Raw genomic sequence first — 144,179 nt, 5'->3', positions numbered from 1 at the left:
AAAAGGGAAATAACCCTTTGTATATGATCAATCGTGGACCTACCTGGAACAAAGCCATGTTGTCTTTCTGAAAGAATATTGTAAATTACGGGTGCCAATCGATCTGCCAGTATTTTTGAGTATCTTTTAGAGTCCCCGTTAATCAGTGTGATTGGTCGATATGAGCCCAATTCTTTCTCATCTTTGTTTTTTTAGGGAAATACTATTATCTTGGCAATGGACCACGACCATGGCGGGTTCCCCCCGGAGAAGATAGTTTGGAAAAGGGGAGTTATGATATTCTCAAGTTGAGGGGCGAATGTAAGGTAAGAATCTGTTGGAATCCCGTCCATGCCTGCTGCCTTTCCGTTAGCCAGGCCCTTGATTGCTAAAAGTATTTCGTCATAAGTGATTGTACCATCTAAAATCTCCTGATCAGTAATTTCCAAGTGTGACGGGGTAAATGATTCCAAGTACATATTGGGATCACCACATTCGGTATTATCCTCGTGATAGAGGTTCTTATAGAACCTTTGAAAGGATGTTCTTATTTCAGATGGATCTGATCTTAGGCCCAAATCCGGGTCCCCAATTTCTTTAATTAGAGCAAAAGATGTTTCTTTGCGGGTCCTGACAGCTAATTGGTGGCCCATTTTTTCCCCTAGCTCATATATTTTAGCCTTTCCCGGTTCTAGTGAAAAAGGTAAAAACCTGGGTATCCTGATTGATTGATGATAAATTGACTTATAAATAACAAGTCAATAAGGTAACTTTCACAGCCTTCTTTAGGCTATGGACAGTCAGGAAAAATATAGCACAGTTTCTTCCACCTGACTTGTTGAAAACAGTGGTCCTTTGTCTTGTAATGTCCAAGTTGGACGTCTGCAACGGACTATATGCAAAAGTACCAAAAGCCCCCCTGAATAAGCTGCGGACTCTACAGAATACAGTAGCGAGGCTGCTGATGAAAATCCTGAGATTCCAGTTGGCCTCACAGGCCTTGGTGAGCCTCATTGGCTCCCTGTGCATCAAACGATTCGTTTTAGAACATTTTGTATTAGATATAAGGTGCTTGGGACAAGGTCCTGCCTTGTTAAGAGAAAAGCCTGGGTGCTACGTACCCTAACAGGACTCTTTGACCCTGCTCAGCTTGGAATCTGGTTGTGTCACCCTACAATCTCCTTTCATGGAGAGGCAGGAGTTTTGTGCTGTGCACGACTCAAAATTGGAATTGTCTTCCATTAGAGATAAAATCTGCTTCCTCTCTTTTGAGTTTCCATAAGCTTAAAAAACATGGCTCTTCTCTAAACCCTAACTTTGTTAATTTCATTCCTTTTTCTCTAGCGCGAGACGCCTTAGGGTAATTGTTTGTGCTTTATAAAACTCAAATCAAATCATACAGTACCAAACAATGAAATAAGAAAGCCAACAACACAATTAAAAAAAGTGACACCAATTTATAAAAATAAAGTATATTTCTATGACTTCTTATAGTTCTTGATTAGCAAAATCCATCTGAAGGTCCCGGAGGTACCGTTTTTTAAGTTTTTACCACTTTCTAATTCAACCACAAACAAGCATTGGTTACCAAAAAGTTTGTAAACTTTTCAAAAGTTTGTAACAGTTTGGTTACTATAGCCAGGCTTTGTAGACCAAATCAGATAGGAAGAAGGTCAATGGGGTAGATTTGGACTGTTACCTGGGCACCAGATAATTTTCCAATCCAGTTCCAGCCTTTACAGTACGACCGCCATAGATGATAATGGAGGGGTCCTGATGCTGAGGATGCAGGCTGAAAAGATGCTCAAGGATGTCTCGGTTCCTGCGCAGTCAGCGGGGGTGCGTTTGTGGTGGTGATTCCTCGAGCCACAGGTTGTTGGGTGACTTTGGCCACAGAGGTTGTAGACCCATGAAGTCCTCTTCAAGACTGTAAAAGACTGCTGCGGTGGGGCTACCAGTCTTTTTCACAGTGAAATCCTTTAGTGGGGGCTAGTGTCCCTTTTGGGGGACCAATCTGGACTCTGATGGCACTCCCGGGTCCAGCTGACTCGGGTGCAACTTTTGGCTTTTGAGGATCAGTCTCTTGGGGTGCCCAGCGCCAGCTAGCAAAGAATCTTCTCCAGTAGTCGGCACTCAGACTGTTTGGGCTTCTTCAGCTTTAATGTCTCCGGTGTTGTTTCAGGGGGACAGCCAACTGATCCTTGGAGTCATTGCTTCGGTCTGTGGCTGGGAAATGACTTTTCCCCAAGCAATAGGCACAGATCTAACTTCGTTAGCGTAAAGGGCAGCAGGTGCAGTCCAGCATACAGTGCAACTTCTCTTTGTGCAGTCTGAGGGGGAGCAGCGTAGTTCTTCTTTGGGTCTTGTTCCAGTACCAATGTGATCTAAGGTTCAGGGTGCCAGAGGTGTCATATTTATCCCAGGAAAGTGCCCTGAGGGGACAGCATGGGCACTAGCCAATGAGCTGCCAGGTATCTCCTACTTGGTGGCGAATTCTCAGTGATGTGTGGCATCTGGTGATCCCAGAGTGCACTATTCCAGACACTCCTAAGATGCCTGAACCTTCTCTCGACTGTGAGGAGCTTGGTAGTCCACCCTAGAGGTGTGGCTCCCCGAGGGCTACACGCCCACAAGAAAACCAGTTGGGGCACTGGTCTTCCCTTTCTGGCCTTGTCTCCAGCCTGTCCACATGTACAAAGGCAATCCCTTGGGAGTGTTATTACCATTTGCCCACTAAAGGTGGCCTTGCCTTTGAAGCTTGCCTTTTGTGCTAACACAAGTGGCAAGCGGGAGGTGACACCTCTCCCTGCAGTGGGCTGCTATTGTTTCAAGTCCTGGTCCTGGTTCAAACAGCTCCACAGGCGGGCAGAAAGTGGTCTGTAGGCCAGTGCCCTTGTGATGCCACTGGATCAGTTGGGTCACAGAGTGGCAACTTTCTAAAAGTTAGTTTTGTTGAATAGTGACATTAAATTCAACCTGGGCATTAGGTTGGGTTTAATATCACGTTTAATTTGATACCTTTTAGTACCCAGTTAGTTCCATTCAGAAGTTAGCCAGGCTGGGGTTCCAGCATATAACAATGTGTTAGTAGACCCATTGGCTAACTTTTGCCCAGCAAAACGACAACTTCATGGGTTTGGCTGCTAAGACTCATAAACTGCATGTCGTACTTAATAACACACAGCTCCCTACTTTGGAGCTCCTTAGGCCTTCCTTAGAGAAAGCTTACATATATTATTAAGGGAAATGGGGGCTTTGCCATTGATGCTAATGGCAAAGTCGAACTGGCAGTGTGACAAACGCCCTTCCAGTCTGTAGTTGGAGGCTGGGAGCCATTGTGTACCTTTTCACACAGAGGATGGCACAACAGTGCTGCAGCCCTGGTTGGATACTGCCCTACATGCCCTTGGTACACTGGGTACTATATACTAGGGACTTATAAGAGAATCAGTACTTGCCAACAGAGTATATCCTATTCAGCATACACATTGTAATGGGTAAGAACACTGGTACTGAGTTCTGGTTAGCATGCCTCAGTACATCCCAGAGTCTATACACCAGCAACTAGTAGCCAAATGGGGGCAAAAAGTAGGGGAAAACCTGAAAAAAGCGTGTTTCCTTACAGATGTGCCTTATTAAGTGAGACTTCTACTTTAATATGTCCTAACATTAAAAGTTCCAAATGTTTGTTTTACTGGTAAAAAGCTAGTAGCCCCATTGGCTAATACAGAGTTACAAGCTGATAAATCCATCCTGCTAACTTCTGAATGAGAATACTAAAATGGGTTCCACAAGGTATCAAATAATCCTGGAATTAAACCAGACTTGTTTCCCAAGTTGAATTTAATGTCACTTTTAAGGAAAATACATTTTTAGAAAGTTGCCACTGTTACCCAGTTTATCTGGTGGCCTTTGCAGTTACTGACCACCACACAGCCTACTGCCCTCCTGGGAAGTAGTGGGAACAACTCCCAGGCTCAGGAACAATAGAGGTGTGCCACAGCAGGAGATGTTACCTCTCCATTGCAGGAAGTAACACACAGTATTGTCCCAAGAGGTGAGTTTCAAACAGAAAGCTGCCTTTTCGTGGGTAAATGGCGATCTCCCTTATATAGGGCTGCCCCTTTGTTCAGGTAGGCAGGCTGGTGGGGGAAAAGAGAGAGGAAACTAGAGTGTAGACCACCGTTAGCTACACATCTAGAGTGGACTACCAAGCTCCTAACATCCAAGGAAGGGTTCAGACAGCTTAAGAGTGGGCAGAATAGTGCACTATGGGATTGCTAGATGCCACACATAGTCAGAAGTCCTCATAAAGCAGGAGGGATACTGGTAGCCCAATGGCTAGGGGCAGAATCATCCACCCAGGGCACCTTCTTCGCATAAAATCTCAAATCACATTTTGACTGGAGAAAGGACCGAAGAACTCCGTACTTATGCCTGGACCTCGCAAGAGAGGCTGCACCAACCAGTGGACTGTGCCTGCTGCTCCTTCAGGTAGCAAACTGAGGACAGTGCATGTTGCCTGGCTCAAGGAAAAGTTGTTCCTTGGCTGCAGACCAAAGTAGTGACTCCAAGGGTCAGACTGCTAACCCACGTTCCAGCACCAGGGCGTAAAAAAAGTTGATGTAGCCCGCCCTAGCCGCTGACCACGGATGTGCAGCAAAGAAGACCTCCACTCTGGACTCAAAGGTTACACCTGTGTCTGCCGGACCCAGAAGAGTCACCAGACTGCGGATTGGTCACCAAAGACGGAACTAGCCCTCCACAGAGGATACCGCTTGACCCGCTGTGACAAAGATCGGTAGCCCAGCTGCTGCTGACCTTTTTTAGGCTCAAAGAGGACTTTGAGGGACTCAGACCCCGGTGATCAAAGTTGCCTCATCTTACCATCAGACTGAGAAATAACCTGAGGAAGGCCCCCGTCGACCACCCAGCACCCAGAGCATTTTCAGCATCCCCAGCATCAGGACCATGCAATTGAAGTCTATTGCATGGTCTGGATTTAAAAAGTGGAACTGGACTCGAAGCAGCTTTAGTGACCAGGTAAATGTCCAAATACTCCTTTCTGGCCCCTGATCTTCTCCCTGTCAGAATTGGTCACCTAGTCCGGGCCAGAGTAGTTGAACATAATTCTTTCAAACTTTTCAAAAGTTTACAAACTTTACAAATACATCGTTTGTTTGCACTTTTTGAGTAAACACTGCTATTTACATTTTACTTAGAAATCTAAATCTCTGGAACACTCCGGGGGATTTTGCTCACCTAAGTGTCTAAAAATTCATACAAATATAATCATTTACATAAATGAGTGTCAGATTCCTTTCGGGTTGTGTGACTTTCTTATTTTGCTATTTGGTACTTCCACAAGCTTTACACATGTTCCTTTGATTAAGCCTTGCTGCTCGAAGCCACAGCTACCCAGGGCTGAGCTAGAGGTTTTACAAATGAGCCTGACTAAACCCAAGAGAGTTTTGAGTGTATTACACGGTAAAGTGACTCAACCATACCATATCCTCACACGTATTGCTAATCGACACCCTTACTGGAAAGATTCTGAGGGATTGACCATTGAGGATGACATAATTGTAGGTGAGGGTGTTTTGATGCGACATATACATCTTTGACCCACGTTCATTCATTTGGCTGAAGATGGTCAGATTGTGTGCATTAAAAATAATTAAGAATGCCATATTGGTAGCTTGTCATAGAGCATGATGGTATACAAATGTTTGTCATATATGCAGAGAAGCAGATAAGGACCTCAGGATTTTTACATGTCCCTTGAGCCCACTAACATTAGCTGAAGGCAGAAGATGGGCATATATCGAATTTTCAGTGCTTTGCCAAACGAAAATTGTTTTGCTGTTGTACTTATTAATTATTTAGTAAATGGGGAGAGGTCAAAGTAATGTCCCCACTGAGCCCCAAGGAAATAGTAACTTTTTAAAGGCAGGTCTTCTCCAAGCAATTCCAGAGCAATTGGCCAGTGAAAATGCCAGCCATTGTTATGACAATAGATGACCAATTTCCTCACAGAAACAAGCTCAAACACCTTAAAGCTTTATTGTACCATCCACAAAGCAGTAGACAAGACGAGAGGGTCAATAGATTGAACAAGGACATTTTCCAACTTGCCCAGATTTATCGAGTGTAAGTTATAGAAGAATTGTGAGCCTACTTAAAAGCATAACATAATACCCCTAATAATACAATGGGTAACTAAGCATCCATTCAAATTAGTAAGAGGCAGACTGACTGTCACCAAGTTGAGCCCACACTTAGTTAAAATTGTGGAGGGAGTTGGAAGTGAATAAGAGTTGGGAGAACAACTGTATGTTTTGTTGCTCAAAAACACAAATTAAAATTGCTCTTGGTCACAGTATGAGGATCAAGTGACCAGGGATAAAAGTGGCATTAAGCAGGAATAGGTGAACTGCTTCATGTGATGTAGATAAAGGGCACATGCATCTGACGTGTGAATATGTTATGGTGGAATGGTTCAGGAAACGTTAAATTAAATCTTCCTGTGTCACCAAACTCAACCATCATTTTACCCCAACAAATGTTGATACTGAGCAAAGTAATTCAACATACATAAATAAGTATCGAGAGAGAACTGGGCGGAACAGAAAGAAAAAGATATTTCCATGCCTGTGGAGAACTCTGGGACCATTGGTGTAAAATGTGCCATGGGCCCCAGAAGAGATGATAGTTGCAAACCACACAAGGTAGGGTTACCAACAAAGTTTAAAGATTGTGTTATAAACTAAATGATCTAGGGGAGAGAAAATGCAATATTTTGCCATATATGTATCTTTAACAGTCATTACATTCCCTTTCCATTGTTTCTCCTTGTCCATTCCTATCCTTTGAGCATATAATATGGTGCATGCTGGGTTTACTTCTATTACTGTGGGTTTGACTGGTTGGGTACATTTTATTACCGAAGTGAGTTAACCATTATTTGTGAGGCGAAAGGCATGAAGCCAGGGTAGATCTGCAGTACCCTCATGCACTGGCTAAAGCACAGCCACAGGTTCCTGTTCTGCATTTTACAAGACAGCCTTAGTCCTGAGGCATTGTTAACATACATAACAAATACACAACAATGCATAACAAATGAAAACAATGATAAAGAATAGCAGCAATGGCTTTTCAGGTAAAAAAGGCACAACAATCCAATTTGGGATAGAAAAACAGTTTGAATTTTGGAGGCATCTAAATACTGGTCAGATAGCATGCTTTGTACAGCACAGGATTTTAGTGTACACACTTTTAAATACATAGGTTATGCTTAGTGTTGGCGCTTCCCTCCCCATTTTCAGGCCATTAGTGTGGCTCTTGACCAGTTGGGAAACACTGCTTCAGCAACAGACTATTAACTTATGTGTTCCCTGATGAAGTATCGGTTTTCCTCTATCTGAATCCCCTCATGTATATGAGAAGTATGTAACATAGGATCTGCATGCCAGTGAGTTTACCTGGTGCTGTTGGGTCCTAACAAAATCTGGTTTCACTCACTTTCACCAGTTTAAAGTTAAGTCTTCAAAGCCTCCAGCATTGTACCATGCACTTCCCTTAAGCTCTGTCTGGACTGTCAACTATTTGTCTCTGCAGTGTCCCATCAAGGCACTGGGGCAGTTTTCGTACTCTGAGAATAGCAGTGCAAACAGGAACACTTAACTGACAGTTCTTTAGCATCCCAATGATTAATATCGCATTTAGTTTATATCATTCTGAAGCAGTGTAAAGAAGGATTATGTTACTTATCCTGTAAGCATCTGTCCGTGGCATGTAGTGCTGTAGATTCACATGTTCTGCATACTCCTGCCATCAAGTGTTGCGTTCAGAGTTGTACAAGTTGTTTTCGAGTCACGAGGTAGAGTGACTCCTCCTCTCAGTGACATTGTGTATGTGCATTGACTTCTTTGTTAGATTATGTTCCCGCAGGAGGGTGAGACAGGAGTGTAATGAAAGCGTAAAAAATAGAGATATCCATGCTAATATGTGAATATATGAACAAGATGTGTGAAACATAACTGCAAAGCCCACAAGCGTCCGGGGAGGAGGCAGGGCACATGTGAATCTACAGCTACGTACAGATGCTTACAGGGTAAGTAACTTTAGCCGTTCAATGGCTTGTGTGGCTGAAGATACGCATGTTCTGCATTGACTGTAAAGCTGTCTGTCCTTAGAAGTGGTGGCTAGTGTGTGGGAGTTGCAGTAGATTGAAAAGAGTACATAGCACTGCCTGACCTACGGTGGTTTGTTGTCATGCTAACACATCCACACAGTAGTCTTTAGTAAATGTATGTGGTGTAGATCATGTAGCTGCTTTACAAATATCAGCTATTTGAATATTTCCTAAAAAGCCCATAGTTGCTCCTTTTTTTAAGTGGAATGTGCTCTAGGAGTTACAGGTAAAGGTCTGTTGGCTTTAATGTAACAAGTTTGAATGCATATAACTATCCACCAAAAAGTGACAGAGTTGTTTTGAATTTCTGAAAATTCTTTTTACATCCAAAGTATGAAGAGCACTTTCTGCAACAGAATCAGGGTTAGGGAAAAATAGGTAGCTCAATAGATTGAATAGTACGGAGAACCAGTTTGTCTTTATGGATTTGAAAGAAAGGTTCTTTTAAGGTTAATGCCTGGACCTCTCTAACACACCTGAGGGAGCTAATAGCAACCAAAAACGCTACCTTCCATTATAGAAATTGAAGAGAGAATGAATACAAAGGCTCAAAAGGAGGGCCCATAAGCCTTGTAAGTACAACATTTAAGTTCCAAGAGGGTGCTGGAGGAACAAAATGCTTTAATGACTAGAATCCTGAAGAGAGATAGATGCTGTCTATTTTGTACATAGGCAGATATGGCAGCAAGATGCAACCTAATGGAAGTATGTTAAATTGGATTTTTTTTAAATGAATCGAATAAATAATATTGTGTACTGTGGCTATGGGGGATTCATTTGTTGAGGATGACAATAATAAACAAATCTTTTTCATTTTGTAGCCTAACAAGCTCGAGTTGTGGATCTGCATGCTTGTTTAAGAATGTCCATACATTATGTTGGTAAGTTTAGGCAACCAAATTCTAAGACCTCAGGTGCCAGATCACTAGGTTGAACATCTTGGGGTCTAAATGTCTGATTTGTCCGTTGTCTTGAGTGAGAAGGTCCGGCCTGTTGGGGAGCTTCTTGTGTGAGACTAGCAAGAGATCTAGTAAGGTTGTGAACCAGGGTTGACGTGCCCAGGTGGGAGCTACAAGGAGCATTTGTAATGATGTTTACCCGAGTTTCTGAACTAGAAATGTAATGAGAGGGAGAGGTGGAAAAGTGTAGGCAAATATCCCTGACCATCTCATCCGTAGTGCATTGGCCTTGGATTGTGGGTGTGGGAACCTGGAGGCGAAGTTTTGGCATTTCGCGTTTTCGGCTGTAGCGAATAAGTCTACTTTAGGAAAACCCCACTTTTGAAAGTATAGAAGGAGAACTTGTGGATTGAGTTCCTATTTGTGGGTTTGCTGGTGGTCCTGCTGAACAGGTCCGCAAGGATGATGCCCGTTCCCGGCAGATATTCCGTCAAGAGATATATATGATGGTGGAGAGCCCAATTCCATATGGTCTTAGCGAGGTGTAAGAGTTGAGAGAACCGTGTCCCCCCTGTTTTTGTACATAGTAGATGGCTGGTATATTGTCTGTGCAGACTAGGACAACCTTGTGTGAGAGATGAGGATGGAAAGCTTTCAGTGCTAGGAAGACTGCCTGAAGTTCCAAGTGGTTGATGTGAGGGGATTGTTGTCTGGCATCTCACAGACCTTGTATTGTTAGGTGTTGGAGATGCGCACCCCAGCCTGTTTCTGAAGAGTCTGTGGTTAGAATGATTTGAGGCACTGGGTCCAAGAAAGGCTGATCCATCAATAGATTGCTGATATTCCACCATTGCAGAGAACGGTGAGTGGGGCGGTCTTTCAACACTAGATCCTGTAGAGGACCCTGTGCTTGAGACCACTGGTGAGAGACTGTTGCAGTGGGGTCATGTGGAACTGTGGAAATGTAAGATGTCATCATTCCCAGTAGACGCATGGCAGTCTGAACTGTGAGAGTTTTGTTGGGCTGTAAGTGAGATAGAGTTGTATCCGAGCTGGATTGGCATATACTACCTCAACTGTGAGTTGAGTGTTGCCCCTAAGTATGGTTGAATTTGAAGACGTTGAAGGTGAGATTTGAGGATATTGATGGTGAACGCTAAGCTCCAGAGTAAATCTACTGTCAACTGAATGTGTCTTTGACATTGGTGAGGAGTGCTAGCTTTAATGAGCCAGTCGTCTCGGTAAGGGAATACATGAACGTATTCTCACTACTGTCACAGCACTTTGTGAAGACACAAGGAGTGGTAGTGACTTCCAACGGAAGAACTTTGAATTGGTAATGTTTTCCCACTATGACAACCAGAGATATTTGCGATGAGTAGGGCGTATGGGTATGCAAAAGTAAGCATCATTCAAGTCCAGTGTAGCCATAAAGTCACCCTGTTATAGAAGGTGAAGAACCGTTTATACCTACTTACTGGGTCTCGGCGGCGAGGGAACCGCCCTAGTCTTCCATGCCCACAATATATAGGAAAAAGGAGACACAGGAGCCTTTGTCTGCAGGATGAACCAAGTATTATTCGAATGGCCCGGGCTATGGAACAGAGTCCCAAGCTAGTCGGAGACAAGACAGAGGAAGCTGCTGCTTCACTCCGCAGCTTACAGGCCTTATATACACATTTCCCACCTTAAGAAACCAGTTCGGATAGGGGCCTGGCGCCCCGAGTCAGAATGCAGTTACACCATTCTTTGTTCAGGCAGGACGGTGCTGCAACAGATGGTACAAAAGATTACGGACAGGTCTTGCAAAACAGGATATGTACGTGAGAGAACAGACAGATCTTGAACAAAAGGATATGTGAAAGAAACAAGTTCTGGGACGATGGCAATGGCGTGACCAAGTCTTGCGAAACAGGGTGGATGTGTGCAGGAGTTCAGTCCGAGGGTGTTGAGGCCAATTCTTTGTTCCCTTTTTCGAAATTGGCTCAACCACAAGAAGCAGGAAGGGCAGGGTGGTCGTGACAATTAGAGTTTCATCAAACATCAACAGAAACGACCAGGAGGGTCGTGCAGAGGTGTTTGACACGAAATAACAATGCAAAAATAATGGTGTCGTGACACAAAATAAATGCTGACAAGAAGGACACTTTTCCCCACACCCTCCTTTTGCCATTGAGTGGCAAATACCCTAGGAAACGTCGATATTCATGAGATCATCCGTTACTTGTTGGAGCATCATCTTCATATTGGTGTCGTGAATGTTAGAAGGTTGAGGCTTGAGAGCCTGAACACATGTTGCACAGAGCATTGGCAGGCACTGAATGCACAAACAGCAGGAGACTAGGACAGCTACTCCCAAGGCAATGAAGATGAGGACCCTCCATCCCCATTGGGAAAGGAGACCCCAGATCCAGCCTGTGAGGGACCAGTTGCCTTCATCCTGATGAATTTCAGAGGAAAGGTGATGCAGACGTTGGATGGCATCATATACTGTGGGTGCTTGATTTGGAATATACACACAGCAGCTGGAGCCAATCAATGTAAACACACCACCACGATCAGCGAGGATGATGTCAAGGACCATACGATTTTGAAGTATTACAAAGCGGTTTGCCTGTAGCTCTGCAGTGATGTTGGAGAGGGCACCAGCTGTTTCTGTGATGGTGGCCTCAAGGACCCTGGTCAGTCCTCGTGTAGCCCAACTGTTTGCCATGGGGCCCCAAAATGGGAGGAAACCCTTAAAGAAGGCCCCGGCTTCCTGGCCTACTGTATCCTCAGCCGATATGACACCCCTACGTGAGCGGCGCAAAGCACCCTTCATCAACAGGTGGCAATCTCCGTGGGTAGAATACGTTGGTGGAAGGAGGAAGGCCAGATAGCAGGTACCAGACCAGTTACGGGGGAGCCAAGTGTAGGCTGCTGTGCCACAGATAAAGTAAGTGTTTAGGGACACCACCAACTTTGGAGGAGACGTAGAGTTTAAAGTTTTAATGATGTCACAGATACTAGTACCAACTTTCTTAGTTCCCAAGCCATGGATGCAGACACAGCCAACACATTTATAACATTCAGAGTGTTTCGTACATCAGGTAGTAGCCTTCTGGTGCGAAATTTGGTAACTTTTTGTCGAGAAGTTGAGTTAAATACCACCATCTCACCGAGTTCATCCATTGGTAATAGCAATGTTGATGAGCCGGTCGGGCAAAAAGGGGTGTTAGTGTTGCCAGACCGGTTACGCCAGAAGTCATCTCGAACTGTTCCAAGGACAGAATTGGCAGTACCATTGATAGTATAGGCCTCCTGCATCAACATCCACCATGCAAGACAGGATCCAGAAATAGAAAAAGGATAAGGAAAGAATGGGACAGGTTGTGCCATAGCATGCGGCATCAGTCCACATACCCAACAGTTGGAAGTATTTATGATCAGCTGATGATGATGTAACATATGGACAAAGGTGTTATTGAAAAATTATGCACAGTGGGGTAATTCGTGACCAGGTAATGTGAAATACTGATGCTCTGCAGGAGTCGGGGTAGGATTGGTGGAGTAACTCGATAGTAGATCAGTAACATTCAACCGATGATAGACAAGATGATTGAGACGAACAGCGTCACCACGGGGGCCACAAAGCACTTGCTATGTAGAAGACTGGCATATCGGTTCTGGACTTGGGTGTATTGGACGGCTGCCATTGTACTAAGCCAGGGACCACTAGCGGCTGTCTGTGATTGGTGGTTGCTTCACTGGATGCAGGTGCCAAGAGCCCTAGGGGCGTACCTTAGTCTGACACACCAGCACCGGTCTTAGCCGGTAGATCACAGCCCTACAGCCTATAGGTACCTGGGCGAAGTCAAGGGCAAGCTTTCCTTCTGGAACGCAAGTTATATCGGGAAGAAGTAGGATCAGTATGGTCAGGGAATAATTGTTCCTGATTCTGAGCAGAGTGAGGGGAGTGTTCCACCTTTCCCTTTAGTATACTGTCACTCTCTGCTTCCGTAGATGTGAAATGTAATCTTGCGTCGCTGAATGGAACAAACGTCGGGACTATTTCTGTCTCTGAGTCTCCTCGTCCTTCTCTCACCCACTGATCATAGGGGAGAGGCAGAGGTACTCGTCTACAGTGTGTGGCGTGGTTCCAGTTTTTCCGACCTTCAACTTTCACCGCAGTGAGGGTGGCCAGTAACACCTGGCGGGGCTTTGTCCAGCGGGGCTCGAGGCTATTAGTACATTGAAAGTTGTGAATCAGAACCCAGTTACCAGGTTGGATAACGTGTCCTTGGCCCGCGCTTTTATCAGGTATGGTCTCATGCACCTGGTGGTAAATAGTACGAAAGGTGTAAGTCAAACTGTACAGATAATCAGTCAACACAGGGTATTCAACATCAGACCGTTTCTGGGGCCGTGGAACACCCCACACATTGGCAGGCCTCCCGAACACAATTTCATGGGGAGACAGTCCTGTCCTGGTATGGGCTGTTGTCCTGACAGACAGCAGAGCCAGGGGCAGAGCATCAACCCAAGTGGCACCTGCCTTGGCTACAATCTTGGCCATTTTAGTCTTTAGGATGCCATTCTACACCTCCACTAAACCTTCTGACTGGGGGTGGTGAGCTGCATGAAATGTTTGTTTCATACCCAGTGCTGAACAGACATACTCCATTATGTGAGCCGTAAAGTGTGTCCAGTTGTCACTCCAGACCAAACGAGGCAAACCAAATCGTGGGAAGTATTCTTTCAATAGTACTTTGGCGGTAGTGATAGCGGTGTAGTCTTTGACAGGGTAGGCCTCCACCCATCGGCTGAAGGTACAGACCACCACCAGGACATATTTTAAATTGTTACATCTGTCAATCTGGTTATAATCTATCTGGAGGGCTTCGAAAAGAAAGGTAGGAGGGGAGAATCCTCCTCCAGGGGTCACTGTACCTTTTCCCGGGTTGTACATAAGGCAAATCATGCATGTTTTGACCATCCTCTCAGCATATGCTGGTATCTTTGAGATATACCAGGTGGGTTCCAGCAACTTACATATCTCCTTCACACTAATGTGAGCAGGGACATGGGCCATCGTTACTACCGGTAGCACATGACTGTCGGGCAACACCCATTGTCTCTCCATAGTGATACAGGCCCAACAACCTTCTATTTCCTATACCGCTAAATGCTTCGTCCATATCCTCAGCTCCTCAGGGGTAGCATGGGACTGAATATTGATCACCCTCTGTACTGTATCTTCAACCATGCCCCCCTCTGCCACCCACCTGGCAGGACCTCCCACATACATTCCTTCCTTTTTCTTAAGAGCTGTCTGCCTGGCTGTCCGGTCAGCCAGGGCATTGCCTTTTCTAACATCATCAGTTACTTTCTTATGCGCTTTACATTTTATAAGTGCTAACTTTCTGGGAAATGTCAGGGAGTCTAATAATCGGTGAATTAGGGGGCCATGTTGAATTTTCGTCCCATGTGAAGTAAGGAAATTCTTTTCTTTCCACAGTCTCCCAAAGTTGTGAGCCACCCCAAAGGCATACTGACTTTCAGTGTAGATTTTAACCGTTATTCCTTTGCTTAACTTACAGGATCTAATGAGGGCCACTCATTTTGCAGCCTAAGCAGAGCACTGCGGAATCTGAGCTGTTTCTACTACTTTCTCCAATGTCGTGAGGGCATAGGGGGCTGATGTGTTACCATCTGGCCCTCTGAGACATGATCCGTCCACATACAGTGTACCTTCTGGGTCTGCTATCGGGGTTTCCTGTAAGTCAATCCGCCCCTTTGTCTCCTCCTCTGTCCTCAATATACAGTCATGTGGATCTAAACAGGCATCCTGAGTATCCAGTGGGAGTAAGGTGGCGGGATTCAGTACAGTGCATCTCTTGATGTTAATGTGGCTAGAAAAGAGTGTCAATTCATATCCTGTGAGTCGTGTGCTAGTGAGGTACTGTGCCTTGATGTTATTAAGGAGGGTATCCAAAGAATAGGGAACCATCAGAGTCAAGGGGGAGTTCATGACAATCCCCGCACTCTGACGGACCATGAGTGCGGTCGCAGCTGTCGCCTGTAGGCATCCTGGGAGAGCCCTCACAACAGGATCTAAGGTGGCTGAAAAATAGGCACATGGCCGATGGTGACCTCCGAATATCTGGGTCAAGACAGCGCATGCACAGCCGTCTGTCTCATGTGCAAAAAGAAAAAAATGTTTGTTTCAGGTTTTAAAGTCTTTATTTCGATTTTTAGCAAATCATAAAAGACACATTAAAATACAAAAGAATATAACTGATTCAATTAAAACAACCGGAAAAACAATACTATAAGAGAAGAAAATGTTTGTTATAATCAGGAGTACTGAGGACTGGAGCAGCACACAGAGCTCTTTTTAAAATCTGGAAGGCCTGCGGATGCATTCTAGTCCATGGAAAGGAACTGTCTGATATGTCTTTAGTGGTGAGGGCAGGAAGAGGTTTGACCATGGCTGAAAAATTGGAAATGCACTGTCTGCAGTATGAGGTTAGACTAGCTGTTTGTGAGTGCTCTTCTGTGCTATAAGTTCTTTTAATTTTAATTCCGGTTTGTGATTCAGTCTGCTAATTTTATTCAAATTAAACTTGTGTGTTGCACATTTTTAAAAAAACGTACCTGCGCCTCCTTCAACTCCACATTACTCTGGTGACCGGTCGCTTGCTCCTCCTCCTAACTGCCTCACCCATGCCTCGGTCCGTCGCAGCTCGTGCCATTTGTGCGGAAGGCGGATAGGGTTGGTGGCACAGGAATTTGCAACACTTCCGGGCAGCAGCGGTTAGCGGGCTAGACTTCCCGCGATAAACCGCTATTTCTACTCATGCCTGGGCACACGCGGAGCGGAAGCACGCAGCGGGCGCACCAAATACAAGCCCGTCTGCGCCCGTCCGCGCTCGGCCGGGACCAGGGGCCACAACCCCTGGCCAAATGCCACTAATTAGACGAATTTTCACATCTAAATAACTTCTAGACCTTCGCCTTGCAATCAAACCTAGTTGCACTCAGCTGACAACTTGGCTATTGAAGCATGTCCTGGTTGCAGTTGCTCATTTGGCACCCTCCAGTTAAGCCACCCTAAGCCTACGGGGACCATGTCAAACACTCCTTCAACTGGCTACTCTACTAAAGAGTTCACGTTTCTCAGTTTAAACTGCAGTTCACTCCCCAACCACAAAAGAGAAATTTTTTACCTTCTCCTTGAGGAACTACTCGACGCCTTTTTCCTAACAGAGACTTGGCTTAATGAGAGCTTGGGCCCCGATGTTGCAATAGCTCTGCCATCTAACTATGCCATAGTTAGAATGAACAGAGTCACAAGAAGAGGGGGGAATAGCCATTATATATAAGAAACGCCTTCAATGTAAACTTACTCCAGTGGACATCCCTAATTGTGAAGCCGCCTTGTTTAAAATCACTCTTAGCCCCAATTTCACCTTTTCAGGTCTATTGGTCTACCGCCTGCCGGGCCCTCCCGCTTCTTGGGCTACATCTCTACCTGGTCTTCCATCCCCTTTACTCATGAGTTCTAAGAACTTCTCACTACTTGGGGATCGTAATCTACATTTGGACAATCCTTCCAATTCCATATGCTCCAATTTTATTTCCGATCTCGCCACCATGAATATTAATCTTTGTAATTCTGGCCCTACGCACAAAGCAGGACATCTTCTTGACACCATTTTCTCCAGCCTTCCCTACATTCACTGCACTCCTGCAGCACCTATTCACTGGTCTGATCATTTTTTATTAAAGTTTAAAGTCTCTCCTCCTCCCACCTCCCTGTCTTCATTCCCTTCTCCCACAACTGCCAAAAGAGATTGGAAAAAAATGGACCCTAACGCTCTCAACAACTTACTACGTTCTAACCTCCCCTCATCTGATTCTCATGTATTCCATTCTCTAAGAATGTTCATACCTGGCTCTCCAATGCTCTAGACTCCTGTCTTCCCTTGACCAATAAAAAACGTATACACCATCGCCCCCCCGGCCCTATGGTATAATGACATTTTAAAAAGCGAAAAATCTAAATGCAAAGTATTGGAACGCAAATGGAGGAAAAGCTTTGCGCCGGACCTCAAAGATGCCTATAAAACGGCAAAAAAATTCTACCATAACCTTTGCAATACTACCAGGGCCAATTTTGTTTCCAAGACCATTACTGATGCGGCTAACTGCTCAAAAACTCTTTTCGGTCTAGTAAAAAAGCTTGCGGGGTCTGAAACCACTGGAAACCCTTTGCCATTAAATAAAATTCAGTGTGAAGCTCTTGCTCAGTTCTTCACACACAAAATTGAAAAAATATTTCTTGAAATAGCCAACTCTGATCAGACCAGGCCCTTGCAACCGCTTTACCCTACCAATAACCACATTTTACCCTCTCCTAGTCTGACTGTTATTACAACACACACAATACCAGTCACGGAGTCCCGCACTTCTCTCCCCCTTCTAGACTCCTGGCCCCTTCTTAACTTAGATACCTTAGCTACCATTTTAGACAGAGTAAAGTCTGGCTCTCCTAAAGAAAAGTTTCCTATTTCCGTTTTCAAACAACTTGCTCCTTCTCATATGTATGCCATCCTGAATGTTTTAAACTATTCCCTACTTGAGTCCAAAGTCCTCGATCATTGGAAACATGCTATGGTGACGCCACTTCTAAAGAAACCCAACGCGGACCCTACTGTTCCTACTAATTACCGACGGATTTCCCTTCTGCCAGTCTTCTCCAGAATCCTTGAAAGACACATTCACCATCATCTCTCCCAGTTTATTGAGACTAACAAAATTCTCCACCCCTCTCAATCTGGGTTCAGAACCGGATTTTCCACGGAGACCACTTTGTTGGGGCTCACAGAGAGGCTACGCCATCACCTCAATATCGGAGACACCGTCGCGCTAATACTTTTGGATCTCAGCGCGGCGTTCAACATGATATCTCATCCCATATTAGTCAACACTCTGAGGTCCTTCAGCGTATGCGGCTCTGTCTTAGACTGGATTGTCTCTATTTTGGATGGCCGCACGTTTCAGATCTTTTTGGCTACAGACGGCTCTAATATCCATCCCTCACCCTACGGGGTACCCCAGGGCTCTGTACTGAGTCCCATGCTCTTTAACTTGTATGTCAGGTCTCTAGCTGACATTGCAGAACAGACCGGTCTGCCCCTTTTTACTTACGCCGGTGATTCTCAGATCATCTTCTCACTTTCACACTCTGACCCCTACTCCACATCCTGTCTTCAGCTGGGTCTTAGGCGTATTGCAGCATGGATGAACCAGAACTATCTGAAACTAAACAGGGAAAAAAACGAGGTCCTAATCCTTGGTAAGGAGAAAAATCTATGGGGTCCGCTTCATTGGCCCTCTGAGATGGGTGCACCTCTGCGGCCTTCCAGCCATGTCCGGAACCTAGGCGTTTACATCAATGATTCCCTGTCCACGCATCATCATGCAGTCAAGGTCACAGCTATCTGCTTCACCATCTTAAAATGGCTTAGGAAGATCCTTTGGATGCTACCTAATGCCACCCAGAAAACTGTGGTCCATGCCCTCATCACCTCACGACTGGACTATGAGAATGTCCTTTTTCTGGGCGCAAATAAGACTGTGACCCGCAGACTGCAGCTGGTTCAAAACTCTGCAGCTAGACTTATTTGCAGAGTCCCTAGTTCCACTCCCATTTCTGGCCATCTCCGTGATCTGCACTGGCTCAGAGTTAAAAACCGCAAAAAATTCAAAGCCCTCAGCTACATGTTTAAGATCAAATGGGGTTCGCTTCACAATACTTGCAGTCACTTGTTCAGCCATACATCCCTACACGCCACCTTCGTTCTGCCACTCTTGAAAAATTTACGGTCCTGAGGTTCAATCTTGCTGTGGGTGGCCGGTCCTTTTCTTATCTTGGCCCAATGCTCTGGAACACCCTCCCGATCACTATCCACAAAGGAACCATCTATACCAGTTTCCGCAAATCCTTAAAGACCTGGTTGTTTAACCAGTAATCGTCTTTCATCATTATTCCTCTGTATCTTGCTTCGTCCAGGCGCTGGGAAACCCTTTTTGGGTAGCTGTTGCGCCCTACAAATTCTATAAATAAATAAATAAATAAATATGAAGGCTCACACCTGCTTTTGTGTCCGTGGGGCGCCATAGCATTGATAACTGCTAAACAATAGCGGTGAGCTGCCTTCCCTCCTTCGAGAGGAGATGACCTAATAGGTCACCTTCTCTTGACAAAACTGAAGCTTTTTTAAAGAGACCTTGTGGTTATGGAGGGCAAGATGGCGTAACAAACAGAGAGTAGCCTCTTTACATGTCGGGGCGGAATTTGCAGTAATGAGGAGATCATCAACATACTGCAGCAGTGTGGAATTATCAGGGAGTTCCAAGGAATCTAGTTGACTTTTGAGAGCTTGACTATATATACTGGGGCTCTCAGTGAAGCCTTGAGGGGCGCGGCAAAATCTAAAGCTCCGCCCACCAAGGGAGAAACTAAAAAAATGCCTGCTGTCCGGATGTATAGGAATACTAAAAAAGTTATTCTTCAGGTCTATGACAGAAAAGTGCGTGGCGTCATAAGGGACCATCGTCAAGAGGGCTGTAATGTCGGGGACAACAGGGTATTGGGGGATCGTTATTTTGTTAAGGGCTCTCAGGTCAATAACAAATCAGTATATTTTAGGAGACAGAGCATCTCCATTGGTCTTTTTAAGAACCGGAATAATGGGACTGTTACAGATATTACCACGTGTCTACTCTACTACGCCCTTGTCCATTGATTCAGATATTATTGTTAAAAGGGCCGCTTCTCCTTCCGCGGGCAGTCGATACTGTCGAAGGCGGGGAAGGATTGCGACGGGCTGAATACACACCACATGAGGGGGTATATTGAGACCGCCGACATCAGTGTCTGATGATGCCCAGAGGGAGGAAGGTAAAGACTGCAACTCTGATGGGAGGAGACCAGACAGATACATATAGGAGGCTACGGTGGGGGAAATTGTTAGGGATACACCTTGGGGACTACATGATATGGTTGCATACAGACCTTTCAGTAAATGCAGGCCTAATAAGTTTTCACTGCAACCTGTTGTGAGGACCAAGGGAGCGTCAACATGTGCGGGGCCAATATCGAGAGGGAGGGGTTCAGAGACAGGGCTGGTCACGGATGTTCCTGCAAAACCCACGCAGACATTCATGTTGCCAGAAAGGGGTTCCTGTGGGACTGAAAGAGGTGCAATAGAGGATTTGGTGGCTCCAGTATCTAGATGAAAATTCTGATTGTTCCCCACAACTGACATTTGAACATACGGGCCCCTTTGATCCACTGGAATTTGCACTCTAGTAATACCCCTTTCCTAGCTGTCATACACTTGATAGAACCCTGTCTCATCAACTTCATCAAAATCATCTTTGTAATAAGTGTGTGTTGCTTCGTATCCATCAAACCTGTTGGCCGGGTGTTGCCGGACAGGGTCGTCATCCCTGGATTTATGCTCTTTGTCCTGCGGAGGTGGTGGGCCATGGTCTCTAGTTGGCCTCCCCTCCCTAGGAGCACGAGGCTGAGTCTTCCCTGTTCTGATGTTTTCAGCTAATACGGGACCACTCATCTATCCAATGGCCGTACCCTTTACAATAAGCACACTGATCAGTTTGGAGGGCTCCCGTGCATTGAGAGCCTGAGGGGGTAGACTGGGGAGCCCTTGGAGGGGGTTGGGGCTGTGGTCTGAAATTCCCACGGGCATCGGGACCCCGGGGAGGGTAAGCCTGCTGTAGAAGTACCTTAGTCTTAAGATCCCTAGCCCTCTTACTTCCCTTTTCTCTATCTTCATTCTCCCTATTCTCGTGATACTGTGCCATAGCCAAGATACCAGTCATAGTCTGGGCAGACCATGTACTCTCAACATTCTTGAGCCTGACAGAAATCTCAGGAAGCAAGTTGCTGACAAACTTATCGACAAATACTGGGCTAGAGCCTGGGATCCGGGGGTCCAAGCCACTATGTCCCTTGTATTCGGTTTCAAAACGGGTAAGAATTCAGCCACACTGTCATCTTTTCGTTGCTTACAGGCATTTAACTTATCCCAGTAAATGACTGTTTCTGGCAAAAATGTTTTCATAAGTGTTATTATTTTCCCGGGCAAAGTCAGGATTGCAGCATCTGGCTTAGTCCCCCTTGCCCTTGCGTCTTCCATGGCTTCCAGATTAGCCCATTTACCTCCCAGCTCTACTTCATGGTCAGTATGTCGAATTTTATCCCAAATTTCAGTAAGAACGACCGTACCAAAGAGCAAATCGATGTCTTCAAGAATAAGTCTACCAGCAGATATTATCTGGCCTAATTCTTTGTAAAAGGCAGCCGGATTTTTTCGAGGATCTGGTAACTGCCCTTTCAACTGTATTACCTCTGACCTTTTCCAAGGGACATGAACCCATAGGCTACGCCAGTGGGCTTTACCAGGCCCTTGGCCATTATTTTGGGCATCGGTGAGTGCGTTAACAAAGACAGGGGCTGCCTCTCTCATTGGCATAGCTGTCTCTAGAGGGGGTTTGGGGAAGGCGGTCATATCACGGTAAGCTATCAAAGCAGACATAGTGCCAAATATCCCTCTCCCTGCACATCGCCTCTTTTTATTTGTGACCGGAGGTCCACTAATCCGGCAGGTATCTGCATAAATGAATTCTCGAATCTCTGCATAACCAAGGTACACATGCATTCAGTCCAGGTGGTCTGTTCCATAATCGTCCATTGGGAAAAGGTGGACCATATTTCTTTAAAAGGATACATATTCCTGCTATTTATCCAACATTCACACTGTTGCATTTGCACGTCATCTTCTTGAAGGGACGAAAAGCTGACTGCAGAGCGCAAGGAAGCCAGTCTGGGGGAATTCAATAACCTATATAAATCCTGCTTAACCGTAGATGACTGGGAAGAAGGGAAGGGGCGGGCAGGGGTAAAGCTGCAGGGATTAGACGGATGGGGACTCGTCATTCCCGTGGCGAGGACAGGGGTAGTGTGCGCAGTCGGTGTCATAGGCGCCAAAATAAGGGGGTTGTTAGAACGGGGGAACAGTAGGAGGGGGAGGATTGGGCAGCACAGCTGGTGCAACTACATGCGGGGCAGGGGTGTCAGCGCAGGGTACATGGGGGCATAAGCAGGAGGACTTTCCAACATGGTATCGAGCAGGGAATCGCCCTCTTCTCCCCCTTCCATAAAGCCTTTTCCTTTCTCTTCAAAGGCCGGGTAGCACTTCTGCACCCGCGCCCTATGTTCCCTATCAGCTATCTCTACAGATTTTTCCATTCGATCCTGTAAGTGCTCCCTAGCATGGTCAGCCATTAACATCCGCTACTGCTTCCTTTCTATTGCCTTTTCCTTCTTTGCTCTCTGCTCAATTTCCTTCCTCCACAACCTGACAGACTCAAACATCGAGGGACGAAGCTTCCATTTTTAATAGCTGTTCCTCTAGATTTGCCAGAACTTGCGGGTCAAAAGACCCATAAGGTGGCCATTGTAATTCTGAGTTACTTTGTTTAGTGTATTTGGTCCAAAAAAGGGAAAACATAGCAGAAGGACCATGTTTAGTATACATGGTGTGACCAGGGATCCCCTCTGGAGGAAGCGGACAGGCTGCCTCCAGCTAGGAGCCATGTGCACACAGAAAACAACATAAGTTCTTAAACTTACTACTGGCCGGCATGCTTGTAAACATATAACAGACAACAGCGGGTTTAAAAAAAACTCTCCTCGCTGGCTTGGCTTTTGCAAAAGTCAATAACAGCAGAATCGTACAGACTCGGTGGGTGATCAGCTCTCCCTTACCTGACAGGGGTAGTTCTCTTCTGTAGACGTAGGGCTGTGTCCTGTTCCAGAAATCAATTTGTTAGAGGACCCCAGAGAGGACGTGGTCATGTGGCCCAGACCGGGAGGGAAGGAACAGCGGGTAAGTCGTTGGGCTACCGGACTGCAAGAATCCCTCGGGTAGGGTACCTTTGTCGGAGTCTCTCCGTGCACCTCCTCACATCCACCGGGCCTGACCTTCGTGCTCGTGGGGTTCCTGTTCGGGCGCCATTTGAAGAACTATTTATACCCACGTACTGGGTCTCGGCGGCGGGGGAACCGCCCAAGTCTTCCACCCTCCTTATATAGGAAAAAGGAGACACATGAGCCTTTGTCTGCAGGAGGAACCAAGTTTTATTCGAATAGCCCGGGCTTTGGAACAGAGTCCCAAGCTCCTCTGAGACAAGACAGAGGAGGCTGCTGCTTCACTCCGCAGCTTACAGGCCTTATATACACATTTCCCACCTTAAGAAACCAGTTCGCATGGGGCCCTGGCGCCCCAGAGTCAGAATGCAGTTACACCATTCTTTGCTCAGGCAGGACGGTGCTGCAACAGATGGTACAAAAGATTATGGACAGGTCTTGCAAAACAGGATATGTACGTGAGAAAACAGACAGATCTTGAACAACAGGATATGTGAAAGAAACAAGTTCTGGGACGGTGGCATGACCAAGTCTTGCGAAATAGGGTGGATGTGTGCAGGAGTTCAGCCCAAGGGTGGTGAGGCCAATTCTTTGTACCCTTTTTCGAAATTGGCTCAACCACAAGGAGCAGGAAGGGCAGGGTGGTCGTGGCAGAGTTTCATCAGACATCAGCAGAAACAACCAGGAGGGTCGTGCAGAGGTGTTTGACACAAAATGGCAATGCAAAAATAATGGAGTCCTGACACAAAATAAATGCTGACAAGGACACTTTTCCTCAAAGGGGAATGACATCCTACAGCATGACCATGTGAAAATGTTCTGAGAGGATGTAATAATTGAGGGGCCTGAGATTTAAGATTTGTATTAAGGACCTAGCCTTTTTGGGAATGAGGAAATATAGGGAATATATTTCTGTATCCTGTTGGTGAATAGGGATTAGATCTATTGTCCCTTTGAAGAGTAGGGCTTGGACTTTTTGTTTGAGAAGTGCTAGGTGATACTTTGATAACCTGTGAGTGCGAGGTGGATTGTTGGGTGGGGTGGTAATGAGTTCCAATAAAACATGTTGGATAATGGCTAGTACCTGTTGGTCTCTGGTGATGGATTCCCAGACTGGATGGAAAAACTGAAGTCTTCCCCTGACAGGTGTTGTGTGGTTAGGGTGAGGCAGAGCAAGGCAGTCGATGTTTGGTAGTGAAGGATTCTCCATGGGTGGAAGCACCATTGCCTCTATTTTTAAAACTTTTAAAAAAGCCCTAGAAAAAACCCTTGGTGAAGGTGGATTGGCACTGCTTCTGTTGGGAAGTGGAGGCATCTGTGTTTGAGGATTTACAGCTGCCGCTGTACCCTGAGCGATCAAATGAACCTCTAGATGCATTCGTCTGTCAGGCACCCATAGCCTTATCTGTGTCTGTATCTTTTTTGTTTTATCTAGGGTGGCGTCCAACTGAGGACCAAAGAGATGTTCCTTGTCAAAGGGCATATTAAGGACCGCTTGTTGAAGTTCAGGCTTTAAGCCGGAACACCTGAACCAAGTGAGCCGCCTGGGGAGGATACTGGTGTTTATCACTCGTGTCTGCTACATTTAAGGCACATCTTAGTGATGGTCCGGCCATTGGCCACAATCTGAAGTCCCTTTTTACGATACTCCTCAAGGAGATGTTGTAACAACTCTTCCAATTCATCTCAGCGGGCCCCATCATAGCGTGCTAGGAGGGCCTGAGAGTTGGCAATACGCCTGTGGTTAGCTGCTTGAGCTGTTAACCATTTGCCTGCTACATCGATACGCTTGCTCTTTTTCAGGGGGGTGACTATTTTCAGATGCTTGACTATTAGCTCTTTTACCAGCAGTGGTGGCAACTATAAAGTCTTGTGGAACCGGACTTCTTATGAATAGAGAGTCTCTTGGGGCTGGTTAATATTTTTTATCCACACGTTGGGTAATGACGCTAGCATGATGGGTTCTCTGATAATATCCTCAATACTGCGTGTCCTTTTTAGGTCGAGTGAAACTCGGACCTAATGTTGTCAACCCAAAAAATTCCTTTCCTAGGATTTTGGACAGTGCACGAGAGTCACTTGACTCCTTGTGGACGAGCATGCACAGCCCTCCCACTGCCAGCAGCATTTCTCCACGGCCACCAGGCCACATCAAAGGCTTCCCCAGCGTGCGCTCGGCCAGCATATGGTATTTCTCTCCTCCCCTAAATATTCACTTCACTTTTGCCGCCTGGCCGCCACGCCACCTTTGTTTATCTATTTAAGACGTGCCCCCAGTGTCAATCCTCCAGCCCAGCATGCTACTTTCCCTCCCCCCGTCGGTTCCACAGAGACAGCTTGTTTTGGTTGCAACGAGGCTGGGCTGAGCTCCTCTGCAGGTCAGTGCACCCTGTGACACCGAGTACTAGCGACCCGACCCATGATTCAGAATGCTCGACTATACTACAATCTCTTATGTTAACAGAAACCACCACTGCCTTGCTGCAACAAGAAAATACTCTGTCGGTGCTGTGCATTTTATTACCAAGTTTAAAGTAAACCAGCCGCGTAACATATGCCACGTTAACTCTCAAAGCGGTGGGCCATACCCATGCTTCCCGAACGCCTCAGGCGAGGCTCCTATTCATGTGTGCTTGCTATGCACATATGTACGCTGCTTTCTGAGACTGATCCTGCTGCGCCCACAGCCTGCACCCGCCCCTCCTTCTGTCACACACTCTCATTTCAAACACTCAAAGAATGTCGCTGTAATCCCAAGGCAGCAAACCCATTCACTTCACTCTAGTTGTAAAGGTACTTTTCAACAAGTAGCTTTCTTGCGTTTGATATACAGATTTTCCAGGCAGCGGTGTGCTCGAAAGCACAGAGGATGCAATTTATTAAAGGCAAAGCAACACCTCCCTTGCCGCAGGGTGGGCTTCAAGACTTTGCGCTTCTTGCAGGATGTTTATATAGTGTAAACAAAGACTGTAGTAAAAAATCCGCTCCCATCTTTAGTAGCTCAGCAGAGCACGCTTTATGTACACAGAAAGCTGTGCACTTTCGAGCTTTGCATGTAAATGGACGGCGTGTTACTTACTAATGGATGTGTATGTTTGATATACACCTTTAACTGAAAGCATTCTTGACTAATCTGGAATTGGTTAAAGGCGTTGGTCACTAAGTCATGCGTAGCAGACTAGATTCATGTTTCGTTTTTGAAAATTATAGCGTTGCGTGCCGAATGTAATATATAACGTTTATAAAAACGTATACCAAAAGGGCAATTTTCTTTACGAACACAGCAAACACACCTGACCTACTACATTCTAAGAGCCATTTTGACGGCTCTTTTGGTAACCAAACAACCTCAATGCAAACTTACCAGAATAGGAAACCTCTTCAGCTGTGCCAGGCCTGCGTAGAATGTACAAGCCATATTTCATGACACACCACACACTTACAAAGCGAAATATGCATGGCCAAGTGCTTTGTTCCAAAGTTTGGCACATAGTTGATATAAATGTATTCATTATACGTGACTTGTCGCAGGCAGCAGGACAGAGGTTATTGCACTGTTGTAGAACAATTGTAGTGCTACTATACCAGATGAGCGGTGTCATTTAGACAATTGCCTTGTGTTTCAGGTCCACATGTTAAAATACGTCAGGAAATTTTACATCATTTTTAGAACCCTTGGAAGCCTGCCATGAACATTCCAAACTGGGGGAAGTCCAAGTTACAGAGGAGTAACTCCTTCCTTTTCTGAGGACTGAACAGAGCTTAAACCGTAGTATTGTGATGTTACTTCCTCCAAAGAGCACTGTTCTTGATAGGTACAGTGTCTGCTGCTTATTTTGTCTATAAAGTATACCACTTTTGCTGCTACCTCCATGTCCTGATTTTGAAGTGGAAAAAGTTGGCTAAAGTAGGTAAGAACAAAGTGGGTTGATTAGGTACTGCAGAGTTTTTACTCCCGAGCACCGGCAATGTGCACTGGCATGCACCACACACACAACCACACCCACACACACACCCACACACACACCCAACCACACACGCAACCATACACTCACGCAACCACACACAGGCAACCACACACAGGCAACCACACACACAACCACCCACACACACGCAACCACCCACACACACAACCACCCACATACCCAACCACACACACGCAACCACACACGCAACCACACACACATGCAACCACACACACACGCAACCACACACACGCAACCACACACACGCAACCACACACACGCAACCACCCACACACACACAACCACCCCCAAATGCAACCACACACGCAACCACACACACGCAACCACACACGCAACCACACACACGCAACCACACACACGCAACCACCCACACACACACAACCACCCCCAAATGCAACCACACACGCAACCACACACACGCAACCACACACACAACCACAAACACGCAACCACACACACGCAACCACACACACGCAACCACACACACACACAACCACCCACACACAACCACCCCCACACCCAACCACACACGCAACCACACACGCAACCACACACACACACACAACCACACACACACAACCACACCATCAGTGCACACTTTCACCAGGCACAGACACTATCAGTCGTCAGTGCACGTTTTCACAGGGCACATACACCACCAGCCATCAGTGCAAGCTTTCACCGGGCACAAACACCACCGGCCGTCAGTGCACGCTTTCACCAGGCACACACACACCACCAACCGTCAGTGCACGCTTTCACCAGGCACACACACACACCACCAGCCGTCAGTGCACGCTTTCTCCAGGCACACACACACACCACCAGCCGTCCGTGCACGCTTTCTCCAGGCACACACACACACCACCAGTCGTCAGTGCACGCTTCACAAGGCACACACACATACACCACCACCCATCAGTGCACGCTTTCACTAGGTACACACCACCAGCCGTCAGTGCACGCTTTCACCAGGTACACACCACCAGCTGTCAGTGCACGCTTTCACCAGGCACACACACCACCAGCCGTCAGTGCACGCTTTCACCAGGCACACACACCACCAGCCATCAGTGCACGCTTTGACCAGGCACACACACCACCAACCGTCGGTGCACACTTTCACCAGGCACACACACCACCACCCGGCAGTGCACACTTCCACCTGGCACACACACCACCAGTGCATAATTTCTACAGGCGCACACACCACCAGCCATCAGTGCACACATCAATTGTTAACGCATCCACAATTAACTATTGTAGCAATCGCAATATGGCGCACTTTACTTTTAAACATATTCATCTAAAGCGCAGCATGCCACCATTGCTACAAAATAAATCACATTTTTTGGCCTACAATTTATAGAATAAACATGTCCAAATTTGATGATAAACGTGAGGAAATGGCGCAGGACCTTTTTGGGAAAGACTCTTGTACAAATTCTAACATACCAAATGCACCAAAAACTGGAGGACTGAAGGCATTGTTCCAAAAATTGGAAAGACTTAGGAGGCAAGAACTCTCACGATGGTGGGATGGCGTAACCCTGCAACAATATATTCACCAGAAAAAAGTACCACGGGGGTTACGCATCCTAATCTTTCCAACATTTGAGGATTTAAGTGAAGAACTGCTAAAGGACTGGGAAACCAACCTAGAGGGTGCATCATGTGTCATGATGCAGATACTAATCAAACATGCTGAAGAGAAGGGGGCAAAACTATTGGTAGGGATAGAAAATGTAGTGAAAGAAATTGAGGCCTGTGGGAACCCTGATCTAGTCGAGAAAAACCATGAGATCCTGAAAAAAGTAATTGACAACCATCAAAGTTATTTAAAGGATAAAAAACTAAGAAAGATAAAAAGGGATGACAAAGATTATCGTGATGGTCGCATATATACTTTTGCGAAAAAGTTTGATAATATAACTATAGACGACTCTACTAAGAAACGAATGAGGGAGGAAAGTGAAGAATTAAGATCAGTGAGTAGCACCTCTCTCTCCTCGCTAGATAGTGTATCCTCTGCAACAGCCCCAGGTGGACTCCCTTTAGAAGCAGGCCCTTCCACTTTCCAGAAAGAAATGGAGAAACTAAGAATAAGTGGGAATCAGGCCAGAAAAGTACAACACCAAAAAAGACAAGGAGAGGGGGCAGGAGGCACCAAAGGTCCAACAGGAGAACAGGGAGAAGATCAAGTGAGGAGATCAGAAAGGGGGAAGAACAAACCCAAAGAACAAGTGAAGCAGTAATTGTGAGTGAAGGGAACAAAGATACAGAAATGAATAATCAGTCGGAATTGAGAATAGTCAACTTATCGGACAGATGTTTGGATTCAGACGAAAAGAATCTATTGTGTAAAGGTTTGGGGTTTTGTCCTACTCAGGATGGTGATTTCTCTGACGTACATGTAGACTTGTTTAAATTCATGCGACAGCTAAAATTAAAAGAATTTTTTTGCAATAAACCCATGTGTAACTCGCTGTCTGGGAACCAGGGGTTTGAAGTAGAACCTGCAAGTATGTCTATCGCTGAGATAAAAAGTTTACAATGTTTAACTACACTGAATGAGGAAATGGAGGTGGATCTAGACACCATCCGCTCTGAATCTAATATTACTGAAAATATGTCTGGTGACAGTGGATTACATCTTAAATCAAAATTTCTCCCCAGTACATAACATCAAAACATTGATATATTCAATGAGCGAGTTAGTGCCGGCCTATACAAACTTGAGAGGGAAAGTAGGGAACAACGATCTAAAGACTTTAACCTCACAAAAGGTGAAAGAGATGCTCTCAAGAGACTAAGAGAAGACCCCAATATAGTAATTAAGGAGGCCGACAAAGGGGGAAACATCGTGATCATGAACAAAAAAGACTATACAAATGAGATTGAGAGACAGTTGGGGATAAGGAGTGTTATGAGCGGGTAACACAAAACCCGATTGGGTTATTGACCATAGAAATTAATTCCAAATTGTTAGATTGGAAAGATATGGGGTTACTCAATGACCAAGAATACCAATACCTACTAGTCTCCAACCCAAGATCCCCATGTATATATATCCTCCCTAAAGTACACAAAGGGGGGCCCTTCCCGCCTGGCCGGCCCATTATCTCGGAAATAGGCTCACCAACTGAGAAACTATCTCAATAAATAGACCTCAAACTCAACAAACATGTCCTAAACCTGCCATCCTTTATCCAAGATAGCAAGGACATTCTGAATAAACTGCAAGACTTTGATTGGTCAAATGACCTCTATTTTGTCACTCTAGATGTTACAAGTCTGTACACGTCCATTCAGCATGACATTGGCCTAAAGGCCAGTGAATTCTATCTGGACAGAGAAGGGGCAGACCTGTTACACAAAAACCAAATGGTTTTAGAAATGATGGAACTAGTATTAACAAAAAACTACTTTTTATTCGAAGATGTGTGGTACCACCAAAAGAGGGGACCGCGATGGGGACCAAATTTGCACCCTCGTATGCTTGTCTCTTCATGGAACAGTTTGAAAGAGAACATGCATTGAACCAGAGTGCCTCCCCCTGGACCAACAACATCGTGTTCTGGGGGAGGTACATTGACGATATCATCTGTCTCTGGTCAGGATCTGAAACTGATCTTTTAGACTATTTTGGTTACCTGAATAAGAACTATATGAATGTAAAACTCACAATCGAATATAGTAGAGAGAGTATACATTTCTTGGACCTGAAGTTTTACATAAAAAATAACAAAATCCAAAGTACCCTATATCGTAAGGATACCGCTTGCAATGCGGTACTGCACGCAAGTAGTGCACATGCTAGTTCTACAATAAACAACATACCATTTTGAGAAATGGTACGCCTTAAGCGAAACTGTACGGAATTAGAACTATTTGACGCTAATTTACAAACACTCAAGAATCGTTTTGAAGCTAGGGGATACAGCAAGGATGTTATCTACAGAGCAGAGAGCAGGACACGCAAGATCCATAGAAATGAAACCCTCAAAACCAAGTCACGTAAAAAATTAAAAACAAGTGCAGATGTCAGATTTGTAACAAAATATACTAGACACAACAGCAGTATATTTAAAATCCTAAAAAGCAATTGGCATCTCCTAAAGGAGGTCCCAGGATTGCAGTTACACGTGAGAACCAACCCATCAGTAACATACCGTAGAGGCAGGACCCTACGTAATCAACTATGCCCTAGCTATCTAAAACCAAATAGAGACATTAGCACAAACTGGTTGTCACAAAATCCAAACGGTTTCTTCACATGCAGGGATTGCAACATTTTTGAATATGGTCGAGACAAAACTAAGCAGTTTGCATTTAATGGCTCACAAAATTTTGAAATCTTATCCTTCATAAACTGTGCAACCACCTTTGTGGTATACATCTTGGGCTGTACCTGCGGACTAATATACGTAGGCAGCTCGAAACGCAGCTTGAGGGTAAGAATCCAGGAACATAGGAGAGCCATTGTGAACAAAGACGACAGATATGTTCATACAAAACACTTTTGGGAGAAACATGGTGGGAAACCTGATTTTTGGTTCCATGGTTTGGAACATATACAACCACTCATAAGAGGAGGGAATCGGGAAGTACTACTTAGACAGCGGGAGGCAAGATGGATATGCAAATTACAATGCATAAAATACGGTATGAACGTGGATAATGAAATGTACCATTTTCTGTGACGATTCATGATAATCTGTACTGCTTTGAACTAGAGGCACAGTAAGACCTCGAAATCTGTACATTTTTTCTAAAGAGTTCATCAAGGAAGGGAATGTTAACTGTACTAATAAGATTGTACCATACAAATGGGCAGATACCAAATATGAATCTTACCTAGGTACCCCCCCCCAATTCTTTCTAATTTATAGAATGCCACCAGCCAACCCGCAAGGCACCTTTTCTCCTCCCCCCCCTCTCCCCCCCTCCCATGTCCTTTGTTCATATTTCTCCCTCATGAATCCCATGAATGAACATTCTGCACTAGAACATCCACTTTGACAAGGTAAATAGTGTACCCCTCCATAGCTAGGATGCTCCTTAACTACCAAACCTCTTTCTTCTTTTCAAACAAATAAATAACAAATAAATTGCCTTTGCTAACGCTCAGTTAGAGACTCGATATATATTTTTTTTAAAAGTCGAACAAGTGAAACTATAAGGAAATCAAAATTTGTAAACAAATGACCAATCAAAGATGGCGCCCGTGGAGCAACTAGTGCGCGATTCAATAAAGATTATATCAAACGCCTTACACGAAAAAAAGTTTTGGGGGATACCAACACGCCGTCGGTATGTGATTCACGGGGTGAGTTAAGACATCCACGCACATATGCGGAAATACACGACTATAACACATATAGTGATACAACCTGAATCGTAACGTCGTAAATATAACTTGGTGAATTTCCTATGAACTCCACAACATGCTTCTCAAAAATTCAACATTGATACCTTACTTTATACTTACTCAGCATATACATATAATACGCTATAATATTAATATCGCAAGTACTGCCCATTCAAACATGGCGCTTAAGGCTAAAAAGATCAGGAATAGAGACCAGTACGGGGTTGAAAACGTTGACCAATAGGTGACTTCTCCCTTCGAATATAAGGCGGTTTCTGCAATGGCGAACCCAGCCTGGAACCAGCCATGCCGATACGTTAACATCAAACGCCGAATGATACAGGTGAGAGACCGGGTATAGGGAGTCGGGAGAAGACGTAATAGGAACCCACAATCTAATGGGGTGTTACGGAGGGAAGGAGTGTGGGGGCTTACATATAGGAAGTCCTAGATCCCCTACCCGACAACAACGGTGTTTTCATTGGTTTTTTGGGACCCGCGAGGGCTTGAACATAAGAAATATAACGATTTTTTTTAAAAAATGCTCTCCCAAATCGTTTCTTTAACTGAGGATATAATAATGCGAGGGTCATGTTTTAAATAAGTAATCCCCATCGCCAGCGTTAAGTAAGACACTACGGGAGTCTACATGGGTGTGGCACAGGGGAATATATCCCCTTACCCTGACATAATAATGATATATTACTGAACCACGGGAAACCTGAGTCCTTTCACTTATATAGTAAGTAAATTGCTAGGATTACTTTTCCTTGCGACGAGAAATAATTACGACAGCTCTGCCGAGTTAGCAACATTTTAACAAAGTCAAGAAAAGTGGGGTGGTAATTTAAGATACGAGTGCCCTAGGCTACGTTTTCGAACTTTGAATTAATAGTGGGGATGAACACTAACATCTACACATGTACAAGTGCAGTCAGAAAGTGATCTAAGGCTTATTCGGAGTACTGGCAAGATGTGATCACATATTGGTGACAAAGTAACGTAAGGCGGAATCATTATGACTCACTGTGTTGCCAAGAAACGAATGCGATATGTTGATGTGTGAGAGTATACGTTCGGGCACATAGATATATGTATGGAACACGAACAGCCCAATCATAGGACTACAGCTTTGATATATGTATAGTGGTGGCGTAGAAGGCCACAGCAACTAACTAATATTCTGATACTCTAGACACCGGGCTGACATGACTATATATTTTTCAGATAGGAAGTCATTACGACATTGAGTCTAAATACATTATAGCACAATGACAGATACAATTCTATGACGGGCTCATTGTCTTTTTTGACTTTTTTCACCATCCAGTATTGCAACGACCTTGCACTAATACGAACAGGGATGGGAAAAAATTGGACCACCTGAATCGACTTATGGGCAAGAACTACCAAGCTTTGAAAACGTGGGAACAAATAAGGGAAGACACAAACTGCACGAATAAAAAAGAAAATAATTGGAAAAATAACTCTTAGAATCCATAAAATGCAAAGGGCTCAAAAAAACTCTTTCTTCTTGAATAGAATGATACAGGAATGAACAAACAATCGGCCCAAAAAAACTAGCTTGAAAACAGGGGAAGCACCTGAACATAACACACCAGAAAGAATTGCAGTGGTAAGAACCGTAGTTTCGTTATTACATTTTCCCCTCTCTTCCCCCCTTCCTTGTTCCCCATGCCCTACCAAATTGATACCAAAATACCAATGAATTATAACTGAAAAACGCTCTGCCCCATAAGAAAGCAAGTCTAAACTATCCCTGCCACTCCCAATTCATTCCTGCTCTCTTCTAACCTAAAAACCACACAGAGATGGATAGGAGAATGATGTGTTATCTTGGATGTGGGGCATATTTAGAGAGTGTATACCAGGATGGTAATATTATGATATGAACAAACAGAGATCAGATAGGAAAGCATGTATTGTTATTGAATTTGTGATACACAATATAAAATTGTATGAAAAGGTACACTATGTACAAGAAACTTATGGAATTTTGCATCTATAAGGTTAACATAACCACAATTAGATAAAAATAGAACTATGCACTGATATTGAAGTGATATAATATGTTCTAGTTTTGGGTTGTTAGCTCTTTCTTATCCATAAATATGACACACTGGTAAAAGTTCTTGTGGTACTGCAATATGAGTCATCTGTGATTCTGTTAACCAACTGTGGTTTTCCCACTTTTCTCCACGGCCTTCCATGCAAACCCTTCCCCCTTCCATGGTGGTACCCGTCTAGAAAGGTGTTATTAAGATAACTACATAAGTTGCCTCTCTTGTAGCATGAATGTATAATATGAACTGCAACTGTTTGCTCTACAACAGCCCTTGATGAGTCTTTCCCAATATCTGGATACTGTGTATTTCTTTTTTTGGGGAAACAAGTGTTCTTCAAAGAATTTTTTTATAAGATGTAGTGTCAAATGGGAAATGTGTAAATAACTTAAGACACAGGAAACTGATGGCAGTATTTTTCTTTTATTGTACTTTCAGCCCTGAAGAAACTCCTTGGTAGGGAGTGAAACGCGTTGGCTGAATTTGTTGCATATTATATTGATGATGTGTATTTTAACGGACAAAGATAAATAAAGAAAACATTTTTCTACTTACTTTCTCTTGGACTTCTATTTTGATGCGCCCCCATGAACATTGAAAAAATTGTTTAACTGATCTGGAGAGCACAGCGACGCCAAACAGCAGCTGGCGTCGGGGTTGGCGGCACAGAAAACAAGACCCACACCATAGAAACCAAATAAAAGTGAGTAATGCTGCCATCATACTCGGGATTCAGGCAAAACAGGAAGATTAAACCACAGCAGCATAATCATTGGACCAGGGAGAAAAAAAACCCCTGGTCATTTATTAGTCCCATTTCAGCAGATACCAAAAAGATCTTTTATTTCGGTTCCCAGATCTCGCCAGGTCAAGCTTTGTTACTTGCAAAACAGAAGCTCGCCAGTCTATAAGGGAAGGTGGTAGTTGGTCCTTCCATCTTTTACAGATCTCCCTACTAGCCATTAAGATGGAATAAAAAAAGATTTTTGGCCGGAATCCGAGCTACATCCATTACACCAAAGATTATGAGAGGGAGATCAATCGAGATTTGAAGACTCAGAGATGACGTGAGTAGGCTACTGATAGAATCCCAAAATGCTGTCACAAAAGGACATTCAAAGAACATATGGGCGTCAGAGGCAGATATTAACCCACCATCTGGCGCATGCCATTGTGGTACCCTGGACATATTTTGTCAACCTCTGTGGGGAATAATATGCTCTATGAAGAGTAAAAAGATGGTTCCTTGGCAACCAAGCGGGCTTTACAATATCCCACAGAACCTTGAATGATGTAAGCCACAGATCTTGTAGGTTATGACAAACAAGGGAGGGACCCCACAGCAATTCAGGTAGATGAAATTCACCGTCAGATTCTTCCTGGATCAAGTTGTACCATAAAGATATCTCCTTTTTGTCAGGTGGTTTATCAAGTAGGAGAGAATCCAGCTGGTTGCCACTACCTACTGGAGCCTTATTCCGAGAAGAGGCTTGTGAGACATAAGAGTGTGCCCAACTAGTAATCTGCATATATTTAAATTTAGAAAAGTTTGGCCCTATTTTTTCTTTTAAGCATTCCCATGGCAACAGGCACCCCTCCACAAATAAATACCCCATACCTCCAACCCTGCATCCCTCGGGGGAGCCGCCAAACCATCTTCCAGCCACCCAGGATTCCAAGGTGCGCTCCACAACGGGGCCCCACTAGAAAGATATCCCAGTTTTATTGAACTCCTCACCTTAACCCAAGTTTTTCCCATCCCCTGCAAAACCTTTAGTTTGATTTTTTTTTTAAAGAACTTGGGATCTCCGAATTTAAACAGAAAGCCAGACTGAGCTACTCCTTCACCTTTGAGTAAAGCTGAAAACATGCTTCCGACCCCACAATCTGTGGGCATCTTTAGCAACATACGAGCATGGGAAAGTTGGAACGCCCAAGGGTAAATTTGCAGATCTGGAGCTGCTAGACCCTTTTTACTTCGTGTCCTTATGTATAAAAGATAGGGTGTTAATAAGGAAATCTTCCTCCAGGGATTCTTTATGGAATTGCACACCAGGGTAGGTAGCTGCTTTGGAAATAACGTGTTAGTAGGCACCAGCATCCTCGATAGGGGGGGGGGGGGGTGTCTAGCTGGATATAAATCCAGATCATTAGGTGTCACAAAGAGACCTACAATCCACCCATACACACACAGTGACCATCACACATCTTTGAGAAACAGCCATTAATCCACAACTATTTTTCCTTCACATGCATTCTCTATTCATCTAACCACCCACATATCTTCAAAAATTCAGCATTCATCAATACATAAATTCATGACACTTCCTGTCTCCCACTTACCTAATTGTCCACCACCTCACATCACCGCATGACTTCTCCATCCACTTACTCATGTATCATTACAGTCATTCACCCCTCCACATATAGCATGCCATGACACTTTCTAAGTTACACACTCACCCCTTGTGGTACCTTGGTGCTGAAATACCAGAGGTTTATACCCAACCATTCATACTAAGCAATTTACGTACTCTGCCACCCATGCACTTACCAATTCACACAGCCATACTGAAACTTAAGTATTAAGGTGTTAGCATTGATGCTCCAGACTATGCTGTACCGGTTATGTGAGAGAAAACACTAAAGTGATCTGCTAAGCTTTACATGTTCTGTGATAATAGGAAACTTGTACTGCTGGTGTAATGTTGTAGGTGTTCTTACAGGAAGAACGGCTTCCACTGCAGTCCCCATGCTGTACCTGTTCCATAAAGGAGGCAAGCTTACACTTCTGCCCCTGCTATACTAAGTCCATATAGAACGGAAGCCTGTACTGCGATGCAAACCAGTACCAGTTGTTTCAGGGATGCTGCGGTGTACATCTGTGAAGCTTGTCAATTGAAGCAGATGGAGTAGCTGTACTGTGAGAGAGGGAAACTTGCACTGCTAATGCCAAGCTGTGCATGGTCTGTGAGTGCACTGCTGATGGTATGCTGTACCTATTTTATGAGGGAGAGAAACTTGTACTGCAGCTGCTCCTCTCATGTTTAAGAAGCACTAATCACGCTCACTGTTTTGAATCTACCTATTTGTATCATAGGGATACATCTGGCTCTGGGTTCTAACCATGATTGTGAGCATCCAGACAGTGACCTTGACCTGTAGGAAGGGTTGCCACCATTCTCATAGAAACTTACTGGACTTTTCTCTGTATTGAAAGTCTGTAGAAGGGTCAGGAGATGGTACTTACATTGCAGTTTGTGTAAAACCCGTTATACTCTCTGTAACAAAATAATTCTGCATATATTTGCATTAACAATATTTAGGGATAGTCTAGGCAGCTCTAAAATAGTATTGGCATGTCTTCATTTTTTACTTGCTGCTTTATATTTCAGAGGGGAAAATACTGGATTGTGATATTTTTTCACAATTTTATTTATCTGACTTGATGTGAAAATACTGGCTAGACTACTGATCACAGTTTCAATCCTCTTGAAATAGCCTGGTTGGTTAACGTACCTGCACAAGAATGTTAGATCTCACATTACTCACAGTATCATAGCTAATTTGGGTAATGTATTTATTACAGACATTCATATGTAACTTGTGCCCCTCTTGCCACCTTCCGTTTGAGTCTACCTGGAGCTCTTCATAATTTGCCTCCTGAAGGGGTGGGTGGTGGTGTTGACTTAAACTTGGAGTCTTCCCCTTTCCTTTTCCTGCCTAATACTGGTACATGCCAGTGGGTAAGGAGACAACATTTGGGACCGTCAATCACCCATAGGCTATCCAGATGGAACAGTGTTTGCTAGATTAGTGGTATATCCAGCTCAAGCTACACTTACACATCACTTACACATCATGTTACATCAACAGTAAACATTAGACACAATTCCTGTCACCATCATATGCACAGCACAAGCAAAGCCATACAGTTGTCTAAGTGTTTGCTCCTTCAGTGGTAATCCTTTCGAGTTATACTGGCATCTACCATCAATTTGTGTATCCAGTACCACAACTACAAACACTTAGAAAGGCATCAAAGCCACATAATTAGGAAAGGTACAACCCCTTGAAGTGAACCAATGGACAATTGTACACCACAGTAGAGTGAAACAAATTGCAATGTCCTTCAGCACATGAATCCACACACAATCATCATATATTTAAGCTTATGATACCATTTCTATATTTTTTCTATTAAAAGGGAGGAAGAAAGAGGGGGTCCCTAGTTCCTTGCTGTGTAGATCACCAGAGAGTACAAGGTTATAAGTCCAGGTAGTTTCAAACTTCCCTTCACTGGAGATTTAGGTGAATTAAGTCATTACTCGCTGCTAGGTATTTGAAGATGTACCAGTATTTCACAGCTTTCACTTACCTGCTATCCCGAATCCTCCCTTCTGCCAAGTGTGGTTTGCTGTTGAAGATGGGCAACTAGAAGTCCTACTCTTGAATCCATCCTAAGCCTGGTCTGCTAATGTTAGGTGTGAGGTTTTGCTAGCCTGCTCTCCCTGGCCCCTCTGCCCTCTATTGTTGTCAGAAGGGAAAGAACTAAGGGGGGTACAACACACTCCAGTCTCCCTCACTGAGATCCTTTACTGACTGGCCCTACTCTGCAAATAACTGAAGACTATAGCTCCTTACCCTGTCCATTACCCCAGCCCACATTATGCTTTCATTTCCACCAATTTGCACCAGCAGAAGGATTGCTTCCCTTTCGCTGGAAATGTTGATACAAAAAATCATCTGGCTTGGTTCAGAAAGGCAACTTACACTTTTGAGTAATTTACACTTTTAAGTGAGTTTGCTACTTTTGATTACTTACAAAATCGAGTGCAATTTACTACTAAAAAGCAGTAGAAAGCTCTGCAGCACAAATGGCCAATCACTAATACTGCAACACACTCCCATAGAAAATATTGGAGGTTGGAAAATAAAATAAAACCCCGTAGGAAATAATGTTGAATTATTGTAAAGATAATTTTTTTTATTAAAAAACAAGTACAATAATTTGAATTGATTATATACACCACTTTTAATATTTATCAATGGATAAAAAAAAATATTTAGGTGGAATTTTGTATATTTAAACTTCCAAAACATTATTTAATTTTAATCTAGTTCCATGAATTACAGATTTATTAATATTGCTGTAGCATTTTTGTTAATTTTATTCTACATTTACAATAAATATACAAAATTAATGTATATTACAATTGTATGTAAAAATATGTTTAATATATCTTTTGAGGTTAAAAATTAGCTGGCAGTGTTTTGCATTACCAGTTACTCAAAAGTGTAAATTACTCTGTAAATTACTTTTTAGTAACTTTCCTACTTTTGGCTATTCACAAAATCAGAGTACAAGTTACTACTAAAAATAAAACAGTAGCAAGTACAACACCACACATGGCCAACCAATAGTACAGCAACACCCTACCTTAGAAAATAAAGTAGATAAGGAATTAAAATAAAGACCCAGGAGAAATAATGTTGAATTTAATTATTTATAATAGTTAAAATATAATTATAATTTGATGTTTAAAACATACCGAAATGAAACAGTTATTATTTAATTATAAATTATTTTTGTAACTTATTTTGATTTTGAACATTTATATAATAATTTTTATTAAAAATAATGACACTAATTGTATTTTATGTGAAGTAGTGTGGCTCACTGGTTAGAGGCGGCAGACCCGAGAGCAGAGGACGGCCCGGGACCAGGGTTCGATTCCCGGCGCGGCAGGTTTCTGGACCAGGGTCAGCGGACTCGATAATTCTCTCGCCTCGGTGCCCACTCTGATCAGCGATCACACTCGGCAACTCTGGGCATTAGCTTGCCTCATCTTCACTAACGGCCCCACCAGACCGCCGGGGATGCCTGGTCTCACCCTGGAGATACCCATTAAGGGACCATCTCTCAGGAAAGCCAGGAAGGGTTTCGCAGCGGTCGAAGCGCCTTGGGACCCTACGGGTAAGTAGTGTGCTATATAAATGCCAATACATTTACATTTACATTTATTCTATACATCACTTTTATAATTAATGAATATTAAAATATGTTTTTCTTCAGGTGGGAATTTAGACTTTATTTTAAATCCCCAAAAAATAATTTTGATTTAATTTATTAAAGCTTTAATTCAATTAAGTGAATAGAGTGGTTGCATTTATTTAGCTCTACATTTTAAACACATACATAAAGTGAAGTTACATTAATATTCGACATAGAATATGTTTAATATATTTCAGAGTCAAATAAGCTTTTTTATTTTTCCCTATAGTTTCCCATGTGGAGATCCCCACCTGGACGGCAAAATCCTATGTCACCACTGTAGTTATAGTTAGGTCAGAGTTTCCATCGGAAGAGAGTTTTTTTTGTTTTGCTAATACCTCTGGCACTGTTTGACGAAATTGCACAAAACTTTCCAATATGATCTTGATGGAACTTTACTGGCTCTCTTTGCCGACCAGTAACATCTTCAAAACTAGCTGAATCTCTTTTCAAAGAAATTATGTCCAGCTTATCTTGAAGACAAGCGCACCATGCCTGGTGATTCTCTGCACTCCGGCAGTCAGAACACCATCAGTCTGCAGACTAGGGGCCTGATTTAGATCTCAGCGGATGGCTTACTCCATTACAACGGAGATGGCTATCCCGTCTGCTGAAATATAAATCCCATATTATATCATGGGATTTATATTTCGGTGGACGGGATATCTGTCACTCTTGTGACAGAGTAACCTGTCCGTCGAGATTTAAATCAATGCCAAAAAGAAAAAAATAAGGCAGCAGGCCTTTTCCATCTATACAACCAGTATCTGTTATAAAATCCCCATATCAGTCAAGACCGCTAAAACACTGCTCCAATTTAAGAAAAAGTGGAAGACGCACCTCTTTAAGGAAAACGACATCACAATGCAATAACAAATCCACATGCAAGCTATCTCTCCCATTACTCGTTGATTTTATGCTTGTCTTTGAACATGTCTTTGAACATGTAAGGCCGTCCTCTGCCTTTTGGCTAGGTTTCCAGCATAGAAATAGCCCATATATACATACATGTTTGTTGCTCTGCTCTGTCGCTTCCTAGGTGGAGCCAACACAGAACCGCACTGCGCCATCTACAGACGCACGGGCGCGAGGACTCCTGTGAAGTTTTACGGATCTAGTCTGGCACCAAGGGGATATTCAAAGGGTGAGTAATCTGCAGTTAGAAGTATCCACAAGAAGACCTGAAACTTTGTTCGGTGAAGCATCAATGCCAGTCTGATGCATTTCAATGCTAAACCTTCAGCTATCATATGATACTTAATAAGGATGAAGACACATTGTGTTTTTACTTAAACTAGGGCTATACAAAATTCAAATTCACCTGATCGTTGCAGAAAATACCCAAGGACGTTGTTAATAAACACAAATATCTTCGTGACTGGTTACAGCAGACCAAGCTCAGTGGTACACAGAGATAATAACAATATTCTTGTACATTTTTTTAGCATACTAGGGAACTGGATATTCACACTCTGAAGAAGATATAAGAAAGTAAAATAACACCAATCCTGCTTCATGCCATGGCTTCTTCTCAAGTAAATGTTGAGAGGCACACGGGCGCCTCTAATGTGTTATTTGGAAAAGGTTTTTTGTTGGTAGTAGTCTTCTCCCCATTCCCTCCAACACCACAAAGCAGTACACGCACAATGGGCTTCAGATATGTAAAATATTAAGCTAATGTTTTCATCCAAATACAGTAGCAGGCTCAATTCCACGTGTCTTATCTGCGGAGTAAAGAATATTTTAAGTAATCTATGAAAATTGCTAATTATTTAGGTGATTTTAGAGCTTACATAAACAAAGACTCGGATTTGGGCCTAATTCCTACACAACAATATCCAATGGACAAAGTATCAACAGGCACAAATCTGTACTATCCCCAGTCAGGTGTGCAGGGCAAATTGGAGGAGACAGGGTCACCTGCTAGGCAATCCAGGAAATAAATAGAACATTCTAGATGTGTATACCTTGGGGTATTTTGTATGATGGTGGTAAAGACGTGTTGGGAGTGTAGCCTAAGGGCTCTGCTGGATTCTCTCTAAAAAACAATATTAACTGGACCACCCTTTCAATAAAGATTATGGGACGATTTGCACTATTCCAAATGGCTGCCTCTTATATCTACACAACTACTGTGACATGATTAATAAGGAATATTTCAAACGACTCACCGCACAATCTTCTTTTCTATGCCCAGGTAGACTACCCAGAGAATCCATGCTCAAATCAATCGTCCTTTGGCAAGGGACTGGGGATAGCTAATGTGTAGCTATACTACGGGGCATTGCATATGGCCGCCGGGAACAATTAGCTTTTTGGCATATAAACACAGCCTGCTGCATAACTGGAATTATGGACTCTACAAGACATTGGCACACACCGCATATGATTTGTGGTGGGCAACATTGTAATGACCAACCCTCTGCAGCACTGGCAGTGTTTCAGGCTTGACAAGATGCACAGTGCAATTAGATGGCATAACAAGTTTACACAGATTATGCCCGGCTGGGGCTGGACAGGTCTAGCTCAGGTCTGTCCTGAAAGATTTCAGGAGGTGTGATCACATTGAGATTATTAAAATAGAGGTACGCTAAGTTTGGGTGCCTTATTGTCTTTATCTGAATTGCAAATTGAGTAGCATAAAACCCATTTATATAAATGCCTGTACGGCAGCATGCCCACAGTCTTTACTTCAGCATGGCAAACCTGTTTCCAGGCTTTAGACCACGAGAGCAAAACTAACAACTGACAAGCTAAATTCAAAGAAAGTCTTGCAGGTTTATAAAACAATAATGCTTAGCGACCCTTACCCATTTAGGAAATTGTAGTCCTCATTGGTGGCTGACGTGGCACAGCTCACAAAAGATGGTGGTAGAGATGTAGCAATGGTCCCCAGAAGAATAGCCTTCTGTTCTGGGAGAGCTATAGATTGTTTGAGGCCAATTATCAACCCCAGTTACATGACATCACTGTCAGATCATGGAGCATGGGTTGGGACACGTTTGCCCTACTCGCTATGTTGCTTCACTGAGGGGTGACTTCATACATGCTTTATGGGGGTGTAGTGTCATTCAAACGTACTGGTGGCAGGTTGCAAAAATATCATCAGATGTGGCAGGGTGAGGGCTGACATTGACCCCCCAAAATCAGCGTCACATGGGCTGCTAAAAGTTTGAGAAGCTGACCAAAGTCCAAGGACCTCATCAACAGCCTGCCTATCAATAAGCAAGATACTATAAGACACTGTCAGAACAGCGGCTTTGTGGCATGGACAGATGTAGGCTAATGGGTGTGCCTAATCATTGTGCAAGAGGTTCCTTTCAAAATTATAACAACCTATGGGGTCTCTCGAATCCCACTTCCACACCGACATTTCATACTAATGTCATTGAATGTGCCACCCCTAACATGAACCTGACACACACATACTGTGGTGGTGGGCTAAGTGAAAATGTCCTTTGAAATTGTAGAGTAGTCCTGGTGCTGATTTCCTGAATATTGATATTAACCTTGTCAGAATACCCAAAATGTTTTTTCAAAAAATATTAATTGGACTCATATTTTCACATTATTCATTTGACAAACTGGGAGATTTGTCACATGCATCTTATATTTCAAGAGGGGCTTCTCTCGATTAGAATCGTAGAAGTGTACACAAGGAACTGGTCTCCAAAATGAAAATTATGTTTTCTTGGCTTCACTAAATTGATTCATTTAAAAGGAGTGTTTCTACATCCTAAGTTTCTAACAAATAAAACTAGTTTTCGAAAGATGAGCAGTTTTTTTTCTGGCACAGAATGTCATGTGTGTTTTTGATAACATTCAATTTTTATGTATTTTTAAAAGAACCGAAATATATTGTGTGCATCTGTGAGAGCTCAACCAAAGCACTAGAATAGATAAAAATGAAACAGAATTTGAGAATCATGTGACTCTATAAGATTCATCCAGCAAACGAATATGCCACACTGCTGTAACTTTGACCCTGTGGCTGGTGCATCTTTTGAAGATTGACATGTCTGCATCTTCACACCAGGATCTACAGTCTTTTGAAAAAGGTCTAGAACACAAAATTACTAAAATGACAAACATAATCCCGAGACACCATTAAAATGTTGTACCCCACTTCAACATGAATAGCAGGTATTAAACATATTCTCTGTTATTTTGATTGAAGTATTATGTGTTCATAAACAGTGCACAGTTCAACAAAGGGCTGAAATCCCCTCCCTAAAACTCGGCATAAATATATAAAAAGCAAGTTCTGATTTCCAAACTACACAATGAAAAAAGACAACAGTTGGCTCGATTTGTAAAAACAAGAAATAATAATCACATTTATTGTTTAAAAAAAATAATCTTCAAAACCCTTAGCAATAATGTCCAGGTCGACAGATCCATCATGAAACCCCCCTTTGAAGCACTGGTGGGCTTTGCTCGCCTCTCTGAGGTAGACTTGGAATGGGGCAGTGATGCTGACCTACTTAACTTCCATCTCCAGTCCAGTTTCTGAAAGGAGCAGTCTAGAACATGCGTCAAAGTCCTATGCTAAATCAGGAACTCCGGGGCGGATCCAACAGCAATCCGGTCTTTAACATTGGTTATTTCGAAAAGTCCCTTCCTGGAGAGGAATCCGGGTTTTGGAGGCTCCCCTGCGGGTTTTGTGAGAGTATGCCACATATTCTCTCAAGTGCGTTCTCTGTGCCTATGATGGCAGGCCACGCAGATGTAGGTGGGAAACCATGCATTCTGGACTACGCATGGGAGAACATCCATGCTGGTGCTGGCGAACCAGGTGTCTTGATGCAATGTTTCAATGCACAGAAAATACTACTGCCCTGAATCCTCTTAAACACCTCTGCGCCCCCCCAAAAGTTTGCCAACTTGCTCTGCCAAACTCCAATGAAGAATCATCGCCTCTTGGGAGAAATGAAAATTGCTGGAGTATTATAGTAGCCATGCACTGAGATACACCCCTGTACATCGGAAAGTTTGTGGTGATACATGGTAGAGGCTGGTGGTACAACACCATCAGGTAAGTTTACTATGATGCGTCTTCAGAAATCATTTGTACATTCAAACAAATGCACTTGAAACAAATAAAAATGGAAAAAAATAATCCGAATTATATCAGATGTGCAGGAATCATGATAACTCACACCGTTCCTCGTGAAACTCTTCTGTGACTACATGCTGAAATTGAGTTCCACTGTGTCTAGTTCTTTAAACATTTTACATTTACAGGTACCATACTGTGCTGAAGGAGGTATCTAGTTTCCTATTTACAAATCTTGAACTTCCAATCAAAGATACTACAGTTAAACACATCACTTCCTAGATGGGTAAACATAGCCATCCATTTCAATGTGGCAGTTTGTTAGTTTTGCGCCAAAAGGTGTTCACTATAAGCTTTAAAAAATGCTTTATTTTCACCATTTTCAGGATATGAAGGGGAAAAAACAACAAAATATCTGTCCTACTGACTCTAGCCGTCTTTTACTATCCTTAAGGTGCCAACTGATTGGAACCGTACCAGTATGAAGAGAAGCTTTTACAGTCTGAAGAAGCTAGGCCGCCCCCTTCCCTTTGTTCAAGTGCAACCCTCCCGTCCCCCTTGGCTTTTCCTCTTTCCCATACTCTACATTCAAATGCCCTCAGGTCTCACAATTTGAAGTTAGGGGTCACAGATTATAGTTGGACTCGAAGGATGGGTGCTGGTGATGTTAAGAAATATGAGCCCTAAAGCGGGCATTCCACCTACCATGGCAATCTTGCAATTAGAATTATAGCTTGTGTTGTAAACATTGAACTCACATGAACTTGCCTTCATGATTTTCGCTAGTTGGTGGAATTCGTGGGTGCAAAAACCGCAAAAAATCCAAGTTAGCGTACTCCAAAACAGGAAAATAATATTGTTCACTATCTGCCATTTCCCATATGTTAAAATAGTCAAGTTGCAGTATTAATGCATCTGGTAACTGTAGCACCCCATGGTATTGGTATTTACTGGATGCCTCATTACGGCACAAAATAATAACCAACTTGTAACTATAACACCAGAATCCTGTCCAAAGGCAGTGAGATGATTTTGAGAAGTACGGAATGACATGGTCAAGATCTATGTAATTTCATCTCTATATATTTTGGGGAAACACATTTTCAGATATGTTGTTTGCACTGAAAACCATTGTAATGAAAGGAGAGATTTTGCTTTCCTAATGCAAGCTATTTAAAAAAACTATTTAATTGTAAAATGTGTAAAATGGTACTTATTTTCAATCAAACTACCTTCTTGTTGAAAAATGAATTTTTGTACATCTCTCTAATTATTTTTTTGAAATAATTTAAAACCTACTCCTATCCCCAACCCTTACCATAACCTTTGCCCCTCGTTCAAATCCAACCTTTTCCAATCTTATTCTTATCCCATACTCTAACCTTGACCCTAATCATTTCCAATGCAAACTTAACTCTGCCCCTTGACCACAAGTTCTAACCCTGGTTCTTACCTAAACAGTAATCCAATGTAAAACGTTATCCTAACCTAAATCTAACCTTGGCTCTTGCCCTAACCAACTCTAAACCTAATCCTGCCCTTAAGCCTAATTTTGTCCGTATCCTTCATTTAATTATCTTAATTCCGATGTAAAGTCCTATCCTTAATTTAATTATCTTAATTCCGATGTAAAGTATTTCACTGATTTATTTTTTAAATTAATCACTTTTCCAATGTTATGTTTTAATTTGAAGTATATTTTCTCTGGTATATTTCGAGATATAATGGCAGCACTGCTAACATTTAAGAACAAAATCGGACTCCGAGAAGGTTTCTTAAACCGTGGATGTGAGACAGGTAAGATTCAGAGCAGAGCTTCCCCTTGTGCTTCAGGGTACCTGTCAAAAACGTCCCTTCCACCAGTGCAACCAAAACAGGAATAATGTTGAAAACTCACAGCCAGAGAGAAAAGAGAAAGTATCTCCTGAGTACACAAACCTCTTTAGAAACTGGTGAAGTTTAGAAAGAGAAGGACTAAGGGTTTTTTAAACCCAAGCAATGAAGACCAGGAAAAACATAATGCAATGAACTATATTTAAGAGGAGTCCAGCAGCATCTGCTGCTCACCAATAAGGATCTCTGGACACACCAACTTCAATTTTCTCTCTGAACTCCAAGAATTCCCATTCCTTAGAGGTTGTGAAGGTGTTAGATGCAAGACCAAGCACAATGAAAAAGCCTGACGTGTGCCTACTCTGTATAAGAGTCTTCCCAAGGAGGGATGAAGTATTACTATTGTTCATCAGCACCCACAGGATCCTACTTCTGCCACCATTAGGAGCATCCCCAAAGACCAGACCTCTTATTTTACACTGGGTCTTTGACTATCAAAAGGCTAAAATCCATCAGAAATTAAATAGGACATCCACAATTGCTCTGGTAAAAACTCAATGTTCCCTCCGTTCAGCTCTTCTGCTTTTCAACTACAATGTTCATAACAGGAGATAAAACCATAACACTCAGAGACCATCTTATTTTGTAACAAAGCCTAACCAAACAGTACAAAAAGATGCAGACTTTAAAAAAAAGACCACAAAAGTCTTATTTCACCAGTTTTAGCATACTGCACTTTGGCATCTTACTCAATTAAAAAATGGAAAACGAAAGTAAAATATTGTGTATGCCCATCTATTGTTTACCTTGTTCCGTCCTGTAATAAGGTGACATGTAAGTGGGGTTTTTGGCCTGAGAATCCCAAAGCAATTTCATTGAGTTTCTAAAGTTTCCAGAGGAAGATACTACAAGTAAAAAATAAAAATAACAAGATTGGCGCGGTTCTCACTTCAGTTCCCAGAGCTACTGAAACACTCTTTACCTCACATCCAGCGTAAACCTGAGAAGGTATTAGACGACCTTATAGCGTGTGGCAGAGAGAAGGAGTGGCCAATGAAAAGTTTTAATTTCTATATATTTATATATATATATATATATATAATGTCTCATAAGATTGTCTCTCTAGCCAATTGTCAAGAGGATGCTTGTGCTGCTGCTGCTGTCGACGTTGTCCGGGCTTGAGAAGTAGAGTTTGTTGTTGTGTGCGAGTTTCCGTCAGGTGTTGCATTGGAATTTGTATTGCTTGTGCTGATAGTGTAGTCAGCATGCTAAAAGGGATGAAGAGAAGGAAAGACAAAAGAAGCTATTAGATATTACACTTCATTGAGTGGTAACACAAACATAAAACTATAAGTGGATGATTACATCAAATGTTGTTTGCACATTCCACCATCAATTCAGAACCTATTCTCTAGTATAACTCTCCTTTATTTATATAATCACCATTGATTTTTATTTCAAATTGGAAATACGTTCAGGATGCTGCATTGTGATTGGTTGTAGTGTAGTTCAAAACTGCCAGTGACTTGCATCACAACTGTGGAGCACCTCTGTAGCTATGGGGGGAGCAGCAAGAATGGAGCCACTTTTCCTCATCTCCACAAACAGACGGCGAGCAAATAGGACAATTCACAAGGCTGAGGATATCACCTGCTCCTACCCGAACCCGAGCCGTTAGTTTGCCTTTCTATGCGGCTAGCTTTACATGGAACCAAAAGGGCACCTAAAGGATCAGGTTTAAAGCCAAGTGAGGGATGAATCAAACTATAGTATTTAAGGGAAATAAGGGGAGGGACAGACATGACTTCGTGTCAGGTAAGTGGTGAAGTTTACTACCAGCACAGGGAGAAGACAGGCCTAGTGTGGGAATGAACAATGTCTTTGTCAAAGACAAATCATGAAGATCCCTTCTTCTTGAGTCTATTACTTGAGCGCTAAAGGAAGCATCTGCCAAGATTTCAACTGTAAATGGATGAACATTTAAATGTAGGAAGGGAAATGCATTTGCAATCAAGATATCATAACATTCCATGTCAAAGTACAGATACTTTGTATTAGAGCTTTGGTTAGAGAAAGCCTCAAATGTAAGAAGGCTGACTTCCTGTCAGACTGTGCGATTCTGCCAATCCAAAAGATCTCAACTAAAATTGTAGTCCAATCTACTTTTAGTCTATATAAAGTTCTGCAAGCCAATCTGGCATCTTTGAACTAAATATCATACAACATGAGGATCCAGCAGTGTCTGAAGCTAGCATATACATCAAAACAGCTCTATAAAAAAGCACCCTACAAGCGACTGAGTCTCAGAACTACCAAAGCCACTCACCAGACCAAGAGGATCTGGAATGCAGAGCATGCAGCGTAAACCAAAATGCACCAACGCAACAGCCTTGACAATTATTGCTGTCTTAGTGGGCAGAAGATTTGGGATATTCAAAAGTAATACATACCTAATCAGACTGTAACTACACAAACTTCAGTTACAGCGACATGTTTCAGCTAAAATAAAGCAGTGCTTATATGCTGAGGATTTCAAACAAATGTAAAGGACCAAAGCAAATATTTAAGGTTAAACAACCATGCACGGCCACACCCACAGTTATTATTCATATCGGTCACATATTGCCTTGGTTTTTTATGAGCATTCGGCTTAAGGCAGTTGTCCTCAATATAGATTAGAGGACTATCCTTGGTGTGAATTATCCAAGTGAGCTGAAAAATACAGAAAAAAACAAGAGAGGCACAAAAAGGTAGGAGGGGGGGACTTCATAGCACATATTGTGTCCATGCCCTAAAGTCTGTACTTTCGTGAAAAGAATAAAAGATTAGGAACAACCTTGGGTAAGCAAGTTAGATACCTGTCTAGCTACATTAAGGTGCACAACAAAACCCAGGAGTATAAACATTGATAAAAAAAATGTATGGGTGCTGAGGACAGTGGCATGCAAAAAGTAAACTTCTATCACTTTAAAGGAAACCAAGTTTGAGGATATGGTTCATACGGACTTAAAAATCATATGGAGACGTTTGATGATATTTGGTTCAATTTTCTGGAATTACATGTTTCAAACCAGAATTGCAACATTGGTTTAATTGTAGTGCATGGTACACTTCCTTTACCCGCTGCCATTCTTCCTTATATGATTCACCCTAATCGGATTTTCTAGTTCTATTCTTTCTCCCATAGACTTTTGTGAGCAGCTTATGTACAAATTAGTTCAGGGATTTATTCTAGTTCTTGTGTTGGATCATCTAATCTGTATATATTTCTACATATGGTAGTAAAGGAATCCTACACGGGTTGACTCGCAGGCCGAAACAGTGAGCATCATGGAGTACGGTGAAATCCCCTATTTTCTGTATGTCTACAATCAATTCAGTTTGTGATGAGACTCTATTAATATTGTACCTTGTACTTTATCTCATACACCTGCAAATGGCATGGCCATTTCTTAAGATATTCAGCATTCACTGGGGCATATCCAATAATATTTTTGAAACATGGTTTCTTAGTTCCCCGAACTCTCATGTGGAATAATTCACTTCCACCCTGATCACTTTTTGCTGTTTATCGGCTTAAGGTTATCACGTTCCCCAACTCGAGCTTCCAACTATTCCAAGCAGCCCTAGATCTGCTTGGTCCAACACAGACCTGTCTTAAGACCTGGTCTCCCCATAAGATTACAGAAAGCAAGCTCCTACATGCCCTTGGCTCACTTCACATACAATCAAAGCCTGACAGAACTCAACAATAAAGTAATAAAGTAGGCTTAATGTACTAGATGTCAAACACGGCTTCTTTTTGCCTGTCGAAACAATACAAACGTTCTGTTTCTACAAGAAGATTCATTATGGGCATTAGCATTCTCTAAGTGCTCTCAGCACTTGTAAATCAGTGAACCCAAGCCAATCAGACTTGAAGCAGTCCGCACCAACCATAGACGCTGTGCGCTCCTTCACCTAAGGACTCCAGACAATATAAGCACTGCACAATAAAAGTTAATCAACCACAGATCCAATGTTCCATTGCCTAATGTAACCCCAAGAAAGTACCACATTCTGCAATGCATGGGCATAATGTGAAACATAGGCTAAGCATATTTATGAAGTTTACAGTTTAGGCACACAACATATCAAATAGTCAGTTTGTGACTACAATTCAATTAAGACTGACTTTCTGCATTTGGAAATTCTCAAGGATTAGTTCGGTACTTTACATTTTTTTATTACCAACAACAAAAATGCTGTGTTATTGGCTATGCCTCTGTACCATCTCTCTGGAAAACTTAAATTGAGCCATAGGCATTTCAAACAAAAGTGAAACCGTGCGGACCTCATTCTATTTGAAATGGCCCTTACCACTGATTTAAAAAGCCAGAAGGGAAGTTTGATTTAGCGACAGCGAGATAAAGGATGAAGGCTGAGCTGCAGATACCTCCTGGCTAGAGCCAGGTAGTGCGTTGGCTTCAGGTAGATTGTCAAAGAACACACAAGAGGCGGTATTACAGAAAGTGCCCCTAGGGCGCAGCAAGCATTTGTGCCCACTTTGTGCACTGATATTACAGAAGGAGTCGCAACCACTTGTTTGGCCCCTTCTGTAATACTTATAGTGCTGGCGCACATGTAGCACCAGTGCATTTTCAAGAGGGCATTCCCTCATTTGCATGGGGGCAGGGTCCCATGCAAATGAGGTAATCCCTTTGCCTTTGTGCCGTATTATAGACAAGAGCGGAGAGGCAAAGAAGCGGTTTGAGGGCGCACTGATAGCGTGTCCCCTGATGGCAGCCCTCTGAAGGGGAGAATGGCGGTCCTATGAACTGCCCAGACATCCCCTTGCAGGCGGATGAAGTTACTCACTGTACCCGCTTGCAAGGTGATCTCAAATCCCTCTTTAAAGTGCGGCCGGGTTGACATCTCAGGGGGGGGGGGCGCGCACGCCACACTAAGATCTTGCCTTTCAGAGTCTTTTACTGTCCCGAGGCTTGCAAGTCTTCACCCCTTTCAAATGGGAATCTGTTTATTGGCGAGCTCAGTAACTGAGGGCTGGAGTGGGGGAGGGAGGGGAAATAGATAAAGCACGACTTGCGCTTTTGTCATGTAATGAGCTAATAGTTAACCTTCCCAGGAGGGGGTTAATTGGTAGAGCTGGGATGCTTCAGCTGCAATGGGAGGCAGGGTCTCCTCTGCCAAAAACGAAAACAAACGAACAGTCAGTCCTGTTCCTTTGTGTTCGATTTCATAGCAGAGGAGACTCCTTGCCTCCCACTGCAGCTGAAATGACGGTCTGTTCCTTGCTATCAGTTTTAGCAAGGGAGCTGAAGCATTTCAGTTCTACCACTTTAACCCCGTCCTGGGAGGAAACTCTTAGGAGAAAGGATACAAAGTTTCTTTTAAATTTACACAGGCAGGCGCTGCAACACCCACAGGGCTTCAAGTTACCATAAGAAAAATGCCAGCCAGCCATGTGTTTTTTAACCCGTTAACCGCGGCGGTAATTCCGCCGCGGTGCGGGCGTTTTCGTGTGCGGGTGGGATGCCGTCGGCCAATGGCCGACGGCAGCACTGGTAAGGTAGTGCTGCCGTCGGCCATTGGCCGACGGCAGCAGGGAAAGGGTTAAACAGCCTGCAAATTGCTTGTCTTGACACCAAATATGCATATAAATAAATATGTATACATTTGTAATGTGACTTTTCTGTCTTTGTTCCTTTTTATTATCAGTCATGGACCATTCAGGCAGCCCTCGAACACAATTAAAAGTGCTACTATTTATATTTGCTGTTCAAAGTATGCACAGACAAGTGCTGGCAATACAGCTTTAGGTGAGTGTTTATTTTTGTACCAACTGGGCCATCAAAATAATGAGCTGGCAACCCTAACCATAAAACTGGAAGTTTGTTGGAAGATCAGCTCATGTATTTCCTCCACCTTGATCCCTGGTTAATTCCATAATAGTAATAGTTTAACATATCTGAAAACCTACTATGCCGTCAATAACCTGCCGAGTTAGTTCAAGTGTCTGGGAATGCACCCTGCATTCAGACAACTCACTCCTCATTCTCGCCCTTTACTTTCATGCTCACCCTGCACTCACATTGATCACAATGCCCTCACACTAATCACCATGCACTCACACCATTCACCCTCTCACCCTGAACTCCCAGCGATCACAATGCACTCACACGGATCACAATGCACTCACACGGATCACCATGCACTCACACGGATCACCATGCACTGAGACTGATCACCATGCACTGAGACTGATCACCATGCACTTAGACTGATCACCATGCACTCAGACTGATCACCATGCACTCAGACTGATCACCATGCACTCAGACTGATCACCATGCACTCAGACTGATCACCATGCACTCAGACTGATCACCATGCACGCACTCAGACTGATCACCATGCACGCACTCAGACTGATCACCATGCACTCACTCAGGCTGATCACCATGCACGCACTCAGGCTGATCACCATGCACTCAGGCTGATCACCATGCACTCAGACTGATCACCATGCACGCACTCAGACTGATCACCATGCACGCACTCAGACTGATCACCATGCACTCACTCAGGCTGATCACCATGCATGCACTCAGGCTGATCACCATGCACTCAGGCTGATCACCATGCACTCAGGCTGATCACCATGCACTCAGGCTGATCACCATGCACTCAGACTGATCACCATGCACGCACTCAGACTGATCACCATGCACGCACTCAGACTGATCACCATGCACGCACTCAGACTGATCACCATGCACGCACTCAGGCTGATCACCATGCACTCAGGCTGATCACCATGCACTCAGGCTGATCACCATGCACTCAGGCTGATCACCATGCACTCAGGCTGATCACCATGCACTCAGGCTGATCACCATGCACTCAGGCTGATCACCATGCACTCAGGCTGATCACCATGCACTCAGGCTGATCACCATGCACTCAGGCTGATCACCATGCACTCCCACCATTCACTCAGGCTGATCACTATGCACTCCCACCATTCACTCAGACTGATCACCATGCACTCAGACTGAAAACCATGCACTCAGACTGATCACCCTGCACTCAGACTGATCACCCTGCACTCAGACTTATCACCCTGCACTCAGACTGATCACCCTGCACTCAGACTGATCACCCTGCACTCAGACTGATCACCCTGCACTCCCACCCTTCACCCTGCACTCCCACCATTCACCCTGTACTCACACCATTCACCCTGCACTCACACCATTCACCCTGCACTCACAGCAATCACAATACACTAACACTGATCACCATGCACTCACACTGATCACCATGCACTCACACCATTCACTCTGCACTCACATCGATCACAATACACTCACACTGATCACCATGCACGGACTCGGATCACAATGCATTCACACTGATTAGCATGCACTCACACCTTTCACCCACTCACAGTAATCACCATGCACTCACACTGATCACCATGCACTCACACCATTCACCCGCTCACCCTGCACTAACAGCGATCACAATGCACTCACACTGATCACCATGCACTGACTCGGATCACAATGCATTCACACTGATTAGCATGCACTCACACCATTCACCCACTCACAGTGATCACCAAGCACTCGCAATGATCACCATGCACTGAGACCATTCACCCTGCACTCACACCTTTCACCCTGCACTCACAGCGATCGCAATGCACTCACACTGATGACAGTGCACTCACACCATTCACCCCGCACTCACAGTGATCACACTGCACTCATACTGATCACCATGCACTCACACCATTCACCCTGCACGCACAGGAATCATAATGACCTCACACTGATCACCATGCACTCCCACCATTAACCCTGCACTCAGAGCGATCACAATGCACTCACACTGATCCCCATGCACTCACCATTCACCCCCTCATCCTGCACTCGCAATAATCACGCAGCACTCACATTGATCACCATGCACGCACACTGATCACCAGACACTTGCACTGATCACACGCTCACCCAGAACTCACAGTGATCACTCTGCACTCACAATGCACTTGTGCTGTTCACCCTGTACCTCACCCTGCAGTCACACGAGCACACTAGTACTCACCCTGCACTCATGAACCACTTCACTCACATGTCCCCCTTACTGCTCAATGTGCATACTCACTCAAATAAGACCATCATTAACCATACATTCATTTGTCCCACTCTGCACTTACATCAGCACCCAAATTCATATGGTCAACTCACTCACCCTGCAGTCACTCCTACTCCCACAATGTTGCATTGCTCAACGTGCACTCACATGGGTACTCCTGACACCCACACAGCACAGAGGTTTAATGTGCCTGCTACAAAGAACGTGTACCATGCAGATCAAATAACTGAGTGTGGATAAACTATGAGTAGCACTATAAAAAAATGAAATGTTTGCCGGAAAGGTGCTATAGAGAGATGGGGTGGAATGTTTGTGAGTGGTAGTGTGAAATTCATGGAGAAGGAGGAAATTGGGTAGGGGCGCCAAAACAGACCGTTGCACTATGTGCGACCCGTGCTAGGGCCAGCCCTGGATGGGAGTGTTAGCCCCCCCGAAGTTCGGGTCTAGTTGTGCCCCTGTACACAAGTATGGGCATGTCGTGCCCCATCAAGGTTTTCGTCCTAAATCACAAAAGGACATATTTACATGCACTGCAATCCAGCCATTCAGGGGTTCCCATGATAGAGGGCTGCTCTGTTTTTTCCCTGATGGCCTGGTATAATTCCTAAACAGATTCTTGTAACGAATATGCTACTTACCAGTATGCATCTGTTCTTGGCATGTAGGGCTGCTGACATTCATATCTGTGTATAGATCGCCGCCTAGTGTTGGGTCCGGATGATTGCACATTGTTGTCCTGGAAGAGTCTTCGAAGTATCACGAGATAAGTGGCTCCTCCCCTGGACTAGAGTGCGCATGGGCATCCCCTCCATCCTCAGATTGTTTTTCCCCATTGTGGCAGAGATGGAGTGCAATATAGTGAGTGATGTCCATGCTACATAGTAATTCTGAATGCTACAGCTGCTACAGGCGCCGGGGAGGAGGGTGGGCGATATGAATGTCAGCAGCCCTACATGCCATACAAGTTTGAGCCCTACCCTATTTAATATCTATATGGAGCCCCTGGCTCGCATAGTAGAGACTTATGGGGTGGGCATTGTTAGCTACGCTGATGACACCCAACTGATGTTCAAACTTACGCCCGACCACAGAGAGGATGCCACCAATTTCTCCAACTGCCTCTCCTCCGTGGCAGCTTGGATGAACAATAACTGCCTTCGCCTCAATGGCGACAAAACCGAGCTGCTGGTGGTGGGAAAATCCTCCTCCGCATGGTCCCACATGTGGTGGCCAGCGGAACTGGGCAGTTTACCTTGCCCTGTGGCTTCGGTGCGGAACTTGGGCATAACGTTGGATTCCAACCTGTCATACAAACCTCATGTGAACAAAATCACAGCAAGATGCTTCAGCATACTGAGGGTTCTTCGGAAGGTCCTTGATCTTCTTCCCATAGACTCAAGAAAGACAATCGTTCATGCCGTAGTCAACCCCCATCTGGACTATGGGAACGCCTTGTTATTGGGTCTGAACAAGAAGAGCATGCACCAGCTCCAATGTGTCCAAAACGCAGCTTCGCGCCTTGTGCTCAAGTTAACTCGAAGAGCCTCAGGGAGAATGGCCTTGACTAGACTCCATTGGCTCCCCATCAGGGAGCGAATTAAATTCAAGGCCCTTTGCTTCGCCCACCGCATAGCCCATGGAACTGGCCCAGACTATCTGCACAGCCTACTTACAATACATCGCCCTACCCGGAATCTTAGATCTTCTGGTACGATGATCTTTAAAATTCCTAAGATAACCAGAGCCAAGATGGGCGGCTCCTCATTCAGATACCTGGCTGCCAAAGGCTGGAACGAACTCCGCTTCGAGATGCGGATGGAACCTTCTAAAACAAGATTGAGGAAAATTGAAAACTCTCCTCTTCCCCCGAATCTGATCCCCCTCTCTTCCCCCTGGCCCTGTCCTTTTCCCCCTGTACTCATTCTTCCAGGGTCCTTTCCAGTTTTCAGCGCGGGGACACTCTGTTTTTGAGTAACCAGGCGCTTTACAAATGGCTTCTATTCTATTTTATTCTATACATGCCAAGAACAGATGCATACTGGTAAGTAGCATATTCGGTTCGAAGCATGTGGGCTGCTGAATTCATATCTGTGCATAGATTACATAGCAGTCCCTCCTGTTAGCGGCGGCTGCCCGTGCCAGCTGCAGCAGTCTGAAAAAGAGTTTTGAGAACAGCCTGTCCTACAGCTGCCTGCTGTTTAGAATGCACATCTAAGCAGTAGTGTTTCGTAAATGTATGTGTGGTGGACCATGTGGCTGCCATACATATCTCTTCTAAAGGAATATTCCCCAGGAAAGCCATGGATGCTCCTAATTTACGTGTGGAGTGTGCTCTTGGTGGAATGGCTAGTGTGCGTTTAGCCTTAGCATAGCAAATCTGTATACACTTAACAATCCACCTGGCTATCCCTGCTTTGGAGATGGGGTTGCCTTTGTGTTGTGGAGAAAATGCAACAAAAAGCGGTTTTGTTTTTCTGAAATCCTTTGTTCTGTCTATATAGTACATTAGAGCCCTTTTGACATCTAATGTGTGTAGGGATCTCTCTGCGACATTTTCCGGATTAGGAAAGAAAACTGGCAGTTCTATGGTCTGGTTCATGTGGAACTGCGAAATCACCTTAGGCATAAATGTAGGGTTGATGCGTAGTACAACTCTATTTTCGTGGACCTGTATGAATGGCTCTTGAATGGTTAGTGCCTGGAGTTCACTAACTCTTCTCAGTGAGGTAATGGCTGCTAGGAAAGCAACTTTCCAGGTCAGAAATCGAATCTCACAAGAGTGTAGAGGTTCAAAAGGTGGTCCCATCAGTGTGGTGAGGACCACATTCAGGTTCCAGACTGGTGAAGGTGGGTGTCTGGGAGGGATCACTCTTTTAAGTCCCTCCAGAAAAGCTTTAATGGCAGGCACTCTGAATAGTGAGAGGTGCTGCCTGTTCTGAAAATAAGCTGCTATTGCGGATAAATGTATACGAATGGAACTGTACGCTAGATTACATTTGTATAAATGCAACAAATAACAGATAATGTTCTGAATAGATGCATCCAGTGGGTTAATGTCATTGTTGTTACAATATATGACAAACCTTTTCCATTTATCCGCATAGCATTTTGTGGGTTCCACCAATGCAGAGAGTTGTACGCCCGACCGCTCACCAACACTAGGTCTTTCAACTGTCCTTGAGCCTGATTCCACTGACTTGCTAAGCACTCCTGAAGCGGGCGCATACGTAGTTTTGCGTGCAGGACTATGAAGATGCAGGAGGCCATCATGCCTATCAACTGCATGAACACTCTTGCTGGAAGTGAGTGTTGGGGTCTGAACTTCTGTATCAGCAGTTGCATGCTGTTTATCCTCGCTGAATTTGGCTGAGCTTTGGCTGCCAGAGTGTTTATTGTCGCGCCCAGGTACTGTCGCACGTGGGCGGGCTGAAGATTTGACTTTGGATAATTCAGCGAGAATCCCAGACTGTGAAGAAGATGAATGGTGTGGGACATGTGGCTGGCACACTGCTGGGCCGTCTTTGCTTGAATAAGCCAGTCGTCCAGATAAGGGTAGATATGTATGTGCTGTCTTCTTAGGTGTGCTGCTACTGTCGCCAGGCACTTAGTGAACACCCTGGGTGCCGTTGTTACTCCGAAAGGGAGGACTTTGAACTGATAATGTTGATTTTGAATAGTGAACCTGAGATACTGTCTGTGTGATGGGTGTATGGGTATATGGAAATACGCATCTTTTAGATCCAGAGTCGCGAGGAAGTCTCCCTGACTGAGTAACGGTAGAACCTGCTGTAAAGAGAGCATATGAAAATGCTCTGACAGAATGTAGCTGTTTAGAGGCCTGAGGTCCAGTATGGGTCTTAGAGACCCGTCCTTTTTGGGTACCAAGAAATACAGAGAGTACACCCCTGAGCCTTGGTCTTCTACAGGCCCCTTTTTGCAGCATGCTGACGACCTCCTGCTGCAATAAGTGTAGGTGCTCTGCGGACATAGGACAGTGTCTTGGTGGTATGTTGGGTGGAGTGGATGTTAATTCCAGACAATACCCGTACTGGACAATGTCTCTCACCCACCTGTCTGTGGTGATGGATTTCCAGACTGGCAGGAACTCTTGTAGTCTCCCCCGACAGGTGTTAAGTGGTCGGGGGGCAGTGACAGGGAGTCACTGTTTGTTATTAGCAGAGGATCTGGAACTGTTGTTTCATCTTCCTCTGCCCTTGATGTTGTTTCCATGATATCCCCCCCTGTTGTTTTTATTGTAGGTGGATTGTGTACCTCCTTTATTGTACATGTCTGCTGTGTGGATTGGCCTCTTGAAGATGCTCTAGTATTGGAGCGACGAAAAGAGCCACCCCGAAACTGCTGGGACTGCAGATCCCCCATAGACTTTGCAGTCTCGGTGTCTTTCTTAATTTTTTCAAGGGTGGTGTCAACCTCAGGTCCAAATAAGTAGTCCGGGTTAACTGGCTGATTGAGGATAGAAGTTTGTATTTCTGGCTTGAATCCCGAGATTCTTAACCAGGCATATCTCCTTAACATGACGCTAGTGTTAATGGCCCTGGCTGCAGTGTCAGCTGCGGCTAGCACGCACTTGATGGAAGCATTGGTTATAAGCTTTCCTTCTTGGATTAGTAGTTCTGCACCCTCTTTGTACTGATCTGGTAGGTGTTGCAACAGTGTCTCAAGGGTATCATAATGGGACTTGTCATATCTGGCTAAGAGTGCCTGAGTGTTGGCAATGCGCCAGATGTTGGCTGCCTGCGCTGCCACCCTTTTTCCTGAAGTTTCCAGTACTTTCGACTCCTTGTCAGGAGGAGGAGCATCACCTGTAGTCTGGGAGTTTGCCCTCTTACGTGCATTAGAAACAACTAATGAGTCCAATGGCAACTGTCCTCTTATATAAGTAGGGTCCACAGGTGCCGGTCTATATTTCTTTTCAATTCTTGGGTTTAAAACCCTGGCCCTGGTGGTCTCCGTAAAAATGTCACCAGCATGCTTAAGGACCCCTTTTAGCATGGGCAGGGTCTTAACTGTTCTTTCTGAAGTGGAAAAGGTGTCGACCAGAAAGTCTTCCTCCACAGGGTCAGCATGTAGTCATACGTCATGGTTACTTGCCGCCCTTTCAATAAGGCCGTTAAAAGGCAGTAGTATCCTCAGTAGGAGATGTTTTTACACTGTATACCTGTGTGTGTCAGGGGCAGTGTGCGGATCTTTTGGGTCAGCTGGGTCTGCCCATGGTTGGTTTTGATCATCGGGATCAGTGTCCACATGATAAGTGTCATCCTCATTTTCGTCATCCCCTGCATCCACATCTGAGTATGTGGGTGAAAAAGTCTGAGGTTCTTGACCATAGGATTGGAGAGGTTCCACAAGAACTGGCGATGTTGTTGAGTCCCTCGTCTTCTTTAAGGGAATCCTATATGACTCCATGGGTGTTTCTGGTATGATCTTCCTTTTATATATGGACAGTCTACCAGTTTCTGAGTCGATGAACTGCCTCGACTCCTGTTCTTCAGGCTCCTCTGTAGCCTCCACCTCCATCGACACTTTTTTGATGGCTCCGATACCTTTCTTCGGTTCAAACATCTTCGGACGCACCATCGGTGGCAACCCGAATTTGACTGGTGTCGATGCGTGGTGAACGTTCCCGACCAGCTTTGGTGTTGGGGCCTTCTTCGGCCCGACTGCTGTAGCCTTATCTTTGATGCGTTGGAGTGACTCCGACACCTCTTTGGCTATGAATGGGCTCGGTTAAGTCGACTAGACAGGGTCCTTGGAGCCAGTCTTCGTCTTGTCCGCAGGCCTCGACCGAGGATCGAACCCTTCTTTTGGTTAGGGTCTTTTGTGTGTGTCGACTCCCTTCTTTGTTGGCTTTGTTGGTTCGACAGCCTTGACTTTGGCCTTCGGCGCCCCAACCTTCGGCTCGACGACCTTCTTGAGCTTCTCTGTATCGACGGCTATTTTGTGTTTCTTCGGCTCCGAGGGGTTTGAGGCCTTGGAGCCGACCAGAGTTAGCTTCACTTTCGGTTTCGGTTTTGACAGTGATGCTTTTGGTTTTGATGTCTTCGTATCGACCGATGTCGGTGTTGAAACCGATGGCTCTTTATATATGTTCGCAGCCGGGCCTTTATGCGAGGCTGTTGAACTAGTCTGAAGATCTCGGGTAAGGCCTTGTGGCGATCCCTCGACCTGAGCATTAGTGAGCGCTTCATCGTCGGCCCCCGTATAACCGGTTGGGCCTAGCTCCTCGCCTGAGCTATCTTCTACGGCCCCAAGGGCCTCTGTGTCATCTCCAACCTCCTCAACGACGTTTTCGTCTTCTTCTAAGACCTCTTCATCTTCGGCGTCATACTCGGAGTCATGGCCCGAAGCCGGATCAGAGTGTTCTTCTCGATCCTCCAGATCAACAACCACTTTGTCTTCGGTCCCGAAGATGTTTTCTGGAACAGGCGCTGATCTCTGCGACTCCAATCGAGCCGCGCGCCGAATTCGAAAAGTTTTCTACGACCTGAACCGGGCACAGGCCATACAGTTGGCTTTGTTGTGATCCGGGGACAGGCACTTGTTGCACACTGGGTGGACATCGATGTGCAAGTATTTTGCATTACAAAGTGGACACCTTTAAATGGGCTTCTTTCCATCGTTGATCGAAGATCGGGTCGAAGTGGAAGAAAAACCCGTCCGATTCCTCAATGTCCTCTCGATGCAAAGGTATCGGTACCGAACGAAAACAATACCGATGCTGTTGAAAGCCTTTTGGCTTTGTAGAAAGTTTTCCTAACTTGAGTTAAGATAGTAACATCCGAACCCAATGCCGGAAAAAAACAATCGTAGGATGGAGGGGATGCCCATGCATACTGTAGTCCAGGGGAGGAGCCACCTATCTTGTGATACTTCGAAGACTCTTCCAGGACAACAATGTGCAATCATCCGGACCCAACACTAGGCGGCGATCTATGCACAGATATGAATTCAGCAGCCCACATGCCTCGAACGTACTGTTTTGTTTCATTTCTTTTTAATGTGATTGATGTGAGAGAGTCCATTACTATTTGCAGAGAAATGTTTTTGTTTCATGCAATTTTAGATCAAAACGGGTCCACACATTTATGTTGGTGGTATTATTATTAATCTAGGTCATGTGTAAAACAAAGCATCCTAGTAAAAAGAATTTGCGCACATTTTGTCTTTGAAAAATATGTTTTGTGCTGTGTAATAAACCTCTGTCATTTCACCACAACCATTCACAAACATGCAGTTTACTAAACAATCTTATTGTGTTAAACATTATGTGCCGAATATGGCCTGTGATATGCACGTGGCAGTCGATTATGTAGTGTACAAGATTCCAGAATTTTCTGTCAGGTGGTGGGGGGGGGGGCCCAACATCTAAAAAAATTCAGCTGGGTGGGCTCAACCTACAAAAGTTTGAAGACCACTGTATTACACAGACCACCTTCCCACTTTCTTTCTAGAAGACAGCTGTCTGTTCTCAAGAGGAACAGACTAGCTCTTTGACAAAACTCATTCCAAGAACTGCAATCTGAAGTACGCAAGGCTCTGTCAGCAGTAGCACATACAAATAAATTGTCATACCAGGTCTACCTGCTTGCATCTGCACTCTGGAAATTTGAGTAGCATAAACAAAGAACTATGGGTACGCACGGGACTCATCAGGATACATAAAGATCACTGCAAGAGCAGGCATACTGGATGGATTCACCTTGAAGACATCCAACATTGTTCTTTGGAATTCAAAGCTGAAATGAGGCATTTGGCCCCAGATCGCCCAAATCTTTTTTTGTGGGACGTGTTAAATGTACTAAGTGGAATAGGGATTGCTTGATAATTATAGATTGGAAGATCAGATTGAGGAAGTATAGAAGGTAATTGCAAAACGATGAGTCCAGGGATAACTAATGATTCGCTGCAACCACACCCAAGCATAATGATTTACCCATTGCCGTCCATACACAGTCATTAGGAAATTGACAATACTGTTATTAAATATTAGGAAGGGGGCTTACATGCCGCCTAAAAATTCGCTGAAGGAGACTCCGCTTCGGAGGTTCGGGAAGCTGTTTCCAATCCAGGTCTGGTGAACGTGTCCCATTTGGTCCAAAAACATTCAGATCTTTGTAGCACTCGGTCTCTACCATCTGAGAAAACAACACAGATTGACTTGAGAAAAACCTTGAAAGAAACATCAAATTCAATGTAGGAAACTTGGGTCAGAACGCCAATATTTGGTGGATAAAAGGCTGTAAGATACAAGGAACCAAAAAGTCATTTTAGCAACTCTCAGCCTCAAACTGGTTAAGCAGTGGTTTAAGGAATCCTTAGTTCCCCCCAACCCCCTTGCAAGGGATAGTGAGGGTGCACCTTGCAATCTCCAAACCCTTGAGTTGGCATCTACCTCTGGGCATTCCAGTTCCATTTAGGGCACTGCACAGGAAAAGGAAATAGTGATGGGTGGAATGCTGAATTATTCTTTACTAATGATAATTACTTAGGGTCACATCCCAGTTCATAATTTATTTTGTCCAATACGCCTCTCCAGCCAGAGTGAAGCTATAAGCAAATCAGTCTTGGTCTTGCTCCAACAGGAACAGTCCAGGCCAGAGTACGAGGCCAAGTCCCACTGAGAGGGATACAGAAGCACCCCAAGACTGGTTTCAGACTATTCTGTGTTCCCATCTTGAGGTGAGCTAGCCTTGCAGTTCGGGCTAGACTGTTCTAATTGGAGCTGGACAAAGGCTGATTTTAAATGGCTGGTCTCTGTCCAAAGTGGTACAGAGGGTTGAAAACAATGGTTTGGAAGTCAGCCCATGTGACCGGCAGTTGCTGAGTTTAATTCAAGCTTTCCTTCCTTCACATTCTTGTTTTTGCTGATAACCTACAGAGACAGGTGATCCACTCGTCTTGGAATGCTTATGACAGAGGCTCCTAGACACCCTTTTGTGTTGTCCCTTTCAGTGAGAGGTGAAGGATGGGTACTCCTAAGAGAATTCATAAATATAAACCCAGGTAATTCACAAGCTTCCGACAGGCTCTTAGATTACCTCAGACAATGGATAGAGGGCATTCTACAGAAATGTGGGATGAAGTGCAGAAAACAGTGTAGACAGATCCCCGCATACCACAAGAGTGAAATGCACTGGAGTGCCCCAATGGGCGTATCCCTGTGATATATAGCTCATGGGCGTTATCAGAGTGTTATTCCTTACATGAAGTCTACATGGAGGGTCTTAGAGTTATTCTGGAGGGACTGAGTGGGTTCATCCTACCAAAAGGTATCCATTTACAAGATATGCTGGCTCAATGAATCCACTATGAATGTTACTTGCAATAATGTGATTAAACAAAGAGGACTAGCTTAAGTTGACCAAAGTGTTGCAGTACTCAAGTTAGTTCTGTCACGGGCACCTTGTTAGTGTATTCATGAAGCCCTCACCCACCAACCTAGTTGGTGGCATGCTTCATCATCGGGCCCACCCAGTGACACCTAGTATGTCCCGGGTGTGCTACGACGCCTGATTACAGCGGAGCTGGTATATTGCTGAGAACCGGTCTTAGTGAGTGTATCACATAGTCTGTACCACAACACTAAGTCTGTTTTATTTCGCGGACGCAGGGGGCAGTAACTCGCCACCCTCACGCGTCCTGTAGCCTTACTTTTAACCGCTGGTGACGGCCCCGTTATAAAAATTTAATTTACCCTCGGGTACTGGGACCACCACCAAGCCGTTTTAAATCACAACTCAACCAACCTCACTGCACTCTCAGCAATATACCAGCTCCGCTGTAATCAGGCGTCGTAGCACACCCGGGACATACTAGGTGTCGCTGGGTGGGCCCGATGATGAAGCATGCCACCAACTAGGTTGGTGGGTGAGGGCTTCATGAATACATCAACAAGGTGCCCGTGACAGAACTAACTTGAGTACTGCAACACTTTGGTCAACTTAAGCTAGTCCTCTTTGTTTAATCACATATAAACCCCCGGGGACTCGGACTAGCTACCTAGTCCTCTCTCTCCTTCTTGTTACACGCACTTGCAATAATGTCACAGCACTCATATGGAGTCTGTGTGATAGGACATAGGCACTACGCGTAATGCAGTGGCAATACAAGATTATGGTGAAAATTCTACTTTTAAGAAACTTTCTCCAGAGACCTGCTTTATTTTATTTTATTTTATGTGCTTCTATAGCGCCTGAATAGACCCCCGAAGGGGTATCTCCGCGCTTTTGCTATTTGAAGGAAAAATACAGGTGTACCAGGTCTTTCCAGTAGTAACCAAGGCCGGGGGAAGATTAGCCACTGGTGAAGAGGTAAGTTTTAAGAGTTTTGCGGAAAGCTAAATGGTTTGTAATACTTTTTAATGTAGGGGGAAGAGAATTCCAGAGAGCGGGTCCAGTGTGTGCCAGAGCACGCCCTCCCTGACGGGACCTTTTTATTTTAGGGACCTGTAGTAGGTGAAGATTACTGGACCGTAGAGAGCGGGCTGGAACATAGGGTAGAAAGGCAGTTGTAAGATATTTGGGGCCCTTACCTATCAGGCATTTATGAATGGTGCACAGAATTTTAAACTTAGTGCGTTGCCGCACTGGCAGCCAGTGGAGTTGCACCAGTAAGGGTCGGGAGGGAGTCCTAGATGGAGCATTAAGGACTAACCTCGCTGCCGTATTTTGGACTACTTGCAGTTTGTTCATTTGGCCTTCATTAGTTGACAAAAGAAGGCCATTGCAGTAGTCCAATCTACTGATCACTAGTGCCTGGACTAGTGTCTTCCTATGGTTGTCGGGTAGATAGGGGAACACCCTTTTCAGCAGACCAATAGCCCTGAAACATGTGCCGGCGACTTGGTTGACGTGATGTTTAAATGTCAGCGCCTGGTCAAATAGTACTCCCAAGTTTTTCACAGTCTGCTTTGGAATGGGAACTGGGCCCAGTTCTGCCGGCCACCATTCATCGGACCACAGAGTCACCGCCTCTCCAAACAGCAAGACCTCTGTTTTTCCCACATTGCATTGTAGCCAGTTCTCAGCCATCCATCTTGAGACTACCCTCATGCCTTCTGCAAAAGATTTTAGCAGATCAGGTGTGAAGGTTTTGAAAGGGAACAGAAGTTGGGTGTCATCGGCGTAGGACACCGGTGTAAACCCATAGGACCTCACTAAGTCGGCCAAGGGGGCCACATACACATTAAATAATGTGGGGCTTAGGCATGAGCCCTGTGGCACCCCCCTGGTGAGCTCCCTGGAGATGGATTTATGGGAGCCCAGCCTGCTTCCTCAATTTTTGTCACATGATTTAAATTCCCTGGATTTTAAATCAACCCTGGTGGCACGCCCTTCATGTTGGAAAACATCCCTTTTCTCATAAGTTTACATGTATCTTTTTTGCTTCTCGGTTTTGGGTTGAAAAAGCCTTTACATCCCTCAATCAAACCGCTCTTTGTCCACTTGTTCCACCTTTCTTCCTGTAGTTAGGATGCTTCCTTTTCCCTTTCTCTTTTACTAAATCTGCTACCCCAACCTAAGGAATATGCTACTTACCAGTATGCATCTGCTCTTGGGATGTAGGGCTGCTGACATTCATATCTGTGCATAGATCGCCGCCTAGTGTTGGGTCCGGATGATTGCACATTGTTGTCCTGGAAGAGTCTTCGAAGTATCACGAGATAGTTGGCTCCTCCCCCGGACTACAGTGCGCATGGGCATCCTCTCCATCCTCAGATAGTTTTTCGCTATTGTGGCAGAGATGGAGTATGATACAGTAAGTGATGGCCATGCTAGAGTTTAATTCTGAGTGCTACAGCTGCGACAGGCACCGGGGAGGAGGGCGGGCGATATGAATGTCAGCAGCCCTACATGCCAAGAACAGATGCATACTGGTAAGTATCATATTCAGTTCGAGGCATGTGGGCTGCTGAATTCATATCTGTGCATAGAATGTATAGCAGTCTCCCCCTTAGCGGTGGCTACCTGTGCCAGCTGCAGCAGTCTGTAAAAGAGTTTTGAGAACAGCCTGTCCTACAGCAGCTTGCTGTTTTGAATGTACATCTACACAGTAGTGTTTAGTAAATGTATGTATGGTTGTCCATGTGGCTGCTCTACATATTTCTTCTAGAGGAATGTTTACCAGGAAAGCCATGGATGCCCCTAACTTGCGTGTTGAATGCGCTCTTGGGGGAGCTGTTAATGTGCGTTTAGCATTCTGATAACAAATCTGTATGCACTTAACAATCCATCTGGCTACACCGGATTTGGAAATGGGGTTGCCTTTGTACTGTGGTGAAAAGGCAACAAACAGTTGCTTAGTTTTCCTGAAATGTTTTGTCCTGTATATATAGTACAGGAGAGCTCTCTTAACGTCAAGTGTATGTAGAGCTCTTTCTGCCACTGAATCTGGATTTGGGAAGAACACTGGCAGTTCTATTGTTTGATTGATGTGAAACTGGGATACCACCTTTGGCATACATTTAGGGTTTGTACGTAGCACTACCCTATTTGCCTGAACTTGGATGAATGGCTCTTGAATAGTTAGGACTTGCAGCTCACTAACTCTTATAAGTGATGTAATCGCCACTAAAAAAGCCACTTTCCACGTTAGGAATTGTATTTCACACGAGTGTAGAGGTTCAAAAGGTGGCCCCATCAGTCTGGTTAGAACCGCGTTCAGGTTCCAGACAGGTGAAGGCAGGTGTCTTGGAGGAATCACTCGTTTGAGTCCCTCCATGAAAGCTTTAATAGCAGGTACTCTGAAGAGTGAAAGGTGCTGCCTGTTCTGAAGATAAGCTGCCACCGCAGCTAAATGTATACGTATGGAACTGTAGGCTAGATTGCATCTGTGTAAATGTAACAGGTAACATATGATGTTTTGAGTTGATGCATCTAGTGGATTTATGTCATTATTGTAACAATAAATGACAAATCGTTTCCACTTTGCCGCATAGCATGCTCTGGTCGTAGGTCTTCTTGCCTCCTTGATAATATTCATACAGTCAGGAGGCAAGTTTAGGTAACCAAACTCTATGACTTCAGGAGCCAGATCGCAAGGTTCAACTGTTGCGGATCTGGGTGCTGAATGTCTCCATGGCTCTGCGTTAAAAGACTGGGTGTTAGTCGCAGCCTTTGATGAGGCATCACGGAAAGTTCTAGGAACGTGGTGTACCACGGTTGCCTCGCCGACGTTGGAGCAACTAGGATGAGTGTCATCGAGTGTTGTCGCAGTTTGCGTGCCACTAGTGGTATGAGCGGGGCTTGGGGAAAAGCATACGCAAACCTGCCTGACCAGTTCATCCATATCGCATTGCCCCGATACTGCGGATGTGGAAACCTGGCGGCGAAGCTTTGGCATTTTGCGGTTTCCCTTGTGGCGAACAGGTCTATCTCTGGGTGACCCCACTGCTGGAAGTACGGTTGTAGCACTGAGGGATGTATCTCCCACTCGTGCTTCTGGTGGCTGTGTCTGCTGAGCAGATCCGCCATCTGGTTGTCCCTGCCTGGGAGGTGTTCCGCCATGAGGAATATGTTTCTCTGAATGGCCAACTTCCACATGCTTTGCGCTAGATGTGACAACTGTGGAGAGTGTGTCCCTCCCTGCTTCTGTATGTAGTACATGGCAGTCATGTTGTCCGTCCGGATCAAAACGACTTTGTTGCACAAATGTACCTTGAACGCCTTCATTGCCATAAAGATTGCAATCAGTTCCAGCAGGTTGATGTGCATCTTTTTTTGCTGTGTCGTCCATAGTCTCTGCACTGTGTAATGGAGGACATGCGCTCCCCATCCCAGGAGAGATGCATCCGTCGTAAGCACTATTTGTGGTACAGGCTCTTGGAACGGTAGTCCCCTGCAAAGGTTTTGTGGGTTCCACCAATGCAGAGAGTTGTATGCGCGACCGGTCACCAGCACTAGGTCTTTCAATTGTCCTTGAGCCTGGTTCCACTGTCGTGCTAAGCACTCTTGAAGCGGACGCATGTGTAGTCTCGCGTGAGGGACTATGAAGATGCAGGAGGCCATCATGCCTATCAACTGCATAAACACCCATGCCGGGAGCGAGTGTTGAGGTCTGAATTTCTGAATCAGTAATTGAATGCTGTTGATTCTTGCTGAGTTTGGCTCTGCCTTTGCTGCCAGAGTGTCTAGTGTCGCTCCCAGGTACTGTTGTACATGGGCGGGTTGAAGATGAGACTTTGGGTAGTTTAATGAGAATCCGAGGCTGTGTAGGAGGTGAATAGTGCGGGACATGTGGCTGGCACATTGCGGGGCTGACTTTGCTTGGATAAGCCAGTCGTCCAGATATGGGTAGACATGAATATGCTGTCTCCGTAGGTGCGCAGCTACTGTCGCTAGGCACTTGGTAAACACCCTGGGGGCTGTTGTGACCCCGAAAGGCAGGACCTTGAACTGGTAGAGCTGATTCTGTATGGTGAACCTGAGATATTTCCTGTGTGCCGGATGTATTGGTATGTGGAAATATGCGTCTTTTAGGCCTAGTGTTGCGAGGAAATCTACCTGACTGAGTAATGGTAGAACCTGCTGTAATGTGAGCATGTGAAAATGTTCTGACAAGATGTATTGGTTTAGGGGCCTGAGGTCCAGTATTGGCCTGAGAGACCCGTCTTTTTTGGGAATTAAGAAGTACAGCGAGTATACCCCTGTACCCTGTTGTTCTATAGGTACGAGTTCTATGGCCCCTTTTTGCAGCATGCTGATGACCTCTTGCTGCAATAAGTGTATGTGCTCTGCGGACATAGGACGGTGTTTTGGGGGTATGCTGGGTGGAGTGGAGGTTAGCTCTAGACAATAGCCGAACTGGATAAGTTGTCTCACCCACCTGTCTGTGGTAATGCTTTCCCAGACTGGCAGGGACTGATGTAATCGTCCCCCGACCGGTGTTACATGGTCCGGAGGCAGGGACAAGACGTCACTGTTTAGTATTGGCGGAGGATCTGGTGTTGTTATTCCCTCGTCCTCTGCCTTTGCTGCTGTTGCCACGGTATCCACCTCTATTGTTTTTATTATAGGTGGTCTGCGTGCTCCCTTTATTGTATGGAGTCTGCTGAGATGCCTGGCCTCGTGTAGCTCCTCTGTTACCGGAGCGACGAAAGGAGCCTCCTCTGAATTGTTGCGACTGCAAGGCACCCATAGACTTTGCTTTCTCTGTGTCTTTTTTAATCTTTTCTAATATTGTGTCCACATCAGGACCAAATAAATAATCAGGGTTCACGGGTTTAATAATGTGGTTGAATCTCTGGTTTGAATCCAGAGATGTGTACCCACGCATGTCTCCTGAGCATGACACTTGTATTGATGGCTCTGGCTGCGGTGTCTGCTGCGTCTAGCGCACATTTAATGGATGCGTTAGATATGAGTTTTCCCTCTTGTATCAGTGTTTCTGCTCCCTACTTGTAGACATCTGGCAAATGTTGTAGCAGTTGCTCTAGTGTGTCATAATGAGCCCTATTTATCTGGCTAATAGGGCTTGTGTATTTGAAATTCTCCATATATTAGCTGCTTGAGCAGCCACCCTTTTTCCAGAAGCTTCTAATATTTTAGACTCCTTGTCTGGAGGAGGAGCATCACCAGTGGTTTGTGAGTTGGCACGCTTACGAGCATTTGATACCACCAAAGAATCCAATGGCAGTTGTCCCTTAATATATGTGGGGTCCACAGGTGCCGGTCTGTATTTTCTTTCGATTCTGGAGTTAACAACCCTTGCGCTTGTGGTTTCCTTGAAAATGTCTCCTGCGTGTTTAAGCAATGTCTTGATTGATTTCTCTGAAGTGGAGAAGGTGTCAAATAGGAAGTCCTCTTCAATTGGGTCAGAATGCATTTCCACATCAAGATTGTGAGCTGCCCTTTCTATTAATGCGTTAAACGCAGCTGTATCCTCTGTTGGCGAAGTCTTAATAGGATAAGAAGGAGTGTCAGGAATAGTTTGTGACTCCCCCGGGTCAACAGGGTCTGTTCAGGCTTGAGTCTGGTCATCCTGATCCGTGTCCGCAGGGTAATTAAATTCTTCATTGTAGTCATACTCCATATCCTCATTAGTGCGTTTGGGTGAGTATGCAGAAGTGTCCTGGCCATGGTACCTTACAGTCTCAAAAAGGACAGGTGATGTGGAAGAATCCCTTTTCTTTTTGAGTGGAATTTTGTAGGTTTCAAGAGGATTTTCTGACCTGATCTTCCTCTGATAAATAGTAAGTCTGCCAGAGTCGGAGTCGATATGTAGCTTCGACTGGTCATCATAGGAGGGCTCTTGGTACACAATGTCCTCTTCTAGAGAATGACTCCTTTTCCCCATCGACACCTTCTTGGACGGTTCGATCCCCGTTTTCGGATCGAATGCCTTAGGCCGTGCAGTCGGGGGCAGTCCGAATTTTATCGGTGGCATAGTTTTTGTAGACAGACTGACCTTCTTTGGGTCCGGCGTCGTTATTGGTCCGACCGACTTTGTCTTTTCGCCAATATGTTTTTGGCCTTGCATCGACTTAGGCGCCTGTTGCGTTTGAGGCGCGCTCTTCTGCCTCGACTCGACGTGCTCCTTCGAGCCGCTCTTGGACTTCGGCTCGAGGCCTTTGACGAACTGTGGCCTGTCGACTCGTTGCTTCGGAGCGAGAACCTTCCAAGACTAGAGTCCCTTATTTGTGTCGCTGTCCGTCGACGTCGACCTCATTGGTTCGACGTGCTTGACTTTAGTTATGGACTTTAGCGTACCGGTCTTCGGTTCGACACCTCTTATTTGTGACCCCGCAGGGTCGTCAACACTTTTCTTCTTCGTCGAATCCGATGGATTCAAAGTCTTCGATCCGAGGACTGCCTCCAGCAGTTTCGTTTTAGTTTTCGACTCCGTGGCTTTCGGTTTCAATTTAAGCAGTGATTGGTAATGTTCAACCGATGGCTCGTGTGATGTATTCTTAGCCGGGCCGAGACGCGGGACTATAGAATGTTCGTTATGATCTTGGTTAAGGCCTTCTGGCGATGCCTCGACCTGAGCCCTTGAAAGTCTTTCAGTGTCTGTTCAGGGCCCCGTACTTGTTGGGCCTGGTTCATCGCTCGAGTCGTCATCGACGGCTCCGATGGCTGATGCGTCGTCCCTTACCTCGACGACGTTTTCATCCTCAACATTTTCTTCGTCGTCTTTATAATAGAGTCATGCTCCGAACCGGGATCAGACTGCTGTTCTGGATCGCCAGTCTCGACGACCTCATCGTCTTCTTAATCGAAGATATCCACCGGGTCGGGCGCTGGCTTCATCATCGTCTGCCTCGCTGCGCGTTGAAGTCTAAGAGTCTTCTTCGACCTGAATTGAGCACAAGCTAGACAGTTGGCCTCATAGTGCTCCGGAGATAGGCACTTGTTGCACACCGGGTGTACATCGATGTGTGGGTTATTAGAATTACCAAGAGGGCATCGTTTGAACGGGCTGGGCTCCGTTCCATCGACGATCGGGCCTTTGGTGTCGAGGAGGCCCGCGGCTCTCTTCGACGTCCTGCTCGAAAAGAACTGGAACAAAGTACTCGGCACCGATCGAAATAACAATACCGACGACCCTGAAGGCCTTTTGGCCTTTAGAAAAGTTTCCGAACTTGAGCAAAGAAAGTACATCCGAACCCAATGGCGGTAAAAAAACAATCTGAGGATGGAGAGATTGCCCATGCACACTGTAGTCCGGGGGAGGAGCCACCTAATTCGTGATACTTCAAAGACTCTTCCAGGACAACAATGTGCAATCATCCGGACCCAACACTAGGCGGCGATCTATGCACAGATATGAATTCAGCAGCCCACATGCCTCGAACATACAAGTACCTCAACTGATAACTCAGCCAAGTACCTTACTACAACCTACATCGGAGAACCTATACCCAAGTCGCTCTATCCCCATCTATATCGAAGTACATTCATCCTAAACTATACTTTACATCTACTTGCACTCTTATTTCTGCCCCTGCCTACTTGCTAGTACCTCTAGTTCTACCTACAATTCTGCCCTCATGCGTACCTGTACTTGGTTACCTCTAGCCTCAAATACATGCTAGTATCATGAACACCCACTTATATCCTAGTCCCTCTACCCCATCCTACATAAAACCTTGTCAATACCTATTGTGTCTTAATAACTCTACCTACACCTCATCAACTCTATTTCTACCCCAAACTGAATAACTTTAACCTTACTTCTACCCCTATACCCATACAAACTTCCATTATGCTTCTTTAAGCCATGTATACTTATCTATACCAGGTGCCTCTCTCCTCATATCATAGTTAACCTACTTATAACCTTGTAACTCTATCCCAACCTATACCTTAGAACCAAATTCCACCCTTCTCTTTTTTACTTACTAGCATGCATGTATGATTTGCTCATTCACCAATCCCATTTTCCTTGGTCTGTTTTTGATTTCTCAAAATGTTTGAGGAAAGGAGTATTTCATTATTTTGGAAAATCGCCACACCTGATTTTCATCAATCTGTGTTCTCCGAGATGTATGCAGAATCTCCTTTTTAATGTGTAAACAATTTTTCAATGTATTTTCTAACACTGCTATGATCTTGAAACTCTTGATATTTCTCCACATGTGCATCCATCTATTAATTTTCGTTTTCAACCATTGAGCTGATCAACTGACCTGGCTGAAGAGGTGATCTAGCAGTAGCCTAGCAGTGGAGAAATAGTTTACCGGATTCTAGGACCTATCAAAATACCTAACATAGCACAATCTTTAAAAGTAATGTTGTTTCTGTTTATATTCTTGCACCCTCAACTAAATGCAGTCTCAAAACTATTCACTTTATTCCTTAAATCTGTCATGAAAAATTGTCCTTTCATAAAAACTTCTGATTGATGCCTTTCCTTTTTTTTTTTACTTCTCTCTCTAGCAAATGTTTGTCTCCTTCCCTTCCATCTTCTACATGCCTTCTCTCTCAACACAACTTACTCTGTCACATGCATGGTTGCTTTATTCTCTATTATTGTATTTCTGCAAATTGCCCACAACTCATTTACATGATGACAATCTCTCCTACTTTCTCTGAAAGTCATACTTATGCAACCTAACAATACCTAATCTCCTCTAATTCATCTGTTAATCCCACCAACCATGCACATGAACTCACATACTCCCCCACTAATGATCGCAATTAACCACTATAATTTATTCCACCATAAAGAAACTGGAATAACTGCATGGAATGCTTTACTTGAGAGCACAAGACTAACCCCAAAGTTGCAGTAACTAACAGTAACCAATAACACTGGAGTAACCACTACACTTTGGTTCCGTGGCAGCAAAGAGTGCTTCAACGCCTCAGCTGGGGTAGTAAGCGATATATAAACATCTGTTTATGGCATGTAGCACGGTAGATTCACATTGTGTGCATACTTCAGCCATCTAGTGTTGTACTCGGACATGTACAACTTGTTTTCGATGGAAGGAAGTCTTTTTGGGTCAAGGAGTCTAGTGACCCTACCTATTGGTGGTATTGCGTATGAGCATCAGCTCCATCGTTAGATTGTTTTCCCCACACAAAGAGCGAGACTGAAGATGAAGCATACACAATACAGTACAGATGACCATGCAAAGGAAAAAGTTTAAAAGTTTAAAAATGATAAGAAAAGAATAGAACCTGCAACAACCGTAGGCGACCAGGGAGGAAGGTGGGTGCATCTGAATCTACAACACTACATGCTAGGAACAGATGCTTACAGGCTAAGTAACATTTTCTATTTGTGGCATGTGTAGCTGTAGAAACACAAGCTTTGTATCGACTGTATAACAGTCCTCCTAAAAAGCGGTGGCTTAGCCAGAAGATATTGCAGTAGACTGGAAAAGTGTACTGGCCAACTCTAGCTTGCTGTTTGGGCAGAACATCCACACAATAATGTTTAGCGAAGGTCTGTGGGGTAGACCAGGTAGCTGCTTTGCAGATGTCAGCTAATGCTATATATTACCCAAGAAAGCCATAGCAGCCCCTTTCTTACGAGTGGATGAGGTCAATGGGGGGGGGGGGGGGGGCAGGATGGGTACTATTAGTTTTGGCGTAACAAGTCTATATGCATTTGACTAACCAACGTGCTATGCCTGCTTTGAACAGAGCACGTCCCTTGTGAGGCTTAGAGTACAAATAGTTGTTGGGTCTTACAAAATGGTTTTGTTCTATCAACATAGAACATGAGTTCTATTTTGACATCAACAGTATGCAGCGCTCATTCTGATACAGTTTCTGGATGAGGATAGAAACTGGCAGTTCAATCGTCTGATTATTACGGAAACTGGGGACCACCTTAGGAAGGAATTTTAGATTGGTTCCGAGGACAAACTGTACCTGGTCCTCTCTAGGGTAAGAGTGTGCATCTCACTAACTCGTCTTAAGGAAGTGATGGGCACCAAGAAGGCTACATTCCAAGACAGGAACTGCAGTGGGTAAGAGTGAATGGGTTCAAAGGGAGGACCAATGAGCCTAGTGAAGACAATGTTTAAGTTCTAAACTGGAGCAGGGGGTGTCTGGGGTGGGATAGCTCTTTTAAGGCCTACCATGAAGGCCTTAATAAAGGGTATTTTGTATAATTAAATCTGTTGTTTGTTTTGTTGGTAGACAGTTATGGCAGCCAAGTGTAATCAGATTGAGGTGCAGGCTAGGCCTAATTTCTGCAAGTGGCCAAGGTAATAAACAATATCTGTGATAGTCTGGTGGCGAAGCCTAGGCATTTGGAGTTTTCTGTGGTGGCAAACATAACTATTTGTGGGAATCCCTAGCGCTGAAAGTACAGGAGTAGGATCTGGGGGTGAAGTTCCCATTCATATGCTCGTTGATGTGTTCTCTTGAGCAGGTCTGCTATATCTCTGTCCACATCAGGAATATGTTGTACAAGTATTGGTATTCTGTGATGTATTGCCAACCGACATATCCTCTGGGCTACAATGGACAGCTGTGGTGAATGCCCCCCCCCCCCCCCCCCGTTTCTATCCGTAGAAAATGGCAGTTGGGATGTCTGCGTATCAAGACTGTCTTGTTCTGAATGATAGGAAGAAAAGTGAAGACGGCAAGCTGTATCGCTAGCAGTTCCAAGTGATTGATGTGAAGAATTTGCTGGGTAAGGGACCAATGACCCTGAACAGTAAAATGTTTGCAATGAGCTTCCCAACCTGTGAGTGTGGGGTCTATTGGGAAGGTCTCTTGCAGATCTGGGTCGAAGAAGGGCCACCCCTGCAACAAATTGTTTGTGTTCCACCACTGCAGAGAGCAATGTAGGCAGCCCCAAACCAATACCTGAGCTTCTAGGTGACCCTCCGCATGAGACCACTGTGCCGCCAAGCACTCCTATAATGAGCAGATGTGGAGCCTGGCATGAGGGATTATAGCTATGCAGGATATCATCATGCCTAGTAGGCACTAAACATTTCTGTTATCTGCAGGTCTGGCTAAATAAGAGGAAGCACGTTTTGGAAGGCTTGTACTCTGGCTGGGCTAAACTTGTCCCACCTGCGCATCCAAGACGGCCCCAAGTAAAGGCTGTACCTGAAGGGATTGAAGGTGGGATTTGGTCAGATTGATGGTGAAACCCAGACTGTGCAGGGAGTGAATTGTGGTTTGGGTGTGCTCTAGACAGAGTTACTTGGTTGATCCCTCAAGGTCAGCCAGTCGTCTAGATAAGGGAACACGTGGTGGCTGCTCCTCCTGAGATAACCGGCCACCACTGCCAAACATTGGGGAAGACTCTTAGGGCCAGATGTAGGAGCCAAAATACCGGTCGGTAACGGACGATTTCGGCCGTTACCGACCGGTATTAAGTATTTGGCATGTAGGGGCCCTATTTTACCGATTCGGTAAATTTACAGAATCGGTGAAAGACCGAATCAGTATTTTTACCGATTCGGTAATTTTCAGATGTAGGTGGGACTCTTCTGAGTCCCACAGGCCTTACCGAATCGGTATTTTACCACCCAATCCAATTGGGTGGTAAAATACCGATTCCAGGTGTGCATGCACATGTGTGCATGCACACCTATGCCATGTGACAGACCGACATACCCTTAGGGCATGTCTGTGTGCCACATGTCACACGTGCCTGAATCCGGGGTGCTAGAGGGTGTCAAAGTGACACCCCCTGCACCCTTGCAACATTCGGTATTTACCGAATCGGTAAATACCGATTCGGTAATGCCCACTGATTCCTATGGGCTTCAATGCCCATAGGAATCAATGGGCATTACCGAATCGGTATTTACCGATTCTTACAGAATCGGTAATTCAATTACCGATTCTACCTAAATCTCCCCCCTTCTATTTTACCGATTCATAAATACCGAATCGGTAAAATTCGGTATTTATCCAGTATTATGGGTATCTTTCATAGATTCACATGCCTGAATCATTCCCCGTCGTCGGGGTAGGAGTCCCCGGTAAATAACAATAGTAATGTCACATAGACATATACTTAGTACTAGGCCAGAGGCCTCACATTAGTAGCCTATCTAGGTCCTTATGTAAAAAGGACCAAACTTTGGCCAGGAGCCAATCAGCTACCATCACCCTTCTCACCTTCCTGGAAGGAGCCCTAGTCCCTCAGATTTTCTACCGCACGTCGTGCAGAGGAGTCTCCATTGAGCTCTGCTCAGGTTTTTTCCTATATCTTTGGTTTTTTGCCTACTAATTCTTCAGGTTCAGTTGGAAAAGGAGTATTGATATTTAATATGTCTACTACTCCTAAACAAGCATTGGAAATGCAATAGGTCTCGCAGTAGTAAAGTTTGAGCTATAGGTGTTATTTATTTTTTTGTTTTTTATTTATGTGTTGTTTTTTCTAAATAGCTAAATTAATAGCTTTCTTCTTTACAAAGCCAATAGTTATAATTTTTGTAAATGTGACACCTCTAGCATTTGTAAAGCAACATGTTTTGTATTAACGGGACTTATATGTGACTCATATGTATTGATATAAAAAAAAAACAATGGCTTAAAAAAACAATTAATAATTAATACGTAAATAAAATGGATTTTATTTTATATTGCCAATAGCTTAAAGTTTATTAAATATATTTAGTGAAGATGCTGTGGTTGCGCTGAGTGAGGGTGAGTGAGGGTGAGTGAGGGTGAGTGAGGGTGAGGGAGGGGTTGAGGGTGAGTGAGGGGTTGAGGGTGAGTGAGGGTGGGTGAGGGGTTGAGGGTGAGTGAGGGTGAGTGAGGGTGGGTGAGGGTGGGTGAGGGTGAGTGAGGGTGAGTGAGTGAGGGTGAGGGTGAGTGAGGGTGAGTGAGGGTGAGTGAGGGTGAGGGGTTGAGGGTGAGTGAGGGTGAGGGGTTGAGGGTGAGTGAGGGTGAGGGTGGGTGAAGGTGAGGGTGGGTGAGGGTGAGGGTGAGTGAGGGTGAGGGTGAGTGAGGGTGAGTGAGGGTTGGTGAGGGTGAGTGAGGGTGAGTGAGGGTGAGGGGTTGAGGGTGAGTGAGGGTGAGGGTGAGTGAGGGTGAGTGAGGGTGAGTGAGGGTGAGGGAATGAGGGTGAGGGGTTGAGGGTGAGGGGTTGAGGGTGAGTGAGGGTGAGGGTGAGTGAGGGTGAGTGAGGGTGAGGGGTTGAGGGTGAGTGAGGGTGAGGGTGAGTGAGGATGAGGTGTTGAGGGTGGGTGAGGGTGAGTGAGGGTGAGTGAGGGTGAGGGTGAGTGAGGGTGAGTGTGAGTGAGAGTGAGTGAGGGTGAGGGGTTGAGGGTGAGTGAGGGTGAGGGGTTGAGGGTGAGTGAGGGTGAGTAAGGGTGAGTAAGGGTGAGTAAGGGTGAGGGTGAGTGAGGGTGAGGGGTTGAGGGTGAGTGAGGGTGAGTGTGGGTGAGGGTGAGTGAGGGTGAGTGAGGGTGAGGGTGAGTGAGGGTGAGTGAGGGTGAGTGAGGGGTTGAGGGTGAGTGAGGGTGAGGGGTTGAGGGTGAGTGAGGGTGATTTGTGAATCAGAACCAATCAGCGGCGTGCACGCTGCAGGGCACACTTGTCATCCTTGTGTGTTTTTTCTCTATCTTTTGTTAATCTAAGTTTGCTAAAAAAAGAGTTCACTGGGTAGTTACCAAGACTTGTTAGAGACAGCCCCAACTACAGCGTTCTATAGACCCCAAATATGTTACCCCCACCAGGGTGGATGACGTGTGACTCCTGCACGCGAACCCTTGTTGTCTTATGTAGCATTTCCTGTCAATTGACCTTTGCACTTGTATGATTCGTTGTCTCTGCATAATGTGTGCGTGATGTAAAGCTCTTTGACAACCTACATTGTGATGAGTAGCGCTTGAAAATACATTGCATAATGATGAATACATTATTTAGTGTTATCTACATGGTTATTAATGTAATTACTCACGTAGGCAGATATGTCTGACATGCAAGGTTGGAAAAGGCCGAAAACTCTTTCCAACTCGTAGTTTGTCTCTTCAACAGTTCTTAAGTGACACCCAGCTATGTCATTGCTTCCCCCCACAGTTTGGGCATCAAGGTGTGAAGCTCCAACCAGCTCCCCGCTAGGATAAGACTTGAATAGAAAGGTTGCTGATGTCCATGTAAGTGAGGCATTTGTTTTGGAACAGCTGGGGGCGTCCCGCTGTAGGTTGCTCTTGACAAATCCAGCGTCCGGACGATCACCCTCATGTCCTGCACTGCTGTTGAGTTGTGTAATAAAAACAACTGGGAGTTCTAGCGCCAAGAAGGCGTTTCAGATTGTTATGGCTGCTGTATAAGGGACCGTTCTAATTGTCAATGAGAAATAAGGTTGTCATGACAACGCGGGGTGCCGTTGTTTTCCGGAACTGGGCGCCCGCCCTCAACAGGGAGCTCCACGTCATCACCTCCCCCCACCTCCTGTGTTTGAATCTGCTATCCAGGCCTGTTTGTTTATTTTTATGCATCCAGGTACCTACCTGTACTTTCACTTTCTCCAGAGTAAGAAGCCGGCCAGGTGGGGCTCCCAAGCCTGGGGGCACTGCACATCTCTGGAACATGCTGTCACTATGCCCGTAGATTAAACGCGTCGACACCGTGAAAAAATACCTTGCCAATTGTTGATGTGATTGGCAGAAAGCCAGAAGGGGAGACTGGCTGTTGCCCCTAGTAACATTATGCAATATTTCTACTCACTAGTTTATTGGCTCAGAGGGTTTATGCTAGGGCGTTTTTTTAAATTTTATTTACAACTGGGGTACCCTGCAGACATGCGCGTAAATACATACTTGGCTAACAAAGTACTCCTAATATGACGGATAATTACGTTGCATCAGGGAGCACTGTGTGTTAGGAGGGCATTGCTGTGGGGAGGGGGGAGGAGAAATGCGACGCGACATGGCAGGCAGGGGAGGGGGCGGAGCGGGGGTGTGGGAGGAGTGCGGGAACAGACGGCGAGGGGAGGAGAGTAGGAGGAGGAGAGTAGGGGAGGCACGGCCTAGCGGCCGTGCAATCAAGAAGTGAGGGGGCGGGAGAGTAGGCAAGGCAGGCGGCTGGGGGCATGTGCACGCGCTTTTAAGCTCAATGCGCATGCGCATTGAGCTTAAAAGTCACGGGCACTGCAAGGAATCGCCACGATTCCTTGCAAGTTGGATAAAGAGTGGATAAGCCCCCATAGTCTCGCTTGCTCGATGCGCATCGACAGGCGAGACCTAAAAAGGACTTTTTAGGCCATGTGCCTCATGTAGTAAAATGAGGCTACACATAGAGGACAAGCATGAAGAATGTTTGTACTGCCTCTATCCTCAGCATTCTGCCATGGAATGTAAGATTTGTCGCACTCTCCCGGTCAAGACATTGAAAGACAGGGAAGGGCGACTGCTTCTGTGGCTCCAGAGACTGAAGGACAAAGACCAAGTCTCCTCAGGTGAGAGTGAATGTTCCTTCAGAAGTTTCCACTCCTCTCCTAAAAGGCCTCGACAGACATCTCCAGGTCAGTCTGCTGTGCCTCCTCACAAGAAGCCAAAGTCCATGGAGGGTCATCCTAAGGTCAAGCCTTCTCTTCAGATGACAGCCTTCAAAAAGCCTGCTGTGGTATCTTCTGGCCTGCCTGTGACGATGTCGACAGTATCCATTTCGACATCCACGGCGTCTACTTTCTCCATGGCTTCAACTGCTACAACATCGTCGACGATGGGTAGGTCAATACCTTCTGTTATTCCTCTCACAAAACCGTCGACGACGCTCCCGTCGACGTCTGCTTCATCGTCGACGAAGGCAAGGCTTCCAGCGTCGACGAAAATCCCATCGTCGACGTCGAGTTCATCGTCGACGAAGACTTCATCGTCGTCGAAGACACCGTCGACGAGGACACCGTCGACGTCGACACCATCGTCGACGAGCCCGTCGACGACGACACCGTCGACGAAGCCATCGTCGTCGATTTCTGCAGTGTCGACGCCGCCGTCGACGAGGGCATTGTCGTCGACGTCGTCGAGGACATCATCGACGTCGATGCAGTCGACGATGAAAATGCATGATAAAATGTCAACAATTGTAGACGCTCCATCGGACGCCACAATGAATCTACAATCGAAGGGCTCTCCATCACTGAAGTATTCCTATACCCATTTTAAGATGTCATCATGCATGGTGACACCAGAGATGACTTCACCTAGCAAAGTCCAGCAACTGCAGCCAACGCAGTTTCTAGAAGCAGAAGATCCTGACGTGGAGAACATGTTTCCCATAGCATCCAGTCCCTCTCATCTTAACATCAAGGTTCATGAGAGTTCAGACTGTGAAGATCTTGAAGAGATGACAATTCAAGAAGAAGTTCGACAGCATACCACTGTTCAGTCTATGGTATGCCTTCCGGCGTCAATTGTCTCTGACCTACAGTTTCTGATTTCAGACTATAAGCAAAGATTTCCGTCTTCTGCTCCTGCTTCAGGAGTGCCAGCACAGCAGGAAGCTCCAACTCCTCAACGTCGCCAGCGACCACCTCCGCTGGTTGTGCATCAGGAACAAGAGAAATTGCCTCCTCAAATTTCTTCTGATGAGGATGAATATGAGGAAGAAATGAGACATGATGAAGTCCAAGATGAGGAAGGTGAAATACATGATGAGGATTCTGATGATAACGCCAACCTGGATCCGGCGTCCCCAGAGCAAATACAGGATGATTCACCCCCTGAAGATTTAGGGGGATTCCATAATATAGTAGGGAGAGCGGCTGCAAGATTCAACATCCAAATAGCTTCGGAAACGCAGGACTGTTTCCTCCATGATTTTAAGGAATCCTTCAAAAGATCTGTTCGATCCATCCCAGTAATCGATTATATATGGGAGCAAGGACTTAAAATTATGAAAAATCCTTCCTCGCTCATTCCAGTGCCGGCTAGACTTGAAAGGAAGTACAAAGCCCCAGACACTGCGCCCGCATGTTTAACTGGCCAGACTAAACCGGACTCAGTTATATCACAGGCCGCTCAGCAGAAGTCTAGCAACCCGTCAGCGGCAATAACAGCGCCTCCTGATAAAGAGGGGAGAAAACTTGATGCCATTGGCAAAAGATTTTCTTCCATGTCCGCCCTATCAGTCAGGGCTGCAAATTCTCTGGCATTACTAGGTCGCTACAATCGACAGATATGGGCAGATATAGCCCCATATCTAGAGGCAATCCCAGAAGACCAGAAAGAAGAGGTTAAGAAAATTTTGCTGGAGGGCGAACGCTCTGCCTCAGAAATGATCGATGTGGCCTTGGATATCGCTTCCACAGGATTTCGTCAACTGGCAGGAGCGGCGGTTTTGCGACGCCAGGGCTGGCTTAAAGCCACAGCATTCCGGCCTGATGTGCAAGCCAAAGTTCTAGACATGCCATTTGATGGAGAACTGCTCTTCGGTGAACATATCGATGATATGCTGCAAGGTATTAAGAAGGATACCGACACGGCGAAAGCCCTAGGCACCCTACAATACAAAACTAATTCCTTTCGAGGATCCAGAGGTAGAGGGCGACAGAATCGAGGCAGCTATCAAGGTTACAAGTCCGCTTATAACTCTTCTCAGCAGTACAAGCCTCAATATCAGCAGAGGCAGCAACAAGGACGAGCTTCCTACAACAAGTCGTCCTTTCGAGGGAAAGGAGGAAAGAAAGATAATTACAGACGCCAATGACTGCTTTCTCCAGCATGCCTCCACCTCTTCTCCACAATTTGCAGTTGGAGGAAAAATGACCAACTTCCTTTACAATTGGAAGCAAATTACAACAGATCGTTGGGTGTTGCAGTTAGTTCGCTTCGGACACACTTTGGAGTTTGTGGAACATCCTCCTCCGAACCCACCATGTCCTATGCAGCACAAGAATCTACACCTACTTCAACAGGAGCTCTCTCTAATGCTCCAGAAAAGAGCAGTGGAGAGAGTTCCTCGAGGTCAGAAGGGGAGAGGATTCTATTCCCGATTCTTCCTGGTCAGAAAAAAGGAGAAGAAGCAATGGAGACCAATACTGGATCTGAGAAACCTAAATATATACCTCAAGAAGCAGTCCTTCCGTATGGTTACCCTCCAGGAGGTATTACACCTACTCAATCCAAAAGACTCTATGGTATCCTTAGACCTCCAGGATGCCTATTTTCATGTCCTCATTCACAAGAGTCGTCGACAATTTCTGAGGTTTGCAGTGGCAGGCAGGCACTACCAGTTCAGAGTTTTACCATTCGGTCTGAAGTCAGCTCCACGCATCTTCACGAAGTGTCTGTCACCGGTAGCGGCATACCTTCGCCAGCATCATCACCAAGTCTTTCCCTACCTAGACGACTGGCTCATCAAAGCTCCGACTCGGACAGGCGTAGCCAAGTCCTCTTCGGCCTGCCTTCATCTATTCAAAAATCTGGGCCTAACACTCAACCAGGAAAAGTCAACTCTCCAACCGTCACAACGTCTCAATTTCCTGGGAGCAACGTCGGATACACAACAAGAGAAAGCCTTCCCTTCCAGAGAACGTCAGGTCAAGCTGAAGACCCTGGCTGTCCACATTCAGGCCAAACAGAGAGTCAAAGTTCGACTATTCAAGTCGTTGCTAGGAATGATGTCTTCCAACATTTTTCTCATTCCTCACTGTCGCCTACACATGCGGCCTCTACAGGAAGCCTTAACAAATCAGTGGATCCAATCTACAGGGTCTTTCGACGACTGGATCAGGATCACTCAGGCCATGAAGAAAGCTCTGAGATGGTGGCTTCTGGGCGACAACTTAAACAAGGGTCTCCCTTTTCTTCTCCCAGTCTCTCCTCATGTGATAACCACAGACGCTTACTGGAAGGATGGGGGGCGTTCCTGCAGGAACTGCAAGTACACGGTCAATGGTCAGTGGCAGAAAAACAACTCCACATCAATCTGCTAGAGTTGAGAGCAGTGCGCTTGGCACTTCGAGCATTTCTGCCCCGAATCAGGAACTCCCCAGTGCTTGTGAGGACGGACAACACCACCACAATGCATTACCTGAACAAGCAGGGGGGTACTCGATCCAGGACGTTGTCTCGAGAATCTCAGAAAATTTGGATCTGGCTGGTACAACACGACATTTCTCTGCGGGCAGAGTATGTCCCAGGAGTAGACAACACCCTGGCAGACTCGCTAAGCAGGCAGCGTTCACTTTGCCACGAGTGGGAGCTCGACCAGCAGACGCTCGACTCGGTGTTCTCCCGTTGGGGCAAACCTCACCTGGATCTCTTTGCGACGGAAGTGAACGCGAAATGCCAACATTACGCAAGCTGGCTTCCCCAGAAAAGGTCCCTAAGGAATGCCTTTTCGATGACATGGTGCAACGTCTTTGCTTACGCTTTTCCACCGTTTCCCCTGATCCCCAGGGTTCTCCGGAAACTGAAAGCAGAGAGTTGTACCATGATCCTGATAGCCCCAGCGTGGCCGCGCCAACACTGGTATACAGAGCTACACCTTCTATCGCTGGAACCTCCAATTCTATTCAGGAGATGCCCACATCTCCTCACAATGAACCAGGGACAAGTCCAGCATCCGGATCCAACATCTCTAAAATTATCCGCTTGGCTCCTGAGTTCAGAGAGTTCCAGGATTTAGATATTCCACAGGAATGCAGGGTCGTCTTAGCCCGGGCTCGGGCTGAAAGTACTAATAAGACGTATTCCCTCAAGTGGAAAAGGTTCTGTTTGTGGTGTAGAGCTCAGAATTTGCATCCGTTCACTTCTACTCCAGCACAAATTCTGCCCTACTTGCTCCACTTAGCCAATTCTGGACTGGCACACGCTTCAATAAAGGTCCACCTGGCGGCCATATCCAGGTTCAGACGATCTTCGTGTGGAGCTTCACTATGGACCAACAGACCAATCAAACAGTTTCTGAAGGGATTATTCAGATCTTTCCCTCCAGTTAGAGCACCTCCACCTACATGGCAACTAAATGTGGTACTAGCTCAACTAATGAAACACCCGTTTGAGCCAATCCACAGAGCAGATCTAAAATATTTGTCATGGAAAACAGCTCTATTGCTGGCGCTCACGTCAGCAAGGAGAGTGAGTGAACTGCAGGCTTTTTCTGTGCAAGACCCCTTCATCCAGTTCAAGAACGACAGGGTCATTCTACGGACTAACCCTAAGTTTATACCGAAGGTTCCGTCCTCTTTCCATCTCAACGAACCTATTGTCCTACGATCTTTCTTCCCGAATCCATCATCTGCGGCTGAAAGATCTCTTCACTCATTGGACCTCAAACGATGTCTCAAATTTTACCTTCACATGACGGAGCAATTTCGAAAGTCCAACCAATTGTTTGTTGCATTTAGCAGACCCAGGAAAGGCTTAGCTTTAACAAAACAGAGCATTTCCAGATGGATTTCAGCGGCCATCGCCTTCTGTCACCAACAGGCGGGCCACCCTCTGCCTTCAAAAGTACGAGCACACTCCACTAGAGCGGTTTCCACCTCCATGGCGCTCTTTGCTGGGGTATCCATTGTCGACATTTGCAGAGCGGCGACATGGAAGACACCACATACGTTCACTACTGCTTGGACTCTGAACTTATGAAGGATGCAGCAGTGGGGCAGGCTGTCCTACGTCATCTATTTCATTAGTGGTGAGCCTTCTTCCTATCATCCCACCTTCCAGGTAATTTATCGCACATTTCTCATCAGGTTGTGAGTATCATGTAAACTGTGTAACAACTTATGATAAGATTACTATGTCTTTACGAATGTATTATGCGAAATGTGCTCATTATTGCTTGCTATTCTGATTCAGGCATGTGAATCTATGAAAGATGCCCATAATACTGGATAAGAAATGCGTTACTTACCTGTAACAGCAGTTATCCAGTATTGGTATCTTTCATAGATTCACATGCAACCCACCCGCCTCCCCTGGAAGGGCTCACCTTCTCCCTCTCAGTAGGTACTACTTAGCACTGTGCTTACGAAAATCTGAGGGACTAGGGCTCCTTCCAGGAAGGTGAGAAGGGTGATGGTAGCTGATTGGCTCCTGGCCAAAGTTTGGTCCTTTTTACATAAGGACCTAGATAGGCTACTAATGTGAGGCCTCTGGCCTAGTACTAAGTATATGTCTATGTGACATTACTATAGTTATTTACCGGGGACTCCTACCCCGACGACGGGGAATGATTCAGGCATGTGAATCTATGAAAGATACCAATACTGGATAACTGCTGTTACAGGTAAGTAACGCATTTCTTATGAATCGGTAAAATATACTTACCTACATCTGGCCCTTAGTGCAGTGGTAATCCCGAAGGGGAGCACTTTGAATTGATAATGGTGCCCACTTACCACAAACCTCAGATATCTCTGATGTGCTGGATGGATGGGTATTTGGGATTAGGCATCCTTCAGATGTAGGGAAGTCATGAAGTCAGCTTTCTGGAAGAGTGGTATAACATCTGGTAAAGTCACCATATGGAAGTTCTCTAACAGAATGTATTTGTTGAGAGGCCTGTGATTGAGGGAAAGTAGTATACAACCTTTCTGCGTTGTTGGGGCAGAACAGGCTCTATGGCCCCCTTGTGGAGGAGGGCTTGTACCTCCTCATGCAGGAGGCGCAAATGTTCTTTGGAAAATCTGGGTTGACTAGGGTGGATGTTTGGTGGTGTTTGCACGGCTGCACTGTCACTCCCTTCCCCCGCATCAATTTTCTTGTCCTCCCAGTCGGAAGGAGTTGCAACACCTGTTCCCTGAGTGTTGGCACGTTTCCTGGCTGTATGAAGAACCAAAGAGTCAGGGGGGAGTTAACCACGGACGTAAGGTGGGTCAATAGGGGAGGCTTTGTACTTCCTATCCACCCCAGGCGTGATCACTCACCCCTTGACGGGGCTCTTATAATCTCAGTTGCAGGCTTGAGGATGCCCTTAAGCATGGGGAGATATTGGTGGAGAGGGTTGCCGCAAAGAAATCATCCTCCTTCTGCTACACACAATTCTACTTTGTGGAAAGTGGCAACTCTATGTAACGCCTTATAGTATCATGTGGCATCATCATGAGGTTACTGCTTATTAGGGAACAGAACTGGGTCTATGTCCGTGGGGAGGTTAACCATCACAGTCGGTTCGGACCCTATGTGTCACAAACGTGGTCATAGCGGGATCATAAGGGAGTCTAAGACGGTCACCACTCCCCGAATGTGAAGAACCTGTAGGTGAATGATGTGGCGACCCTAGAGGCAAGACAGGAGACACAGGTGGAGATGAAGACAGTAGTAGTAGGCTGGGTAGGAGAGGGACAAGCAGAAAGCAGGGAAGAGGTTGGCCTGTCAAGTTTCCTTTGCATTTTGGGGGCTGAAAGTCCCAGGTGGGTTGATGGCCTCCTCAAAAGTGAGCTTTCTCTTGTGAGATGCAGAGTTCTCTTGTTGTGGAATGCACAGCAGGCCGAACAGGAGTCCTCACGGTTGCAGACTTCGTGGAGGTCAGATCTCGGATACTTGACCCGACAACAAGGACAAAATCAAAATGGAGTCCGTTTCTTTACAGGAACATTTCGACCCCAGCGGTTGGGAGTCAAGAGTGTTAGTTCGACACAAAGTGAAAGGTAGGAGATGGATTGTATGTAGATACCAATGAAAGGACGTGTCTGAAGGCCCAGCTAGAATACCACGACATGTCGAATGGGAGCTGTGGATGACAAGTTTGAACCTGACAGCAGAGCAACAACAACCCAACAATGGAGCCAAAGCCCATTCACAATACCACTAATAGGCATAGTCATTAGACCTAATGACCTAAAAACACTAGGTGGTGAAAGTATGCACAGTATGTGTATCTATAGCTACACGTGCCCTCCACCATGGACACTCAATCCAAACTTAAGAAATTGTGCCTGTCTGAAGTTTGCCATGGTAATTTGACAAGCATTGGTGAAAAGAAACAATAATTAATGAAGAAAGATAAGGAGGATGGCCAAGACAGTCCTTTATAAAATATAATTGTGACCATTCTACTTTAGGAGTAATTATCCCAGTCACTGGATATAGGCCTTATTTTATATACTCAATGTTGGGACCAAGTAAATCACTTTTATTGCGTGCTGGCTCTGAATGTTATTTATTGTGGTCTCAAGTGTTTTATGATCAGTTGCATATCAAGTACTTTTGAAGCTGCATGCTGAAGACCTTCTTCTTTGCAGCGGAGTCCACCACATTGATGATGCTTGAATACTGGTGGTTTATTAAGGGAAAATATCAATGCTGTTGCTTTTGCACCATAAAGTATTCAGTTACTCAGAAGGGATCACATTCTTCTACTGCTAATAGGGCAGCATGCAAATGGACTAAGTTATCAGGTTAGTGGGTGAAATTTCTAACATGGACAACAAATCTCTCAGCTAATGGGTTTGAAATAATTTCTTACCTCATTTTGCCAGGGGATGGGGACACAGCCTGTAGCAAATTTGGCATAAAAATCATTGTCTGTTTGGTCCAGATTGACACCTTTGACCGTGGAAAACTGTTCAATATCCAAGACATCCTTGCAGTACACAGCGCGAGGCTGAAGGTGGAAAAATACACAGAGCAATTCAGAACACAATGGAATAAAACAATGAACAAAACAACATCTACATTAATATTCTACGTTTGTGAAAATAGCTTGTCCCTTACTTTTATCTCAGCTTTCCGTTTTAAAGAACACCGCTAAACTCCATTGATCATTAACCCTACTGAAGTCTCAGCTATGCCAAAACCTTCTACGAGGTATCATTCCTACATTGGGCCTCAGCTGCTAGCTCTTACTTCACCATCCTATAAGATGATGAGGCTAGTGTCAACTTTTTTATGGACCCGTGATGAAGATGAATAGTAGCAGGAAATATAAAATAGTCTCTGAGGCCGGATAGATCCCTTGAGGATTTTGAAAATACCATTGAATTCATGGCACTGAGAAATCATTAAAGTCACTTGGGACACTGCTGCAATAATTCAACTCTTACGGATATGGTAATTTCCCCTGCATGGCATGGTAAACAGATGTGCACCGCTGCCTTTAAAAAAAAAATGTTTTTAATTGACAACAAGAAAAAGGAAAAAAAAGATACGACATATCACAATGGGAAGAATGAACAATATGACAGAATGAATATACGAACAATTACTTTACAATACCAAGATAAAATAAAAGAAAGAAAATATAAACAAAAACAGCAAATTAGATTCGAAGAGTGCGGGAAATTTATCCCCTTACTTCTCAGAATAAGAATACAGATTTAAATAAAATTGCCCCATATCCTTTCACATTTCATTAATGAACGGACATCTCTAAGTTTAGCAAGAGCAGACTCCATAGAATAAATTTCATTGACCAGTGACCACCATTCCATGATATGAGGGGGCTTCGGGGAGATCCAAGCTCTAGCGATAGTTAATTTAGCACAAGACAATAATATAGTGACTAGTGCCTGCTGAGGGAGAATAACAGAATGTATATCTAATAATACTGATGATGCCGTAAGAGAAGGTGAACTAACCAATTTTAATTTCAAAACCTTGTCCAAAGCAGACCAGAACTCGATCAAAGACGGGCAAGAGAACAACATATGTTCTAAATCAGCTGCTTCTAAATCACATTTTGGGCTCATTAAAGTTGGAAAAGGAGGAGGCAATCTTATTAGGGGTTATGTTAAGCCCTAACTTAATACTCCATTTCTCTGCTAGTTTAGAGCAGTCACTAGTCTTATAGGCGTTGAGGCACTTATATCCTTCACTAATTAAAGATTTAGTCTTAGGTGAGTAGAAACAATTCCAGATGTCGGAATCTAAGATTTAACATATTTTCATCTTGCGTATTAAAAAGTCATGAATTTGAATATATTTAAATCTCATTGATTCGGCCAATTTATATAGATTTTTAAGTGCCTCAAAGTCTAAAAAACCTTGAGTACCATATAGATCCCCCAATGTTTTCATACCGTGAGCGGACCATATATTTGCCAAACCATCATTGAAAATCCCCGGAAGACCGTGATTTCCCCATAACCGCAATTTAGGATGAAAAAAGGAGGTTTTACAGAATGCCAAAATATTAAACCAGATCTTAGCCGTATCTCTAGCGGTCTTAAACTTAACCTTTTTGAAATAATTGGGGTCATTAAGTCTTAACAAAAACATTTTGGAGTCTGAATTTAACATAATAATGTGAACACAAACTTGAGTATCCGAGTTAAGCAAAGAGCATAAACGACCAAGAAAAGTGGCCCAATAATATAATTTAAAATCCGGGAAATTAAGCCCTCCACTATCTAGAGAACCTTTAAGTAACACCATGGATCTACGAACTTTCCTGTATCGCCAGATAAAGCTACTAAATATCCCATCAAGTTTCCTAAAAAAAGAATTACTAAGTGCTAATGGGATAGAACGGAATAAGTAAAGAAATTTGGGGAGCACTTTCATTTTAATCAGATTAATTCTGCCAATAATATTTAAAGGAAGTTTATGCCATTTTTTAAAGACAGGGCAGTTGCTTTTACTAAGGCATCATAGTTCATTGTGATAACCTCATTAATTTTGGATGAAATTTTGACTCCCATATAGGTGGCGGCCTTACAAATCCCAGAAACAGGTACCGGTAGTATATGGTTAGCAACTATTTGTTTTTTGTTTATATTTAATTTGAATCGTGAAACGTCTTTGAATCTGCTAGCCTCGGCCGATATCCCCTGTAATGCCTCTGCAACATCTGTAGAATAAATGGCGATGTCATCGGCGTATGCTGTAATTTTCAGGGAGTGAGGACCAAATCTAAAAGGTATGATTCGAGGCTGTAACTGTAAAGCATAAAGAAAAGGTTCCATTGAAAGAGCAAACAGCAGGAGTGATAAAGGGCACCCCTGCCGAGTGCCCCGAGAAATAGCAAAGGTAGGAGAGGTCAGCCCAGCATAGCTGATACTCGCTATAGGATTATCATATAAAGCTTGAATCCATCTGACAAATTGGCCCTAAAAACCAATAAAGGTCATAACAGACCAAAGATAATCCAACCCCACTCGGTCAAAAGCCTTCTCGGCATCCAATAAAATCATTCCGAGTGGGGTGGACTCTGTCTCAACTATATCAAATGTTATGGCCATATTGATATGAGCAGTAGTATCCCTTCCCATTATGAATCCATTTTACTGTGAGTTAACTATTTTGGGTATGAACGGAGCCAATCTGGCTGCAAACATTTTGGCAAAAACTTTGGCATCAGTATTTTTGAGTAAGATGGGTCTGTAAGACCCACACTCATCAGCCGGTTTGCCCTTTTTCAAGAAAAAATACATTTTGCCAATATTCCAAGAGCTGGGGGCTTTCTCATTTTCGCAATAGATCGAATGACCTGAGAAAATAGAGGTAGTAGTTCATCAATAAAAATTTTGTAGAGCTCAAGTGGAAAAGTATCTTCCCCTGCTGCTTTCCCCGAAGGTAGGGAGAGAATAGCTTGCCTAATCTCTGACAAGGTAATCGGGTCAGACAATTGATCTAACCCGGGTATGCTGCAATTTTCCTTGATATTCCTGTCTAGATAGTCATGTATCTGAGATGAACTAGGATCATTCTCAGGAGTATACAAGATGTTATAAAACTCCACGAATTGGGGGGCGTGGCTAGCAGCCAAGCATGGCGGCAGCGTGAAGTGAGAGCTCCCTGAGGAATTACGGCCTTTTCTAAAATCCGACACTCTAATCCGTCATATTACCCACCCGAAGGAGCGGAAACCAGGTCCGGTACCAGAGCGGCACCATCCGAGCCAACCCAGAAGAAAACCGGGGGCTGGAAACTGCCTCATCGAACACTGGCGAAATTGGGCCTGCGGCTGGAGTGAAGCACCGGCCTCGAGTGAAGGCCCAACCCCGGCGGAAGTGAGGTCTGGCCGGCGTGAACTCGAGGAGACCTCCCCTGACCGGGCCGAGGCGAAGGACACTCCCTAACCAAAGGATACAGTAAGGGCTTCCGCGGCGCCGCTGAGGCAGAGACAATCGGGGACGCCTGCCGGGTCCTAGGGATACCGCCGAGGGCGTAAAACTGCCGCAAAGATCGAAAGTGAAACTGGGCTGACGGCGACGACTCGGCCCCGGCCTCGTGTGCTTAGGGCGCCCCAGCGAAGGTGAGACCTGACTGGCGGGAGGAGTGCTTGCAAGCCGGGAGAGGAGAAAACCCTGCGGCACCATCGGCAACGGCGCAAGTGAAAGCACACAGTGTTGGCCTTCGGCGGTGCCTCCGGGAGCCCCGGGGGTCCCGCCGAGAACGCAGGCGGCAATAGGAGAGCATCCGGGGGACAGACGACTATCGCTACAGCCCCCGAAACAATAAGCAGCCCAAGCCCAAAAGAGGAGTGAAGAAGGGTGCCCCGGGCGGGGGAGACTCCGGTCGGACTCCAGTCGGACCATTCAGAAAAGCGTGAGTAGCAGAATTACTAAGCCGGCAGTTACATACGCGGCGTACCCTCTAAAGACTGAAGGACCAGGAATAAGTAGGTGCGGGAAAAACGGCAGGGGGCATATCCGGGTTGTCGCCACCCAACACCTCATCGGCGAATTGCCCCAACACCACGCAGTAGGCACAAGCAAGGAGCGGCAATACAGGCCACAAACACCCCTGCCAGGCAGGCGGATTAACGGCCGGATAAGGTTCACACTGTGCGCAGAACAGACATCCTGCACGATCAGTGAGGGGAGAGAGACAAAGTGACGGACAAGCTGCGGGCAACTCCTCGGAGCACAAACGGACACTGTGTACTGGATACCCCTGCCGACAAAAGCCAATGTGACCAGAGGGGGAAACGCTACAAGACGCACAAGGTCGCTGGGACCACGCCGCGCCGCTGCTCGCTGGCCCAAAAAGTAGACGTGACGATACTTGCAGTGCAGTGACGACAGTGCTGGCCGGAACTGAGACCAGTATCTACAGGCTTCGGGCCATGGCGGGCAAGGGACCCAGGAGTGGGTCAACACAGGCCAGACTGGATAAATTCGCCTATAGCCAGCACGGACAAACGCAAGTAAATGGGCGCAATTCCGCGGGCTCTAGTCAAGACACGGACGGGGCCAAGAAAGTGACGCTGGAGGACATTATGAAGACCCTCTATGATGTACAAACGACAGTGGGCTCCATTTCCTCCGAAGTTACTCTACTGCGAGCAGACTTTCAAAAAATAACCGAGAGGGTGTCACAGGTAGAGGTGGTTACGAAATCTCTCGTAGAGGACACTTCAGAATTGCAAATAGCTATGGAACACATGGAGAAAGTCACCAGGCTACTGCAAGACAAGCTGGACGACCAAGAAGGGCGTTCCCGAAGAAATAATATACGCATCCTTGGTATTCCGGAGGCAGAAGGGAAAGGAGCAATGGATCTCTACGTCGAAGATCTCATCAAAACTAAATTGCAACCTAAAGGACTATAGCACTTCTTCTCGGTAGAAAGGGCACATAGAGTACCTGGCGGAGCACCAAAGCCAGGTGCAGCACCACGGCCTGTTTTGGCTAGACTGTTCAACTTTAGAGACAGGGATGCGATCTTGCAGGCAGCGAGAGTGTCGCCCCCCGTTAAGCTCCAAAACTCAACACTAGCATTTTTCCCGGACTACACAGCGGAAGTGGCCAGACGCCGGAAAACATTTAATGAGGTGAAAAAGGCACTGAGAGAGAAAGAACTGCCATACTCAATGCTGTTCCCTGCCAAATTGCGGATAGTAGCCGATGGGAAGACGTGGTTCTTTGATAAGCCGGAAGTGGCGCAAGACTGGCTTGACGGCTGGAGACAAGTGGGACAACCTCGCCGTTCACACAGGGGTCGGCATAACCATCATAATGGCAAACACACGGATATGCAGACCGGAAATTTGACAAGTCAAGGTGGAATATCAGAAGCAGAATCCGACATTGATCAGAATCCGCCTGACTCTGGGCAACCGGCCCCTGTCTGAAGACAGGAAGACTATGGGACAGACCGAATGCGATACACTGGAACCTAGACTTGGTGAAGCGGAGTAGGGTGGGCAGAGCCGGTGCCTGTAGAGGACTCACCAACCCCACGAGCAAGTAAGATAGTTGGGGATGGGTTAAAGTACTCTGCAAAGTTGGGGAAGCGGGCGGGGGTAAGTCCGTGGAGCAGGGGAGCAGGGAGGGGGGATGGAGGGGAAGTTTTAAAGTTAATGTTAGTATTGATAGTCATCACTCACGCCACATGGTACACGAAGGCACCGAGTAACGAGCTATTCCTACGCCTCAACATAGAACGCTACATATACACTGAGGCCAGTAACATGGCAGCCAGAACACTACCCAGACAATCCAATGGCCCAGCAGTTACACGCTACACCCACTGAGGGCGCGCCTACAACAATTGAAGTACCCCCTGCGCTTGCTTACTTGGAACATCAGAGGATTTTGAGATAAAATAAAGAGGGGATTGGTTCTGCAAGCAATTAAACGCCAGGGCCCCGACCTAGTATTACTTCAAGAGACGCACCTCATGGGGACAGCATGTAAGGCGCTTGATAGACGCGGATATGTGATGGCAGTACATGCCGAATTCACGACAGGCTCCCGAGGGACGGGGATACTCAGGAAAAAGACATCACCCTTTATGGTAGAACACCGCAAGACGAATGATCAGGGTCGTTTCGCAGCACTACATGGACAATGAGAAGGGAAGCCCCTCAACGTGGTTTCCGTCTACATCCCCACAGCACTCCACTCTGTTGCTTTGCCTGCCCTAGGTAAATTCCTTCTGGACCTCCCGGAGGGCGACACGATCATAGGAGGGGACCTCAATGCAATAGTAGACCCAACACTGGACACATTTCCCATTAGAGAACGCCCTTGGGGAACTGCAACACTCCCTGGATTTCTAGAGGCAATGGGCATTGCAGACGTATGGCGACAGTTACACCCCGCAGCGACACAATACACATATTATTCCGCTGCACACAATAGCCTGTCACGTATAGACTATTTCTTGTTCCTAGGGGTTGGACTGGGGAAAATAGACAAAATAGACATCCTGCCCAGAGGCATATCTGATCATTCACCAATATCTCTGTCACTCACCACCAAAGAAAAGAAACGTGCTAGAATTTATCCACTATACCCGAACTACTTAAAAATCCCTCAGATCAGGAAGGAACTTAAATTAGTGACCACACACTTTTTGAGGAAAACGCGGGATCAGTGTCCTCTCCCTCGGTCTTGTGGGAAACATACAAAACGGTCCTGCGGGGTGAAGCAATAGCAGCAATAACAGGGCACAAAAGAGAGTCCCGGCGAGACCTTACAGAGCTCGAGCTAACACTCCACAACGCGAACACTACCCACATGGCGGATCCCACACCGGAAACAGCGCACCTATTACAATTACGGCAGCAGCAGTACCAGGCCCACCTTAAAACGAAAGTCCAAGGCTATGTCACAAGCACAGCACATAGAATATACGATGTAGGCAACAAAGCTGGGAAAATGCTGGCGTGGTTAGATAAGAGAGGGGGAAGTAATAGAGGTATACAGAGGCTACACACACATGACAGACAGTTGCAGACGCATCCGGAAGAAATAGTGTGCACCTTGGCACGCCACTTCCAAGAGATATATACCCCAGAGCAAGACGTCACTGCTCAGGCGGCGTCAATCTCGCTTGAAAACATTGACATCCCCAGGCTCACACAGGAGGCAATGCAAGAGCTAGAGGTCGACCCGACAGAAGATGAAATTCAACTGGCAATTCAGGCACTGCAATCAGGAAAAGCGTTAGGGCCCAATGGAATACCCATAGAATGGTATAAATCGATGGCCGAAACAATCAGTAGACCGCTACTGGAAATGTACATGGAAAGCCTGGAAAAGGCGGACAGCCACGATTGTAGCCATACCAAAGCCGGGCAAACCTCCGTCTGAATGCTCCTCCTACCGCCCCATTTCCCTGCTTAACGTGGAGGCGAAAGTTCTGGCAAAACTACTGGCCACACCTGCAAACACTGATCCACCCTGATCAGTCAGGCTTTATGCCTCACAGGAGTACAGCACTGAATCTCAGGCGGGTTCATGGGGTAATGGCACGAGCACACCTTATCTCAGAAAAAGCAGTGATTCTCTCCCTTGATGCCAAATGGCTTTTGATCTAGTGGAATGGGAATATCTATCTGCGGTATTAACACGTATGGGCTTTGGACCGAAGTACATAGCATGGGTACGACTACTCTATACGAAACCGGTGGCACAGGTGGTAGCTAATGGTCACGTCTCGCAGACGTTCCCACTGGGAAGGGGGACTAGGCAGGGATGCCCTTTGTCACCCTTGCTTTTTGACCTGGTGCTAGAACCCTTGGCAATCCTAATCAGAACAACACCATTGCTCAAAGGAATCAAATGGGAGGATGGGTGGGAAGATAAAATATCCCTATATGCGGATGATATGCTGATTTATATGGTTGAGCCTGAAAACGGGATCCCAGCATTACTGAATCTCTGTAACGCACATGAGAAGTCGTCAGGCTATACCCTGAACTGGTCCAAGTCGGTGATTTACATACTAAGGGGTCCGGAACCGGTGCTGCAGGAGGACTGCCCCCTGGCATTGGCGCCAGACTCCTTTAAATATTTGGGCATTATCATTACGAATAGTGCCACAGACTTCTTTGACAAAAACTTGAAGCCGCCTATGGAACGCCTTCGTGCAGATGTTAAACACTGGGCGACCTTGCCACTGACCCTCCTCGGGTGTGCGGCTCTTTATAAAATGATGGCACTTCCCAGATTCCTATATGTGCTGGAAAACACCCCATATCTTGTTGCACCAAGATATTTCAAGCAAGTCGCAGCACTGGTCTCAAACCTACTCTGGAATAATGGCCCGGCACGTATAGCATATGATAAGTTGATAAAGAGTTGGTATGAGGGAGGTATAGCATTACCTAACATACAGCTATACTACTGGGCAGCCCATCTTAAAATGATAAACCAATGGATACATACTCCAAGAGATGACCCAGCATATAGAGCGGACTGGTCACAGCTAGGGACAGACTGCATGCTCTCAGTATTATATAACAAATCGCACGTCAAGAGACTGTTGGGACCGACGCGACACACAACGGACCTGTGGCACATAGCACAAACGCGGCTAGGTTGGAAGGGAAAAATCACAAAACTGACACCACTATGGGACACAAAGTCATTAGGGAACCTAAGATCTTGTAAGGGATTTACGCAATGGGACTGCATAGGAATCTCCACAGTTGGGGACCTATGGGACAAAGGCACGGTGATCACATTTCCGCAGCTCCAACAGCAATATGGCCTGAGCCCAACCGAGACGTTTAGATATGTGCAAATAAGACACGCACTGCTCCAGGCGATCCCAGCAGGCACTGATGTACCAGAGTCCTCACCACTGGAGGATAGGCTGTTAACGGACTATATGCAACAAAGCGCAACTTCCCTCACATATAAAAAACTGATCAACAACCTAGGGGACCCTACAATAAAACTACAAGAAAAATGGGTGGGAGAAATAGGTGAGGTTACTGAGTCAGAATGGAACGAAGCACTAGCCTCCCAAAAAGGAGTAGGCATTTCAGCAAAATTCAGATTAGTGCAACTTAGAATCTTACATCGCATTTACTACACTAGGACTTTGCTTCACAAAATACACAGGGCACCACATCCCTTTTGTCTTCGAGGATGCGGGGAGGAGGGGACACTGTACCATACAATCTGGGATTGCCCGCACATACAGGAATTCTGGAGACAGGTTATGCGCACTGTCTCGCAAACGCTTAAGATCTCCGTTTTACCTGAACCTCGCAAATGCTTATATAACATCTGGGACCCCAATGATCTGGATAGATATGGACTAATATGGGCTACCCTGGCCATGAAGGTAGCTAAACAAGACATTGCGCAAAAATGGGGAGCACCAGAACTGCCTACAGCTAATAGGTGGAGTAAAAATATGGACATGCTGATGGTTACAGAAAGAGCGGTGTATGTGCTCAGGGCCTGCCCCCGCAAATGGAACAAGGTATGGACAGCATGGAATATTTATAGAGGAGAAATTTGTGAACCCTTACCGGAAGAAGACGACTTAGACTCTGAAGGGGAGGATGAGTAGATAGCTGGGTGATGGTTTGCTGAAGTTGCTGAATCAGACAGTGTGTTGTTCAAATACAGATTTACTGAGCGGCATAACATGGAGCATGAGGGGTGGCTAGAAAGTCGGTGTGAACGTGAAATGACTACCTAATTGTGATGACTCTTTTTAGTTTTAAGAATTCATATTATGATGGTTAATATAATATACAGTGCAAAACGGAAGGCCTTTAAAATGTGCTCTAAGCATTGATTTATGAATACATGGTTGCGAAACTACGCATTATTGTTTGAAACCGGCTTGCTATATGTACGACTGAGCATTAGATACTATGATCTTAAGCTACATGGGTATACGGTTAAGAGATGAAAGTTCAAATGTAACCTTGTAAATGCAACTAATGCCTTGAATTTCAATAAAGATTTTTTTTTTAAAAACTCCACGAATTGATCTAGTATCTGTGCCGGCTGATCGTATATAATATTATTGGAACCTCTAAGACTTCTAATCAGTGTGTGAGCTCTCTCGTCCGCGACTTTATACGCCAAAATTTTTCCGATTTTATCTCTGCCCTCGTATTGGGAAATTTTAAATTTATGTTGTTTAGCACTACTTTTTTCAGTAAGAATTGCTTTTAAAGTGGATTTTAAGTGCCCAAGTTTTAACCCCACGTTGGGAGAGTCTGTACGTAAAGCATCGGCCAAGAGTAATTCTTGTGACAAGATATTAGAAGTCAGCAATTTATCTGCACTGCGACGCTCAGAGTTCTGCCTAAAGACAAATTATTGGGTAAACCCCCTGATACTGGCCTTGCAGGCGTCCCAGACTATTATGCAAGAGGTAGAATTAAGGTTTATTTTGATAAATTCGATGAGATGTTATTTAAGCTGTAATATATACCCTATGTTTGTTAATAGGTGCCGGGGGAAGGAAAACATCCTCGGGCCCGAATGGATTTGTGGGGTATTAAACATGAGCAAGATAGGGTTGTGGTCCGAAGTGACCAGGGGGCAAATCTCAATAGAGCTGGTGATCAATACGTTATCTGTAGCCCAGGCCATGTCGATACGAGAGCATAATTTGTGGGGCGCAGAATAAAAAGTATATCCTGAAATGTTGGGGTAAATACTACGCCAAATGTCCCTAATATTGTGTATACGACCAATTTCTAAGATCGCTCCACGGGATTTGCGCATACGTTGGAAAGCACCCTGTCTTGTAGTATCTCGCTGATAATCCATAATACAATTGAAATCCCCCATGATGATAAGTTCCCCTTCCCAATCCAGAAGCTCCATATTTAATCGATCAAAAACAATAGACTCATCCATATTTGGCCCATAGATCACACAGAGTACATATTTACACTTTCCTATAGACGGTTGCACAATAGCCCATTGTCCATCTTTACCTAAGGCAGTTTTAAAAATTTCTACTCTCAGTCATCTATCTTTAAGGATAGCAACCCCTCTGATTGAAGCATGTAATGCAGAGCATACAATGACATCATAACCAAATTGGCTCAATAGTTTCCTGTCTTTGTAGGCAAAATTAGTCTCGGATAAAAAAACAAAATGTGGGTACTACAATCTGAGCTCTTCAGAAACGAGTTGTCTTTTATTCTTGCTATTAAGACTCGCAACGTTCCAAGCCAAACATCTTAGTTTAAACATCCAGAAAAACAAATTATACAATTTTTATCATTCTGTTCAGAAGAAAAACATAAATATCTCCCTCCCATCATTTTCAATGAATCTCCTCCTCTTGTTGCTTTTTAAAGAACATTTCGCCCCCACACAGACCCACTCCCGGAGAACCTAAAAGACCCCCTCCCCCTTTCCCTCTCCCCCCTCGGGAGGGACACTCCTCTGTAATCTGCTGCCGCTGGAAAGGCAGCTACAGAGAGAAGCCACCTGAGGCTTACCCTACTACCCTACTGGCAAAGAAAAAACCAAAGCGAATTGTGTAAGGTGAGAGAAACAATAAAGGAATTTGAAAAAGTATGAATAGTTGGTTCCAAGAGAAAAGAAAAAAAAGAGTGAATGACAAATCTAACCACTTAGACTACAAATATGAACTTCTCTTCCCCCTGCTATTAAACAAATTTTGAGAGCACACTCCCCGCTTCCCTCTCGTCAGTGAAAAAATAAGTGTGACCACCCTTCATAACCTTAAGATGGGCAGGCTCTTGTAAGAACACTTGCCCCCCCCCCCTTGGATTTAAAAGGGTCGATAAGTTTACGTAGTTTCCATATTCTATCCATAGTAGCTTTGCTCAAATCAGAGCGGACAAAGAAAGACACATTTTCAATGATGACAGGAGAGTTAGGACGTGCTTTCAACAAAATTGCCTGCCTTAGTAAAAAATTACCGAAATAAATAAGAAAGGGCAGAGGAAATTTACTCTCCTTGTTCCTCTGAACTAAGGGTAGACGATGGGCTCTCTGGAGTTGAGAATCCCAATCCCAGTCAGATAGATCTGGGAAGGCCTTCTGAAATAGCTTAAAAAGATAGGCCCTTGGGTCTGACCCTTCTGATCCTTCCGGTATGCCAAAGAGTCTCAAATTTGATCGTCTTTGACGGTTTTCTAAATCTCCTACCTTCAGCTGCAAGGATGTTATCTGGGTATCATATTGGTTCAAGGAAGATTCATTGCGGGCTGCCCCCTCCTCTATATTTACAACCCTATGTTGAAGATCCGCAATGTCCTGTGAAATCCCCCCTAGTTTAAGAGTCATCTCTTGTAGAGAGTTCTGTAGCTTGCTGTTGTCTTCCCGCAATTGCAGAAAATGTTCTTGTGCCTCCAAACGATGACTAATTAGAGTTTGTAAGATAATATCAAAGGGAGAAATACTATTCTCTTGCTCTCTGATAGTGACTGGCACTGGAGCTAAAGATGTGTTTGATGTATCAGAGATCACAGATGCAGGTAAAGCTGGGGGAATAGAGGATGTTAGGATAAAAGTAGAGCTGATATTCTTAGAGATTGGCTCTCTTGAAGATGCTGACACACTGGAAGGGGTCAAATTGGAGCCGGCGGATACTAAAGTGGCTCAGGCGATAGTGTTGGCAAAGCGATATTTATAGAAGACGTAGGAAAAGTATTATCACTATCATAAGCACTGGGAGAGGGGCCCTCTAGTAGAGCAGAAAAGACTTCCATAGATCCAGGGTCCGTTGGGCTAGTGCCAGACAGCCGTAAAGTCATATTTTTCACAAGTCCCTTTGCCTGTATCCATTTCCTCAGGGGGTTCTTTTCAGTGAGGAGAGTCTTCCTGGTGGCACATGCTGTAATTATAGCTGGCATGTTCTCAGTAGTAGTTGCTTTCCCTCTCTTATTCTTAATTTTTGCCTTTAATTTAGCCTTATCCCTTCCGTCAACCAAAAATGTGGCTATGGCTATGTCTGAGGAGGGATTGACGGTGGGATTGATGGGATTGATGGGCTCTTCATCTTCATCGTCATCAACCTCCTCGTATTCCTAATTGGAGCCATCTCCTCCCCCCCCTCTTCTTCCCCCCCAGCAGGTAGGTGAGACACAAGCAGATCAGTGCCAGTTGGTGTAGGTGTTATTGTTTTATCACTCACCCTTAAGTAGGACTTGTCTGTCTCTAAATTGACCGTGTCATTTTCTTCATACAATAATTGAGAACCTTTGGAATTGCTAGACGGATCCTGTGCCTCGTCAGCAGTAACAACGATAACAGCATTTTCAGCCGTGTCGATCACCAAAGACCCTGTAGTTTTGGCAGAGGCAGTAGCAATAGCACCAGCAGCAGCATTGTTATTGTCAGTATTAGGAACAGCTACATTGTTTCCACAGCTCCCAATGTTGCCTTTAGAAGACCCTAAAAGCCCACTTTTAATAATGCCCTTGGAAAGAGGAACATCCGGGATAGTAAGTACAGGCGGCTGTAGCACTTGCTTACCCGCAGGCAGTGACTCAGGTGCTCCAGGCAATCTCGTGGGCATAGTTAAAGGGGTCGAAGTAGAGTCAATGGAGATCTTAGTCAAAATAGCCACCGAGGGCGATGGAGAGGCAGCTTCAGATTCCGCAACGAAATTTTTATTTGCACAGGTTGATCTGGGGAGATTTTTCGGCGCCATCCTCCCTCTAACCCCCTGCACCAAGACCTCTGGGAGAGGGGCAGCGTCAGACGAAGCAGGCAGCAGCGGCAGCCTCCGCACCAACCCGCGTCGCAGTTGCAGCCCAGACCATCCGAGCACCGAACCACAAACCAACCGCGGGATCGTATACCAGGCGATCCGACAGGGGTTCCGAATCAGCCACAACATTTGCCGCCCCGACCTGGTGAAAACAAAAGTATCCGGCAATCACGGAGCGGCACGGATTCCAGTTGCAGTGCGGGTGAGCGATTTATTTTATTTAAGCAATTGGGTCTTTTTAGTATCTTTCAACGAGGCATATCAAATCCTGTGTTCGATAGCGTCCAACACTTTGAGATGCGAGAAGAGAAACGCCTCCTTGTTTGTAGAATAGCCGTCAGTAGGGTAGTAGGAGCCTCCAGCTAGGCTGCCACTCCACAGCGTCCTAACTCCGCCATCTTAGACGCCACCCCGATTAACTCTCAAGCAGATGTGCACCCCTGCCATGAGTGCCCGACTGCATTTGAAGCTAGAATCCTGATATATGTTTTATCCGAGGCGCCATGCTCATTAAGTGCTTACATGGAGACCCAGGCCTATCCATGGTAATGACTGGTCCATATCCTCTTCTGTGAGTTGGAGGGGTGCTCAATGCATACCCACATAGTAGGCATTGGACTAGTGTTCATGACCCTGGTGTATCAGTAAAAGCAGCAATAGTGGTAGCATACCAGATTTTGTGGATTAGTGTGGTTAGACCTTTTTCTATGTGTCAAGACAAGTTGAGCCTACTGGCTCCTCTCATGTACAGTTCACCTATTATGTGATACACACAACCATGCATCCCGGGTTCATGCCAAGAGCTTATATGTGCCGGGAGAGAATCTGCATGCTGAGTGAGTCTGAATAGTGGGCCTAGTGGAATCTATTTTCGATGCGCTGGTTTAGCATCACACAAGATGAAGGATGAAGACCACTTCCACAGACAGTGGGCGTGTATAGCATGCTTTCCTGTGTCTAGACAGTGTAGACCCAGACACTGGTATGAGGGAGTTCTATTTGTTTCACACAAAAGTTTGAGGGTCTCGCCGCAGACCACAAAGTCATACAGTGGTGGCTGGTAAAAAGTTCTCAAAGCATGGGAGTTGCACAAAGGGACTGCATCCATTCCCTGTAAGTCAAGTCAAAAACCACTTTATTGGATTTAGTTAAAAATCATAAAAGCATTCTACAAACGATTTAAAAAGGGACAATTCAAGTTCATGAAAAGTTACATACATCAATAACAATTTATATATATACAATTTAAAAACAGCTAAAAGAAAAAATAAATATTAGCTAAAAATTACAGGTACAAAGAACACATTTCATCCTCCAGTGCAAACCCCTATATTACATTTGAGATCGCCTCCTCCTAATCCTAAAAGCAGCAACAAGATAGTTGGCCACGCTAAACATAACCAGAGGTGAGTCCAGCATTTGGAGATACAGGAGGGCTGGTTTTGCCTGATGGAAAGCTTTGTCCTTCAATAAAGGCACCAGGTATTTCTGTCTGGGCACAATATAAAAATGGCAGAACAGCATAAGGTGCATATTATCTTGCTGTGAAAAATTGTCACAGTTACACACAGGTGCATCCTCCTGCTTGTGCCAACCTTGGCTATCACAAAGAACCGTATAAATCTGGTTAAACCGGAATTTTACCAGAAGCCACCTGTGAAAAGGGATGTTAACAATGGCAGGATACGGTTGTATAGCTAGGCAGGTAATGGTCAAGAAATGGGCTCTAACCGTGGGCTTTATAAGTTGGCATTCCTCTCTCTCCAAGGTTTTCAATTTAGAGAAATTAAGCTTAACCCAATCTAAATCAGATTTCTTTAAACCTTGAGGGGCGAAAAAAAATCTCGGGGCGACCAAGATCCAAAGAACACTTATGGATATATGATAGCCAAGCAATATCTTTAGATTTGTCCAATTTTAAACAGTCCATCAGTATTTTATGATTTAAACCTAGATTGTTATTGGTCCAGGTCCTAATCCATAACAAAATAGGTGCCATTAAAAGGATATCGGTAATATACCCTAAACCAAGCTCCTGGTGAACTGAAAACGTGGCTGTCGATTGGGGAAGCCCTAGTATAGATCTAAGGAACTTGTTTTCTTCCCTTTGAATGGATTCACTATTCATATAACCCCACAGACCTGAGCCATACCTGGCTATTGCCACAGATTTTGCCCTGTACATACTTAATAAAGCACCACTCGGTTTCCCACCAAGTCTCCTGGAAAAACTTAAAATTGTGTTTGCCGAGCTCCTAACCGCTTTAGTTTTGGCTGTAATTTGAGGAGCCCAGCTACCCTTAGTATCATAAATTACACCAAGGTAAGTAAATATTTTGACATTAGTGATCACATCACCATTACAATAAAACTGTTTGGTATTGTTTTTAACAGCCCCAAATGCCATAACATGAGACTTGGAATTGTTCACCACTAAGTCAAGTGAAGACATAAAATCACTAAAAGCATTTAAAAGTCTCTGCAAGCCTAAGTGTGTCCGAGCTATCAAAGCAGCGTCATCCGCGTACAGGAGAACAGGAATACGAGTATCCCCTGCACGCGGTGTATCCAAGGTAGCAGTTAAAAGGTTTTTCTCTAATGAATTTATGTAAAGAGTGAACAGCATGGGAGCAAGGATACAGCCCTGCCGTACACCCCTGCTCGATTTGAACCAAGCTGTGCGATTTCCTTCTTGGTCCATTCTAATTGATGCTTTTAAGTCCTTGTGGAGTTCGGCCAAAAAGTGCACAAGGGGAGGATCGAGACCCAATTTTAACAACATGGACCACAGCCGAGCTCTGTTAACTAAATCAAAAGCCGTGGACAGGTCCATAAAAGCAACAAAAATTGACCCCTTTGCTGCCGTTGTATATTTTTAAATTATCAGATGAAGATTTAAACATTGGTCCTCTGTTCTTCTGTCTGACCGAAACCCGTACTGGGCATCTGTTAAAATATCATTGTCTAAAGACCAACTGTTAATTCTTGCCAGCAGAACTTTGCCCAGGACCTTCATAGAAGATTCCAACAAGGATATGGGTCGGAAACACTTAGGGTCGTTTCTATGGCCCTTTTTAAAAATAGGGACTATAATTGAGCATGCCCACGTTTTTGGCAAACCCCCCTCAAGCACGCAATTAAAAACATTGGCTAAGATCTCTGCCCACATCCCTGGATTTAGTTTATAGAGATCCAAAGGGACCAAATCAGGGCCGGGAACTTTATTTACAGCTGAGCCTTTTATCGCAACCTCCACTTCGGTTTTTACTGAATTTTAATTTAGGAAGAGAAGTTGGGGAACAAGGCATTACAAAAGCCTCAACCATTTCATTTGACCCATATATATTAGAGAAATGTTTAAGCCACTCTGCTTCAGAGATTTTTACTTCCAGATCCATGTTATTTGATTGAGCAAATAAGGGATTATTAATTATGGACCAGAATTTGGAACTTTGTTTAAGGGTGGTGGAGTCCATTAAAGAGTCCCAGGCTTCCTCTTTAATGACCTTTTTCCGGGACTTGACCGCCATAGCATATTTCTTCCTCAACTGTGCCACCAGTGCCCTGTCTCTGCGGGAATGTTTAAGGGCTTCCAGCAGAGCCGAGTGTGCCTTGGAGCATGTATGATCAAACCAACCAAAAGCTGGAACAGGGCCCCTCCTTGGTCTAGCTGTAAGCTCTTTTTCCACTCTGGCACAAATAGCCTCGAAGGCACTAACTACCTCCTTCCCCCCCCTATCTGAGTCCCTACATTTAACAAGTTCTACTGCCATATTTTGCTCAATTAGTCCTAGAAAGTCCTCAGGGCAAACTTTACACCATTTAAGTCGCCTTCCCTGGTCTCTACTCCTTACATCCTTCGCAGAGGTGGCCCTCAAGGCCCCTTTGCTCATGCCAGTGGAAGCGTCCAAGACTAGCAACACCGGGTTATGATCGCTAAACCCACTTACAATTGCATTATAAAACAGTACATGGCGTAAAAGACCCGGGGACATAAAAAAGTAATCAATGATCGATTCACTTCCCCTTGCATTATATGTGACCACACTCTCTTTTAAGTCTGAAAACCCTGGTTCAAATTGATCGTTAGATGATAGCAAATTTTCCATTGCCACACCCTTAGGGCTGTGCTCAAAATGTGGCAAAGACGTATGATCTGGGCCAGTATCATCCTCAATCTGGCAATGTAACCCACACAAATGAACATTAAAATCTCCCATCAGAATTAGTTGAACAAAAGTGGTTTGTTTTGACATGTAATTGGTTAAAAAAGAAGATAAACCTTCTAAAACAAAATTAGGGGGCCCTCCCTGCATAGAATTATAGCAGTTTATTAATACAATCTTGTTCTTATCTACCAGGAGAATTTCCACCAACTGAAAATAGTATGAGGAGCTGGGGATTTCCTTAACAGTGCCTGCTACTTTAACTGAAACTAAAAGCAGCAGACCCCCTCTATCCCTTCCCGCCGTGGAACTCTGCGCTTTGACAAAAAAAGATGTATAGCCATCCACCCAGAAAGCATTTTCTTTTGACCAAGTTTCCTGTAAGGCAACTATATTATGTTCTTTTAGCTTTTGTAACCAAATCGAGTCCTCCTGCTTAGCCCGTAGGCCCGCGATGTTCCATGAAAGTAGCCTGATGTTCCCCCTGCCCAAATCTGAAGGCTCATTTACGGCATTGCTAACTGTGTTACATGATATGTCATTCGCAGCATTATCCCTGCATGGGACAATCAGGCTTTTGTGCTTAGGCTCTAGTCAGTCAATGTCTATTTGATCAGCGAGAGCCGTAAACCTATTCGACAATGGTAAGTCGTTGGTAGGGATGTTCCTTACAGCATTAGCTAAACCACCAACCCTGGGTAGCTTTGTCACCCATTGATTGACATGCAGGGGCGAAATAAGTTTATCTTCAGCCCAAGCATTTTCAATATGATGTGGGATTGTGTTCTCTCCATCACCTGACCTATAAACTCGGGGATAGAAAAAGCCAAGGGGCATCGCGCGTACACCCTTACCTACTGGGTCCAATGGGGAACCATCCCAGAAGAGACGGCTGGCGACATTTCTAGATTTAAAATTAACTATTACACAATCTCCTGCTACATCTTTCTTGGTTGTGCCCACCCAATTAACCCTTCTTCCTGTCAAAATATTATCCGCGATGTTACTTTCTTCCGTGCAGTTCGCATTACACCATTTTTTAATATGCTTAAGAAGGGTTTCGTGATGTTCTACCACCCCATCTGCAAGTTTAGGCACATTAACAAGAATTGCTACAAATGGTGTCGCATCCGGAGGTAAATTCACTGGGGGTACCCTTCCCACCCGACCCCCCTGTGAACCTCTAGGCCTTACTAGGGGATTTACATTAGGAGCAGCCTCCAGCATAGGAATATATATGCCTTTGTCCACTTTCCCTTTGTTTTGGACAGGGTTATCAATGGCCACTTTAGTAGCCAAGGTGGGTATGTTGGTAAAAGAACCACCATCTTTAGGGGCAGAAACCTGCACAACTGTAGGACATGGCGCCATAGGTATAGAAGAAAAAGGGGCCCGGGTATTTAAAACATCGTTGATACGCTCACATTTTGCCACAAGGCCCTTGACACAATCCTTCAGGGTCTCAGTAATGTCAGAGGCAATCTGGATTAGGGCGGATTCAAGCCTTTCCGAAAAAAGTTTTTCTAATAAAGACGAGATGCCCTCCTCAGTAACATACATTTGACGTTGAGCCCCAAGCTGGCTACTTGCTGTACTTCCTAGATCCCCCGAGGCCGCTGGGATTGATGGTATCACTGTTTCAGGCAGTACCGGGAACGGAAGAATAGTAGGAGATTGTGGGAGGATGGGTCTACAGGACTCAATAATGACCCTAGGTTCCAACGGGATACAGTTAATAGTGGAAGTATTAGATGTGTCAACATCCACTGGGATAGTTGCAAGACCCAGCTCACGCTCTGACTCTGCAATCTTTGTTGATAGTTCACCCACTTTCGTTGTTAGATACGTAATAATGCTGGTAGTATACTTAGGCACCTTAGCTTTCGCCTCGCCTGCCGCCGATGTCACAAGTTTGCGCTTACCCATGATGAAAGGGATATGGCCCGTCCCGTCCCTGGTCGTCCTTAGACGGCCCGCCCTCTGCCCGGGCTCTGCCCGGCGTCGCCCACGCGCGTCCCGCGACGCGGAGGGAGCGTCTGCTCTTTGTAGCGCCTCCAGGCGCGAAGAGTGCGGGAAGCAGGAAGTGCCCGCTAAGCTCGCTGGGAGCTGTAGTCTCCAGCCGCGTTGTTGGAGCTGAGGCGGCGAGACTACAGCGTTCCCCACCCAGGAGCTGGCGCTGGAGCTGGAGCTGCTGTCGGCGTTGGTGTACTGGCCGGTAAGCTCCTCGCTGTGAATTGACCCCCCCCATTCCCTGTAATATAGCAGCAATGTGAATCAGTGGCCTTTATCATCAGTCTTGCCACTTCTGGCACCGTAAAGGCTTGCCATCAGCCCTAGGCCTGATACAATAAGGCTCTTACCAAAGCTTTCCCTATTTGCTACATAGCTCTATGGTGGAATTGGTTATTTCAGCAACGGTTAGGTCTAAGGTGAGAACGCCATTGCTGCAGCCTAGGTGCTACAAAAGTAACTGTTGGTTCTGAGACAGCTCCCTCATCATTCCACCCCATTTGTGGACACCATCTGCAATTACCGTCACTTCTACTCAGGACCATCCCAGCAGTCTCAAGCACATTGCCGTCAGCAATCCACCTGAGCCACCCTAGCAATTTGCTTATTCTACATGTTGTTACATAGCTGGTTACAAAAACCTCCATGCTCAGGCTCTAGCGCACGCCTATTTTACACCCCTCTTGAGCATCAAGGGGCTCCTCTGCAGCAGCAGCACAGCCAGTAAAAGCCCACAGCATGTGGTTGCTCAATGGATTCCTTGACAAATTCATAGCAGAGACTTTTTTCATGTTTTCCTCAATCAGTTTGAGTGATTGAGTCATTGAGCTGATAAGCTCGTGGATGAAGCCCTTGCGCGCCAGTGAGAGGTACCGGACCTGATGCAATGTTTGGCAGCCTACTCAGCAAACCCCAAAATACAAGACTGTATTCTCTACTGATGACGGTTAATAAACCAGAAACACGTGACTAGAGTTCAGCACTATCTGCGCCAACCTTGGCGAAATACTCGAAAATATCGGAGCGAGCTACGAGACTGCATTTACCAGAATGCCAGGGGCGAACCTAGCCGGAGAGGTCAGCGGTGTGCTCCCACATCCTGTTGTCGATCATGGAAGCCAGCCCAAATGTATTCAACAAAAATTACAGAGAAGGGCTTCAAAATGATTCACAGATGTCTTCTAAAAGGATTTAGTGTTTCCAAAGTTGATTATAACATCACTATCTTTTAAGGTTTTAGCAACAGAGTCACATGGAAGCACTTACCAAAACAGAAATTTAATGTTGACCACTAAAGGTAATGGGGTATTCTTGACAAAGATTAATTTGGCCCTGGCATCTGACTCCAAACAGTAACATTTGGTAACAAGTAGCATTGGGCAATTAAGCAAGTGATTTGTGTAAGTGTTTTAATAAAGAAAGTGCAATGGCATTAGCCCCATCAGTACAGAAAATAAGCCTAGTCCAACCTGAGTTAGCCAGAATTCAAGGGCAAATGTAATTCTGAATGCTAAAAAGATAAGTATGATGTTCAAATACCTAATGGAAAATATTTTTTTTTCCAAATTGCACTAAGGTCTTCACAAAGGTCACAGAGGTTTCCACAACCTAAAGAGAAGTGTTAGAGCCTGGAGAGCACTCGTGAAGACAAAGAGAAGTACCTGTGCGGCAATAAAAGTTGGTATAGAACTTTTGCTCTGCATTCCAGTGCCTGTGTTTTCCTATTTAATTGAGAACATTATATTCTCTGTTGATATGTTGGTCCTTCTGCATTAGGTTACATACCTATTAAAGACACTCCCCCCACGCTATAGGCCCTTATCTGTTGTTGGACCTTTAACTTGGGAGGAGGGCGTTTATCAACCAGCATAGCCCCAAACAGCAGGCAATGGTGGTTTTACAGGACCTCCTTTTTCAACTAGTTGTGTGCTTTAATAGTTTGGTATGTAAAACAGTTTTCCCTCATATCTGTAAGAATGGTCATTGGTAGACAGGCATTCGTTCTAGTTCTCCATCTAGTTCTCCATTTTTTATTATTTTTTTATTCAGCATACCAGCATGGACCAACGTATATCAAACACAATTTGATCATACATTATCAAATGAATTGACCATAAATGAAAACCACTCAATGGGACTTCAAGTAACTAGCTAACATGTAAACTAATGGAACACTGCTTTCAACAGTGCCTCCCATTCATAAAACATACCGCAGCTATGAGTCAAATTGGGGTGTGGGTGGATGGGAAACTACACTCCAAAAGGACAAAGTAGCTTTATTCACAAGGCAATCAACCCACATTAAAAATCGAAACCAAAACTTTTTGGTAAAGAGAACTCTGTGTAGGTCATAGCTACACATAAAGGCAGGATCTTGACTTCCCCACAAGTTCAGCTTCACAGTATCAGCAAATCTAGCTGAATAACACGTCATTTGTTACTCTGGATCAATTTCACAAACTCCTGGCCCGCTCGCGGCGGAGTAAAGATGCTGGAAGCCTCTTTTGAAATCATACACAATAGTGACAGGTCAAAGGGAGGCTTTTGTCAAAAGGTCCTGCTTAACTATTTGAAGGTTCTACTTCAACAGCCATTGTAGTAAGGCACAGCTCAGGTAAAACTTGTGTTCTTGAATGTCATAGTGTTGAGGACCTTCATTTAACACCTGCCCTCGCCAGTCCCCTCCTTTGACGTGGAGAGTCCTTGGCCACAATTACTGTGCCCTACATTGCTGCAGTATTCTTAGACCCTTTAGTACTTATTCTGGTTCCTCTTCTGATCTGATGGGTACTGGACAGTTACATTGAAAACCCTCTCACCTGAAGAAGTGAAGCAATATCAGCCCAATGTCATAACCCCCCAGGACTCTGACATTACTGGCCTCTAGTGTCACGACCAAGGAAATTGTGTAGTTGTTGAATATTTTGCTACTCAGAAACTCATCTCAATGTTGTTGGAGATGGGTATCTAGAGTTTTCTGTGTGTGTTCCTTCATGACCATCTTGTATTCCACCTTCCCTAACTCTCTTGTGCATCTGTCCCATGACTTGCTCCACCACTGTCACTTTTTCTTATGGTCCTAAAGAATTCCCAGCAAGACCTTTCTTTTCCCCTAGGTAAGGTTAGCCATGCATGGGTCTATGCAATATTTTTCTTTCTCAACACTTCTCATGCATTCAACAGAAGAGGGTCGATTGAGAAGAGTTATTTTTTCTCCCTTTTGGGCTATACACTGTTTTTCTTAGAAGGGATTTGGACACATCGTGGGACAAACACTAACACCAAAGAAATGTCCTCCATCCACACAATCAGGTCCCTCACAATAGTGAAAAGTATTGATTTAATGTATAACCTACCAGGATCATCGCCTAGAAGTTAAATATGGCTGCAGTCATGCTGGTGTAGCACGCCAAAAGGGTTCCAAGCTCATTAACCTTTAGTTCTGTTCCTACGTTCAAAGGCACCCCTTCTCTTCTCCAAACCATCCCACGACAGCTGCTCCGCCAGTAGGCCTGCTTCAGCCGCAATGCTCAAAGTGGCCATTTATTTGAATGTGGCAGCCACCTTCAAAGAGAAGCTGGACTAACTAGACTTCCCCTGAGTTGCATGGACTCTTAATTTGCAAAGCGCTGGGATGCCACTGCTGCGCCACTTGGTACTCCCTCTTCACGATCGTAGCAGCCCAGGGGCTAGAACCAGGTCGCTCACACAGCCCAGGGTAGCAATCTAAACCAAATCATCAGTTATCAGTGGTCATGTAACTAACAGAATAGGTCTGCCCTTTCAATCTATTTATTTCTAACAAATAGGTCTTTGATAACATCACACTCTGAATCCCAGCTCCCCAGAAAACGTACATGCATCCTTAAAAACTGACTGGATTAATCATTTATCTACTTTATAAAAGATGGCTACTGCCATCTACAAGATTGGAACCCGAACTGATAATAAAAAGATGTCCTCATGTCAGGTAACCTCGCCATGTACACAAGGTATAACGGTGGTGCCTACTCACATCTGGCTGGAAAGGAGGCTTCATCATCCCGGCACCCAGGCGCTTGAAGTTAATATTCCTAAGAAACGGATGCAGTTTCACTTCCTCTGCGGCCGTCGGTCCACAACCCAGCCTCTCTTTTGGGTCTTTGGCCAGCAACTAGAGGCAAAAAAAAATTTACATTTACTTTGTCAATCTTTGACACTTTCTACACTTTGAGGTGAAGCTGAAAAGGGCACTTAAGCCGCTTTTAAAAAACACTGTACAGAAAGGCGACGCTCGTTGGCATAAACATGCAAACAGACCATCCTCCATCCTTAGCCTTTATCTTTGCCTCGACTCACCTTAATCCGGTTTCACTGGCTTTTGTTCAAGATGGATGCTATTGCATAAATACATGTGGTTTTGGTGGGAATGCTAAAATGGATGTCAGAACCATGTCAATAGATCATGGTGGGTCAAGGATGGTACTGCAAAGACACTGGTGTTACAGTGTCCACATTACCATTTATCGAAGACCACCTGCAAGTCACAAAACGTGCATGACAGGTACCTATCCTGCATAATTGACCAAGGCCTGCCCCCCAGAGTAACATTTGCCATACTGTACGCCAAATTTTATAAAAAATGTCACCACAGCAAACCTTACTGTGGTCAATGGAGCAGGTGGTAACCAACCAGAAAGTAGAAGTCACCTAGATGAGAGAACCTCAGAAGAAGGAAAGTGAGGGTGTGATCAAAAATAGTAAGATAGATGTACATCCTGGGGAATTTTTTTTGGGTCAGGTGCTTTATGCCCACCCGCAACTGCCTGGTTATTTTTACAATGCTTCAATATTGCTGACTCACATGTTTTGTACCATATGTCCTAATATCCAAAGGAGCAGTGGGTGCAATAGCAGGACCACCGCATTGAATAGCCAGACGGCCACATGTTGATTTTTCAGAGAAAGTTCTGACTTTTTGGCAAAACTTAGTATTTCCTACCCATAACAGACAAATTGTAAAAGCAAGTGAAAAATTGCAATAGGAACTAAGAACCTTCCTACAACATTTCAATATAATTCCAAATTGACTGGCAACGTTACTTTAGAAACATCACATCATATATAATTATATCATGCTATGATATACTCATAATGAATTCAGAGAGAAAAATCTGTAGTATCTCTAAACAAACCAATATACATTAATGCCCTATAAAAGTAAACTTACAGTTAAAGAGTTAATTTTAATTAAAAAAAAAGAAACATGGGCTTGATATTCGCTCATTTTCTAAAAGTTCCTTGATATTAAAAACATGATTTTTTAAATTACTTTTCTATGAGAGTTACAAGTTGGTTTAGGGATTCCCCCAGTGTTATTAATCTGAATGGATGGCAGAGAGGGGGAAAGAGGGGTTATCACCATTTGCAATGCAATTTTTGCAAAAAATATTTCATTATTTTTACTCAGTTTTTATTAATTCCATAGAAATGCATGTAAATTCTGCTACTCCTGAACAAAACTAATATGTGTTCTTCATAAATTGATTTATTGACTGGAGAACCAGCTGATACATACTCTTTCTGAAAGCCTCTAAACTACAGGCCTGGCCAAACAAAAAATCTATTAAATCCCTAAAAGGAGGAACTCCTGTGGTTGTGTGGATATCCCAGCATGCCGATCGGGGGTTACCCATCCAGTGCCCCTGCACCTATTTTACCATCTCACCATCTTGCAGATAGACTTGGCTTCCTCAGAGATCTTCTCGGAGTACTGTTCCTGCTCTTCCTGCACACGCTTCTCCACCTCTTCCCGTTTGACCCGCTCCTTCCTAGCGCGGAACGGTGACTGCCCTTCAATCATCTCGTATATAAGGCATCCCAGTCCCCACCAGTCAGGGCTAAAGGTGTAATGCTCATTGTTAATCACCTCTGGAGCTGGAGGAGAGGAAAAGCGACAATACGCAGAGTCAATCTGAGTGCATGTGTATCAGAGCACAAAGAACAGTTTTAGAGTTCTGAAAGAGTTATTGGCACAAATCCTTAATGTCTTTCTATGACTTCAGGTGGCAAAGAAATAGACATTGTTAAAGCTCAGTTAAATGACTGTAATATCTTGTTAGATGGTCTACCCAAAAAATGAAAGCATCAACATTTATGCAGCAATAGTAGCCAGGATTCCAATAAGATCTTTCCGCAATTCTTAACAGGCTGCATTGGTTATCAGTCGCTCAGATAATTACATTCGAAAAAGCATAATGATAAAGTTATATTTTTGCCAAAGCAGATGTTTATGAAAACTTTTCCAACATGTCTGGATGAATGCGGATATAATCTTCCAAAAGGTCCCAGCTCTAAAAGAATCATTTTTGGAGGTAGATTATTGCCTGAAAATAGATCCAAATAGATTTGGGTTCTTCACTGTTTAGAGGGTGGAACTAATCTGTCCCTTGCTCAGAATAAAACAAAAAACCTATTTGGATTGTTGGCTTTTAGAAATCTTATATTTAAGTCTATCTGTGTGTTCCACTATTGCTCTTAGTGCAATTCCGCTAAAAATAAAGGAAAATAAAGCTTAAGCAACAATTTCAAAAGCAGCGAAAGACCAGTAGTTGTACATTAAACTACATAAACAGAAGAGTACCACAACAATTGTTAATAAAATTTAAAATGTGACAAGCAAAACATGATTGCTTAGCTTTCAATACATTATAATGATTATTTTTTAGTGACTGGTAACAGTTATGGCATTTTGTAAGAATTATCCAGTTCAATAATACTGTTGGTCATTTGTTAGCATACACTACAAACTGTTGCTCATATCAAACTCAATGGCGTTTATTTTATCAAGTCAAAAGAAGTTATTTTATCGACTTCAATGACAGGGTGAGCGGGACATCTCAGAAAGTGGAAGCCCTAAATTACCTTCCAAATGAACGGCGGTAGAAATGGTTACAGGCTACATGTCAGAGAAAGCTTTGCGCTTTAAAAAAATATATTAGCAGTGTGTTCACTACAGCAATGCATAATTCTGATTCATTGGATGAGGATATATCATCTGCTATAAAGATAAGTGACTAGGGATTCTCATACCAAATTCTCCTCATATCACAAAAAACTCTGGCCAGCTAGCTGGAATTCCTGCTTGTGCCCAAGCTTCACACCTTGTACATAGCTAGAAGTGCCCGGTCACCATTCGGAGAAGATTAACCTTTGGATGGTCTGGATTCCCTTTCTCTGTTGGAGAAAAACCTGCAACAAATACCTCAGATATTCCCTACTTTTACTGGTTCTTGTTAATGAAGCCATCTTTTTATTCTTCTTTCTAGTAACTGCACTCTCCTACTTTGTGCCTTGTGATAACACCCAATCCCAGTCTTCCAACTAATCTGGATATTTTGTTGTCTATCATGATTAAACAGGTTTTAATACTTGTCTTTTCTTTCATGGTCAGACCCATTTGTAAAGTGTTACTAATGGTATGGAGAGCAGGGTTTACATATGTCAGGGCAATAACTATTAACTGAAAACGTCAGCAGCCTCCACTCACCAAGAAAGGTCTGTATTCACACACCATCTCAGTGATCCTTGTCTGCACAGTGTTTGACTTACCCATATAGCCAACGGTGCCCACTCTTCCTCGAATGCTGTCGCCATCGGGTATCTTAATTGCTAGCCCCAAATCTGAGATCCTGATGTGTCCTGTAGGAGAAGAAACCGTACTTCATCAGAGTATTGAAAAGTGGAAAAGGCCATAAGTAGGTACTTGACGGTCTCGCATCAAATGTGAGCAAAACACCCAAGGCCCCCAGCCAGATCCCGCAAGCTAGCCAAACACCAAAGGCAGAGACACCTATAGTAAAATGCTGGCATATTGTAGGTTATACGTGGTATATGGGCCACCAGTGGCAAACTGCTGGCGCTTGTATACTGGACATAGTTCTTGGCATTAGGGGCACCCATGGCAAAAATTGGTGCTGGCATACTGGAGGAAATTATTGAAATTAGGGAGTACAACCATGGCTACAGGATGGGAGTTCAGGCACATATTATGAAATGTTGGCCCTAAAACCTTAGGGAATGATTGAAACATCGGTCCCCCATTGTATATGGATGCAATCAACGTCAACATTTTGCCACTGGACCATGGCATGTCACAAGAGGGCACCCATGGCATATAAGGCACACCCATGAAAAAATACTGGCCCTGGCACAGTGGAGGTAACTACTGGCATACAGGGGCACCCACTGCACATCTTGGAAAAAATGAGATAACTCTTGGAGTGCATAAGGATTCATTGAATTAATGAGTGGCCTTTCAGATAGCAGACTTTTGAGCAAAATTATGTAAATTTGTGCTTTAAAATGAAATACTTGACCATTATTTTCAATATTTTCTTTGGTTTAAGAGCACTCCTGGACACTTCTAAAAGTCCGGTTTGCTCGCTAGAATCTGGGGAAAGGATTACGCCCCACCACTTTCAAAGCGGATGAGCCACCACTGCTGTTGTCTCATCCCATCCATGATTCACCTGCAAACAACACTGAGTCAAACTCCCCCCCTCTCGCTATTCAGACCCCCAAGTCCGGATATTCAAACAGGCTACTGTTTATAAACAACACCCCCATAATCTGTCTCTCCTGCCATGGCAGGGATACACAATGCCCGCCTGTAAGCATTACTGCTTGCTCATCCTCTCCTAATATGCACTCCTCCACCCTCCTGGTTCCTAATTCGAAATTGGCTCTTGTTACTCAAATACCCTTTCTCAAGACTCCTTTCACAGGTCAGCGGCTCAGGGTTAGACAGGTTATCCTTGCTGCAGTCTTAACATCGCTCAAGGCCACTCCAAATATTGGAGGCTTTCCACTTATGGAAGTAATTGCATGAGGCAAAAGAAATAGGGTTATTTTTTCGTCATTTTTAGGTCTGGCGCTAGCGAACACCTTTTGATTTTTTCAAAATTATATCTATAATTTACTTACTGTTATGAACATTTTAGCCAGCTCACTTCATCCACTGATCTATTATGTCATTCACATTTTACTTCTGCCCACTACAGCATATGGCCATGATTCGGCCCACTTCAGCCATGGACTAACTTTACTGGGATTGACAGCATTCTGCCCGTTTACAGGAGTACATACGAACACAACTATTTCCCTTAAATTCCAGGAACTACAATGGCAATGCGTGTTTTTGAGGCCCCAAAAAATATTTTTGCTTTTTTTTAGACTGACATGGTTCTAGCAGTTTTTCCATCAATAAACTCAGGCGAAAATCACAACAAATCAAAACAAGCATCGGCAAGGCTTAAAGGCTATAAATATCAATAAGAAGCGGAGGGACGGGGAGCTAAAAAGAGGTCTAGAACTCTTTCTACGAAGATCAACTATGACAGTAATATGGGGTAACCGTTCATGTGGTGCTGCATCTCAGTTGGAGTGTGTGATAAGGGGGTGTCTTCATTAAGAGGAAGTGATGCCCTCACACACTCTTGAAGGTGTCATGCTTCATCATCGGGCTTAGCTCCTCATAGGTCGGCGCTGCAATACCCCACAGGCCCCGCAAGAGGGGTCTTTAGCAGAGATCTTTTATGTAAAACCAAGCCTTGGAGGTGAGCCCTTATTACGGTCAAGGCGTAAAGGCTTTCAGCCAAATTCAGACCTATTGGCTTTGCGAATGTTAAATATTCTAGAACAATTATCACTTGCTTCGAAGAATCTAAAATACCGAAATGCCTTTGATACTGACATTCAGACTTTAGCCCGCAACTCATTGTCTTGCCAGAGCTAAACCCACCAGGACTGACAATTTCTCCATGGTTTAAAGACCTGTAACACTGGGTAAGTTCTGCTTCAATTAGACTTGATAATCTACTGATGCGACAACCAAAGGGATATTTTCATCACATGAAAGCTTTATTGCCCATTGATGTACCCAAAGTTGAGGGTTTCTGATCATAGTCCTGGAATAATATATACCAACACGGTATGAAACCACTGCCCAAAACATAATGGTTCACAAACTTGCTACCAGTGCCTATAACTTCTGATGGGAATGGTAAAATGCGACAGACAATTTGTTGTGTTTCAATTCCTTGAGTGGTATTGCCAGAGATAGTTTTGTTAGTATTATAGTTGTACAGGTCAGGGTTTATATAATGTAAATTGATGCTTGATGTAAATTAATGCTTGACGTAAAGTATTTTTTCTCCCCAGGAAGGAGCTAGAACATGCACTAGACAGACACAATAACCATACCACAGCACGGTTATGAGTCTCGGTTTTTGAAGTTGGAATAATACCCTATCCGAGGAAAATAAAATATACTGTTGTGCATGACCACACGTAGAAATACAATTGCAGACAGCATTTCATGTGCATTTTGTTTTTAGTGTCATGGGGAAGCAGAGAACAGAGAGAAAACCCTGCAGCACTGAAAAAGTTAGAATTAGGAAGACAGGGCAATAGTATTCAGACCACTACGACCTAAATGAGAGGAGACAAAAAGTGAAAAGAGCTGGAGCCACAAAGCCATCCAGCAAGGGAGCCACATACATCGCGAATAGACTACTGTAATGGGATTTTAAAGATATTTCTAAAGGCGGACTTTTTCAACTTCAGACATCCCAAAATGCAGGGGCACCTTTGGCATGCCCTCTCAAAAAAAGAGACCACAACACTTTGTCAGGCAGTCCCTATATGAATGGTTCTACAAAGCAATAATTCTTCTAAGTCCCTCTGAATTCCTGGATTCGTTTTGCAACAAAATTCCTGCTTTTAGGAGCATGGTGGTCAGTCACCCAAAATCATATGTCTGTATACTCCTTGAAAAGATCCAGGTTGTGGTACCTGGCCTGCTGTCTACGGAATCCCCTTACCATTGATCACCGTCTTAACTGTAAAGTTCTCTACTTCAAATATATACTTAAGTTACTACCCTTATAAGCTACAGGTAACTCTACCAACAGATCAGCAACCAAACTCCATTAGTACACAGTATAGAGGGCTTTTCAATAAACATACAGCATAAAAGCACACACCAAGTTCCAAGAGAAACATAACAGAACCATTAGAACTAATCCAAAAGTAGGAAACATACAAAATATCATTCCTACCAAAATGGACAACACACACTACGTATACCTATGCCCTTTTAAAGTAAGCTATATCAGTGTACCTCTCCCATGAGGGCCAAAATCCACCAAGTAAAACTCTCATATCCAAAGTCTGAAAACCAAACAAGAACAATATGCCACTGAGGCTCACAACATACAAGGTTTAAGTCCTGTAGGAGACAACGCACACCCAGTACACCGCCTAAAGGAGGAATAGAAGACAACTAGATATCCTTCCCAGACAGAAGATCTCATACTCAGAGTGTCAACTGAAGGGACATAAGACTGCCTAACTAGCCGAGTGAAAATGACGAATGCAGAACCTAGGCACAGCAAAAGCATAACAGTGTCATGATTACAAGGGAGGGTGATAGATCCCACACTTCATGCGCACCCCCCCCCCCCCATATAATTTGAGGGAAGGGGCAATGATCACATTAAACTCCATAAACTAAATTCCTGTAGATCTTTACTGCACATATCATTGGCAGTTCTCTGTTAACAATGTGCCACACACCTGTGCGAAAGGAATATGGAATATGGCCCTCTCTCAGCAGATAGCCGACCACTCCAACTCTGTGTGGTCATGCTATATGACAAGTATTTATGAAGGCCACTATCTGCATTATAGGAGACTCGAACCGTAGTGGTTCCAACAGATCACCCATGCATGCAAAGGCTGTCATGCCACATTAAAAGGTTACAACGAACAGCTTGCCCTCACATTTGGAACCTCGTAACGACATGTTTTCACGACCTAGAAGTCTAGTTCCATACAAGCAGTTCCCCAGGGTGGACTTTATTTAAAATAATTCCTGGGATATCTCATAGCCTGATGTGCGCCCTCAATTTGCGAAGAACAATTCCACTATCACTAACCACCAGAACCCACGCTCAGAATCTACCTCCGAGGCATGTTGACTGCGCGCTCCTTCACGGGGAACTGAAAATACTCTAACAAACCAAGGATTTAGCAGCCGGCTTGAAAAGTGCATTGTAAATACTCACCGTCATCGTCCAAGAGGATGTTCTCTGGCTTCAGATCCCTGTGAAAGAAAAGACATCTTGGTGTGAAAAGGAGGTTCACGGGCAGGAGCTCTGATTCCTACGGTGAGAACCATGTCTGAGCCAGGCGCGAGTGCCAGCCAGGGCTTGTGCACCCTAGCGTGGGCCTGAATGGGAAATCATATATTCCGGGCCCCAAGTCAATTTGTTTTGTTTCAAATGCAAAGTAATCAAAATTAGGGGAGGGTGGTCAGAAATCTTCCAATCTATCGTTTTTATGAGTCCTAGTGGAAGCGGAGTATGTATCTATGTGCTTATACCATGTACATGGGGCTTCTGTGATTTGTTTTTCGAGACCTTTTCAAAAAGTGCTACGGAATAGTTTTGAATGGGAGTACTAGAAAAAGAAGATATTGAAACAACTGCAGAGTTGTTGCCTAGCTCCATCAAAACACGACTGCAGTGGCGAAACAGGAGGAACTTGCCATACTAGAAGGACTAATCTGAACAAAAAATCTCATTCTATTATTATGCGCCGACACTAAAATCTAAACATAAAAAACCCTTTTCTTTGGTATTTTAATGTGGGGGTCCTCTGGGGTCAGATACGCTGCGGTTCTTTGTCTTCTTTCTAGTACATCTTATTGAGCACATCTTTGCTACTTCTGAGCAGGCAGCAGTGCTCGCTTCCTTACTCTGTGGTCTTGCCTGAAAGAGTATCAACTATGTGCACACCCGGGGCTGCCAGTAGGGTGGGTCCTGCACAAGGCACATTGAAACGGGTGGGTACCAAGCCCTATATTCATGTCTTTTAACACTACAAGCATAAACACTGACCATGTTCTCGCCAATGAGTGCGAGAAGCCTTAAGGAACTTCAAGAGTGTAAACAGAATTTAAAAAATCTGTCAAAACTGTGCATTACCCCAAGTGACAAACCAGAACCAAAAAACAAAATTTGTGGAAGCAGTGCATGTGGTACAGGATTATTGGTATTTTCAAACATCCAAATACAATATTCATCCCTAGAAACACAGAAACACTAAGTTGTAGCCACATAGTGTTCTGATGAACAATGGTCTGCTTGTAGAAGTGTTGACGGTGTTTCGACCCTGGAGAGGTTAAAGGGGTCCCTTCAGGACTGGGGATCGGTATCTCTTGTTGGATACTTGAATAACACAATCATTCATGACAGTTATTCTACTGTCTTATTGTTAACCACAGATGATGAGCTCCCTGTGAACGCCTGTTCAAGTTGTACTTCAGTATCCAGGTTTGCATGGACATTTGGGTTGCTCTTGTTTGGTAGAAAATTTAAGTTAATTACAGCCAGAGTTTTACTTTCTGTTGCATGGTAAATGTGTGCCTATTTCTTAGGAGTATTCTTTGGATTCCTCTAACTGTGCCATGGAATATCATATCATAACTACAATGCTGTATATCCAACGCTGGATGGATCGTAATCATCTAAAGCTCAACCCAGGCAAGACGGAACTTGTTTTGCCTGGGAAAAGTGAGATCAGATGGGGCCCTCATTTCTGGCCAAGGGAATTCGGTCCTTCCCCCACCCCTTTGCGAAAAGTTTGGGAGTCATTATAAATGCTGATCTCTCTCTTAGAGGCCAAGTGGGTTCGGTCGTATACACTAGTCTCTTCCAACTGCGAAAAAGCAGAAAGATCTCCCATCTGCTGACTCATGCAGCCCTGGTTCAGGCGGGGCTAGCACTGGTCTTATCCCGCCTTGACTTTTCTAATGCTCTTTACATAGGCCTGCAACTTTGCTTGCTCAACCGTCTTCAGATAGTCCAGAATCAAGCAGTTAGACTAATTTACAAACAGCCGAGATGGCAGTCAGCCAGACCTTGCTTGCAAAAACTCCACTGGTTACCGGTGGTGCAACGGGCTGCACTGCAAGAGCCCTAGGATCATCAATGTCATGGTCACAAAGTATGCTCCCAGTCGTAACCTACGCCCCTCCCACTTACACCTACTGTCCAACCCAGCCATCAAACTTAAGAGACAGGGAGGTAGCAGGTTCTCATACTTAGCCCCAAAATGCTGGAACTCTCTTCCATTGTCAATCAGAAGCTGTGACAATTTACTGTGCTTTAGAAAGGCCTTAAAAACCTGGCTGTTCATACAAGCCTACTAACGCCCGGTTTGCCACGCAATCATTCAACTTTAGCGCCATGAAACCTTTGGTGACCGTGCGCTTTACAAACTTCTGATAACATAACATATTTGCTTTACCTAGATTTGCTTCTGTAGGTTTGTTTTTAATGCAACATATGAGCATTTTGTAGTGCATACTGTAAAGTGAGTCATCTCTAAGAAGTCTGAGAGAGTTCATGATGGGAATGGATGGTGGGCACTACTGGACCTCTTGAGATGTGGTTGAAAGCAGTGACAGTTTCTCATAGAGCCTATCTCTGGGTCATAAAAGTCTCAGACTAAATGCTCATCCAATGATTGGCCTCCGTAGCGTGCAGAGAGCGACTGTCACATTTTATCTACCAACTGTAAATATGATTCTATAGGAGGTGTGTGAAGGAGGTAGAGAGCTGTCAAAATAACAACAATTGCAAACGAAAAGAAAAGAAAATGCACTATTTATATGTTGAGGAGAGTGGGTGTGAAAGAGAGGGAATAAAGGGAGGGTGAGCAGGAGCAGCTTAAAGGATGTACATGCAGATGGAGAAAGTAAAAAGAGAGCAAAGAAGAGGGAAGGGATTAAGGCCCATATGTACAAAATTCCGAATTTGTGATTCTTAAATAGCAAATCCGTAGAAATCGCTATTTGGGAATCACAAAACGGAATGTATGTAACCTGCAACTTCCTAATAGTGATTCCTACGGATTCGTATCCACTATTAGGAATTCGCAAATTAGGAAATTGCGAAAGTGTGATTAACCCTTAAGCCTATTATAAACCTGAAGAGGTAAGCAAAACAAACCATGGCGATTTTTGACAAAATGGTCAAAACACCACAAGGGTACAGGCTTCATGGTGCGTATTCTTCAGAAGCGATTAAATTGATACTAAATAACAAAAATAATGTATTGTTGTGTGAAGGCAGAGCATTCTGAAGACAAGCAGTGGTCAGCCACAGTCTGAATAAATTGGCTCAAAAGAAGTAAGTGTCCCATCTGCTTCCAAATTTCTCTATGGGTTTTTGCGTAGATTCCCAACATTCAACTTAAGAGATCGGTGAATCAATGAATGACATTCTTCAAGCTCAGCCTCCGCCAGCTCATCATCATAAACGTTCTAATCGCCTTACACAGTAGGACTAGGATGTCTCTACATTTGACTCAATATGCGTATGCGCCCTCAAAATACTGAGGAATTTGAATTTATGCGCCCTCACCGCCACCCTTCTCAATCTCATGTACAAATGTAATTTTACTCTGTAATGCTAGTTTCGAGAGAACTGCCGATATGTGTTTTTTAAGGAGCATGAAAGGACACAAATATCACAATTTCGGTGTTGTGCCAGGTAAAATTGCTAAAACCTGCTTAGATTTTTCTTTTTTTATAATAACTGGGGAGTTGAGTTTACCACTGAGAATTTTTATTATTTTAGGACAATTCTAGCCTATACTGTATCCTGGGTCCCTCAAATTATTAAGTCGGCTGGTAATTAGATATAGAGCAGCTTTATACGGACAACGTTGTTCCCTATAAGGCTAAAAACCTCTACATATGCTTTAGACATGGAATAAAGGGTAAACTTATTTACTTCCAAATGGTCTAAAGTTGTTGCAGCAAGTGACTATTGCCCTGTTTGCAAAACAATCATGGACTCAGAAGATCATAAATAGTTTTTTTTTACCTAGCATAAGGTACATCATCACATTGTTGTTTCTATGCAAAAATTACGCATCTGACATTTCGACCCTTAATGTTTAGACAGAGAGTGACCTTATTGATGCATTTTGAGTACTTTTTTAAGTTTGCACCTGGTTACCACCTGATCGAATTTGATGGTAATTGCATTTCCTAAATCCACATTTTGCGACTAGTTGCAATTAGGAAATGCTATGTGCATGCGGTTACCGAATCAAAGAAAGCAAATCCCAATTTGCGTTTTCCAAAAATGCGATTTCTAGAGTGGTAGAAATACCATTTTGCACCACTGTGATTGCATTTCGTACATAGGATAATGGATTTTTCATTTCTGAACGGCTCAAATTGGCAATTAGGATCGTTAAGAAATGCTAAATTAATTTGTACATAGAGGCCTAAGTGTGAGACACGCAGATGAAGGAAAAAGCTGTGGGGGGAGAAAAGGACATATGTTACAAAAGCACAGGGGAAGACAGCAGAGGAAAGGATTGAGGAAGGAAAGGCTGTGCGATTGAAACACTACAAACTACAACCATCCTTTCATAGACCTGTGTACTGTTTAATTCACAATCTCCTGTTGCCAAGATCTCATATTTTCCGAGCTGAAACGTTCTAAATTCTTATTAAGAACAATAACGTTCTTATTACTTTCCAATTGAATGCATAATAAAAAAGCACAGCTTGTATTAGGTGTGTTTGTTATTGCCTAATATGTCTGGATACAGTTGGTGCGACGCTGTATCACAGACAATATTCTAGTAGAGATGTTTTAGGCCATGCCCTAATGACATAGGCCACGCAGCTTGTAAAGGATGGTAAGTTATGCTTCTTTCGCCATGCACCTCGAAGGCATTTGCTCCTATTTAATCACACTTCACTCAACAGCTGCCGTCAGTTGTGAATGTGGGCTTCCTCGTCTTAGGGACGTGTGCCTCTTCCACTGGGGTGAACAAAATACGCTTGCCCACGGCGCACCCTTCTAAGAGGGGGGCCCCCCTTAGTACCCACATTCTGTCACGCTCACTACGCCCTCTACTGGCCGGGACCCCCCTCGCAGGAGTCCCTCACATTGGGCACTCTGCAATCCAGGTGCCACCCTCTTTGATCCCCGCTGGACACTTAGGTTATTCATCCCCGCTTGCCCTTGGATCACCCACAAGTTAACCCACCACGTTGGCATGTTTCACGTATGAAATAAACCTGCAGCAAACAGTTTTCCCCAAAACATATGTTGTCTGATTCATTTAATTCCTTGTGTGTTAAGTAGTCATTTACCAATGTTTCGGGCGGGAGGGGGGGAGAGGATGGGGGGTGTCAATATTGGCACTATGTGATTGAGTGTGTTGCTCAAACCTCTATTGAGAAATGAGGCATGTGTGCCTCTATTAACTTAAGCCTGAATTGAACTTCTCTAAAACCGTCACATCCCATTGAGCTATTCAACTCCAGCTCCACAACAAAGTCTCTAGACTTTCTGAAGTCGATACCCCCTTTCTTACCACAGCTTTAAATTTGTAAAAGAATAAGTGCCAGGGCCCAAATGTTACTAAGAAACCCACTGGTGTGGTGCTGAACCTTGCAAATGATGAACACCAAGGCTGTCTAGTCTTTGTTTCATCTCATGTCTCTTTCATTCACCAATATACTCTCCCTGTACTACCCTCCAAAGGCTTCCTCTACACTCCTGCTTTCTCTTTTTGCCACTGTTTTTGTCTTTCTATTCCTCCTTCTTTACCCTCTGCTTCTGTTCTCCGCTTCCTACTGGGTAAATCCGAAGATTAAAATAAGGCCCCAGTCCCCACAAAAAGAGTGCCCGTGGTCCCCACCAACTCAAATTAAGCACTGCACTAGGCCATACCCCGGACTTCCCAAACTGACCCATGCAGGGTCTGTGGTCAAGGCAATGGAAACAATGCATTACAGCAGCACACTCACCTGTAAACAATGCCCTCCTGGTGCAAATGATCGAGGCCGCAGCAAAGTTCTGCGGCATAGAAAATGACGCGCTCTTCAGTGAAGCCTGGATTGCCCATGTTATAGATGTGGAACTTGAGGTCACCGCCGTTCATAATGGTGAGAACCAGACACAATGCATCTTTGGTTTCGTATGCATATGCCAGATTGACCTGAAACAAACCAGAGAGGGAGTCAATGAAAGTACGTTCAGGATAATCCATGAATCTACCAACAATGCTGTGCAAATGGGCATTCTCTGTCCCACCTCGAAGCTCAGGAACTGGGTTTGAGTGTCAGCAGGAACGCTTAACATACTGTGATTCTGGGCAAATCACTTAACACCTTCGCTGCAGCGGCTATTCCACGGCAGGGCTAAGGGGGCCGCGCGGCGCGCCCATGCTGGTGACGGAACCACTCCGTCACCAGCCTCGGTTGAGCTGTGCTCATGACGGAGCGGTTCCGTCAAGACCTCCCGCTCAATAGAACGCGCCGTGCAGGCGCAAAATCAGAGCCGCGCAGGCGCGTCGGGCGGGCCATGACGGAACCGCTCCGTCATCAGCACAGTGCCACCGCGGCTGATGACGAAGCGGTTCCGTCATCAGCACGGAAAAGGTTAATCTCCCAGTGTTTAACATTAAAAAAAATATACGTGTCCATCTGAAAGGCAAATGTTGCTCATCTAAAGCACTCTGATATCTTCGGGTCGTGTTTGTGCTATATAAAAATAAAAATATATTTTTTTTAATTATCGGTAGGCCTGGTTTACAAAGGTAAACTTAGACTTAAGCGTAAGTTTACTACTTTTTGGTACTCAAAAAGGTCAGTTACTTCTAGTAAACATACTAGTAGTAACTTTACTACTAGTAAAGTTACAAGTAGTAACTTACATTTGTGAATACCAAAAAGTAGTAAACTTAAGTCTAAGTTTACCTTTGTGAATCGGGCCCTAGATACCTGAAGTCTAAGTTTAGACCTAAAGTCTAACTTTAAAAATGAAATCTAACTTTGGACTTTAGGTCTACACTTGAGACTTCAGGTCTAAACTTAGACTTCAGGTGTAAGTTTACCTTTGTGAATCGGGTCCGGCGTGTCTATATCTCACATAGCCTCATCCTTCTAAACATCAGGCGCTGTGTCCCATAACACAATAACCGCACCTCGGTGGGCATCACGCACAACATGAAAACACTTCCCACGTAGGCTCAAAACAAACACACCATCCTCCCCTACACGGTGTAGTTTGCTATTTATGTAAGTGCTTCAGCGCCCCACATAGAGGTAGTAAGCGCTATACAAATGCAAATATACAATACAGTACTGGAATTTGGTGCCTTTAAGCAAAGGACATCGCAGCAATACATTTCTCTAGTATTGACTTGGTCCTTGTCTGCCATCTAGTGGAGATAATTGCAAACTACTAAGTAGAGTGGAGAAAATTGTAAACCGCATTGTGAAAGGCTTTCACAGACTAGGAACCTCATTACGAACGGACTTTAAGCCCGTACTAAAAACACCGCTAGCGGGAGCTCTTGTAATTTGGTAGGCGGCGGCTCGTAAATAATAGGGATTACACGTGTTTTGGGGTAATAAAATGCAGGAACCTGCGGTTCCACGCCGATTCAAATATGCTTTACTCTGGAGTGCCATACATAGATTTCTATTGCCATATGTGTGGGAAACACAAAAAAATATATATTTTCTGATGGGTCCATAATGGTCCCGTGACACCTTAAAGGCCACTAATAACGATTTGTGCTCATAATTACACACAGGGAGAAACAGACAGACACGAAGGAAGGGTAAGGGTAGTCAAGCCGAGGAAGCAGGAAGACGTGCACATTCTCGCTCTAAATTGCTGGCGGGGTCAGAGTGGATGGAAGGAAATTCATGGTGACCGGGAGGGCAGTTTTAAAGCCCCTCGCCCGCTAACTCCCAGGCCTGCAGGTCCATGAAGGATTTTTGCAGCAAAGCACTGCCACAAGCACATCTGCACCACCAGACTGCCAGACACTATTGAGGGGACTCATCTGCTATACCTCATCTTTCACTGAGTGTGTGCCCTGATGCCGGGCTGAAAACAGACGCACAGTGGCTGTGTAAGAATTGTGCACCATCGGTTTTGATGTGCACCATCAGCACTTTAAAATGGTGTGTTCTCATCAAACCCCTAACACAATCACATTGCTTTAAAGTGATGGTGAAAAGTCGCACTGCAGACTTCAATATGTTCAAAATGTTGACTTTCACCAAAAACGTGACCAGCTAGGGGCCTGAAAATGCTGCATTTTGATAAATTACACCACTTTGATTTACAATGACTAGTATAGATGTGCTGCTCCATCATTCCAGTCTTTGTCCTCTTTTTTTTCTCCAGGTTCAATTTAGAATATTCTACTTTCAGTTTGCGGACTAATCTGTCTAAAAGCTTTATAGCCCTTCTGCCTCTGGCTGTATCAGTTAGAGGCCCTCTCCGAAGGCTAAGGTCTATAGCTCAGGGAGAGGCTCTTTTAGGGTCTGTGTAGCCATGGCAATGGGTTACAAGGCTATAGTACACATCTTTGTTCATAACCGGAGTGCATGCATCTGCTTGTCGTGACGTCACGCTTTTTTGCTCTAGCTGCATTCTTTGTGGGCCTTAATGCATTTGAAAGAAGTGCATTGAATTGTACAAAGCATTAACAGGAAAAACAAGCGCCCTCAAACAAGCAGCTCTTAAAGCTTCAGGCAGGATCAGACATAGTTTATGCGGTATTATTTTAGACATAGTTTATGCGGGATTATTTTACTTGGAGGGGTTATTGTTTAGAATAATGCTCAGGTACAGTTTCATTGAAAAATGTACATTATTGCCACTGATTAAACCTGCTTCGGTTGCTACCTGGCAGCATGTACAATTTCAACAAAAATACTTTACTACTTTTGCCAGATTATTTAGAATAATTAAGTTTCATCCCAGCTCAGACATCACTGAAAGAGAATAGTACTTGTTTCCTTTCTCTGTGTATAAATCAGTGAGGATGCACCATCAGTGAGTACCACCAAGATGGAGAGAGCTTATCCCAGAGTCAAGTGAACCAAAGGCCATGCACTCTGTGCTAGTGGATCAACTCAAATCACAACTGTTCGAATGAAATGGCTGAAGGCCAGTCCACCAGGCCTCTGCGCCAGCGCCATTCCATAAAAGACTGTGTCCAAAGCCAGTCCGGGCGGTGTGTGACCCAGGGATAGTATAAAGAGGAGTGTGACAGTCAGTTCCAACAGTCACCCTAGACAAGCACCTGAACATGAAGAATCATATCAGCAATGTGTGTAAGGGAACAAATCACTTGATGAGGACACTTAGAAATATCAAACCATTACTTGATTTCAAGCATGTGGTCCAAGCACTTGTCTTACCGATATTAGACTATGGCAGCGCTACGCTCTGTGGCCTCCCCAAACACACCCTGGCTCCTCTAAGAGCATCACTGAACGTTGCGGCTAGACTGGTTAGAGATACTAAACGAAATGTGCATATATCCCCAGTCCTAAAATCTCTCAAATGGTTGCCCTTCGAAGCTCGAATGCAGTTTAAGATTGCGGTTATGGCACACAAAGCCCTTCACTTCAAAACCCCCGGGTATCTAGCGCAAAAGCTTGAATCATCCTGTGGCGGTAGAACCTCAAGAAGTGATAACACTTTCCTCCTGAAACCACAAATCTTTAGCAAAAAGAGAACTTGCCACCGAGCCTTCTCCGGCGCCGCTCCAAAGATTTGGAACTCTCTGCCACCGGAAGTACGCAGAATCTCCTCAACGACTGACTTCAAACTGGAAGTCAAAAGGTTCCAAAAAAACAAATTCCTACCTTAATGTGGCTAGGCTCACCTGCTCAAAGCCATTGCCCCTACAACCACTTGACCATCATTGGATATTGCTCTTCTTTACCGCATAATATTTCCCCCCGTAGTCTGATATTTACTGGTTTATTGTATTACTCTCCTTTGGTCCAAACGTAGTGCAATTATGCGATTATTCTTGTTTCTACTTGTACCTGATGTTATTGCATTTATTATAAGCAAAGTCCGATGCACACAACAGAGTATGTGTGATGTGATTGACTCTTCAGGGCTGTAGACTGGTTGTGAAGGGAGGGGTCGGGGACCGGTGATAATTCCAACCCGGTCCTAGTCGGGTTTAGTCACAGCAAAAACAACGCACTCGGAGGTGTGTGTAGAGTTTGTAGACCAATATGTCTGAAGTAATCCAAAGCTGCGCAGGCGGCGTGTATTGCCGTATCTGTAGGCAGTAGTGTTATCACCCTTTTTGACGAAACACGTGTCGGCTGGTCTCATGTTCCAACTATTGTATTTCAATAAAACGACACAGTAAGAACACATTTGTACGACTCCATCCTTGCTACGTGTCTGATCAATCACATCACACATACTCTGTTGTGTGCATCAGGCTTTGCTTATATTTTACTACAAGGCAGGAATTTTTTTCCACCCCGGTTTTCAGAGTTTAGCGTTTTCTCTGATCCAGTTGCACCAACCACAATTAACATTTCTTTTGACTCAACCATTACCTGTTGTGCGCCATTTCATTTCTGAACACTCACAAACTCCCGCAGAACTTATTGCATTTATTACTTTTCATCCATCCTACTGTGAAGAGCTCTGATATCTTTCGGGATTTTGTTTGCGCTACATAAAACTTTAAAAATAAATAAGTAAAAAGCTAGTTCACAAAGAAAAGGAACCCAGAGGGCGGTACCATAACTATAAACCAAAGGTTTCTGGCCATGGTACATTCACAAACATATTTGAATTCAGAGGAACAGTAGATTGAAACAGCAAAGAAAACAAGTTTTTATTTTGTTCATTACATTTTTAATGTCAGTGCATAAGAGTGGAATGACATCCTTTGTTCAGACTTCTCGTTCTAGATGGGCGCGTTTTCGAGACTAAGCAATGACGCAATCACGGACTCTCATTATTGATTACAACTAATAAAAATAAACCAAAGGGAAACGGAGTATCTTTCCTAGAAAGCAATGATATTGCTGTAAACTTGCACATTTGCAAAGGTTGAGTGATTTTAAAACAATTGGTTTTGAAAACCTAATAATGAGGGCATGTGCCGAGCCCCTTTGAGCATTTGTAGACACAATAGGGCTGATTGATATATGGCATGAACATAATCCTGAGGTTAAACAATTCCCGCTTTATTCCGCAGTTCATGAGGGGTACTCTCGCCTAGATTACTTCCTGACACATACCACTAGTGCAAGTCGATTCTGGAATAAAGCATGTGATATTTCGAACCACTCGCCTGTGGATTTGCTGCTCCAGGGACCAATCAGAGGTAGTACCCTGCCACACAGATTAGACCCATGGCTCTTTAAAGATAAACAATTTAAAGATAAAATAAGAGCGCATACAGAACAATACCATCCAGATAACGTGGGCACGGTTGACTCAGCATGCACTGTATGGGAGGCGTATAAGACAGTGATGCGTGGGGATGCCCAGGCCCTGGCAGGGAGGAGGAGGAAAGAACAGAGATTAACATACGATGCCTTGGAAAAGGAGATCGTTAGGCTCGAAACACTGGCATTGGGTGGTGACATCCCTGACCCACTCATTAGACATTGAATCTGGCTCAAGCAACAAGAAATGAGAGATGAGATAGCGCCGGGTCACAGGCCAGAGCTACAGAGATTAACATACGATGCCTTGGAAAAGGAGATCGTTAGGCTCGAAACACTGGCATTGGGTGGTGACATCCCTGACCCACTCATTAGACATTGAATCTGGCTCAAGCAACAAGAAATGAGAGATGAGATAGCGCCGGGTCACAGGCCAGAGCTACACAAAGACGACTTTATGATGTGGGTGCCAAGGCCAATAAAACGATAGCCTGGTTAGTTAACAGGGACAGGGAAAGAAAGGAATTGGGTCCTGAAGATTTGTACCTCCAAGGGAACGTTCCATAGAACAGGGAAAGAGATTGCTGCAACATTTGCTGACCACTATGAAGCGTCATACACATCCGTCTCAGTCAGGACAGGGGCAGACTATGCCAAACTCCTTGGAGACATACACCTCCCTACACTGTCAATCGACGACCGCGATAAGCTGGAACAAGAACTGCCGAAGAGATAGAAAGTGCTACTAGAGACTTGCAATCTGGCAAGGTGGCTGGGCCCAATGGTCTGCTGGCTGAAATATACAAGGGTGTGACGGCCACGGTGGCATTGCATATGCTTAGCATGTTCCAAGAGGCAATTGCACAGGGTAGCCTACCAGAGGACCCTGTGGGCCACAATTGTTTTCATTCCTAAGATGGTCCCCGAGGTCTGGAACTCATACAGGCCAATCTCGCTACTGAATATGGAGGCTAAGGTGTTGGCTAAGGCCATTGCGACCAGACTTCGTGGGGTGATAGCCTCATCCATGAATTTCATCAGCACCCCCAGGATCAAGAAAGCCACCTGTGGAGGACGAGCTTTCAGCATTGCTGCAGCCCACCTTTGGAATAACCTCCCCTTTGACATTAGGACAACTAATGATCTTCTAACCTTTCGGAAAAAGGTGAAAACTTGGCTTTTCCCAAAAAACCCTCCCAAAACCATCCGCAATAAATTTTTTCCGGCTCAGCATCTTGTTCATGCTCCTGCCCCCCCCCCCCTTAAAGCTTTAGCTACGTATCCAAGCGCCAGGATGCCCGTAGGGTTACAGAGCGCTATACAAATGCTATAAATAATAAATAAATAGTGCACCCCGGCCAATTTGGTTCTATGCCCCATAGAAGCACCAGGCTAAATTTAAGGTGTCTATATATGGAGTCATTCATATAACGGCGGACAGTCAGGAAGAGGACGTCGTGCTGCCATAACTGAATGCATGTATGGTGTTTAACAGTATCGAATTGCCACATCTATTCTCTGTATTGCCAAGGTTAGCTTTCGGCCCAAGATTCTGTGCCTGGATAAGGCTCTTATATAATGACCCTTTAACGAGGGTGCAAGTAAATGGGACAATCTCCTGCCCTTTTGCACGAGACAGGGATGCCCGCTATCCCGTATGCTCTTTGCGTTGGAACGTCTAGCTGCATAGGTCAGGCGTGACCCGTTGGTGACAGGCATTATAGGGGAGGATGGGTGGGAAGAGAATCTTATTGTACGCCGACAATATATTGCTATAGGCCACGTGTCCCCACTTTACTGTCGACCAGTTACTCCACATATATAAACAATTAGGCACTTACTTCGAGTACAAAATTAAATGGGATAAATTCCTCCTGTTCCTCCTGGCGGGAACCATCCCACCCCTTCCGACTAGCGAACAATCCCTATTAATAAAAGATACGTTTAAATTAATATCTAGGAAAGGTGCTGAGCTCCTGGAGGATAACCTACTCCTGCAGTTGGCCAGGTTGCGAAGGGATGTAACACACTGTGAACAAATGGGACGGGCTGTCCTTTTTAAAATGATGATACTGCAGGTTTCCTCTAGGTCTTACAGAACACTACATAAAAAAGCAACCGACTACTTCCATAAAGTGGACACTGAATTCCGACAGATTTTATGGAATGGAGGTAGTTCTAGGATAGCCCTTCAGGGGAGTATTCAATGGTGGTCTAGCAATTCCCAACATTGGAAAATATTACTGGGCTGCCCAACTGGTCACAATTAATGACTGGATGTTCAATTGATGGGAAGAACCTGCCTATAGATTTGCTCTCCACTCGACGGGCTGACGGGAGTACTCTGCGGTGCTAAATCGCAGAAGGCTGGAGTGACCGCTACCACCACACACACACAAACTTGCATGCGTGTATGACGGGAAGCGACTACATTTCTCAGATGGGAGGGCAAACTGACGGAAAGATATCCACTGTGGGGCAGTGATCTTCTGCAGGAAGTGGGTGTTTTGAAGGCATTCCATAAATGGGGTCTCTTGGGAAAGACCACCTTGGAAACGTCTGGAGGGGGCAAGCCGTAATCTCTTTTGAGGATCTAAAAGCGGAATACTAGATGTATACGCTACGGGCTCATATCCTTGAGGGTAAGCAATTCCTGGAATACACACCCCGGAAAGACGGGCTTTTGTGAGACCCATTGCCAGATAAAGTAAACTCCTTGATATACAAAAAAAGTATCAACAACACACCAGACCCACTGTGTGCCTTACGGGAGGCACAGGTGTGACACTGACCACTGTGCTAGGGGCTGTTGGGAAGTGGGCTCCTTATTTCATATACTGTAGGATTATCCCAAAACCCTGCAATATTAGGGAGAGACAGCACAAGTTCTGTCTGCGGTGGTACACCAGACTATCCCACTGGAAGCTAGGTGGCATATACTGGGTGTGACTGGGGAAGATACATGGCCGAAATATTCTAAGATATGGCTAATAGTCGCTGCCATGGTGCCGAAAAGGAATATGGGCAGGACCTAGGGTGTCGACCGACCCCCACAAGCTGCAGATTGGAAAACAGATCTTGATTGGTGCTGTGCAGTCAAAAAGGTGGTGTTCCAGAGCTGGGGCTGCCCACAGAAGTGGGAAAATATCGGAGGCCGGTGGGTGGAATATAGAGGCTAATGAGGACTCTGGATAAATGATAGTGTGGGTGGGTTGGGAACCTGCAGGATTAGATGTACTAGTTAATGCCATTGATGCTGGAAATAATTACACTGTTTGTACATTAGAATTTACCGTACCAGGTGAGCCCGAAGAGATGGGAACTCCCATACTCAGTGTCGAACAGTCACCTTGTATGAACGTTTCTGTGGTCCTGGGAATTTGTTTAATAAAAGGAATTTATAAACAAAATTAATACATGGGCCCTATTCCCAAAGGCAAATATACATGTATCGATTAAATCACTTGTAAATTTACTCATGCACTTAGGTGTAAATCTACAATTTTGAGCTAATCAGTGCTTACTTTGTAGAAGAATAAGCATCAGGGCCCTAGGTTTTGCTCTGAAGCATATGGCCTGCGCTACTGAATGTTGGTGTCAGGATACAAAGGATGCATAGTCTTGGTTCCACCTGAAACCATGGAGAAAAGACATCTAAGTAAATGTACGAGTGTATTGTTACAACTAGTAACTTAATACACATATGTGGAAATCTCAACCACTGGGGCAGAGATCTTGCCTATGGTTAAGTACAGGCAAAATTAATAGCGTTTGTTTATTCATTCAAAAACATATGAAAAGTATATTGATATAAAATAAAATTGTAAATGTATTTAAATTAGTAATTAATGTCTTGGAAACAATCGAATTGAATGTTACATATTCTTTAAATATTGAAATAATTCAAGTATGCGAACATGGTGTGTATATAATATTGCCAATGAGATGTAAACAATCCAACTAATAAGCTATTTGTTTAATTAAAAAGTTTATATTTTTAATAAAAGTTGAATTGATTTTTTAAAAATAAGTTATTTCATCTTTAATTCAAGCTACATTTTTAGCACTAACTCAAACATATATGTGTGTGCTGCAGTATTTGTGTGGGTAAAATTACTCCAAGGCTTGGCTGGAGTAAATTTAAAACTGCTTTGTAGTTTTTTGGGCTGTAGTAACTCTAGAAGAGTAGTTTGTGAATGGAAATAAGATTACTTTTCAATAAGTGTTTGTTTGTATTAGCAGGTCCCTCTCTAAATCCCTCTTTAACCTTCTCTATGCAAACCTTACTCTTCCCTAAACCCATCCAATTTTCCATTTTCCAACTACTCCCCCAGGCCCTCCCACATTTCCTACAAAAATGTATACTTATCTGTGAAGACAATCTCTGCCAAAGTGGCAAATAAAAGATAGAGGAGGCAGAGATGACCACTTCAACCTATAGGTCAGAGATTAGCATGTTGTAGTAGGTGATTAGTACTACAGCAATACTACTTCACATGCTCCAAAATGCGGTTTGTGAATAGGCCCCATCATCTTTAATTCTTGCTTTTTAATTAGCATCTTTTTTACTGTTATTCTGTAGCTCTCTACACTCGTTACTGTTCCCTCCCCCACCCCATTACTAGATATCATGGTGCATTCTGCGATCATAATGAATTAGATTGTACAAATTATGACATTTTAGTAAATTATGATATATGTGCTGTGAAATGCACTATTTAACTCTATTTTTACAAAATGTTGCGGCAGAAGAAACCTCTTAAACACCCTTTGCAATGGTCAGATTTAATTACTTGTGCGCTGCTATTTGGAAATTGAGTATGACAAAAGTGCCTGGTGGTACTGTCAATAACAGTTTACTCACAAATATAATCATACCCGAAATCCAATCAATTTTCCGTTAGAGGCCTTATCCTGATTTTCAAAATGAACCTTTGAATAAGGAAAAAAATGTTTTCCAAATATAATGAAACCCTAAATATGAGTCCGAGCAGTCAATATCCACCCCTGTGGTTGATACACTGTACACCGCTATTACATCTGCTTATTTTATTTATTTATAAAGCAAACTGTCGCAGGAGGTATCCTGGGGTTTGGACTTCAGGCTAGACAACAGACATGCAAATAGCATCCTTAAGAAGTTAAACAAAATAGAATGTTTTCAATAGTTTTTGAAATGGAGAGCCTTTGTGGGCTGGCTAAGCTGCAGCAGACAGCATTCCTAACTGTGCTTCAGAGACCATCAACATGCTCCCTCCCGCACAGGTCTTTCCTTAAAGTACAGGACTTTAGGAAGTGAGTGTGCTTGTTTTTTGGAACGATATGCTCTCCCCACCTTTTCTCTCCTTTTATCGTTTTTAGCTTCGAATTGCCTACCTGCATGGCCTGAAGCTTCAGATCACATATGCTGACTTTTCATCTCTTAATTGTATGGAGTGTGATATTGTACAGTAGCTTGGCCTTAGCACACATGTAACCTTTGGATTTCAATGCTGTACTCGTTTTATTTTTTTTCCTTAAGCCTCCCCCCCTCCCTTTTCCCCCTCTTCTTTTTATCTTTATTTTTCCTTCAGGATTATTGTTGTTATCGTTTATATTTTTTGCGATTTCAATAAAACAGATTTGACGATTAAAAAAAAAAAAAAAAGAAGAAGTGAGAGGGAACTGGAATTAATTCAATGTGAGGGAACAGCCCAATGGATTAGGCAGAGAACCTTTAAATCAATAAGCTGCTTGACCAAAAATCAGTGCAGTGAGTGGCAAGCCACAGACACGTGATCATATTTCAATAAACCGAATATGAGAAGGATATCCATGTCATGGATAATCTGGAGTTTCCTCAACTGGGCCCTTTCCTAAGTCGAACTATAGACTCACATCGGGCACCCACTTTGCAAAGGGATAAATGGTATGAACTTCTTCAAAGTAGGTAGTAGAAGAAAGCAAGATAACCAGAACTTCTCTACCTGTGCATCACAGCCCTGACTTTGGTCAAACCAAATCCCCAAAGTGTTTCATGGGCCAGCAGGAGAAGCTTCGACAGCATTCACTTTTTCATCAGGGTTGTACCAGGGCAGTTACCACTGCGTTTTGTAACATGCTTGCTCTTCCAAACATAAAAGAACAAGCGTTTGCAATGCAATAGGTCTCGCATTTGCGAGAGTTTGAGCTATTCGCGTTATAAATGACAATGCCTTTTGTTTATGTGTTAGTTTTTAAAATCTAAAAAAAAGGCATTATCACTTACAATGCAAATAGCTTAAACTCTCACAAATGTGAGACCTATTGCATTGCAAATGCTTGTTGTGTTTGTTGTTGGTGGACGTTGGCGTACCTCCATTTGGTGCACCTTGTGACATTGTCGTGCTTCCTCAAGAAGCTCCCACATTTGGTCACCATCTTCACAATATTTTTCTTTTCTTTCCCTCTCGCTCATCTTCTTGGCGGAGGAGGGTGGGTTTGCATGTAAATCCAGAAATTCTTCAAGTTGTAAAATTACGCCGACAGGTAAGAAACTATACGTTTTGCAGTGTGAATCTTTTCTGGATTCACATGCTGTGCATTGATTTTGTAGCAGTTTTTACTACAGTGGTGGTTGGGTTGAATGAGCCTTGATTAGCAAAGAGATGTTGTAAGACCTTTTGAAGTAGTGTGGCTCACTGGTTAGAGGCAGCAGACCCGAGAGCAGAGGACAGCCCGGGACCAGGGTTCGATTCCCGGCGCGGCAGGTTTCTGGACCAGGGTCAGCGGACTCGATAATTCTCTCGCCTCGGTGCCCACTCTGATCAGCGATCACACTCGGCAACTCTGGGCATTAGCTTGCCTCATCTTCACTAATGGCCCCACCAGACCCCCGGGGATGCCTGGTCTCACCCTGGAGATACCCATTAAGGGGACCATCTCTCAGGGAAGCCAGGAAGGGTTTCGCAGCGGTCGAAGCGCCTTGGGACCCTCCGGGTAAGTAGTGCGCTATATAAATGCCTATACATACATTGCCCTACTTGTGCTTCCTTGTTCATGTGAATGTCCACACAGTAGTGTTTTGTGAATGTTTGTACTGATGACCATGTTGCAGCCATACAAATGTCTTGAAGCGGAGTATTAGCTAAGAAAGCGAGAGTAGCTCCGGTCTTTCTTGTTGAGCATTTACCAGGATTTCTTTGTAGTGTCATACTTGCCTATTTGTGGCATAATTGGAATGTTTGTGCAATTCATCCTGGAATTGTGTGCTTCGTTACTGGTCTTCCTAGGACTCTTTTCAGAAATGACACGAAGAGTTGCTTTGTTTTCCTATAAGTCTTTGTTTTCTCTGTGTAATACTTTGCTGCTTGCCTTGCATCTAGGCTGTGTAATGTCCTTTCTGCGTGCATCTTTGGTTTCTGAAAGAAACATGGTATCTGAATACTATGACTTATGTGGAATTGTGAGATGACTTTTGGCAAGAACTGAGGGTCTGTCCTTATGACAATCCTGCCCTTATGTACCTGAAGTACAGTTCCTGTAACTTGATAACTCACTAACTCTGCGTATTGAAGTATTGGTCACTAAAAACACAGTCTTTAGACTGAGCATTTGTGAAGAGGTTTTATGTAATGGTTCGAAGGGTGCTTTCATTAATTGTGTGAGCCTTATATTGAAATTCCATGTTGGAGCAGATGCCCTCTTTAGCGGTGCAATTCTTTTTGCTCCTTCCAAGAATAGTTTGATGATCGGTGAAAGGAAAAAGCTTCTTCCAAGGTGACCTCTAGTGTATGCCACTACTGCTGCCAAATGCACCTTCAGGGATGAATAGGTTAGTCTACACTATAACTTAAAGCTGTTTTATCCTTATATATTTTTTCAAGAACCCTTCTTTTCCACACCACAGAGTTTTTTTTCCATTTTGCTGAATACAATTTCCTAGTTTTTGGTCTTCTTGCCTCCTTTAAGAATTCCGTTATTTTTTGGGATCGTTTTATTTGTCCAAACTCCAATTCTTCAGGAGCCATGCTGTCAGACTTAAGGACTCTGGTTCCGGATGGAAGACCTTTTCTCCTTGCATTATTTGATTTGATTGGTAGTCTGCAAAACCTACCCTGTGACTTGTTTATCAGCTCTGAGAACCACGTCTGTCTTGCTCACTGTGGTGCAATCTGTATAAGTGTCGTGCCGCTGCTCCTTCATTTGCTGATCGCCTTGTGGAATAATGCTATCGCGGGGAAAGCGTAAGCAAATTTCCCTGACCAGTTTATAGACAGTGCATTCCCAAGTGAGTGGTGGAACTGTTGTCTGGAGGCAGTGTTGGTATTTCGTGTTCTGGGGGGTAGCGAAGCGATCTATTTCTGGTGTTCGCATTTGTGAAAAATCTTTGAATACTCTTTGGTTCTGTTCCCACTCGTGAGACCATGAAGCTTGTCTGCTTGTTTGCTTCTGTATTGTCTTTCCCCGACAGGTGGGTTGCTACCATCTGCATTTCTCTTTGGATGATCCAGATTCCTTGTTTATTTATATAAAACATGGTGGTTGTGTTGTCCCTTTGGATCAATATGGATTTCCCCCAGAACGCTTTCTGAAAGCTAGGAATACTGTCTTCAGTTCTAGGAAGTTGATGTGTTGTACTGCATCTGGGTGCTTCCAGACCCTCCTGACCTTGAGGTTGCTCGTGTGTACCCTCCCCAAACCTTATGTGAGTCATCTGTTGTTATGGTCACTGTAGGAGTTGGCTGTGTAAATTTCCTTTCTTGTAGTAGATGTGCTCTTCCGTGTGGACGTCTGCAAAATTACTGCTTGCCCTGCTGGTACTGCCAGTTGTGGGTATGCTTCTGTTGTCCTCACTAGTTACCTCCCTGAAATGACTGCTGGTACGTTTGATAGGATGGTGCTCATTGGAAGGATATCCTTCCTGTTGGTCTTCTTGATGGAATTGATCCGCGGCGCATGTTGCCTCTGATTTGCAGAGCTCCCATCAATTTTGCGGTCCCATTATCTTTTGGCAATTGGTTCAGGGTGTGATCCACAGCACTCCCAAATAGCTGTTCTTCATTGAAGGGTGCATTCAGTATATTGGCTTGCAGCTCTGTTTGAACCCTGAGATTCCTAGCCAGGCGTGGCACCTCTCTGTGATCCATATCATCATTTGTCTCCCCGATGTTTCAGCGGCATCCAATACGGATTTTAGACAGGAATTGGCAAAGCTTTTACCATCTTTCACCATGCAAGATGCCCACCTTTGATACTCTTCCGGCAGGTGTTTCATCAGCAAGCCTAGCTCTTCTCAATGCTGGTAGGCATGGCGATTGAACAGTGCATAGGAGTTAGCTATTCACCATGGATCGAAGTACTTCTTTCCACTTTTCTTCCCATGAGGACCATTCTCTTGCTATCCTTATCTGGAGGAGGTCCTGAGGTGCTTGGGACATTGACTATTTTCCTGGCTGTAGATGTTTTTATAGAGACTGTCGGAATGGTTTATTTTATGTAGTTAGGCTCTTTGGAAGAATGCTTGTATTTCTTCTCAGATGTAGGTGCCACTGCCTTACATGTAGCTGGTTGGTTGATGACAGCTTTCCGATGGTCCACATACTTGGGAGCATTGGCAAGAATTGACTTCTGAATTGAGTTAGTAAAAGAGTTTCAAGCAGAAAACATGATTTTCTCTTCCAGTTGTACACCATAATTATCAGCTGCCTTTTTTATTTATTACTTGGTTATAGATACCAATATAATCTGGTGGTGATTGTCTTGAAGGCTATGTGTCTACTCCCTCCTCTAGTGGATGTGTTTCTATGTCTTACCATTCAAATTGATGGCACTCTGAAGCCTCAAAGTTCTGTTGAACCTGTTCCTCCACTTCGTCCTCGAAGATTTCGTCTCTGGTTCTTCTTGAGGCATAGGGGTTTGAGGAAGCTCTAGTTCCTTGAATTCTTGACCCCGCTGCTCTTTGAAGTCGAGGATATTTGCCATTTCAGCCTCGTGTCTTCTCCTCTTCCTTTCAATCTGCGCCTATTGGTGTTGACTGTCGAGATCTTCATGAATTTGTTTCGCCGACGACTCAAAGGAAAATGTCCTCGCCGAACAGTGTAATTTTGACTTAGACCTCTACTCTTTTCTCTTTGGACTTGCTTGCGGTCGCAGAGTGTTTCGAAGCTGATGCAGTCTTTGAGGTCTTAGCCTGTGATTTTCGATTTCGGCTATCGGTTTTAAGGATGTGGAGTCCCTTACCTCTGTTTGACAGCTTCTTGGTCCTTAGGTAGACCTCTGCAATCTGGAAATCGGCCTCAGATTCCTCTGCTGGACATTCAGTGAAGTTCTACTCCTCCCCTCGAAGAGATGGTGTCATATGTTGGCCCTGTATGTTATAGTGGGCTAGTCTCTGCCGTTGTCTTACCATCAGTTTCTTCAGGGCAAATACTGCGCAGGCGTTACAATCTTTGCTGTGATGGACCACTGGCAGGCAGAGGTTGGTCCTTCTTTGCAAATTCATGGTGGAAGTTCTTGCAAAACTGGAATAGTGTCCTTTCCATCACCAAGTACAGGAAGCCCCCTGCATATGCATTTTCAGCGTTGGTCAATGAAAATATTTTCTCCTGCTCCCAGAATTTCTCAGAAATCTTCCTTCGACGATTCCCTCTCTCCAGTATAATTTTCATGTTTGTTCTCCAAATTTTCAGTAACTTTCTTCAAGTCATTGGAGAACCTCCTGCATGCATCCAGACCATCAGCGGACAAAAAGAATCTGAAGATGGTGACCAAACGTGGGAGCTTCAGGAGGAAGAATGACAACCTCACAAAGTGCACCAAATGGAGGTATCTCGATGCCCACCAACAACATACACGAAAATAGTAGAATGAAAGAAAGTTTTGGAAACAATTTTGACCCAACCACTAGATGGCAGAATAATGCACAGCATGTAAATCCAGAAAAGATTCAGGCTGCAAAATAAGCTGTTACACCATGGGATAATAGCCCATCGTACAGAGAATCTGTCATCTAAAATTGACAAAGGAATTCATTTGTTGAATCCTTCAGGATTTGCTTATTCAAGGAAACCTGGTGCTTGGAACCACGCCACAAGGTGGGTTATTCCACCTACTTTGTGCCCGCGACACAATCACCTGGCGGTAAAGGCCGTCCGTCTGGCGGCCTATTAATTTGGGCTAGTATCTCCCTGGGTTTAAATATCAGGTCCATACCAACAAAATCACCTGACCTGCAGAGAATATCAGTTAAAGGGTCTGGGGGGAGGAAGCTAGAAGTTTTTAATATCTATGTCAGAGGGGCAAGGGGTGGTACATCCATGTTGCCACTCACAGGAATTGAGAAGGAACTTGGATCCTGTAATGCAGACTCCTTCGTTTTACTAGCTGGGGATTTTAATTGTTCATTCGAACCACTTGCTAGC

The 144,179-nt window shown here is 44.5% G+C and overlaps 1 protein-coding gene across 1 annotated transcript; it reads right to left on the bottom strand.

Moving 5' to 3' along the window:
• Positions 1-44,879: 44,879 nt before the first annotated feature.
• Positions 44,880-127,554, bottom strand: LOC147683206 (G protein-coupled receptor kinase 5-like). The gene is made up of 8 exons (XM_086943692.1): positions 127,369-127,554; positions 121,592-121,629; positions 117,075-117,164; positions 115,192-115,400; positions 113,500-113,637; positions 89,432-89,569; positions 63,647-63,778; positions 44,880-48,727 (listed from the first exon to the last, which is right to left on the bottom strand). The coding sequence occupies exons 1-8, from the start codon at positions 127,500-127,502 to the stop codon at positions 48,593-48,595; spliced, it is 1,014 nt and encodes a 337-aa protein (XP_086799818.1). The 5' UTR covers positions 127,503-127,554; the 3' UTR covers positions 44,880-48,592.
• Positions 127,555-144,179: the final 16,625 nt, after the last annotated feature.

Source organism: Lissotriton vulgaris, chromosome 11 (assembly GCF_964263255.1).
Source record: "Lissotriton vulgaris chromosome 11, aLisVul1.2, whole genome shotgun sequence".
In the NCBI taxonomy this organism is placed as follows: domain Eukaryota; kingdom Metazoa; phylum Chordata; class Amphibia; order Caudata; family Salamandridae; genus Lissotriton; species Lissotriton vulgaris.
Note: the sequence above shows the minus strand (reverse complement) of the source record. Positions and strands in the feature narration are given on the sequence as shown.

Coding starts and splice junctions, on each gene's coding strand:
- LOC147683206 (XM_086943692.1), bottom strand. CDS start 127,502: ATGAACGGCGGTGACCTCAAGTTCCACATCTATAACATGGGCAATCCA. Junction 113,638..115,191: donor CCAAGTCTATCTGCAAGATG/GTGAGATGGTAA, acceptor TTTTGCCTCTAG/TTGCTGGCCAAAGACCCAAA. Junction 63,779..89,431: donor CCATCCCCTGGCAAAATGAG/GTAAGAAATTAT, acceptor TTGTTTTCTCAG/ATGGTAGAGACCGAGTGCTA.